At 38.9% G+C, this 120,836-nt stretch overlaps 4 protein-coding genes across 7 annotated transcripts; 2 read left to right on the top strand and 2 right to left on the bottom strand.

The window, feature by feature from the left end:
• Positions 1-5,850: 5,850 nt before the first annotated feature.
• smoc2 (SPARC related modular calcium binding 2) lies at positions 5,851-23,969 on the bottom strand. Of its 3 annotated transcripts, none has more exons than XM_077730338.1 (13): positions 23,431-23,969; positions 17,858-18,020; positions 15,789-15,895; positions 15,583-15,682; positions 15,361-15,402; positions 13,686-13,766; positions 12,922-12,996; positions 11,485-11,671; positions 10,674-10,756; positions 7,507-7,606; positions 7,064-7,311; positions 6,833-6,870; positions 5,851-6,319 (listed from the first exon to the last, which is right to left on the bottom strand). In XM_077730338.1, the coding sequence occupies exons 1-13, from the start codon at positions 23,503-23,505 to the stop codon at positions 6,296-6,298; spliced, it is 1,323 nt and encodes a 440-aa protein (XP_077586464.1). In that variant the 5' UTR covers positions 23,506-23,969; the 3' UTR covers positions 5,851-6,295. The 3 variants fall into 3 exon arrangements, with proteins under 3 accessions (XP_077586464.1, XP_077586465.1, XP_077586466.1); XM_077730339.1 differs by having other exon boundaries at positions 13,686-13,733; XM_077730340.1 differs by lacking the exon at positions 13,686-13,766.
• Positions 23,970-24,701: 732 nt separating this feature from the next.
• eif3s6ip (eukaryotic translation initiation factor 3, subunit 6 interacting protein) lies at positions 24,702-28,148 on the top strand. The gene is made up of 15 exons (XM_077730341.1): positions 24,702-24,867; positions 25,137-25,173; positions 25,274-25,484; positions 25,555-25,634; positions 25,735-25,796; positions 25,895-25,964; positions 26,043-26,116; positions 26,222-26,393; positions 26,462-26,616; positions 26,691-26,861; positions 27,023-27,156; positions 27,251-27,424; positions 27,514-27,703; positions 27,786-27,866; positions 27,947-28,148. The coding sequence occupies exons 1-15, from the start codon at positions 24,844-24,846 to the stop codon at positions 28,028-28,030; spliced, it is 1,719 nt and encodes a 572-aa protein (XP_077586467.1). The 5' UTR covers positions 24,702-24,843; the 3' UTR covers positions 28,031-28,148.
• A 70-nt stretch (positions 28,149-28,218) lies between these two features.
• On the bottom strand, positions 28,219-116,542 carry cdh23 (cadherin-related 23). Of its 2 annotated transcripts, XM_077729655.1 has the most exons (68): positions 116,198-116,542; positions 115,346-115,427; positions 113,767-113,841; positions 103,086-103,228; positions 102,913-102,960; positions 102,603-102,695; positions 91,624-91,818; positions 91,409-91,537; positions 87,701-87,779; positions 77,041-77,153; positions 74,899-75,087; positions 72,599-72,748; positions 72,131-72,289; positions 66,367-66,431; positions 65,747-65,984; positions 64,685-64,790; positions 64,343-64,470; positions 62,963-63,035; positions 62,014-62,130; positions 61,812-61,924; positions 61,363-61,470; positions 59,520-59,709; positions 59,163-59,308; positions 58,172-58,391; positions 57,740-57,892; positions 57,485-57,598; positions 56,854-57,002; positions 53,897-53,957; positions 53,439-53,587; positions 52,927-53,062; positions 51,909-52,297; positions 51,730-51,831; positions 51,016-51,165; positions 50,799-50,927; positions 50,566-50,694; positions 50,263-50,490; positions 40,575-40,796; positions 40,372-40,491; positions 40,016-40,196; positions 39,794-39,927; positions 39,315-39,524; positions 39,044-39,151; positions 38,822-38,924; positions 38,336-38,461; positions 38,062-38,265; positions 37,522-37,980; positions 37,318-37,434; positions 37,001-37,225; positions 36,747-36,916; positions 36,512-36,649; positions 36,320-36,439; positions 36,015-36,192; positions 35,678-35,889; positions 34,935-35,129; positions 34,381-34,494; positions 34,152-34,281; positions 33,798-34,061; positions 33,546-33,707; positions 33,022-33,278; positions 32,833-32,930; positions 32,504-32,624; positions 31,955-32,034; positions 31,817-31,857; positions 31,677-31,737; positions 31,423-31,552; positions 31,146-31,265; positions 30,818-30,928; positions 28,219-29,779 (listed from the first exon to the last, which is right to left on the bottom strand). In XM_077729655.1, exons 1-68 carry the CDS (start codon positions 116,243-116,245, stop codon positions 29,441-29,443), a joined length of 10,146 nt encoding a protein of 3,381 aa, XP_077585781.1. In that variant the 5' UTR covers positions 116,246-116,542; the 3' UTR covers positions 28,219-29,440. The 2 variants fall into 2 exon arrangements, with proteins under 2 accessions (XP_077585781.1, XP_077585780.1); XM_077729654.1 differs by lacking the exons at positions 30,818-30,928; positions 40,372-40,491; positions 40,575-40,796; ... (34 more) ...; positions 115,346-115,427; positions 116,198-116,542 and having other exon boundaries at positions 40,016-40,160.
• On the top strand, positions 41,286-49,644 carry vsir (V-set immunoregulatory receptor). The gene is made up of 7 exons (XM_077729656.1): positions 41,286-41,486; positions 45,973-46,383; positions 46,475-46,525; positions 46,774-46,884; positions 47,151-47,178; positions 47,380-47,555; positions 48,712-49,644. Exons 1-7 carry the CDS (start codon positions 41,423-41,425, stop codon positions 48,747-48,749), a joined length of 879 nt encoding a protein of 292 aa, XP_077585782.1. The 5' UTR covers positions 41,286-41,422; the 3' UTR covers positions 48,750-49,644.
• Positions 116,543-120,836: the final 4,294 nt, after the last annotated feature.

The following is a 120,836-nucleotide window of genomic DNA, read 5'->3' as shown; positions in this document are numbered from 1 at the left end:
ACTGGTATAACACACACAAACTTACCATCATAGAACAAATTGAGAATACTTTTTGCTCTGATTTCATTTTAGGTATGTATTCTGACACTTGGAATAAAAATTGATGTAGTAATGACGACCCAAAAAAAAAGAGAAAATAGAACATTCTGCAAGAATGTGAAGTTATACTCACACAGTTTATGTGCTGACTAGTCGTCTGTCTGTGAAGTCTTTAGTCAACAGACGGCCCAAGGTCACACTTAAATCCGAAGGGCGATCTAATGGGAAAGCAAACAGTGTTTATGATGCTCCAATTACAAGTACAAGTAAAGTACTACATATTTGTGTACTGTATCTAGAATCAAGAATATAGCATATGCATTTTAGAAATCACATTTTTAAAATAACCACAATATGAACTTAATGTCTCAACATGGCTATTATTCTTGATTATCAAAGCAATCTGGAGTGATAGAAGAAGTATGCTTTTGTCTAATCAATGCTAGAAAACTAGGGAATAGGTCAAAAATTCCCCCGAGGTTGTCAGGATCATTCACAAATCGGAATGAATGAAGTATTATATGTGGTCAACAGAGCTAAACTAATTTGTATAACTGAAAAAAAGTCATTACGTGCTTCACTGATCAGAAAAACATGCCTACCAATATCAATGATATTCACTGAATAGAATGCTAATAATCGTTTTTTTTTTTTTTAAATCAGCGAAGGCACCACAGCGTCAAGCTGTGGTCTGCCATATTTCCTCTGGGACTGAGGTTATCGCACAGTGGGGCTTTCTCTGCGGCACACGGCTCGCTTCAGCCCATGTTGATTTATTCAATTTTGTGGGATGTCAGGGCCCAACCGCAACTTATCCCCCAGAGAGGAAATTTATGGGGATTCACACAGTGGCTTCAACTATGAGAGGACCCCAGTCAGCCATCACGCTTCAGGCTTGAATTTAAAAAATTCTTCATTTGGTTCTTAAGGAAGATAAAACATTTACCATAAAAGTAGCTTATACATCAAGTATGTTAAGATTGATACGTTTCTGAAACTATTGTTCATCCTTCAAACTTGAACTGAATCTAATTTTGAATAAAAAATGTAACAAACTTTTTGTAGTGTTTTGGTACTTTTTTTTTCATCATGGAGCTCCAGGTGGCTAAAGGAGGCCGGTCAGAGTCCTGCGGGGCAGACGCTTGTAAGGTATGCATGTTGGATGCTTAAGGCTGTCTGTGCTGAAGCCTGTTCATCAGCAGGGGCGAAAACTGCACACCTGTGGCCCCTTCTGCTTAGTTCTGTTTGCTTTGACACCTCAAATGCTGTCTCCTCCAACAACAGATCTTTCAACCGCACCATCAACGTCCTCGCCCAAGCAACGCCACCTGTTAAACTAACTTCCCCCTTTGTATCTTTAAAACTAAAGTCCCAAAACCTTTCTGTCATTAGTTTTTATTTTTCCTGGACCGATTTGTGAACGAAAACTTAAGAAATCTCTTGTTTAAGAGAGGGTTGGATTATTTTTTTTAAATTCAAAACCTCATGACTCAGTTGTATCCATTCTTTTATAACAGCTAATCTCAAATGTGTAAACAGTGGTAACATCACTTGTGATATGTTTTGTTCTTTTCTTTCTTCAAGGGGGCTGACTGAGGTTTTGGTTTAATTCATAACAGAACGACTCAGTTCTATCAATTCTTTTCAAAGAGATAATCTCAAACAGACGAACCGGAAAGGTCGTAATGACATTTGGGATGTATTTTCCTTTTTAGAGTTTTTTCTACACCACCATTACATAAATCTTTCCCTTCTCCTTATTTTGTCACAAGATGAGCTGTGGAAGTACTATGAATGGACAATGATTACTGATTTATAGTATTTTATTCTATTTTTTATACTTATGCAATATTAAACATTGTATTTACAATAAACAGGCTTTACGATTTGTACAAAATCATTACAAGTATTCTACTAGCTGGTGAGTGTGTGAACAATAGATTGTTGACACTGCCTTCTGTTTCTGTTTAGTGAAACGATCGTCCCGCATACCAATCAGTCGATCACTCGTCTTGTGGCACAACAGCTCGTTAGGGCTTAACTATCATCTTCCTATGACAAAGGCCTGACATCTCTACCCCCAAAGATCGCGTCATTCAACGGGAAGAATGGCCCAACTTGGCTGTTTTGCCACAGGACGAGTCAACGACTGATTGGTATGCCGGATAGTTAGTTTCACTAACCACGCATAAAAACTAAAGCTAAAACATTATCAGAACCGTCCAATAACTTCATTTATGAGAACCCTGAGCCAAGTTGTTCACATTGTGTTTGCTATAGTATTCAGTTCTAAAGAAATATTCGGAAAATCATCCTTATATGTACGTTATAAGGCCCATCCACGAGTCTGTGATGTTTCTCCAGAGCATCCACCTGGATTCCACAGTGACCCTGGCATGTGACCTTTAACCTCTCAGAGAGTGACTGAGCAGTGTGTTGTCCGCTGGTGTTAACCCGATGTTTAGATAGACTGCCTGCTTCTCAAAACAGGGAAAACATGACAGGGCAGGTCACCAAAGGAAGATGAAAACAAAGAGTCAGATTTCACAGAGCCTCTATCAATCAAACATCTTACAATCACACTCACACGACCCACAGGAATCCCAACGGCTTCAAAGACACACATGGGAGGGATTTTGCAAACTTCATAGAATGGAATTGTTGTAGATCAGCGTCAATGTTTGTTGTCTTTTGTTGCTACCTGACACAACTTGAGGACCTAATCAAGACTTTGGGATATTTACTATTACGGAAGTAATATGTCCTGCTTTCTTGCAATATCATACCGCAAGCATGGGCAAGTTTTAGGGAATTCCCAGACATAAATCATGGCCAATTGATTTTGCTGAGTGAAAAATTGCCTGTCTGTACAGAGAGCAAGACTAGATTAACACACATAGAAGACAATGCTAAAATGCATCTGAAGACAAGGTGTATCTTGCATGGTTCTTTTTTTCTCTTAATCATCTGCTACCTAGATACCACCAGGCCTAACCTCAGCCGTGCACCTGTCTGCAGTGGGCAGCTGTGGGTGGGCGGGTCTTGGCTTCTATCGAAACATTCCGGAGAAGAAGTCACCCCGTTAATCCTTTGAGTTTAGACCCGACATTCATCCCCCCTTCCTCTTGTACCCGCAATGTACCTCCTTACCTTCCTCTTTCTCGTCATTGCACCTTCTTCATATCTTTTTTTTTTCAGTACCGGACAGGCTTAACTGGGATATTCCTACATGTCAAAGCTGGACACTGGCAGAATAAGATTAAAGGACGAGAACCTCCCACGTGCAAATTTATCCTCTAACGGGCAGGCCATGAGCTTTTAATCTGCCCAAAAATTCAACAATAAAAGCAAATGACGCCTCTCTTTGAAAATGAAAAATACATATACATGTAAAATACATATAAATCCAAAGAAAGTGAACTACGGCTATTCTTGGTATGTCTACAGCCTTAGTTCATCCCAAAGGGGTTTGATTGTGGTGGAAGCCGTTTTGTGCTCCGAGATACAATAAGTGGAGCAGTCAAGAATTTGGGGCGCCTTTAAACTCAAAACAAGCCAAAAATATTATTTTCTAAGGCGCCTGTCGGTCATGCAATCGACATCACTTCGCTCCCCTTTATGGCACCCTGGGTTACAGTCACGATGAATTCGAAAGAGGGTTCCTCTAACTGTCGAAGCAATGTTTAAATAGAAAAAGAAAAATATCATTAGCAGCAGTGGTCTAGTTAAACATAGTTTAAGAGATCCAGTATCATTTTCTTTTATTATCCTATTGAATTAAGCCAATAGAGAATAGGGACTGCTCCCTACTGGCTTAATTCTAGCCAGATATGTAATCCTGAAACTCTTGATGTTCTAGAGAAAACGTTAAAAAAATGCATACAGTCTAATGCTAAAATAAGATTGAAATGTTCGTTCCTAATCAAAGATATATTCGTCAACTAAAATTTCGACATCCTATCCCAATGATGACTAATCATTTACGAGAACTTTCACCCAAAATGAGAATAAACTTTGTGACATGGAACAATTCAAGTGGTTGATGTATTTATATACACAATCTTACAACTTTTTAAACAAGTAACGATAATTTAAAAACAAAAAAGTTGCAGTTATTGTTGGTTTGACTCTCAATCCAACACTTTGAGCGACTGTTTTTCACATAAAGGTAATTTAAAGTGGGTGTTGTTAACCCATTGAGATATTCAACTTAATATGAAAAAGACAATATCATTAAAAACTACATTATTAAGAACATTTACCAGTATGTACCTTGTAACAGATAGCGGGCCACTTGAGCCAAAGCAGGTAGGCAGGTTGAAGAGTACTGAGTCCCAGGCTATGCTGGCACTGTTTACCCACAGACCAGAGCCCCTCTGAGGACCTAAAGGACACAGTGAACAGTCAAGGTAGGGGCCATTAAAGCCCCAATGGTGTTTGACAGTAATTTCTTCATGAGCCCACTGCTCTCGGGGCAGGCCAGCGTAGAAATCGGGTGCTTGCTCTTGTCCATTAATGCGCACAAACTGTGCCCACAAATCCCACTCAATAGTATCTCTGTGCTCGAGGGGTTTGTTTGCGCTTGTTTGACGGAATGAGGTGAGAAAAAAAAGGGGGCCGAAGAGCCGGTAAGGGGAGACCTTGCCAATTGTGCGAGCCAAAAAAGTATGGAGAGTTTTCTTCAGTTTCACCATCGGTTTAGGCAAGAGTCCAAACCACCATGGGAACACGTAACCATATCTTGACACTCCGCCAACTCGTAAAAGGTGTTTATGTGGATCTCAACCCAAACGGAGAAGGAGTCACAGATGACAAGACTGGGGCTTTGTGAGCAAAGTTGACGTCTAAAACTCAAGTCGACAGGTGGTTTGAAGAAAAACTGCTGACAGCTAATTATGTATAAACAATCAGATGTTGCACCCTCCATTAGCAGATTACAAGGCTGTTTGGAGAAGGCAAATATTGTTCTGGGCGTTGAGAAAAATGAGAAACTCAATTGGGAATGAAGTAGTTGAAAGGTTACCAAGCTGTCAAAAAAAAATGTCGAAGCATTAAAGCATTCTAAAGTGTTATGATCTTTGATTTTTAGCTTGAAAGATCTCGAGAAACAGACCGACTTTAACCTCACCTTTGGAATGGATTATAACACAGAAAGGCGACTAATTTGTTAATCCTAAATTAGATGCTAAAACTGAATTAACAGGTCAAGTTGAGGCCATTCCCCTGGCCTATAGAAGACTTTCTGTGTGAAAAGCCACAGTTTAGCACTTAGTCGTCCCACATAATCAGCCTGAAACAATGTAGCACAGTGTAATATGTCATGACTGCTCTGAGCTGACTGTTATTCTTTAAGAAAGAGTCCATTCAACCTTGTGCATGTCAGTAACTCTTATGCAAATACACATATTCATAAACGAACACTGGGTCAGGCATCGTATTTTAAAAAGGCCACTTACTGCCCTGTTGGGATTAATCCATCCATCTATCTTCAATTTATATTGGAAGCCTGCGATGAGCGCAGAAGTAACGACCGTCCATTTTTTTTTTTAGCAATTCCAAAACTTCGCCTCAGGGGGATTTGGCAAGCTGTCTCCAAAGTAGGATGATACACGACCTTTGCTATGTATGACTAACACTTGGCTTCTTAGGACTATGCCAACAAGGTGTTTTATTAACAGAACGCACTGCAAAAAAATGTTACCTGCGTAAATAATGTAAAAGAAAAAAGTCTAATTGGATTAGATTGACCCCCATAAAAATATAACCCTGTGCAATTAGCAGTCGGCCAGACACGTACAAAAACAAAATAAATATAAAACAGCTCTTTATTCATAATAAACAAGAATACATGGGGATCTGGAGCATGTTTCACATGGTTAGTGTTTGAAACAAGCTGCCGTTAATGACACGGGAAAAGATACTACATTCCAATGAATGGTTGGAATCGGTGAAACCAACCAACACATCAGTCATCGACACGAAAGAAAATATCAAAATAGAAAGCGGGCACATTACCGAACATCCAAAACAACTGAAACACTCAAAGTACACATACATTGTATGTGTTAATAATTTTTGCATTAAGAGCTAACTACAACATTCACAGATTCAGCAGTCTGTTTAAATACTACCTTATTTCTACAAAAAGTGAATTTACATTTTACTTAAAGTACAAAGTGCAAATACTATGGTTTCCGTTGTTGCCGATTGATCATGGCGGAATCTCCATATGGAAGAGGGATTCTCGATTGCTGTTTTAGCCTTGTTTCTTTGAGGGGTGCTGCAGATAGAAAATAAAACTCTATTAGTCTATATTATTGTCTATAATGTCTTTTTCTGTGTCTGTATTCTCACCCTCTTGCTACTGTGACAATGAAATTTCCCAAATACGGGATGAAAAAAGTTATCTAATCCGATCTAACCTAGTCAAGGTTGTGTTTCTGTTTATTATTAAACTTGATGGATATGTTTGCAATACGGAATGGAAGAGGTGATTAACTGAACAATTAGGCTAAAGGTCACAGAGGTCAGAAATATGTTCTCCGGATAACTCGAGAACCACAAATAAGATGATTATTAACAAAATTGCTGGGTATATTTCTTGCAATATGAAACGGAAGAGGTGATTAATTTAGCAAAGAGGTCAAAGATCGCTGAGGTCAGTAATTGTTTGCGCTTCAGATAACCCAAGAACAAATAAAAGGATTATCTTTATTATATTTCTACAATTCATTGTGAGTTGGAAAAAGCATTATTTTATAATGAGCATTTTAATATTTGGCAGTTGACTTACAAGTCTAGTGGGAGATAATCCTTCTCCTGTTTTGGCCCCTGCAAGACAAAGAGTGGCATAAACTTTAAATACCATTGCAAGGAGGAAATAGTGAGGCCAAATCCTCCTCAAATCCTTCCGTCTACAAAAAGTGCAAACTGACCCTTCTCCAACCTCCAATCTACTTAGTTACTGTTGCTAGGCCTCTCAGGCTTATCATGCCGATTTACACAATGGTACTTCTGAGCTCACCTTCCTCCTTGGTCACCCCCAAGCAGCCCATCAGCTCCTGCAGGGACAAGGCTTTGTCGTTGCTGATGTCACAATACTCCACAAATTTCTTGACGCACTTCTTGGGTTTGGATTTCTTGCGCAGGAAACGTTTGAATGGTTTGATCTCCTTCTTTCCAATGTCACCGCTGGAGTTTTTATCCAACTGAGCAAAATACCAGTGGACCACCCTCTCCTCCAGAGTGTGGTTGGGGTCAGGCTCTACCACCCTAGAAGATAGGGTCATTAGATCCCGGCTCAGCTATTCAATGTCATTTTGCGCCTTTAAAGACATTTGAAAAAAAATGTTTTTAGCAAATTTATGGGAAATGGTGAAGCTCATGGCTCAATACTTTGGTATGTGTTTGATAACTGGAGTTTTTGTTGATGAAATTATTTAATAGTGAGAAAAAAAACCCTCATACTTTCCGGCAGATGCTGGATCTGTGACAGCGTGAACCATGTCTGTCGATAAAGCATCCAGAACACTGGTCAGGAACTCTGTCTTCTTTGTACCAGGACAACCTGAAACCCAAAAGGTAAAATGAGCATGAGTATGCAATCTTGAAAATTACATAGTTAGCACAGACTAAAACGAGTGGATGTCAATAAACACAAAACAACATCCAAATATGGAATACTGTTGTCATCAGTGGCCCAATAAATGACTTGGGAGCTATGTCACACTAAAGAAACCATGTGTTTTGAGAATGGAAGACAGCAAATAGGAAAAATAAATCCCAACACTTCCCAACTCCTTCTCATAAAGTGTCTGCCCTTCCCTCATCTGGAGGAGGAAAAGGATACCTGCCAATCACCAATGAGGCCCCTGAGCAATTTTGACAGGTCCACACACACACGCATTGTACATATATATGTGTTCTCCCTAGTAGACCCACCAGTCTTGAATCAGACAAGCTCTGATGCATAGACAAATGACAGGATTATGCAAGAATTAAGTCAGACATTGGTCAATAAACGTAATGCTGCTAAATGGGAGCAATTAAAAACAAGCCTGGGGTGGAATGACCCAAATGATAGTAATTGTCTGTTTGGCCATATAGTTTTAAGAGTGAGGCAAATAGGTTATTGTGGAAGAGCTGAAGGCTATAGAAGTCTGAAAATTCTTGGCTTTTTCTCTCGTCGTTCTCACACTCAGACTCCTTTCTGCTTTCTTCCTGGTAGTTTTTTTCCCCCCTTTTTCCTTTTACGGCTCAAGCCTGCGGGGCCAGATTCTCCCGCGTTTCAGATAATAGCATGCTTTGGCCCTTCTCTAACAGGTGGCGACTCAACAGTATGCCTCTGCTCCACCTCCTGCAAATATTGGATCTTTAGTCCAAGGTTGAACAATATGCATGTCCGATTGCGCTTTTCCTTACACATTGAGTAGATTAGTTGTATTCAAGTTTTAGTAGAAATAATGGCACGTTGCAACAGGCGCTCTTCTGGACAAATTGTCCAGACACTCTAACAATCGGACCCCCAACGTGAGTTTTAGGTTATCATTGGTGTTGCAATATTACAACTTTTCGCCTCCCGATACCAATTACAGTGGTATCTCGAGATGCAAGCGTAATTCTTTCCAGGAATGAGCTTGTATGTCGATTTTCTCGTAACTAGTACGTTTCCCATAAAAATGAACTCTTAACAACCCTTTGAAAAAAACACCAAAAAACGGACTTTGGATTCGAAATAATGTTTTATTTGTTCTAATTTGTTCAAAATATATTTGTAGTATTGGAAGATTCTGAAACTTTACCAATGCCATGTTTTTTTATATACATTTTTTTCCTTTAAAACTAAATGTAAATACTATTGTGGGTTTGCCCGGCATTGCTAAACTCATTGGCTCCCATTGACGGTGCTACAAGTAAAAAAATAATGTTAATATAATCGGTTTGCGTCTTGTAAGAACACCCGTACTTTGTATTACTGCTAAAATGAAGTGCAGATCATCTGAGGTTCTACCTCTATTGGCAGCAGATGTTTGCCTTAGCATTACCTAAGCAGCTGTCTTTCAAAATAGAGGCTGGTTTTGTTTTCAGGATTCTACCTTGAATGCCCATGTTTGACAGTTCATGTCAAGAAGGCATCACATATTGAGATTATTTCCCACGTCTGTTCCAATGCCTCCATTTGTCAAGCTGCTGCGTGCTGAAAAACCTTGGCCAATAAGTGCATGTATGTACACGTGCATTGCTTTCAATAAGAAGCAATGTTATTTTATGGAACCACATGGGGCGCAGCCCTGTCAGCACGCAAGTCAGCAACTCCCACTGCTTTCCCCAAACGTATTCCATGATCCTAATGTCGAGCATAAGAAAGTCAAATATACACTACTTTCCACTCTGACTGCTTTTTCGCATCTCGCCCTATAAACCTCTCAACACCAATGCTTCAACAGCAAGTGGACGAAAAGGGATGTGAAAGTAAATATTTGTAATTATACTTGATTTATACACATTTACAGTCTATGATGTAATTGCTCATAAAGAAAATAAGATGTAGTGGTTTTTTTTCTAAATTTTTATACTGCCCAGGTGTATTTCAAATTGGGAATTTGATGCAGGTTCAGTGTATAAATAACATTCGTCGCTCACGGGCATGAGGGCAAACATCAACAAAGATGAGTAATATCTGCTGACATATGCAGTGTTTATCTGTGACAGCCCGTAACACTTGTTGGCAAAATAGGTCGAGTTTGAGCCGAGCCAGAGTTCCTCCGCTGCTAAAATGCAGCACCTGTGACCAGTGCGCCCAAGTCTGGTCTAGAGTACGGCTGCATAAACATTGCGGACGAAAGAACAGTGCAAGCTCTGTGCATTCGTTTCTGGATTATTAACATGTTTACCATGCACACAAAACTGAGCCACTACACTGCCAAGTGCCTCAAACTATGATTTGGTTTATGCACCTGAAAGCTATAATTTCTATATTATTCTTTCAGATTTTTTTAGGTGTCTGTGTGTGTAAAAGAAGATACAATGAAATACATCCATATGCATTTGAATGATGAGAAGGAGGTGATAATGTTTGTATACACAACAATCAGAGAGAAACAACATCATTGAAGCAGATTACGGTCATTATTTTAAAGACTGTCCCATTTGAATCACAATTGGCATTTGCTTTGGGCCGGACCTTGTTAATGTCTTTTAGAGAACTTCATGTGAACTTTCCAATTAAAAGTCAGCCTGACAACGTTCTTTCCCACCTTTAATTGTGTTATCTACGCTGTTTATCATTGCCTGTCTCTTGCATCCCATGATCCATTACCTCTTGCTCTCTCCCCTGCTGCTTCTCCTCAATCTCCTATCTGGCCTCATCCCGCTATCCTCCATCTCCACATGCCAGTGGAGATGAATCCCCGCCGACCCGTCTCTGCCTCCTGGCTAACTGACCGTGGAGGGGCAGTATCTGGCAATTGTCAAGTCTTTATCAAGGGCTTCCTCAACCAACACTGCTAATGATATCAGCAAACACACGCTTCCATTGTTATCACAACCTTGGATGGGTGGCAGCAGCTGGAGGCCAATGCCTGAACTAATTCCCCATGCGCTTTGAGAAAAGCAAACAAAAAACAAAAACTTACCTTGCAAATGCCTGCTTCGGTAATGATCCTTTGCTTTGGTTGGGTGTGCTCTTGCGCTGACATCACACTTTGGCTGTTCATACCTTGGGCACAAGAACAGCTTTTTTTTGGTATATCAGGACACTTATTTAGTGAAATTTATCATAGAAACATTTGTTATCATTTGAGACGGTAATATGTTTGTGTGGCCCAATGGATGAGTGGTTAGCGCTGCTGTGGGGTCGAGGGTTCCATCCCAGGTCGGTCCAGGGGAGGCTGGGTGAACGCTCAAAATTGCCCCTTGGTATGAGTATGAGTGTGAATGGTTGCCCGTCTCCTTGTGCTCTGTGATTGGCTGGGTACCGATTCAAAGTGCCCGTAGTTGGCTGGGATAGGTGAACGTGACAAGGAGAAATTTAACGGCAGACAGGGAGCGTGGGACACAAGGAAGCCTTCACAGATTTTACTCTGCGAGTGGGCCAAAAACTGGCCTGGGACAAGTCAAGAGAAGTGTCACAATCCACACTTGTGCGTTTGCTAATGCACTCTCTGGCACTTTGCCTGGATTTGTGTTGATCTGATAACAAGGCATGTGCGCTAGTAACCATGTACATCAGTGGGTGCACCAGGTCAGCCCGAATGACCCCTGCTTCCTCGTCAGCAGAGATATTAAATCCATCAAGCGCAAAGTTCTCAGCTTTTTGGATTCATGTATGCATTGGTGACTCACCTATGTAAATTCATTATTATTCTACAAAACTATGTGGCGGCGATATAAGAGTAATTGGCAAAATTTACCAAATTTGCCACTGTTTTTTGTCATTTGTATTACCTGGTGGAAGTCCCAGGAATGGGCCGCCCAGTGTCTACCAGGACACACCAGCAATAGCCCGTAGATGGGTGGCACTGCACTGACTTGTACAGTCCACCTTGGCCGCAATCTGGAACAAATACGGCATCATTTTTATGCTGCCTCGCCTCCTCTTGTGCAGACTGTTGTTCTTGGTCACATGATGAGGCTGCAAGAGGAAGATCACAGAAGCATTACAGTCACAAAAAAACATATCCGTATAATTGCAGGTTCAATTGGAAGCAAAGTGGGTTTTATAGCATGAATTTACTGTAGCCTCAAGTCTGACCACATCTGCTTGACACCATTTTAAACATAATATAACACAATAAAACTAAGCTTGGAGCTCTCACAGTCCAAATTGAAGCATTGGAAGAAAAAGCAGTGGCAGGCCACCATTACTAACCCCTCTCCCAAGTGGCACTGTTTACAGAAATTAATGGACTAATAGCATATGAGCATAGCACCTTTTGTCACAAGTCATGTAAATATTTAAAAACTCAGTAATCCTCTATGACAGAAAGAGAAACAGACAAGACAAAATTCTAAAGAATTGCATCCACATATATACTGTAATGTACACTAGCCTGGATAAATATGTTCACAATCACTTGAGAAATGAAGTTCTTCCCTGCATTTTATTCTTTCCTTAAGACAAATTTGATCACCAAAAATGGACTTTGTGTCCCAAAAGTCCCAACGCGATCTAATCTTCAGTTTTGCAGATCCTCACGAGACATTTTTAACTCAACAACAGAAGCTATCGTATCTTTATCCTTCAATGATTGCAAACAATTGCTGTATTCTAGCTTTGTTTTCTTCCAAATAAAATCTTTTCACACAGAAAAGAGAATGAAATCCCTTCTGCCCATCTTAACAGACTCTTCTTGCTCCACGACCTCCATATGTGCTCGCTTTTGTCAAGCTTTTTCCTGCTTTCAATCCCCCAAAGAGAGCATGTTAATCAAAACCATCATTCCAACATTTCTCATGCTTTTTCCCCTCCAATTGGTTTTAAATTATTCTAATGGGATTCATACCCAAATGCAGTCATGCACACATTATTTTAAAAACACAATTCCCCAAAGACCAAGCTGTAACTGATCTGAGTGTTAAGATCAACGAACAGCAAGGAGCAAGCCAAAAGAATAGGACATCCTGTGTTTGTGCCATGTGCTGGTAATTAAGGAAAGTCTGTAAAAAAAACAAAAAACAAAAAAGAATCAAAGCGAACCAGATCCCCAAAGCATCATGAACACTCCCAACACCAAAATGTCCTGGTTTCAGCTCCCCCTGACTCTGATCAGTCCTCAAGAGTAGCCACAAACCATGATTACTCTCTAAAAATTTGCAGGAAAACACAAAGCTCGCTTTCAGTTGACGTCTGCAAACACCCAATTATCTCTAAGTTAAACTCACATGGTGATTTGGTTCTATTGTTCTGCCGGCTGCGGACCTGCTCCGTCCACAGCGTGGGGTACTGGGAAATGATGTCTGAAAGAAATCACCACAACAGCTTTATACAAATCAATTGGAAAATACAGTTATATATCATCTGAGCCAATTGTAATGCATCCAAAACTCACAGACTGTAAAAATGACCTGAAGGTTGTCAGATCTCAAATTGCAAAAAGTAAACGACATCTGACATATATGGCTGGAAAATAACTAAAAGTCTGAGGTAGGTAAACCAGGCACTGTGGCTGTGAGTGTCATTAAGCCTTTACATTTATAGAAAATGATACTTTAGCCAGTCAATAAGAACTCAAAATAAGTCTGACTGCAGAGATTAAAATGTCACCAAGTAGTCCCTCTGTGACTAATGTTTTTTTTTTAAGTCATGCCCACATCCTGAAATAAAAAAGAATCCCCGTTTAAATAATTTTCACTGTATTTTATTAGCATATGCTATATCAACATTAGTTTATATGTGGGCAATAAAAAAAAAGTTCATTTTTGGAGCATATTTGGCTCAACTTTTGCCACCAATGGGATTAATAGTATTTGTTTGAAAGACCTGTAAACTTTGAATTAGTCTAAAAGATAACAACATTAGTTTATACTTTTGCCACCAATGTGAGCCACTGAATTAATAATATTTGTTTGAAAGACTTGTCAACTTTGTATTAGCTAAAAAAAGAAAAATCAACCAACTATCCATCCATGTGTTGATAAATAATCACCTTCTTCATCTGCAGCCGGTTGGTGATCCACCACTAAACCAGTCTCATCTGCATTCAGAATGGAGAATATTTGCAAAGAGACTACAATTACAAAAGTAAACCAGATAAATATGATACATGACTTTTATGAGATTTGCACATTGCCCGGTTAAGAAGGACAGAAGTAAAAGTAGAGGCTGAGGAAGAAAAGAAGATAGTGGTCATATATGCTGGACTCCAGATGCCGGATCATTGATCTAAGGGACAGAATTGATTTCATGAGCAAACTATTCCGTTGTTCTTCCTGGGCTTTTTATTCTAAGCAGTGGACGGAAGGCAAATGTTAAAGAATGCGGTGGTGGCCAAGTCATAAAGCAAACAATGAACTTCGTGAGAAGCCAACTCGTTGTTTGTTTGGCGTGGACGAGGACGGGGACGAAAAGTTTGGACTTGCCGAGGGTGAAGTCTAGGCCGTAGGTGTGGTTAACCTCACTCATTCTCCGTAAGTAAAGACGTTAGTTTGTGAGTCGGGACCATCCAATTGGACGGCTCCACAAACAAAGGATTAAGAGTCAACCTATTTCTTTAAACAAAGTCTTCCTCATTTGCAGTCAATGGGATTTTCTTCTCATCTTCCTCACCGGTGGAAACATTTGCAAAGTTCCGAGCTTGAGTTACGCATTACCGTAAAGGATTGAAATGCCATCTGAAAAAGTGTATTTAGGATTGGGATTTATGAGCAAGCAGTAATGAGGCATCTTTACTTTGCGGTCCTTTACATGACTGCAACACCTCTTTTTGCATCTGCCAGGAAACCCCTGAGCAATTTGTGGTTGTACGGCATTAGATTTACTGCTGTTTGCCAGTCATGAAATGCATGTGTTTCCAGCATGTGAATAAATTTGTCAAGTTGAGCGGCAGAGAAGGGTTTATGGTAAAGTATTTTGTTTTTTAATGACATTTCGATGCCCCGATGATAAAGTACTTCAGCAGTCATCTTGGAATGCGTTAATGTTGATGGCTTTCTGCAGGATATTGCTGCAATGACTGCATTTTTTTCCTTCAGTGTAGACACATTGTAAATATACAGTTGATTTTGCTCTCTTAATGTTAGTATTTTTATTTGACGTGCAAGTGAATGTAATAAATGGAGCACGCCCAGATTGACATGATACCTAAAAAGAAGAACGAGAATGATATACATGGTTATATGCACAATAAAAACATAATTCAGTTGTAAACCCTCAAATTAGGCTTTTTCCAAATTATTCACTGCATCGGTTAAGCAGATGAACTCATAAAAAGTTAAGAGCAAGAGATTTTGGATTGGAACAGGAAGGGAAACTTGCGGTGGCTGGAAGATGATACATGTTGAAAGTTAAATTAGGGTGAAGAATAACGTGTTAACGTTTCTTTGTTTTTGGAAAATGCAACCGGGCACAGTTTGAAATCATTAATCAAAGCTGTTGAGATGAGTCGGTAAAAAAGAGCATGTTTGAGCAGAGGGATCGTTTAAAAATCATCATCAAAATGAGGTGAAAATTGCTCTACTCAAGTGTCTCAATCAGTAACAGATTTGATTTAGAATATAAACAGGATATGAATGGGGGAATTTGAAAAGACAGATTTTGTATCACTTTCAGAAGAAAAAAAGATTCTGGCAAAGACTTGATAATGTTTAATATTGAATTCTCACCTTTTCCCGGCTCTCTTGTGGTAGCCCGTTCTTGTTTTGATCCTATAAAAGCAAAACCCTGAATTGAACAAACTACTTCAAAATATTCCTCACACAATGACAGTCAAGGATCAGAAATTGCTTGTGCATGGAGTAACATTTTCCCCAAAAAAGACAAGTAGAAAAATGACATTAGAATATGTATTAAATAAATGGTAAAAATAACAAAAAGGTTGTTCCTACCTTGGCATCGAGGCTTTTTATTGGCCACGGCTGAGCCACTGATTGGCCTTCCATTTGGGGTGACGCACCAACAGTAGCCAGTGTAACTGTGACATTGTACCTGTTCAAAATTCAAAACAAAAAGAGTATCATTATATACAAAAAAATCAATAAAGACGTTGAAATGTGAATCCCTCACTCCCCCCACTTAACATGTACTCAATTACCTCACTGTATGTGCCATCAGGGTTGCATACCGGCACAAAAACCTGAGGGAAAAGCTTCTTGGCTTGTTGTTCCGTGTACTTCTTCTCTGCTACGCATCTGGACGTATCTGTTGGAAAACCACATTCCATCACAATCACGACTAATTGCAGGCAGCCAAGATCGACCTACAGTCTTATTACTTCTAATTGTAACGAACTGGACGGCTGGCGACGTCGTTGGCGGCCAACGGGTTCAATCTGAATTCCTATTGGCCAACGGAGGGCATCTGTTTAAACTCTCAGTGATGCTTTAATGCTAACTTGGTGTGACACGCAATGCCCGTCGGTCGCAGCCATCAAAACAATGACTCATGCAAAAAAAATTGATTCGTTTGGTCACACGGCAGCAAGTCGTTGGCGCGGTTCAACGCGGATCAAAGAAACGGTCGGACAAAGTCGAGCGTTCTGGTCGATTTCGTGTCACTGCCACTTGGGAATTGAGGGGCAAGGTGATGGAGGGAAAATAGGGAATTAAGGAGCTTTACTACTGTTCTATCTTCTGGAAAATCCCAAAAGTATCTTTCTTCTCCAAAGGGGGCTTTGACCCAAAAGAGCTGAATGGAAAAAATGACAGGAGACTTGATTCATTCCGGCTCAGTTATAGAAAACAAATGTAATTCCGTCTCGCCATCTTTGTGCTTTTAAGTCAGAAAGTGAAAGGAGACAGAAGGCTCACCTTCTGTCTCCTTTCACTTTTTAATATGAATGCAGCTCCCTGCTCCTTGCTCCTTTCACCCCTGTCATCCCAAAAGCAGACGGGGGTCTCAACTCTTGCACACCCAGAGTTTTTGACACATACAATACGACTTTCATGGACTTTTGCTTCTTTCAGCTTCCTGGCTGGAATCCTCTCCATCCAGATGTCTGTTTAGAAGGTGTTCCCATGGAAACCCAGCATGGGCATTCAATTATGCAAAAGGTTTCTCTATCAAATGAGACATTGATTTACATTGACAAATACTTTGTGTCGTCTTAAATGGTGACGTGTCAGAAAATTGTGGGATAGTATTGAGATGGCAAATTTAGAGAGCTATCAGCACTTGGCAATAATGACTGTCTGTAACTGTGACTGTTGTTGGGAACATTTTCATGCATTTTTGTTTGTTTGTTTTGCTTTTCATGTCATCAGAGTACTATTAGAGTTGCATCAGAGTACTATTAGAGTTGCATATTCTTAATTCTTAACTCTAACTGAATAAATCAATTTAAAAAAACATCTTATTTTGTCTATATGGAGTTCCATAGTTGCATTAGGTAAAGTTAGACATTAAATCAAGGCTAAATATTTTATGAAAACGTGAGGACATTCATTTGATCTAACTTTTCATTAAATCTTTCTATAAAGCAGACTAATTTTGGCTCATTTTTCAAAGTATACTCTTTTTGTTCCTTGTGTTTTGTTATTTTATTTGTTCTCACGTAATGTACACTCAGAAACTCAGGTGGTCCCTTTTATCATTTGTCTGCTGGTTATTTCTGATGTGAAGGATAAAATGTAACAATTGTAGCAAGTAGTAATTGTAAGTTTACCTTCCAGATTTAACTTTTGAACTGTTCAAATAGTATTTCATCTTAACGTCCACTCCATTAACTTGGAGGTCTATCACCGTCAGAGGCTGCTCACGTGTTAAAAATGTGCTCGACGGCACTGAGTTCACGATTCAAATAAGAATGCACTTCTCCTAAAACACTCACGAACTGCCCATGGTGATTTAAGACCGACTAACAGTCAAACACAAGCCCTTATTGATGAACTGAGTGCATCCAGCGAAGTTAAAACAAACAGAGAAGGAATCGGGTGAACAACTCTGCACTCCATCTACGTCTCTCCAATGCCAACGTGAGACTCCGAAAGCCGTCCGCCATCGCCAAGCCTCCCACGCACTCTCCCCACGTCAAGCCCACTTGTCCTCCCAGCACTCAAAGAATCAATTATGCTGAAATGAATTTAACCCAGAAATTTTCCCCGGCGACCCCCTGCGTGCATTTGAGAGCATCAGGCGGCGATGAAGCGTGACTCATGACCCGACCTTTGCATGGCCCTCGGATGACCTCCAGCAGGGGGTCGCGGCACTTGGCTCGAAGGAACTCGCAGCGAGATGTGAACGTCCTGCCGTCTGAGGCACACAAGGGTTTGCGAGGAGCTCTGCTACATTCCATGTTGCACTCTTTATCCTGATCCACTCGTAGGAACTGTCATGAAAAGAAGATAAAAAGGGAATTAGGAATGGCAGGGATGCACTTAGTCAGATTTCAATCCTTAACTCGGGAAGTTTAAGATCTATTTTTGTTTTTAAAGCAACGGAGTGATGATAGAAGAATTGAAAAAGGGACGTATACCTGGTATAAATGGTTTTAAAAGGTATTGCATGTCCCTTTAAATGTGCGGGCTTTTAAAAAAGTCTAAAATGGGATTCGTCATCAATGTGTTATGTTTGAGAAAGCAGGTAAAAAAAGATCTATCAGGCAGAGGAGTTCGTTGACGGTGTACATTGCGTTTTTTTTTTCATTTCTATTTTTGCGTCTTGACCTCAAATGTTGTAATAAGAAAGTCGAACAATTATAGAGATTGAAGATAAATCCTTTAGCTTTGCTTTGGTTCACAAGATCTATTTAATTGATGACAATTAAGAGTAGGTAAGCAAGATTTTTATGTCGGATTCTCACCCAAGATTGATAATTTGAAGCACATATCCAACATTTTGAATAAAATCCAGCTTGAATTAGTACTTTTGGTACTTTAAATAATACATTTGGTGGTCCAACATGAACATTTATACAGAATACAACATTAATCACTCAATTTAAGGGCACTTTTTAACATTTTTCCAGACACACAACAAAACGTTACAAAAAAGTCCTCTCAGGGTATGTTCGCTCTTGATGGAAATGCAATTTTTGTCAAAGTCTGCACCTGGAGTCGCTACTCAGGCATGAAAAGAGGAACATGACAACAGCGACTACGACCTGAACGCATCGGATCACCTGTGTCAATGCCACCATTGTATCAACCAGCGTGGTTTGAAACCCCTTTGGCCAAGCCACACAATAGGGGAGCGGTGGTGAAGGGGGTGTCAACCAACTGTGACTGCTACAAGGACTAAAAAGACATGGGATGATTGAGTGGCTCCATCAAATAGATGGCAGGGATCTTTGTGTTAATACAGTGTGAGGATTTGCCTTTCAAAAAGCATGATTCACCTTCTGTAAAAAAAACTATAATGCAAGAAACAACATGCAGATGCAAGTTTCAATCATATTTGGTATCTTTTTAAACACCTGCCCTTCATAAACATGCTTTTCTGAGAGAACATTTGCACAAAAGGAGAAATTCACAGAACGTACAAAGGGAGGTTATTGGAAGAAGAACCTTTCTTCAATTTGTTGTTTTCAACAAGCTATGCACATAAGAATAGCAATAAAAGAAACTTGTTGCTTCTGACGCCTTACAAATCAAGTGAAGGATGATGGCGTTTGGTGGCAACTTCCAGTGTTCAGACGAGCAAGGCTGGAGGGCTACGCTGCACCTGGAAAGGGGGTAGGCGAGGGGGCTCAATGTCGCCTTGGGCTGGAGGTGTGCGCGTGGGGGTTGAGCCCATCCTGTCAACCTGGCCCATAAATCCTCCCGGAGTTAAGAAGCCCGTGGAAACACACCGGAAGAGGAGTTGTTATTGATGTGATTGAATTCATATGCTTAAAGCCAATCATTTTTTATGAATATGCCCATTTCCCCCCTTTTTTCCACAAAGCTGCAAGAGATCAAGAGGTGGAGACAAAATGAAGACTAATGATGCCACAAAATCATCAATCAACCATTGACAACCACCATTTCTTTCTTGTTGGTGACAAAGATGCAATAGATAAATAAGGGACGGATAGGAACAAAATGCAACCATCTAAAACCTTTGCTGGACTATAAGTCACGTTTTTTTTCATAATTTGGCTGGGACTGCAACTTATATATGTATTTTATAATTTTTACTGTTATGTTGTGTTTTTGGGACTATAGTTATCCACAAAACAATTATTATATTTTAAACTTGCAGGTTCAGTGATGATCATTCAAGTCAAAACGTAACGCCATGAATGGTAACCAATGAGTGTAATATTTCCAAGTGTTGGTGGGCATTACGGCCCCTTCTTGGGAAACCAGAAGTATCTCATGTTGTCCGCGACAAAAATGAAAGTCTCGGCTTAAAAGGCAAGCAAATTGCGAGTGAGAATAGCAACATTGTTCTCCGTCTTTTAACGGCATTCCATTTTTAATATGCCAGAGTTATGCAACAAGGTTATTATAGTTCTCTTTCAACTGTTACTGGTATCTTTTTACTTTTTTTTGAACAGGTGCTCCAATACGGAACCAGTCCAATTTTTTTCCCTCAATCCACAACTGTCAAACTAATGGCCAGATGATCCACAAAAGAACATCATTTGCATTGATATTAAAAATGAAATTGACATAAAAATAATTGCTAATCATTCAAACTGAATACTCACAAAAATGAACTAAAATAAAACATTTACTGTTTTTTTCCCGTGTTGTTCGTATTAAAAGATGCCAAAAAAATACATTAATAATTAATTCAAGAATATTTTACATTTCCACCCATTTAAAATAAAAGTAGATGATAAGATATGCTGTAAACAAACGAATACAATAAAACAAGGATGAATTTCCTACAAACTGACAACATAGATTTGAATTTCTGCAATTTCCAAATGGTTCACAGACTATCGAAATACGAAAAATGATTCGAGCCAGCCCTAATTTCAAGACCATGGCGTCCAATCCTTTTTGACTGCGAGGAGGGGCGATCCCTCCAATTAAAAATGGACTGCACAACAAACACCATCAAGGTCAGCCAATGTGTTAAACATTCATATGGGTCGACTGACATAGTGTGACCAAAAAGCTTCACTGACAATTATTATCCACATTCATCTTTTTACATCCTTTCAAACAGATAAAAAAACAGTTTCCCCGCACAATACAATGTTTTTCCAACCAAGCTACGATGGTGGGCTCCAAACCTTTCCAAGCCTTTCCAAGCCACCCCATTGCCCGTACAAGACGACTATTGTCATTATCTCTCTGTGCCAGCCAACAGCCCGACAACCCAAACAGATTCATTCATCAAAGCCGCATCCTCTTGGAGGTCCCCCGAGCGGCACGCAGCCTAGCGCCAAGTGTCTGCGAGTTTATGATAAAGCTCCAAGAAAACAGCAATGAGAAGCAAGCCAGCCATGAAATCAACCACCCACAATCATCAATACTCTTTCAAATAGACTGATAAATATTCTTCAGAGCTCCTCTAAAAGTGGCCCCATTTTTTTGCATTTGGTTGGCGATGATGGATGAGGGAGGCAGAGCCTACGCTATGTCCTTTACTTATTCCATCACCTTATGCAAAAACCCTAAAGAGTGAAAGATGACTTTGAAGTGAAGCACCCCAAATTTACTACAAAGTAAGAAATAAATAGCTGATTAATAACTCTAATTAATTCAGTATTAAAATTGTTACTACTTTATTCGTCCACTGATCAGAAAGGAAAGGAATTTTACAAATTAGCCAGTAGAGGGTGCCAGGCTGTCGTAGTTCATTTTGAACTTGCCATTATAAAACACATACGTAAAGAGTAATATGAAGGAAATGGGGGAACTATAATTTAAAACAAAATCTCGAGGATTCCGCGCCCCAAAGAAATCTACCAGACTGATAAAATACCTTATAATAAAAAAATTATCAATACCATTAACGATAGAATGCAATCTGCAACTAATCAGTCGATTTCTACATTAATTAACGCTGCACTTTCTCTTTCTTACTTTAAAATACACTTTTATGATCTGTCCAACCAGTTACATTTGCTTGGAAAATACCACAACATGTCAGGAAACCAAGAATCAAGAAAGGGCAAGACAGGTGGAGTGTATAAAAATCCAATCCAATTATCTCCCTGGAACTCTACAGCATTGTGGCCCTGAATGGCGTACGGAGGAGGCGAGCTTCCAGCAGTGAGCACATTGTAGGCTCATAAGGGCCTTTTAGGCTCAGGGGCCCCTACTTCCAATGCCCCGAGAGGCCCCTCACACCATAGCCTCTCAGGGTCAATGGGGGCCCCAGCTGAGTGCGGAGGGGAAACGTCTTGAGCGCCCTTGGCGGGAGTTTCCTGAGTGGTCGGTCGGATGCTACGGGATCATTAGTTTCAAGCGTAGTGGAAGGGGAAGAAAGTGACAGCCTTAAACCCGGCTACTAACTCAATCAAAGGAAAGTGCATTTAATTGCGGTGAAAGATGCTCAAAAGAAAGAGTAATGATGAGGAAAAGCCTCTGTAAAAAAAAAATCTCTTGGGAAAAGGCCCACCATTGAATGAAATCATGGGGGCCAATGGAGCCCATAAGTGTGAGAACAATTCAAGTTTTTGAAAAGAGCGTGTTAATGTGAGTAAATCTCTTCACACACTATGCCTTGGCCAACAACATGGTTCTCATGGAAATTCAAGTCAAATGTCGCATAGGTTTACCCTCTTGTTTGACCTCAAATATGCATTTTCAGGAAAGCCACCCGCCTCTCACGTGTCATTCAAACAATACACTGCGGAAAATAAATCGAGTTTGCCATGTGCTATTTTCATAAAAAGCCAGCAAAGAACCGCAGTGGAGAAGTTTGGCATAGACTTGTTGTGGAATGAGTTTAACTCACTTAACAGAGCGAGAAAATCTCAATGTAAAGGAAATGGATAGAATTAAGAAGAGCATCTGCTCATGCAACAATTCCTCCCACATTCCACAACTCCAGCGTGTCATCGGGAGAGAGGATCTCCGACCCTACGCCCGCAGGTTAACAACTCATGGTCATTTGTGTCCAACTGGATATTAAGGCATTTTGGGCAGGAACATAAATAATGGTACCTGGGGAGGAAGCTGTCACATCAACCTGTAAATCAGGAAGGACTCTGACAGAGCACATTCCACTCTGCTCCTGTACATGCACTTGATAATGACCATGATTTTTTTGTTAATGTAATTATAACTTTTCCCAATCTGCAATGGAGTTTTAGGGGGGAAAATGACCTTGGGCACAGTTGGCACGTTGCTACTATTAAGCAATGCAACATTTTTCTCAAATGAGATTAATGTTACCAAAACATTGCCAAAAAAAGGAAAAAAGTACTAAATCCAATGTTATCAGAACGAAAGAATTTACCAGGATGGGATGGATGCTTTCAAAATGGTTGGTTTGAGCATAGAAATGTCTTTTTTTGTATTATATCATAATATTTGATAGTTTTGAAGGTCTGGAAAAGCAGTCTTTTCAGAAAAGGGGACAAAGAGAAACGCCATTTATGTGGTGGTAGACAGATACATTTGCAACAGGCAAATCACAAGGCAGCCTATTATAAATCACTGAAACACTAAATACAGAAACCCCAAACTTTCCAATCGTAAAACACATTGGTTCAAGGGAACAATGCATTTTTAACACAAAACAGACAAAGGGTGATGAATGGTTTCTGAGGGAAAAAAGGGTCACTCCTTCCCTTTGGGCACCAATTAGGCAATTAAACGCACATTTCAAGCGGGCATTTCACTTCTTCTTACCGTGAGAGCGGAGAACTTTTGAGCGTGTCCTGCGCTCAGAAGACACAGGAAGGCCAGCAGAGGACAGACGCGCATCCTGACGCAATATGGCAGGCAATGGCAACGCCGTCCAAATGACGCACAGCCCCGACGCACACCTGTCTGGGCAAAGCAATCGAAGGTTTTCGAAAATCCCCTCAACAGACAAAACTCTCCCAAAAAAGAGGTTTGCAAAAAAACTTGAATTCTAAAAAAAATCTGGAGTTCTCGTCCAAAAAACAAGAGAAATCCGGCTCTGCTGTACTTGACCCAAAGCGGCTCTGATTTGTTGAAGTCAGTGTGATGAAGTTTTGTGTTTCGGAGGCTTTTTGCTCCCTCAGCGTGTCTTCTACTTCTCCTTTCTCTCTAATCCGACTTTTCCTCCACACCCCCTTCTTCAACGTTTTGCAGACAGACGCAGCACCTCCACTTGAGAAGGTGGGAGTGTTGGGGTGGGGGGTAGATCAAGTTTATTGGAGCAAAAAAAAAAGCGTCAGATAATCTTGTCCTTCTCGAGTTTCCTGTATAGTTTCAAAAGAGAAACAAAAAGAAAAATGTATGAGGTAAAAAAAAAAGTATCAGGAGTGTTGTTTACAGTAGTTATAGGTCAGCAATTGATACCTCCGCCCACCTTGTTCACTTTTTATGATTCATTTTTGAAATCAAGAAATAATATTATACTTATTATCATCGGCAGGCATTTGGATGCCCTTAGGCAAAGCCCTCACACGCAATGTTGCAGATTGTAAACTGAAAATGCTGCTAAAAGATCGCATCGTTACTGTTGCGCCACCACGTGAATAACATGTACAATTACAAGCTTTGCACCATAAGCATTGAGCAACAAGGCCAAGTGACAATTTTTATCAAATAAACCTCTATTTTTTTATTAATCATACATATTGTACTTTAAAGTATGTATGCTTATGAATATATACATTTATACATTAATTCAATGTTAACACACATTTAATTGACCAAATCACAATGAATATAAACAGAAATACACCGGTCTTGTTCCCATAAACCCTGATTGCATTGTTTTTTTCTTTATTTATTTGTACAGAAAGAAATGCCTATCTTGCTTTTTAATTACCCACTGGGGATAAATGATGTTTTACTGACTTGTGTAAAGAAACATAAAAAATAAGTACATCTGTTGGGATTAAAGCCATTTGAATGAATAAACAAGATTGCAAATACACGGCAAAAATCGATGAATTTGACGCACTTACCAAGTCTCGCGATACTACCAAATGACGTTGTTTTTTCCTCTCCCCTTCCTGCCTTCCCACAACCAGTGGCTGCGTGGTTTAGCAGGGTTAGCTAACTGATTATATTGTCAAAAATCACCCTCCTTTGAAGAAAACATACCATCGGGAAACTATTGCAATCATGTCGTACCACGACGATGAGGATGTGAGTAAAATCTATGTTCTCAGAATATTTGATCTTCGTAAAATGAACAATATAACAGCTAGACTGTATAGCCGGCTAACTTAGCTGTAGCTCTGGTACATAGAATCTGTATTGCTCAAAATAACACCAGTTGTTTGGTTGATTTGTCTATTCCTGCTTTTATTCAGCGTGTTTAATCCCCACTTCTTTCCCCTAAATGTGTCGCTTAATTTAAAACTAAAAATAGGCTCGATGACATATATTCATGTTTCTTCATTTTATATTTACAGTATGAAGGCTACTCAAACGAGTATGACCAACACACAGGTTTGTGCATTCATTTACTTGACATAAAGATGACTTATGTGTAGGTTACTGTAGTCCAAGAGCTAAAACCATTCATGATAAATGCTTCTTTCTTTTGCAGGTGACCCAAAAGCAGACATGGATTTCGAGAGGCCGTATGAAACTCAGACCTACCACGTCATCCCAGAGGTCATCAAGAATTTCCTGCAATACTTCCATAAAACCGTCTCAGACTTGATCGACCAAAAAGTCTACGAGCTGCAATCCAACCGCGTGTCCAGCGAGAGTATTGAACAAAAGATCTACGAGATCCAAGATGTCTACGAAAACAGGTAACGAACAGCGATCATCCGAATGTCTTCTCTTGTTTACTCTTGCTGAGGTTTTGGTCTTGCCTTCAAGTTGGAACAAGCTGACTGACCGATTCTTCAAGACGTCTCCTTGGCCTGAGGCGGAATCCATTTCTTCACTTGTTGGCAACGGTAAGACTTTTTTTTCCAGCAAAATCCCATTGGATATACTCCAAGCTTCAAGTTATATTCGCTCTGATGTTAACCTCCGATCACATTTTGCTTCCTAAAGATGGCGTCTTCCTTATTCTTTACAAGGAACTTTACTACAGACACATCTACGCAAAAGTCAGCGTAAGTCACCACCTTTTTCTACCGAAATATATCACCTACTAGCACGGGAAAGCTTTCAGAGTCATTGTTTGTAATTGCACCCCTTTTCCACTCTTTAGGGGGGACCCACTTTAAAACAGAGATTTGAGTCCTACTACAATTACTGCAACCTCTTCAACTACATTCTGAGTACGTTTCAAGATTTTTTTGTTTGCGGAGGGTTCTTATTCGAATTATTTGTTGTGGTTTTGTTTTTGTTCCAAACAGATGCTAATGGCCCCGCCCCCTTGGAGCTTCCAAACCAATGGCTGTGGGATATCATTGATGAATTTATCTACCAGGTATGTTCTGCTTTTTTAATAGCGCAATTCCCATAAACAGTGTCTAGTTCTGTTTTTGTTGCAGAACAAATGGAAAATAGGAATTCCTTTTATTTACCTTTTCAGTTCCAGTCATTCAGTCAGTACCGCTGCAAGACAGATAAAATGCCAAAGAATGAGATAGAGTTCCTGCGTGGCAACCCAAAGATCTGGAATGTCCACAGTGTTCTGAATGTGCTCCATTCCCTTGTGGATAAAAGTAACATCAACCGTCAGCTTGAAGTCTACACCAGCGGAGGTAAATCACATTCATGTTAAAATACACATTACTAATACACAAACTAAAAATGATTTGCCTTATTGCAGGTGACCCAGAGAGTGTGGCGGGCGAATATGGACGCTACTCGCTCTACAAGATGTTGGGTTACTTCAGCTTAGTTGGGCTCTTGAGGCTGCATTCTCTTCTTGGAGATTACTACCAGGCCATCAAAGTATTAGAGAATATCGAGCTCAACAAGAAGGTAATGCTTACCAAGTCATATGAAGCTGTTTTCTCTCCTGTTTTGGGGTCTCAGACTCTTCTTTTCCCCTCCAGAGCATGTACTCACGCGTGCCCGAGTGTCAGATCACCACCTATTACTACGTGGGCTTTGCTTATCTGATGATGAGGCGTTACCAGGATGCCATTCGAGTGTTCGCCAACATCCTGCTCTATATTCAAAGGACGAGAAACATGTTCCAGAGGTCAACATATAAATATGAGATGGTGAGTTGCAAGTTAAATTGACTTACTAGGCCATGGTTAAACAACAATCATCAAAAAGGCCAACAAAAAAAGGTGGCATCATGCTGTTATTTTAAGTCCACGTTTCCATGACCATTTTCTGTGGGAAAAATGCAAAAGATAACTCTGGTTTGCGCTCCCAGATCAACAAACAGAATGAGCAGATGCACGGTCTGCTGGCCATCGCGCTTACCATGTACCCGATGCGCATCGACGAGAGCATCCACACCCAGCTGAGGGACAAGTACGGAGACAAGATGCTACGCATGCAGAAAGGGTGAGTAGAGATGCTCACAGGCTTATCGTCTTAAGGACGATATCTGCCCGTCGGAGCAAATACGATTGGTAAATGCTCCATTTTTCCGCCTCAGAGACGACCAAGTCTTCGAGGAGTTGTTTACCTTCGCCCGACCCAAGTTCTTGTCTCCAGTGGTGCCCAACTATGACAATATCAGCCCTGAATACTACAAGGAGCCCTTCAAGCAGCAGCTCAAGGTCTTTGCAGAGGAAGTGGAGCAGCAGGCTCAGCTCTCCACCATCCGCAGGTGTCGTAACGGACTTTTTTTGAGCACTTTTGAGTGTTGTTGCTTACCGGTGCGGGAAGTAACCCCACTGATGTGGCGTGTCAATCCAGTTTCTTGAAGTTGTACACCAGGATGCCAGTAGCCAAGCTAGCAGGGTTCTTGGACATGGCCGAGGAAGACTTTAGGATTCAGCTCCTCGTGTTCAAACATAAGATGAAGAACTTGGTGTGGACCAGCGGCATCTCGGCTCTGGATGGAGAGTTTCAGTCGGCTTCTGAGGTGGACTTTTACATTGACAAGGTAATGGCTTATCAAGATGATCATCTGTTTGAGAGAATTAAAAATGCATTTGTAATAAACTTGCACTTGCCTTTTTTTTAAGGACATGATCCACATAGCAGACACCAAAGTGGCACGCCGATATGGAGACTTTTTCATCCGCCAGATTCACAAGTTCGAAGAGGTGAGTGGAGATCTTTCCTAATTGTGGCTCGTTTCCTGACTGTTTTCGGACTATAATTCACTCCCGTCTCGTCTCCACAGTTGAATCGGACACTAAAAAAGGCTCCGGGAAGCAGCAGCAGCAGCAGCAGCACAACAACGTCTGGAAGCGCCACGAGCCGATAAATCTGAAACTGAAGAGTCATCAACATTGACTTGTTTTCTGTCAAATTTCTTAAGATCTACTATTGGTGACTTTTCTAGATATTGACACAATAAAATCAATACATTGGTGGTCTTACTAGCTCACTTGTGTTTATTGCATATAACAACTAGATGGCAGTGTCTTCAAGGCTGCCTGCAATTACCCCATTTTTCACAATACTAATATTTTAGCACCGATACATAGAACAATAGCCCTTGTTGATAAAGTTAAACATTTTTTTCATCTTTCATTCCTAATAAGAAGTGACAAATTGTTGCATATTTCTTTTATTGTCACAGATCTCAGGGCTGGTGACAGTAACGACAAATAAATAAAAGCATACATAAAAAAATGTACAAATAAAAATAAGTTTGAAAACACACCACTCATGAGAAACAGCGTCATAGAAAGAAACAAAAAAATACCATTGCACAATTAACACTTACGCCCACAGACATCCAAATAAATGACCTACCTTTCGAGATAAGCAGGCATTTGTTTAAAAATATCAATACTTATTTGGAAATAAAAAAATAAAAGTAAACATGGCTCCTTTTGAGCATGAATCTTTAACTCCCCTCATGTGGCAGTGTAAAGTCTTATTGGGCAACTTGCCATCTTCATATCAAGAAAATACAACAGGTAATACATTTTTTTTGTTAAAGTTTGTGAACTGGAATTTATCAGTTTTAGCTTCAAAATTAACCATCTTGAATAATCCTTAGTTGTTGTTTTTTTTAATCCATCCAATGTAAAACGTGGAAAGGTGGACCTGCTTGGCATGGTATTTTGTGATCCAACACATTTTTCAAGCTTCAAGAAGTATTTTGAGGCATCCTGGTCACACTGCATCGTTACGTTCACATTTTTTACTAAAAGATTTGTATAATCCACCTTTACTCCACAGACACTGGTTTTACGCTTGCAGATGAAAATCAAAACTATGAAAAGGAGTTGGAATATTCTCCCATTGAAGGCCATTCGCTGGTCTGAATGTGTAGGGCTGTGTGTGTGTGTGTTAGTGTGCGTTTGTGTGAGCAGATGCGGTGAGGATGTAGCACCCTCTGCATCAAAAGTCTCTCCAAAAGAAATCTGGTCCTTTTTGTTCTTTGGGTGGAACTTGATGACATTGAAATGTTTAGTTCAAGCTGTCCTCTGCTGATCATTTCCCCTTCTGATTTTGAAAAGAGGGGTGGGGCTTTGTTTTAAAGCAGGTTTACCATCAGTAAACCAATCCTGTTAGAGTGTTTTAGTCCACATAGCACACTCACAAACTGCTTCTCGGACCATCCCAGTACATTCCAAACGAGGTCAGCCTGGTGGTGTGGAGACACAAGCGCACACACACACTTGAGTCATGATTGCCTTTAGACCAGCGAGGCCTCGGCTAGTCATAACTCGGTGATTTCCAAAGGGCTTTCCGTTAACTCGCCATCCTTGTGACGGTGCATCGGCGTCGACTTGGCCGACTCGGTTCGGGCGTTGCGTTCGGAGTAGAGCCCTCCGTCGGCGTTAAGAGCCTCCAGGGAGCGAGCCAGAGCCCGCTGGTCGTCCTCTGGCAGGCTGTTGAGGTCAGAGGCCAGCAGGGTACCCGTGCTACCGTGAACCACATGCACACCCTCTGGTCCCTTCAGTTCCATGGGAAGCTTGTGTTTTAAGCGCAGGGTGCCGCGACCTCCGCCCACGCTCACGCGCTCGTCGTCGTCGTCATCCAAATCACTTTGGATGAGCTAAATGGTGGAAAGAGAAGGGAAAGGGGAATATTAAATGAGGCTACTAAATACAAACAAATCCATATGGGCTGAAGAGAAGATGAAGAGTGGAAAAATATGCAAGAGAAACATTTCTTGTCAAAATTGACAAGAAAGGAGAAGCAGATTGAGAACAGAATGTTGCAGAGGTATCAAAACAATCACTCAGATTACATATGTTCTGCATGAGGAATGGAAAGACATAGTTACTGACACTATGATGTGTTTTTCCTTGTCATGCTAAGACTGTCACGGCTGTAAAAAAAACCCCAGAACATTTGAAGACAAGATAATGCATAATATGGTTAATGCTATGGCTAAGACTGTCTCGGCTGTAAAAAAACCCCCAGAACATTTGAAGACAAGATAATGCATAATATGGTTAATGCTATGACTTCAATATAGTAAAAAGTGGAGGACTAAGAAAGCATAGTTGGACCTAAGCAGCCAAACTCAAAGCGTCGCCATATTTGTTAAAGTAGGCATGGACTTTGCCCTTATCCCCATAAATCTTGCATTATTTTCTACTGAACTTGAAAATTAAAGTTAAATAGGCTAATCTGTTACCAAAATATTACATTTTTTTATCCTGGTGATCTTTGACCTCATGATCCTAAATGTAATCACTTCTCCCGTTTCCTATTACAAACATATACGTTGAATATAACCCCTTTATGCATTATTGAGTATTCTTGAGCTCAAACATGAAGCCAAACATACAAAGAGACGACTACTTTTACATCTACTCTGTCTATTGATCAACTTACCTGTTGAAATGTAAATTACTGCTGTGGTGGATTTCCCTTGTAAGCACTACACACATTTAAACTATGACCATATCAACAAAGTCATGTCAGGTCTACATGCCCAGTGTAGATAGAAGTAGCCAAGTCAAGCAAAGTTGTAGACAAAAAAAAGGCAGATTAGAGGGAAAGTCAAAAGAGGGAGCGTTTTTTTTGTTTTTGTTTTTTTTTGTGTGTGCTGCAGAGGCAGCACACCACAGCCAACCAAGCCCACCTCAGTGACTGACGAGTTTTCTGCCTGGTTGGCAGAGTCATTGACGAGTCTGGCTGCAAATAGTTTTTTCAGTCTCAGGTAGTCGTCCAGGACCACTTTAAGCAGGGAACCCTGATGGGATTGTAGTTAGGATCAAACTCTTAAAGAACACGCATTGTCAGAGATGTTGAAGATGACTAATCCAGACCAGGATCGATTAGTTGCTGTGCCTTTTTGTGCTTAAGATTCGATCTTATTTCCGAGGATTTAGGTGCTTTTAATTTCTTTCCTCGAGTACCAACCAGACAAGAGATTTGAGATCGAGTGGATACCACATGTCATGTCTCACCTTAATAGGGCCTTCCCTCATGATCTGGCCCAGTTTAGCAATATTGTCATACTCCTGAATCGCCGCTCTCAAATAACGATCATCATCTGGCTTGGCCTGAGGCTCCCGACCAAATGTTCCCTGTGAAAAAAAAACCATTACCTTTGTGATAAAATAATAGAGTCTCAGTGTCACTAAAAATGATTGACATTCAATCACAGTGCTATGAATTGAACCAAGTCCATCACTAGTTGGACGTCAAATGAAATACGTTATGATCATAACATGAAGTACTAACATGAGTACGCGCTGGGCTATTCCACAGGTCTGAGATTTCACTTAGGTTTTCCGGCAGGTCGTCTTCGTGGTCTGCTTGGGCCGCCAATTCCAGGTTATGACAGAATGGATCAAGCCATACTGGATTAGCACTGCAGAGACCAAAAAATATAGAAATACTTGGTTTGTGACCTTACTTCTAAACGTCCTTGTAATGGCTGTTTGGATACACACATTTGGTATAGCTTTTAAAAAAACATTGTGTTCTAAACTCACCCCTCAAAGGAGTACTTGTTGGTGTTGGGCATGTCCAGTATATCCATTAAACCCTGATTCCCTGCATGGTGGAGGGGGAAGGACTCTTCAAAATGTGCGGCTTAATAACAAGGTGGCTTTATGCAGTTAAAGAGACAAACCTGTTGATCCTGCAACGATGGCTTTGAGCTTCCTCTGATGCCTGCAAAGTTTAGAAAATCATCACTAGTCTGACATTCGATAGGGTCATGGTTTTAAGACAGACTTTCTATATATGAGTGGCAGGCTAAAACACTTACACTCTGCGATAATGCCAGTTCATTGACACAAACAATATTCCTGCCAGGCACAGCAGCACTGCCAGAATAATGATGACCAGCTGTGATAGACAGACAAAAATCGATATTTAAATAGTCATTTAAAGCACAAAGTAAGATTTTATTTTAACATGCAACTCACTCATGCCAAAGACAGTGCGAGACGTCAATGGCACTAAAAGATGGCCATTTGCAGCCACTTGTGTATATGTTTAAAAACAATTATAAAAGTTATAAATTGTTCCTCGAGGTTGACCCATTACTCATTCCTGTTTTTAATCAATTTGATTCATTTAGTTTTTATCAACCGTGTATTAATTTGTTAAATGTATTTATCAATACCATATTCAATTTTGATTAATAATAAAAATGCAAATAAATATAATTGCTACTACAATTTTTTATTTTTTAATATTTCAACTATCAATTGCTCCAAAACTGGGTCAATCTTAAATTGCATCACTTTTTGAATAGCTGTCCACTGTCTTTGAAATAGTTAAAACCGCACATAAACACAGCAAAAGCGGTGACCTGCAGCGTAGTGATGTCATCGGGCAACTTGTCACCGGCGGCAGGCTGAACATCCACCACGTTGTATTTCCTAAACAAATTTCTCAGCTGTTCCTTGTTTTCATCGATGAGCTGGATAACTCTGCAGTTGAGAAGGCAAAATAAGTCATGCTGGTCACTAGCAGCAGAAAAAAATAGAGTAGACTATTTTAAAGGAATTGAATGGTGTAGAATAATGCATGAGAGATAAAAAAATGCTTTTGTGTTAGGATTAGTTCACTTGAGATGCATCAAAAGCTTTGATTTTCAAAGAAAAAAATGCAATAAGGAGTTTGGAATTCTTAAGCCACCTTTCAACATCTTGGATGGTGTTGCTTTGATTGTTGACGACGTGGATCAACATGTCTGTCTGGGCATAATTGACCCTACCCTTCTTGTCCACATGAAACTAGGCCAAAACAAATAGAAATATAAAATCTTTCCATCCAAATGCATACTCGTTGATGCTATAATTGTTTAAAATATAAACAAGAGCTCACCTGGATGTCATCCAGGTTGACAATAGCTCCAGTGATGTTGGAAAGCAAGTTAATGAACTCATCTTGATTTTCCCGGACCAAATCGGGGATCTCATTGAAGACGATCTTGACCCTCTGGTCGTCCCGCAGGATATAAATATTGACATTTGTGGTGGTGCTGTGTCCTGCCAAGTCACATGCCAAAATCTCCAACTGAAAATATCCGGGGTTGTACGCCGTGAACAGGTCATAGGTGCGAATAATTCCATCTGTCAAACCTGTATATATAAAAGCATCAAGTACTCAGTTACACACTCAATTATTATTATTTCTTTTACAGTGGTATGAAAATCTGGTGGCCATCTTAGATAGGGCAACCAGTAGTTGGAAACCAGATCTCCATAAATATGCCATGTTATTTCTTAGTACTCTTGAGTACCCATGAGTCAATTTTGGTGCCCTATCAGTACTGATACTAGTATTGGTACATCGCTACTTCTATTGAGTGCATTTGTGTGCCTTAGTTAATTAAGCAAGCGACTCACCAATAATAAAAATGCTCCCAACATCCTCACTTCCGTTGCTTTGAGACGGGAAGTAACGAATGGTAACAATGTGATACTGCACCAGGCTGTTGTTACCAATGTCATTATCTATTGCCACTACTTTAATGAGTTCAGAACCCACTTTAGCATTAGCAGCCACTCCTGCAAGAAATAAAGAACCAAATCATGTTTTTGCACCTCCACAAAATACATACCAGTTACACACAAGGAATATATATCTAAAAAAAATACCTGCAGTGTACTCTGCTTTGGAAAATCTTGGCTTCTGGTCATTGATGTCTTCCAGTTCAATGCGAACCTCCAGGAGACTGGGGTCTCTAGCGGGGTCCAGGGCTTTTGCTCGGGAAGCCCTTTGACCCCTGGAAGGACTCCAGCTCTTGTTACTAGAAGCTTTGATGATGATGGAATAGTTTGGATTCTCCTCACGATCCAGTTCCCTGTACAACTTTAGCTCTCCGTCTAGACCCAAGCCAAAGTTTCCATCACTGTTTCCCCCTTTAGAGATATGGAAAGATGTGCAGTGTAATTTGTGAGTCATTAAGAAACAAATCAAAAAGAGAGAGAAAGAGCGGAGGGAAGGATTACCTGCTATAAAGTAGTAAACAATGGCATTGGAGCCTTCATCGGCGTCCACGGCTCTGGTCACGTTCCCCACAACAGTACCGGGAGGAGAGTGTTCTGGCACTGACAGTTTTTGGTAAGGCAAGCTACCACGCTGAGGTGCACAACACCAAAAGAATGTTCAAAAGTTTATAGAAATCTACATGGAGATGATGGCCATTGCTTATAAGAAAAGGTATATTTTCATACTCACTGGTGGTTTGAGGAAAACTGGTTCATTGTCATCAATATCTAATAGCGCCACCTGCAGAGGTTGTGTGGTTTCATAAGGCACTGGCTGACCCATGTCACGGGCCACAATGATAAGCTGTAAAGAAGCATATGTAAGTGTTATTCTTAAGATGGAAGACATTTTACGTCCAAATTTAAGATTATAAATACATACAAGGAGAAAAAATTACATATTTTTAAAATACTAAAAGTCCAAAATGTCTTATACATTTGTCCCACCTCCAATGACCGCATTAAATCCAAAATAAAATGGTTTAAATGAAATAACTCTTATATTTGTTTTAATAAACAGAATATTTCAAATATCTTGTGTCCCCAAAATACACACAACTCTGTATACTACCATTAACTTTTTATCATGTTAGAACAAGCTAAGGAAGAAATAAAGTTAATTCATCCTCTCCGTCAACAGTAACAACTGTGACCAAGTATGCCAAGTCAAATAGTGGAACGACCCACATATACACATTTAAGTACAAGTGCTCTATTTTTGTCTAAAACCTGATGTTTACTCACACTGTGGAGGGACTGTTTCTCTCTGTCAAGTTTGACTGTAGTTGTAATGACTCCAGAAGTGGCGTCGATATGGAAGTTTTCCCAGTCTCTATTTCCTGCTCCTGTCTGCAAGAAGCCATAACGCACTTCTCCATTCACGCCCTCATCGGCATCGGTAGCGTACACTTCATACACTGGAAGGCCTGGAGGTTGCTCCTAAATAAATACAAATAAAAACAAAATAACACGCATTCAAAAACATCCCAGAAGAATAAACATTAGTGTTTCAGTGATTATATTGTAATGTAGTAACTTCCAAGTTAATACTACAAGGTATTCTCTGTGTAAGTATGATTAAACAACTACACATTTACATCCACAAAATATATTTGGAGCATTTGTAATAATATGCATTAATATTGAATACTCATGGAGATGTTATTGTTAATTTGTGCAAGCAAAATCATGTCTGTGATTTCCTGCAATTTTAAAATGATTATTAGTCACATGATTCATTGTGGAAGAAGATGTTATCTATTATGCATAAGCAATGTATTCAGAAGTCTTAAAGATGTTTGAGGGTCCTCCTTATGTACGCACATTTGAATTCTCCTCACAGCAATAAAGAAAATGAAGTACTAAATCTATGTATTTGTTGTGATAAGACTTACATTGTGAAAATACCCCATGTATTAAAGTATATCAAGAAATATTCTCCAACAAAGGAGAATTACAATGTCATGCACAGTTTAGCATAGTGTTACCTCTGAGATATGGATGATGGTTCCATTGGCCGGTCTAACAAATATAGGCCGGTTATCATTGACATCTATGACCGTGATGACAAGGTCCGCCGTAGCCCACAGGGGGGGACGCCCCTGGTCTGTGGCCACCACAGTGAGGTTGAAGCGTTCAGATGATTGAAGCAGACGACGAGAACGCACAAGTCCAGTGTTTGGATCTAGGGAGAAGGCATCTGAAAGGAGAAAGCCACACCGAGAATGACTTTCTTGAAATTTAATTTAAATGTTTTTCCATACTATTGACACCCCAAAATATTGGCACTTTCAGATCCTAGCAAGGGATTGTGGTTATTCTCACCCGCATGGGACCCCAGCAGGCTGTAGAGTACCGCACCATTTTCACCTTCATCCAGATCCGAAGCTTTCACAGTTATCACAGATGTTCCGCTGGGCTCATTTTCAAACACGCTCGTGGTGAAAACTCGCTCCGAGAAACGTGGCCGATAATCGTTGACATCGAGAATTGTCACAAGGACCTAAAGATCAACAATGAGACGATCAATATATGTCTTCCTAGAGAGAAATGGGCTTACAAACATCATATAAACTTATTCCTCAATGCATTTAGTTTGATTTTTCCACTGTTTGCGGTGCAATATTTACCTGGACAGAGTTCTCCCGCCTGTTGTTTGAACTGCCACCAGGGTTATCCCGGGCAACGGCAGTTAGGGTGTAGTGGTCTTTTGTCTCTCTATCCAAGGGAGAAAGGATGTATATCTCCCCCTGAAGCATAAGCGGAAGACTGACTGTGAAACAATGCATTTATAAATTTTGTACTTTTTCAAGAGAACTTACAGTAGTCTGTCGGATGCCAAATTTGCCTTCCCCGTCTACTAAGCTGTACTCAACAACAGCAAAGAGACCAGAATCGGCATCTGTTGCCCTAACTCGAACAATGACAGTGCCAAGGTCCACGTTTTCAAAAACGGGCTCCTACAGAAAAAGGAATATACTAATAATCATCCAAATTAAATACATTGTCATGCAACTTTCATTTTTATTCATCAGTGAAGAGATTAGTCTTCAGTACTTGATATGATGGTTGCTGGAAGACTGGGTTGTTGTCATTGACATCCACAATGCGGAGGTAAACGGGCAACTCCGCAATCCGAGGAGGACTTCCATGGTCCCTTGCCCGAATAGTGAAATTAAGCCATTGCACTTGTTCAAAATCCACTGTTTGGTTGGCTACAATTTTTCCTAAGTATGCGAGAAATTGGCAGTTACTGTCGATTTGGGCCGGTACCTGCTATTAAGCCCCTTCGGGTGTGGTGGTTGGAATACCAGTGGATGGATCCTCCAGTCTGACGTAGCCTCCCCGTGGTAAATGGAGCAGTTGATAGATCACCTGGCCATTGGGGCCTTTATCCGGGTCCACAGCTGACACGGAGAGCAGTGTTGTGCCCGGCTGGGCTCCTTCCAATATCTTCTCTGTGAAATTGGTTACTCCGAATGGACGGAAACGAGGAGCGTTGTCATTCACATCCAAAACGTTGATGGTAAGTCTTGCTAAGGGGATGTAAATGAAAAAATGTCATTATTTTAAGGCAATTCTAATGGGCTACTTACTATTTTTGGGAATAAATAGAAGCTGGCCTCACCATTTGGGACACTGCCAGACTTATCAATAACTTCACTGGCATTATCATGGACAGACACGATGATCTCAAAAGTAGCTACCTGTTCTCGGTTGAGCGGGTTGCGAACAAACACCGCACCTAAAATTGAAGCAAAAGTGATTAATTTGTTACAAAAATTGCCTTCATTATTACGTAACAGCAAAATCAACCACAATGATTCCTAACCAGTGTGTAAATCGATCCCAAAGGACTCCTGCAGCCCATCCACAGGGTTGTTCCCATCATCCTTTGCTTCCACGGAGATAATATAATACTCCAGTCTGGGATGGAGGTCAGGATCCTCAGCCGTCAACGTGGCAATCACCACCCCGGGCGGCGTGGACTCGTTGACATTGATCATGGTTAGAGGCTCTATAAAACGCGGTCTCGAGTCATTGACGTCATCCAGGATGACCGTTAGAGTGGCCGTGCCGGACAGGGGTGGCGTGCCACGATCGGTAGCCATGACAACCAAGCGGTAGGACCCACGCTCTTCCCTGTCCAGGGTGGTGTTGCCAACTAAAACGGCACCGGAGAGAGCGTCCACCACGAAGCGGTCCTGAGCACCGCTTACCAATCTGTACATGAGCCAGCCGTTTGAGCCAGAGTCGGCATCAATGGCGGACAGCTGCGTTACCACCACACCTAGACAAGACACACAAAGCCAAAACTTCAAATAATTCCCTCCATTTCCAGTTATTGCCACGGTATCCAGAATCTACGCACCAGTGGGGCTATTCTCAGGGAGTCGTACACTGAAACTGGCAGGGTTAAAAACAGGAGGGTTGTCATTCTGATCCAGGATTGTCACAGTGAGCGGAACACTGCCGTTTAATCCTCCAACGTCCTCCGCAACCAGGACCAACTCGATTCGAGGCTCCTGAAATGCCTCGCGGTCCAACTTGGCACCTGGTAGCACACTGATAACTCCTACGAGAAGAAAGGAAAACAGACATTTTCTAACAGTCTTTGCTACTCTGTTCCCCCATATTGTACTTACCCGTTTTAGCATCCACTGTGAAAAGGTCCACCCTCGCTCCCAGCAGGCGATACCTCACGACTGCATTGGCCCCAATATCTTTATCCACAGCCAGAATGGGTCCGTTCAACACCGTTACATTACTGCCTAAGGGGTGGACAGAAGGCAAAATGTTAACACTATCCAAGGAGTTATCGATATCAAATTTTCTATTTCACAAAATGCTAAAACAGAGATTCTGTGACCTGGCCAGCCAGTGAATGAGGTTACCTTTTGAATACTACATGGCTATCCTTTAAAATTCAATATTAAATGAGGTAAAGTGGATTATTTATCAGTCAAAAATAGTCGTGTAGTTCTTTAAGTGAAAGAAAAGTTCAGTTTCTCTTTCACAACCTTACACCTTGGACTAAAATATAGCATGAACACAGGAAATGGTGCAGACATGTTAACACTTTTTTTTCGTTCTTTAGCCAAAAGCTCACATAGACGGTAAAACACACCTACCTGCCACAGAGTTTTCTGTAATTTCAGCCCTGTAACTGTTTCTGGTAAATTCAGGTCTGTTGTCATTCTCATCCAATATTGTGATCACCAAGAAGTCTGAATCCTGTGTAAGAGAAGAAAAACGAGTGAAGAAATTGAGGGATATTACAAAAAAAATCAGGGAAGCGAATGATTATCTTTCACAGCTCTGAGACCAAATTACACTATTATGAAATGGATTACCCTGCGAGCAATGCGGGGGTTCTCTGGGTTGTCTTTGACAGTGATGGTGAGTCTGTATTCAGCCACTCGCTCTCTGTCAAGCGGTCTATTCACCTGCACCACACCTGACTAGGAGATACATATAAAAGAATCACTGCCATTAAGCAATTACATTTTTAAAATCTAAAATCACTGTATTTTTTCCAAGTAAAAAATTCACTTGGGGAAATGTGAAATATCTTTTTTATTTTTTTGGAAAATTCAAAAAATGTCTGCATCTTGCTTCACCCACTGTATCATTGATGTAGAAGGCTCCATAAAGATTGCCAGCAGTGATGTTATAGGACAGTAACGCATTGCGCCCGCTATCCGCATCTCTAGCTCTGACTCGTGCCACGGATGTATGTATAGAGGCGCCTTCGCCCACACTGGCATTATGAGGCAGGTTTAGGAGGACGGGGTCGTTGTCGTTGATGTCTCGAACATGCACACCTACGACAACCTGTGGAAAAACAACATAACCCATTAATACAAGAAGTACAGTGGAAACTAGTGATGTCCAGATCAAATACTCAATATCGTAGTATTTGTGGAGTATCGGAAAATATTGGATTTGGTCACCAGCTTAGATTTTTGACATTCTTAACATATAAACGAATTTAAGTTAACATATTTTTTGGTGAAGAAAAAGAATCTGTTCTATTGAGGCAAAAGACACATTGCAATGGGAAATTGGGAACGTGTCAGAATGCATGCGTCGTGTGAACCCACCGAGCTGTTGCGCGACGGCGTACCGAGGTCTCGAGCTGTGACGGTAATGTTGTAAAAAGCAGTTGTCTCCCTATCCAATTCCACATCTTTCCTCACTCGAAGTTCCCCTTCCACGGGAGAAACCATGAACTCGTCTTAGAACACAAGACAGATGGTTGCTCAGTAATCTTGCTAAATAATTGATAACATAGCAGTTCATAAAGAGAGCATATCAACACTAACTTTGATGATCTCCACCAGTGATGCTGTATTCCACTTTTCCATTCAGCCCTGAATCGTCATCAGTCGCTCGGAGTGTCCAGACCCTAGGACCGGGCTGACCCTCGGTCACCTCAAAGGGCCCTTCATAGGCTCTGGGGAAAGTGGGTGTCACGTCATTAATGTCTAGGACGTTTACCAGGACCTACGGTAGAAAAGGAACATTTCAAATCATCAAATTGTGGTGGTTGTGTGCAACCCATAAAGCATCATGATATATTTTTAAGGCAATATTACTTTAAACAGACATCTTGCAAAGAAGTTTTAAAGACTTTAAATTCTATTTGCGTTTAAAAAGAGATGAAAATGTCAAAAATTACCGTTGTACTCGACGTCAAACGATGAGCGGGATTCGGACTCTGATCTGTTGCCGTGACCACTAGTGCATAATGTCCATTGCTGATCTCAAAGTCAAGCTCCTTCACAGCTGTGATCCTGCCCTGAAAACACAGAGTGGGTACATGGGTAAACATTTTATTCCCACAAAATGACAATCTCAGGAATTATCAATGTTTGCGCTCACCGTTTTGCTATTTATGTGAAAAGTCTGTGCGAGGTTTCCATGAATAATGGCGTATCGCAATGTGCCATTCAGATCCTCATCTGGGTCAATGGCCGTAACCGTAGCGATGGTGGCGCCCACCGTGTCAGGCCCCTCGCTCAACACGGTGACATATTCCTCCTCTGGAAATTCAGGAGCGTTATCATTTTCATCCACAATGTGAACATTAATGGTGGTGGACGTCTGCAGGAGAAAAAAACATCACTATTACAAAAGCATTTGTTAACCAAATGAGTCATTATTAACATTTATTGTATTTTTAATATAATGTTTACAAGAAAATGTTACTATAGAATATATTAATGACATTAAAATGAATACAAAGTGAAATGCACGCTAGTATCTATCTGGGATATGCTTGAGCACCCCTGCGAACTTTGTGATAAGAGAAGTGGAAAATGGATGAGTGAATATAATAATTCAAAAATATTCTTCCTATAGAATACATATCACGGAAGTGCCCTGTAAAGGGGAAAAAGTCACAAAATGTGCATGGGAAGCTTCATTCTCAACAATAATTATCTTAAGCCATGATCCAATGACGGTTTACATCAATTCATATTTTTTATAATGAAATCGTATCCAACTCGAGTGGAGTGGGCGTGGCTGGCGCACTTAGTAACTAAACGTCATGCGACTTGAAATCGTCGCTTGCCCTCAAATTTTCAAACTCAGAAGCGGACACGCAAGTAAACGACACGGGTCAATTCTCCGATGCAAATAAGGGTGAAACTCAAGTTCTACTCCAGCGGAATCTACAACAACATAGTTTGAAAACGCCATCTTTGTGCCACATAGTCCTGACAAGCATGGAATCCGGATTACTTGGTCGTAAAGCAAAGTTGTTTTGGCTTGTTCTGTTTACAAGTGGAGGTGAGTTGATCAATTGAGACTAAGCGGGCGTGTGGCAGCTTGTTGACACTTTTGCCCCTTGTTTTTTATCCTAAAGATGCTGCAACTTTGCTTTGTAGATGATTTTGCGCTCATATGCGTCAAATAATACTGTTTTATCATCTAATCACTTTCTTTCATGCTCAGTTTTATAAAATATATTGGTGAGAGCTTATCTATTCTAATCATTTAACTTTCTATTGAAAAAATAATCAAAATAAGCAAATCTATAAAAAAACAGTAAAGAAAGGTAAAATACAACATGCAAGCTCAACATCTTAAATTGAATAGACTACAAAAGTAGTTCTAACAACATTATTATAGTAACAAAACTGTGAACAAATCGTCTTTTACAGTTTACAACAAGGAATATCTTTATCCCATACCACCCCCTAAAATGAATGTACTAAATATTGTTCTCCATGACATCTTAGTGATCATTATAACTTTTTATACCTGTATAATAAAATGTCTTTGTCAAGGACTTTGTCATGCAAGTTTAGGCAGCTGACAGTGTTTTAGTGAGAGGGGCCAGCTGTTGCCTTGAGGCGTAGGGTGCTGACACCTCACGGCCACTTTACGCCTGGAGCATTACCCTCTGGTTTATTCCAATGTGAGGATTAAATATGACAATATGGTCATTTAGAAGGCATCCTGTGGAAACTGATGAGGCTAATTTAAAAAAAAAAAAAAGTCCCCCAGGGTGCCCAGCTCCTTCTCTACACAGCCTTGTTGTGTCTTATTTGTCATGCCGTTTCCTTTCCTCTGAGCCCAAACAGCTGCTTATGCCACTGTCACTAATGGCCTTCTCCTCCACCATCCATGGCCTGAGACAAACAATCCATGATTTCAAGAAGAGATAAACATTTTCGCTTCCCAAGCAACTCAGTGACGCTCGAAAAAAAAGACAAATGTGTAGCCCACATGCAACCTTGTCTACTCCCCCCTCCCTCCCGTTAACAACATGTAACGCATTGATTGTCTGTGCAAAATAAGTCAATATTTGGGGACAGTGATTGAAAATGCTTTCCTGGGTCAGTCCCATCAACAGGATGTGGCCTGAGGGAGCTTTTCTCTATAAGGCAGGATGTGAGTATAGTGAGAAGACGCCCTGTGTTGTACTATTCGGGTATCATATTTGTTAAAAGGACTGCAAGTGGATACTATACATCCAGAAAGCCATCGCTCAGCTAGAAAGTCTCTCAATGCTTATTTGACTTAGTTTGAAAGAACAATATTGACCGTCAATGATAAAACCTTGACTCGCAGTAACAATAACAACAATCCAGATACCATATGGAAGAACCAAAACTTTTAGTCAAAGACAATTGGCTGACACATTACCTGGATTTTCTATATTGTGAGGCATGAAAAAGAATTAGCTTTGTTTTTGTTTCTCCCAGAGGTTTCAACTGAAATGATTGGTGTGTGCTAAAGGGATATTCTGGCAGTCTCCTGCTGGTTTCATTAACCCTTAATAGTCTCTAATTCATTTGCATTTGTAGGAGGTGTGAAAAGGAGTTGACACTTGAGTAAATATAGTGAATTCTCAGGGAAATGTTACTCGATGTACCAGGTGGTCATTTGGGTTGCAGCAGAACCTTTTTGGTAGGATCTAAAATTTGCTCACCAGTAACTTTGGAGTAATCTGGCCTAAACAGTCTGACAGATGCAAAAAGTAGGCTGTTTCAGAGCCCTAATGGACCATCGCAATCCAAAATTTAACATTACAACAAAGCCCAAACCCAAATACCGGGTGGATGCGAAACTATTTAAAAGAAATACCTAACTGACCTGTAACCCCAGTTTGATTGATACTTGGGGAAACACCCCCCACCACACCTACAGCTTGACATTAGATACTGCCTGTTGTGCTAAAATTCAAATCAGATGATTCTAAAATGTTGCTAGTTTGAGTCATCACAATTTCCCCCCTGTTGTCCAGATGTACATTTAGGAGAATACTTCAACAGTTGACAAAAGAAAGCATGGAAGAGTTGCCAAAACATAGCTAAAAAGCTCAAGTCAGGGTGGGATTGAAACAAGAGTGGACAAGAGCTTCCCCTCCTATTGTCCCTGCACAGTGGCAGGAACAGCCACGGGGCCAAGATTCACTTTAATCAACCCTCCATGGACTTCCTATGGCCTTTGGCGTACAATGGCTGGTGCAGAGTTCACCTCAGTGCCACACAGTTCCATTTAAATATGCATACTACATGCCATCTTATCAATACCCTGATATCATATCTAGCAGAGTTCCAATTTTTTTAGGTTTTCCTTCCACTCCATGGTTGCAACAAGTTGTGCCCAAAGATGACAGCAGATGGTAAACACCTGCAGTCGACTTCCCTGGAGTGGAGTGTAAGTTTGCAGGCAACCTGTTTGACATGCTCAGAGAAGAAAACCAGCAGCTATATTTCCGTGTGATTTGCTGTAGTTGTCAGTAGCAAGAAGCCAGCCAGGCGGGAGGAAGGAGCAGAAGAAGAGTGTCTTGTTTGTCTGGCATGACATTTTCAGGAAGGATGTCCACTCCTCAAATCGTGACACACCCACATCTAAAATCTCCATAGAATCAGTGCAATAATGCACAAGCTAATAATGCATATATATACTCCCTTTCTCTTCTTGTCCTCATGCCTTTTTTCCCAGAGGATCAGAATTGGATATAAACAAGTTTAGATTGCTAAATGGTGTTCATTTATTTGTAAGTACTAACTACCCTGTTGGCTAACATTGTCAATACAATGTGATAGCTTAATGCCAGCCTTGACATTTTCTATGACTGTCAATAGAATACATAAACAGTAGATTTTTGCAAAATGTTCAGCAACAGCTAACACATTCAGAAAATCATAACCAAAACAGCTCAATTCATCATATTGAATGTCCATTTTCTTATGTTAGTTTATGTAAAACTGAATATTTATCATTTGTTTGCAACCCTATTTTGTGCTGTGAAAAAGATTTTGGCAAAAACAGGAGTTGAAACTTTTGTCCTTCACTTTGTTCCCTACATTGCTTTGCAAATTCTTATAAAAATACTAAGATAGATAAATGTAATACATTTTCCAAGGCATCAGATTAAGACTAATTCTGCATTTCCTCCAAATCATGTAACTCAGACTTGTGCAAAAATACTATGTTATTGTCTCATCACTCCTTCACAAAATGACAAAAAATACTGTACTTAAGAAAATACTTTTACATCTGGATAGAATCCCATTTCTCAAAAAAATTCAAGTCGTCATGGGAATGGAATGAAGTGAGCCATACCTAAAATAAGAATGGCACAGTTCTAAAATAGCAGATCTAATAATATTATTCTAAGGAGTTGCAATTTAATCACCCAGTTAATAATCTGTGTATGCTGCTGTGCTAAAGTGACGAACAGGATGTGGTAAGAACTGTGGCAAGTCACGCTTCGAAAAGAAATGTGTTTTTGGTTTCTAAAATGTACACGAATTGCAGCACAACAATCCCTGTCTACTGTTTCACGAGAATGGGCCGGTCACCACTCTGCCGTGGTCAGTGGTGTTTGTAGGGGGAGACCACAATTCAATCCCGCCCAAGCAAAAATAGCCGTGTTTAGAAAATGAAAATACGCATAAACCACACACATTGCAATGTTTTAAAAAAAAAACTGCACAGATGAAGTGGAGTTAAACTATTTACTCTCTCTATAACCACATATGACACACTCACATTCCACACTCTACACAACTGGCAGTAAAGAAATGCCTACTTCGGGTAATAAAACTCTGATTTTGTCTCGTCAACACCGCCGACTGTGAGCACTACCAGATGTAAACACAAGTTTTGTTAGAGTTTCACAGGCCACAAAGCAAAGAGCAACTCATTCTTGAGCATTCCCTTAATACCAGAGTGGGCTTTACAAGTCACGCTTTGGGTGTGAGGACCAACTAAATGATTGCAGTCAGCGTCTGCTTGAGGTTATACGCTTAACCACTGACTGCGTACAGATGACTGATCGTTTTATTCTTAACCCCAATATATTGTTTCCAATCCGTAGTTCTAGTGTGGCATCAATACCATTTTTTTTAAATGTCAGACAGGGCTCAAACGCAAATATTGTATCAAAAAGAGGAAACATTGAGCACAGATCAACAACTCACAAAAACCAGGAAGTTTGTAATGTGCTGAAATAGGGCATGGGATGTTGTTGTACTTTGTAAGAACTTTAAATCCCAAAAGGCTTGCTAGTTGGTATTGTTTGTGTTTGCATGATATGCATGCTTGTTTTGACAGGTGTTATTAAAGCTTCTGTTCTTTCTTTAATGCACAGTATTTGCTGTATTTTATATGATGTGTAAAGTGTTTTAATTCCCACAGGATATAAACTTGTCTATTTCTATATTTCCTTACTTGATTCTAACAGGAATTTAATTGTATCTTGGAATTCAACAACAGTTCCTCATGAATTTAATGTATTACATGTTTTTCTTTCCAGCTACTGGTATGACGTCCAGTTCTGTCTCTTCACTGACTATTTCTGCCCCTCACTTAATCTGGAGCTGTCCAGAAGGAGCAACTTTCAAACCAATCTGCGCTGAGACAGGAGCTCCATCAGCCTCCTCTGACATCTTAAAACACGCCTGGCTTTTCACACCGCACAGCGACAAACACTGCATGGCGGTGGGCCCGCGTCACATGACGTACGGTCACCCACATGGAAACCACAGCTTGCCACCAGGAGTCAAATTTGGATATTCACACAACAACTTCTGGATGGTTCTGCAAAATGTGACAATCGCGGACCAGGGACGCTACTGCTGCATTGTCCGAGATTTGCACCTGGACCATAAACAAGCAAACCTTGTGCAAAGTTCCCACAGTCATGTTATACTCCATATTACACCACGTAAGTATAATATAGTAGCATAAGCTCACTTGTTTTAGATCAACCGAGTTTGCAATTGATCTAATTTGCAAATCCCATTTTTCCTGTACAGGAAGAGATTGGTCTCAAGAATGTTCATTCATCGATCCTTCACTTCCTGGAGGTTTGTCATCCTACTTCAACCCTCTTATAAATGAGTCTGTTTACCCAGTAGGAGATATTATTTATAATTCTAACTGGAAAATAACAACCAAGTGGCTGCTACCAAAATCTTCCAGTAGACCAACATATTCCAGTAGAATAATCTTCGTAGATTGATTTCCTGACCAACATCTCAATCCCTGTTGTATGCCATATTGCGGGATAACCGTTTCCATGATACCAGTCCCATTGTTTCTGCTCTATTTTCAGGTGCTGTGCCAGTGGCTTTGGCCATAGCAGCCTGCATCCTGGCTCTACTTTCGCTGCCCATCATTTTGCTACTCGTCTACAGACAGAGGCAGGGCAACCATTCGAACAGACGTACGTATTTTCCACATGTCACACCAACAAAACCTTACACTTGGTCTAACTCCATCCCAAACAATACAAAGTGAAGCACAAACAATTCCACATTAAACGCCAATTGCTCTCAATATTTTCCTCTCGTGCTTTGTCTGAAAACATATTTCCCGTCTGCAACTCACATCAAGTGATCCCAGAGGAAAACTTCTTCACACACGATATGTGCCGTTCTTCTTTGTTTCACTTTATTCACAATAACCTGCTTCCTATTTCCTCTTTCCCAGGTGCTCAAGAGCTAGTGAGGATGGACAGGTATGTTTTCCCACAGTCTGCTAAGCAGCTGCTCTTCCGGGACGTGTTTTATTAAACATCTGGTCTTTTAAAGATGTTACACATTTAGTCAATCTGTAGTGCTTGCCTAGGCATTAGATTGAACCAGCATAGAGACACGAAGAATACAATAAAATAGGGGAAATGTCCCATATTTTCATACTACATTTTCTGTCTCTTCAGTGAAGCTCAGGGCCACGAGAACCCAGTGTTTCTTAAAGACTCCCCACGAGTGAAGACCCGTACCGTTGCTCAAATTATGACAAGGCAGTCCTCGGGGACAGGCCAGCATCTGTTGTCTGAACCAGGGACCCCCATGACTCCTTCTGCACAGGGGGATGTTTTCTTTCCGATAGAAGGTAAGCCAATCCTTATTTTTTAGACTTGTGACTGTGATTTCATTCCGGCCTAATATAAGAGGCCAACGCTCAGGCTTGGGGTCAAAAGAAATGACAATCTGATGTCAATTCTGGGAGCTGGATGGCTTAAGGTTCAAGAAATTAATGGGACTGCTTGTGTTATAAACTTGAGAACTTTGCTATGAAATCAAAAGCCTAGTGAAAGGGTTCTATTTCTCGTCAACCATAATTACTGAGAAGTTAAAGGAATGACTTGGAATTCATGTTTCAAAATGATAATGACAACAGCCTCTGATGCAATTGAAGAGTAACCATTGTCTGGAAATGTTGAAATGTCTCATATTTGCTGGAAGTGTCGGTGGATGCTTGTGCAAAATTGCGTGTTCACACTCAAATGAGACGGGCTTGCAACTTCCCTATTAAACAGCTGGGATCTCCATTTAAAAAAAACAACCTTATTAATGCATTGTTAAGTACTATCTTTCCTGGCATCAATGCTATGAGTTTACAAAATACAAATACAGTCAAGCTACTATCTGAAAAAGAGAAAATACAACCCAGAGCACTAGCAATTGGATTTTTCCAACAATTGCTCATATCCCTCACTTGTTGAAATTTGCGATTTATACAACATAAACCAATCTGACATCACTATTTTCGTTGCATACATATAGCCAAACTTCAGCTTTCTTCTTCGTCTTTTTGACTTACTGACCTTAAGATGAGAGGAACTTTCTGCAAATCGGGTTCCTCTTATTGTCAATATGGTGCAATTCAGATTTTTAAAAAAAAAGTGTTTTTCAGTTGCTTAAATGCTTTGCTAGATAAACATTTTTGACAGAATTATAGCAGTGGGTGGATAGAAGAAACCTAAATAGTAACATTTTCTTCCACTAATATATTTTATTCTCTGAGCATAGTAAGTATTAATTATGGTTTTATTAAAATTTCAGGTTATAAAACCTTTAAAACTAGATTTTGCGACATTTAAATGTCCTTTTGCTAACAATCAAAGTCATGACAGTAAGAAATATTTTTTCCCAATTTCCATTGATTGTTTGCAATCCCCAAGTATTTGTAATATGGAGTTTTAATCGAGAATTACTTGCTATCATGCCTTTTCTCTAACCAAACTTTTTCCTCCCGTCTATTCCAGATACAATCCCCGAGTCTCCAGACACCCTTCTATTTTAAAGAGGGCCGAGACTCCCTCCTTGCGCTAACTGCTGACCTGGAAAGAGCTTTGCAAACTTTTTCTCCTCCTCTGTGCCTGCAGAGCAACGTTCCCTCTCAGTCTGTCTCACAATTACCTCTACCGGGAATGTCGTCTGCGCACTGTTTGGTCTGCTGGAGGTAACGGAGCGAGTATGTTTAGAAATCAAACACGCTTTTCTGCACCTGCAAAAACTGGAGTCTAGAAGCAAGCTGTGATTGGGAACTCTAGTGTTGTGGCAGGGATGAAGGTACACCCCCATCTAAACACTGACTATGGGTGTGGGTGGGGTCCACTATTTGATACAGTGGAGTATTTGAGAGTGGGTTCGAGTTAGAGTTACAGTCAGGAAGTAATCAAAATATATTTACTCACTTGTGAGGGTTTGATTTGTGTCACTCGAAGTAGTCAAAAATTTGCAGTGACCTTGGATAAGATCATAAGTGCTAGGATTTGTTGTTTTGATGCTTTTTTTGTTATCTTTAAAGAATCATTGTCATGTATATTTTGCTGATTATCCCAGAATCTTTACAAGAATAATATAAGGCATTTAATCACTTTCAGGTGGTGGATTTTTCTGTTTTTTTTTATGTTGGAATTGAGTTCCATGGGGAAAAATGTGGTTTAATTGTAGTAGATATATGAAAGTGAAGGGAAAATGTAGCCATTGTGTGAAAGAGTTGTTGTTGTTGTGTGGCAGGATTTCAATGTATCATTTGCTTCAGGTTATTAGAAGAGAATATTATGTATATATGCTTTATTTTATTAAATATTCACATAGCCAAATATTTTATGCAACATTACGTTTGTGTGAGTTGAAAACCCAATGCTCTGCATATTGACCTCAATAATAAAAGATGGAGATTTTCCACTTTAGCTTTCTGGTTCCTTTTAACAATTTTTGTTGCATCAGGAAAATACTTGCTGATATTACGCAGACTGTTTACTTTTGTTAAAGTGATGCATTTAAAACATGGCAACATGGTCAGACATCACATGACATATATTGAAAGCTCAATGTTTAAAAAAAAAAAAGAAAATGTTTGAGCTGGAGAAGCAACATTTTCTTCCTCTTTTTTTGCAACTTGGTCTTGTGGCTTTCTTTGTAAAGCTGTTTCCTGTGTTGTCGGCAACTTCTCATTTTATTTTTCTGTGAAAAGTACTAAGTATATAATGAATACTATTCATAGCATTAGTCAATATAGAGAATTATAATTTTAGGGCCTAAATGAATCAAAGTATCCCTTTTCATGAATTTGCTGTCAATTTAAATTAAAATTGATCTGATTTGCTTTCCTCAATCTTATCTTACTTGCCCCAAGTGATCAAATTAGAACATAAAGTGAATGAACAAATGTTGGAGTGAGAAAAAATTGTTTCATATTATGATTCCTGAATTAAACTTTGAAAGAAATTATTGGAAATAATGTGGTATTATGTTTGTTGCCTGTAGTCAAATACTATAGTGTCACTGCATGTGTTGTTTATCCTTACTGAGAGAGGAGGTGTGCCATCATCTTCAACAGTCACAATAAGTCTGTAGTCCTGCTGCCGCTCTCGATCGGGAGGGGCGGGCCTTGTCACCATCTCCCCCGTCATGCGGTCCATACGAAAGGTCAAGTCTTGGTTTCCAGCAGTGATGTAATAAAACAACATGGCGTTAGGACCCGTGTCCCAATCGGTAGCCATCACTCGCAGGACGGATGTGCCTCCACCAACGTTCTACATGTGAAAGCATTGAAATAATCAATTGAAATAAACGGAATAAATCCATGTTTTAGGGTGTTTGAATCATACCTCGCTTATGCTGACGTTGTAGCCCCGTGGACTCTCAACAATAGGTGCATTGTCATTGACGTCTAGGATATTTATAGTGAGGGAGTGGTCTGTATGTCGGGCAGGTGAGCCGTTGTCAAAGGCACGCACCTGGAACAGCAAACAGTGCATATTCATGTGATTTGGAACAAAAAAAATAAAAAAAAATATCTGCATAAAATGCTAATATAAACCATGGCTTATTCTTGTCTGACCTTGAGCAAATAGCGATCCACAGACTCTCGGTCCAGTGCAGCATTGACATAGACCTCCCCATAGGTGTGGTTCACTGTCTTGATCTTAAACACATCTTCCATATTGCCTGCGACTAAAGTAAAGTTGACCTATGACGACATAAGGAGTAATAAAGAAGTAGAAGCAGACGAGAGACAGACGATGGAAAAGGTCGAATGCTTTCTCTCGTTTTTTTACCAGTCCGTTCAGTCCTGCATCTCGATCTCTTCCCAGAACGACAGCCACTTTCTTTCCCATGAGGGCGTTTTCTAAAATATCCACCGAAGTATCAGATGTGATGTCAAACTCTGGACTGTTGTCATTTTCATCAAGTATGGTGATTGACACCTTTCAAGGGACACAATTATATAGATGACTAAATCTTAAGATTTCAAGGGACACCCGCTGCTGACCACATGATCTTACCTTCTGTTTTTCCCAATAGGAAATGCAAATACAGAAAAATATATCAGTAAGTTCACCACAGCAGATTAATACAAAAACCACTTTAGAGACATTAAAACATGACAATTAGTGATTAATAAGCCTTAACCTCTAAAGACCAAGATTCTTGCAAGGCATCCATTTTTTATTTTATTTTTTTCATTTAGGCTAATTGGGACCTGATGAGTGTAAAAAAACAAAGAATAATCATTTTGTAAAATCTAAAAATATATCTATAAAAAAGCTAAAATAAGCATTGTTTTAGATCAATAAAAAACAGAATATTCAAAGATTTTAATCCAGTTCTTTCAATCGATTCATAAAAAAAACCCCTAAATATTATATCTAAAATGGTCCGGCCCACGTGAAATCAAGTTGACAATAAAGTGGCCCGCTAACCAACCCGAGTCTGACACCTTTGTGACCTATGAGGTTCAGGCAGATGAATTCATAAGCGACAATCCATACCACAGTTGAATCTTTTTTGGGTCCTCCATCATCCGCTACAACAGTCAGGGTATACGTGTCCCCCTTCTCTCTGTCGAGCAAACCGGTAACTGTGATCCTTCCCTGAAACATCATAATATACCTCAGCTTTCATCCAAACTCCAAGTGAAAACAAGCAGTAACATCATTATTAGTCTCACCGTGATGCTGTCTATCTTAAAAAGAGCCAGAGCTGCAGGTGATGTGTCTGGATCAAATCTATAAGTCAGCTGGTTTAAGTTGTCAGCAGACTGGGCCTGCACCTGAACAACTTCAGTCCCTGTGGCAATGTTCTCACGAAGAGACGCCTCGTAACCGGCTGAGAAGAATGCAACCGCTTCATCCAGTTCATTGAGTAGCGTGACATAAACGGTGCAGAAGCCTTGGTGGAAAGGTGGGGCCTGGTCAGTCGCTGAGATGTTCATTAGATAAGTGGTCTTTGTCTCATAGTCCAGGTAATCCACCGTGGTGACCAGGCCTGTGCTGACGTCTACTTCAAATTTGTGATTTGAGCCGGAAACTAGGGCATATGCTACTGCACCACCATCGCCTGTACAGAAAGTAAGAATAGTTCAGATGGACCGGTCAGAGAATATGCATATAGTACTCTGAACTAGGCTTGGACATCTCTACATTGTGGCGTCAAATTGAATTGCGAGAGAATCTCACATTCCAATGCCATAAACATAGTTCATTATTTGATACGTTCACATAGTGACTTTTTAGCATTAGTTTTGAATTGATCAATTGTTTTGGCTTTTGATAAAATAATTTGACAGTTGTTTGCTTGGAATCTGCTGATGGCACATTTAAAAAATGTATATATTTCATTTCTTTTGGTAAAACTAAATTATTGCATGACTGGAATGTTCCTTCATTTGTTGCCACCATGCTGCTTCAATTGGATTGGATATGTACTAGTGATAAACAAATGTAGATGTTTTTTCTTTTAGATTTTAGAGGTTTGCTGTAACACATGGCAAATGAGGAAGTGAACAGAGGAAGCATTGAAAGATAGTGCCAAATACCAAATGTGTATAATATTGACACTCTAAATAAGAAACCAATACAACCACGTAGAAAAAGATATGACAGGTCTATGAAAACAACATGTGGAGAAAAAAAATCTACCAAATAAATAAAGTTACAGTTCCACAACTCACTTCCTGTTAAATTTACCTGTGTCAGGGTCTGTGGCACGGACCACAATCACTGATGTGCCAACACCAGCAGTCTCCCTCAGGCCAAGGCGGTTGTACTGTTGCTGAGTAAACACTGGCACCTCATCGTTTGTATCGTCCACGTATACTATCACCTGTATCAGTTTTAAATCATAGTTGGAATGAACTATATTGTCCATACCTGAGCTAAAACTTTCAAGAACATTTCAGTACAGCATTGGCATTTTGCTGAAATTTTGATTGAAGTAATTCCTACAATTGTTCACAGAGGAGGGTTAGGGACTGGAAAAAAAGGTAGCCAAGATTCTGATTTGAAGAATTACGACGTTAGGTCAGAATTCTGACTTGGGCCAGAGCACGTTTCTTACTTCATTCTTGAAGTTTGAAGAATAAAGACGTACATTTGAGAATAAAGTTAAATTTTTTCCACCTTTTCTTTTCCCTTGGCCAAATACTCTTCTGTAAATGTCATGAAGTTATGTGAAAAGCACATCATCTTCATCTACTCACCCGTACAGAACTCCTCATGCTGCCCTCATCACTGTTGTAAGCTTCCACTTCTAATACATGTGAACTGCTCGTCTCCCTGTCCAAAGCCCGAAGGCCTCTGGTTAGTAGACCCATTTGTTTGTCAATGCTGAACAGATTTTGACTGTTACCTGTAATAAAAAAACACACACAGGCACACGTGGATTTGTGCACAAAGATTTGATATTGTCCCGGACTCCACCCCTCCATCCACAAGAAACTGGGTGAGTGGCTTTCATCTGTTTGAAATGCAAATGTCATGCAAATTTGAAAGCTGTGAAGATGGATGTTTACTCCTTTTTTTAGATAGTTACTGAAAATATACCCTAAATATCCATTTGTGCCGTTGATCGCAGAATTTGAAATAAAACGAGATGTTACATGTCTACTCATGACACACAAGCAGACATGTGAAGTTGTCTACACAGTAACATTCTTACCAGTAATAATCCTATAGAGGACAAGGCCATTCTCCCCCTGGTCTGCATCAGTAGCTTGTACCTAAACAAGCACACAAAAAGACTATGTCATTAAAAGTGTCCATCCCAGAATCAGAATGGTGCTGCATATTTCTTTTCTTTGCACCGAGCTCATCTCATTTTTCATAGACTGCGGTTCATTGTTTTCCTTTACCTTGCTCCTCAGAAACCTTTACCAAACTATTGGTATCTGTCTTTTGTGTGGAACCACTAGCAGCCAGCCAGCATCTCGTTGCCACAACAACAACATAACAACCCCACAGAGTTCGGCATCGAAATGTTTTTTTTCTCTCGCATTGAGTGTCGGCGGCAGGCATCCAGAAGCAGCGAGAAGCCGAGCGCAGACAGCACGGCTCCTTTGGAGCATACGCTGATAAAAAGTGGAGCACGCTTGAATGGACCATGTCATGAGACTGACTTGTGAATCTGGAAATCTTGTTGGCACAGGATGAGGCCGACTTCATCGCTCACTTGTGCTTCACTGTGGATGTGGCAAAACCCACAGCGGTGTTCACAAAGTGCATATTAAATTGCATTACGACACAGTCAAGCACATTTGCTCAGGTATGCATGTATGCTTATGCACCCCCCACCCACCCACCCACCCACCCACACACACACACACACACACACACACACACACACACACACACACCACTACTACTACTACTACTACTACTACTCTCTCTCCCTGTGTGTCCTTCTTTCCTCCCTCGCTAGAAGGTTGAAGAGGGGCCCAACTTCACTCTCATTAGCTTTATAAAGCAGTGTGCAGAAGAAGAGGAGAAAAAGGAGGAGAGGGGAGGGGTGGCAGGCAGAAAAAAAGAATCTGGGGGGTCAGCTTGGTGAGTGATGAATAGGGTATTACACAGTGGACTGCACCACTTAGGCCTTTAAAGGGGGTGCCTAAACTAGGAAAAGTAAATTGAAGAGCCAGATGTTAGTGGGGTAAAGACATGATGTCGGTGAGTAGAGAGTAGTTGAGCACTATGTTTTAAGATAGTTGAGATGGAGGCAAGGGAGTCTCTTAATAGGGCAAGTAGCAAAAGCGAGATGTTTATACATTGATGCCGTTACCCACGTTTCACCCTAACCCCTCACCACTGCCCTCCTCCTCCTCCTCCCGAGAATTTCCCTTCTTGTGTCTGGGAAAGGAACACTTTTACGGGGGAAAACAAGTGTGGAGCCAAGGAACAGGTCTGACCTTAGTTACAGGAACTGGTGCTGTTCTATACAGAAACGTTGGGCTGTGAGTATGTGTTTTTAAAAGTTCTTTTTGTCCTGAAATATGTGAATGTTTAAAGTTGTTTTTTTCTCTCCCATGGATGTATAGGAATGTTTATTTCTGGGCAAATCATGTAGATTGATAGTTTAGTAGTTTGACAGATTGCTGGTTGGCTGAATTTGTCAACAGATGGTTAGAAAAAGAAGACTCTCCGATTGGCCGCTTGCATCGGATAAAAAACTTAAAGACGCCAGCGACTTTGTACGGTTTGGCGTAGCCATTAAAGGAAAGCATGCGTTTAAGTCACTGACTAATGAAGTGACTCTTGAACAAGCCTTTTGCTCCACTGACCTGTCTCCCAACTATCCTGGCATTTAGTCTTGAAAATAATTTCACATCCCAGTGTGTTTCTGTTAAACTGATAAGCTCCCATTTGTCCCCGCTGCATTAAGGATGATGACATTTACAAATGTTAGTATGGTGAAGATGAGGGCGCAGAGAAGAAAGAGGGATAATTGGAGACCTGGGTCGAAGAGGTGGATGCCTTGCATTTTGCAAGGGCCTTTTTAATAAACCAATTTGTTTTGCACGAAAGAAATCTTGTCAAGCGCTGACTATTTTTCTAACCTTGCTTTAAAAGCCACATAATTGCTCCAAGTGCCAAATACTCACCAAATATGCACATTTATATGCACTTTGATGAATTATTTTTGCATGTGTGCGCTAATGTAGAAAAGATTGATTGTTTAATTACAATTAAAACCTACCCTGAAATAATTTTTTAAAACTATTTCAACCAGCTCAACGGCAACATGAACACAACTAATCTGGCAACCAACTTGACTTTCCCGTCCACGACAGAAGATACGATGCTCAATGTATCAACCACGGCCGTCACCCCCACTGCTCCCCCTTATTCCTTAGACATCCATGACCCAGAATTCACCATTATGATAGTACTGGGATTATCATTGCTACTGGCCGGTTTGGCGATCTTCTTGGCATTTTGTCGGCGCAGTGAGCAAGACGGGGGTTGCGAGGCCAGCTGTGGCTCTGGAGAAACTCTGAAACCTGGAAGAAGCCAATCGAGTGAGCCGCAGCTCAAAGTGTGGAAGAGGCTGGGCTCTTATCGGCGCTCGTACAATCTGTCCTTTAGAAGACCCCCTCATCGGAGGCCACACGAGCAGAGGAACACACGTGCTTCCAATTCTACGGACGCTAGGACTCTGCAGCCGGGGGTCCGCACAGAGCCCCATCTTACGACCCCTTGCTTGTATGACTATGTCACTGAGATTTAAATAGACAAAAAATCCTGGACTGACAGCTTAACTGAAATTGTATGACATGAGAAAACTATCTGGGTTTTGGATTCCAAATGTGTTAAAAGTTGATCATTTGAAGGAGGTGCTGGTAGTTTTTTTTTATTAGGAGACAACAATATCTGTTAATTCACTACTATGTGAGCATTTCATGTATTTTTTACAGTTTAGTTAACAATAGTAATCTGATTTGCTCAATTTGACAGTTAATTGTCAGTAAAGAGTAAAATACTGCAGATTATTTTTGATCAATGAGGGTGGTTACTTTCCTCAGCTACTTTAAATGGGATATTTTTTTTGTGTTAGAGATTGTTTCATCAAACAATAAATGTGATTTTTTCTTAAGTGTGACTATGGATGTTGTAATGTTTCACCTGGAGGATACTGGCTCCCTTGGGGACCGTCTCCAGTATGCTGGTCTCGTAGCTATTTTGGAGGAAGATGGGTCTGTTGTCATTAACGTCCTGAACCTCAACAAACACAGTTGCTGTGCCTGTCCTCCTGCTGCCTGCTGGACCATTGTCTTTGAATACAGACAGAACCAGTTGAGAAAAAGTCAGCGTTTGGTAGAAATATACACATAACACAGCATTTTCTATCAACAGTTTCAAGTGAAAATTCCAATGAGGTTATGCCTGAGTACAATGTCTAAAAAAGACTGATTGATATCACTTTTTAAAATGCTTCTCTGTGAAACAAGCATGCCCAATGCGTTAACAATCTTTCATAAAGATATGATATATATCAAAACAACACTGTTTTCTGTTAAGTGGTAGATTTTTCTTGAGGCATAAGGGCTTTTTTTGTTTGTTTTTTTCACATGATGCATTTCAACGTAAGCATTTACCAAACAGGAAACCCTCAGTTCTCTTGTCGAAAAAGACGGTTGAGTAAACACTTGAGATGACTGTTGAAGTTCTTCTATTTTTTAAAACCGTCATACAAAAAAGAGGCGCTATAAAGAAAACAAACAAAAAAAGAATAAGATAATATGGGTTGCTGTACCTATGGCTTCTATGACCATTGTGTATGCTGCCTGAGTTTCTCTGTCCAGGCCAACGACGGTCCGAACAATGCCGTCTCTGAAGCCAACGCTGAATTTACCATCCTGATTCCCACCTTCAAACATAAATGCACATCTTAGCAAAACACACACGGGGAGGACAGCTACAATATGTACATAATAGCTCACGTGACTGTGAAAATTGTCAGCAAATTGATGCAAATAACCTAAAATCTTCCTCCACTGTGAGCTCTAACCTGTGATGAAATAACTGAGTTCAGCATTGAGGCCAGCATCATCGTCTGAGCAGATGAGGCGGGCTACGACGTGGTCTCGGGGGACGCTCTCCTTTAAGGACACGTTGTATACACGGGGGTCGAAGGTGGGCGTCTCGTCATTTACATCCAGAACTGTTTCACAAAGACACATTATTTAGCACACAGAGATATCATACGAAGACAAATGTTGAAGAAAAAGTGTTTGTATTTATCATAAAATGTCATATTTCAGGGCCTAGTGGCGTCTCTCTCTCTCGGTGAATTCATAATAAATGAAATTTCAAGAGCCAAACCCTTTCCGACAGTGAAAATGTATTCATTAAATGCTTCGATAGTTTCATTTGTATGATATCAGGAGTGTGAAGGGAAATGAAGTGAAATTCTTATTGCAAGATACATTTCGACACTCACCAGTGACGGTGAGCGTTGAAGTTGATGTGCGAGGAAACTTTCCTGCATCGTAAGCTATAATCCTCAAATGGTATTGTCCAATCTGTTCTCGATCCAGCGTTGCAGATGACAACAGAATGCCAGTTGAAGTGTTCAGGTAAAAGTCCAAACGAGGCATACCCATTTGTAATGCCATTGTAATTAAACCATTCTTATCCTGATCTGGGTCCTCCACTTGGACCTAAAGGAAGAAAGGGAAGATAAATTTTGGTGACAATAAAAGGACGAAAATGGAATCTATTATTATACTTTTCTTTTTTTTTAGCTATTTCTTCTTTTGCTGAAGTTTTCCAATTAAACACTGTTTAGAGAACAAAGTTGGATCATAGTGTGATCCAGACTTAATCATCATATTTGCAGTCATCATTTACATTTCTATCAGAAGCAACTCTATGAAGAGCTTCATCAAAAATTACACCACTAACACAGTCATGTATTATCTTAATATTTCTCTTACATCAGCCAAAACTCTGTATTTGAACTGTGTTGACGTTCACCACCACAACGTAGAACCACAACCGCAAGTGTGTAAAATGCTAAATCAACAATATTTGTTTCGAGTATATTATACAAGAAGTAACACTACTCTGTTCTGCTGATGATTAAAAACACTGACAGACATATGTTCTTTTAATATAATGCACTTCAAAACATGGTGTAACAATTTTGGGGAAACAAAATGTCTCAGGTTTGACATTTTTTTGAGTGTAGAATCCAAAAACTGGTTTCTAACATGATTTTTTTTTTTTTTTTTTACAATGACTCAAACAATATTGTAGGTGGGTGTGCTATTTTTTATGTATTTTTATTTTTCTATGTATTTCCAAAAATCTGATGTACTCCAGATCATACACATTTGCATTATACTGCATAGTATAGAACACTGATCGAAGATAATTAAGTTCTAACTGAAAACCCAATAAAAGAAATAACATTCATCCCTAAATGGTACCTTAAACACCGACGAACCAATTGGAAGTCCCTCAGGTACTTCAGCCATAAATGGGAGGTTGACAAAAGCTGGATCATTGTCATTGAGATCCAACAGGTTGACAAACACTGTTGCGCTTGCTGATGCACGCAGGGGAGGTCGACCACCTACAGAGGACGCCAGAGAAACATAAACGCATTGGCTTGTCAAGGAAATTTATCATGCACAATAAAACGTTTCACACTCAGCATAAAACTTAAGGACTGGGGCTTGAAAATAGACACTAATCACCCAGAACTGAGCCCTCGTCTGGGGGTGCCGTAAAGTCACCGATGCTTGCTTTACATGGACGTCAAGACACGAGTAACGAGTACTCACGGTCAACGGCAGAGATGACAATGGTCCTCATGAGCATGGTGACCCTCGGGTCTGAGCTTTCACGGTCTAGCGTGACCCCGCTAGTACGGATTTTCCCAGTGTTGCCGTTTATGGTGTAGAAAGGGTTTTCGGTGCTGATGCTGTAGACCACTGTCCCATTCTGTCCATTGTCGGGGTCCAATGCCAACACCTGGAAGGGAGAGTGACATCGATATTCTATTTTTAATAGGCTTTGACTTCACTTATTGCCCAGATTTAATTGACAGTTTTAATAAAAGTGTGCTTAACAAGTAAAACTGACAGTTGACCGTAGGATTGAAATGATAAAATGCATCAAGTGCAGCCCCCCCACACCTCACCTTTGGAGTCACCCACCAGCGCATACTGACTGGCGAGTGCTCCCTAGCAGCAATTGGTAATAAGAAAAATGGAGATGTCTCTTTAGGAGATGAATGCATTTAGCGCCGGCTTAAGCATTCGCTGGGTTTTAAAGAGCTGATCAATTATTTAATGCGCTGACTAAAAATGCCAGAAAATGCTTAATTGGTCATTAGAGGAACAAAGGTTTTTCAGGTATTTAATTATTAAGGCCACGTAGTAAGCAGGCAAAGTCGAGAGGCCTATTGATAAGAAACTGAAAACAAAAAGGTGAGGAAGTCAAAATTAGTTAAAATACTCATTAATTGATGGTTACACTTTGGAAGAGATTGAGCTGAAAATTGAATAATATTTACTGGCATTATGTTAAGAGGTGAAATTATTGACTTATTATTTATATGTTCTTAGGATTTAAAGTGGCTCATTGGGTGTGGAGAGGATTTGGGCAATTTCTAGGAGTGCTTTTTCCAACTCATTAAAAAAGGGTAATATTTGCTCAAAATAAATAAAACATTTAATCATAGATAATGGTCCTTTTTTCTAGAATAGGGTTGTAAAATGTTCATTTGGGTAGTATAATTAATTTGTTTTGGGGGCCCCAGAAGACATTTAGCAATTTTACATGTATACAAAACAACTTTCACTTCATTATTGGTTTGATTGAATTAATCTTTTTGTATGCATTAATAGAAAAGGGTTTTAATTTTCATATAATCTACTGTGTGGTGCCTCTATCAGAATAAAATCACATTTCCATGAACAAAATAACTCAAAAGAGCAAAGTTAGATGAGCAATTTTTTTTGGGAATGATTTAAAAAAACAAAAAAAGTTTTATCTTAACATATATGCCTTCAAACCCAGAACTGTGAAGCCAACGCACTATCCACTGAACCACCGGGCCCCGTAAAAATGATAATAGGATTTTTTATTTTTATTTTTTTCATTTCAAGGCCATATCACAAAGCCTAAGGCCAAAGATAACCAAAGTCGGAAAGCAAACCTTTTTAAAAAGTCAATATTTGCATTGTTCTTTCCTATTCCTCCATTGGTCTCTTTTTAAGATGGGCTCTCATTCTCCTGCCTCGCAGCTGAATAATTTGCAAAGTGTATGACTGCAGGCTACATTTTAATTAGCAATCGGACTCCCTTAATTACACTCAGCGACGACTCTTTAATTAATGAATGATCAGGGCTTAATTTCCAACAGCACGGAGCCAAAGACACCAGCAGGACAATGAGAGAGTTTAGGGGCAATATTCACACGTTTACTTTGCGATGACCTACAGCACGAGGGCAATTTGTCCATGTACGCTCGCGGAGCTCAAACTAGCTCGCCAGTACGTGTAATATAGTTTTCCTTGTATTGTTTGATTGAATGTTGTTTGATCCAAGTTATAAACCAAATACCAAGAACTGAACTTGCATTCTGTACTAGTGTGGTCAAAATGGGCGTGGCACACTCACCGTGACAACGTCTGTGTTGCTTGGGCTCATCTCCACCACGTTGGCATGGTATGGTTCATCTTGCCATTGGGGCGGATTGTCATTAATGTCCAATATGGTAATATTCACCTATATCAAAGTGGGGAAATTGAAAAAGTAGGTTGGTGCAGTCAATGAAATGCATCTAATTTAAGTCACCGTGGTGCAATTTATTGACATTTTAATTAGAAGAAACGTCTTATAATTATAAGATAAGCATATGTTGACATTTTGCAGGAGCAGTCACCATAGTAAAAATGGAGGGGAAAATAAATGCTGCAAAGTACAGTAGAGTTCAGAGACGTCCTTAGTATTAAAAAAAATAAAACGGTTCTAAAAAGCCAAATATCAGTGTCTGTAATTGATAAAAAAATGTGGATGAAGCAGGGTCTTGAGTAAAATATCGTGATCTTGTGTTTGTGTGCAATTACCGTGGCAATGCCAGTCTTCTGTTGCGGGCCCACTCCTCCATCGACAGCTCTGACAATGAGGATGTATTCCAACTTCAGCTCTCGGTCCAGCAAGGCTGTAGTGGTGATTTCTCCTTTTGTAAATTTAACAAGTGTTAACATTGACTTTGGAGATAATAAATGATTCTGTTTGTTTACAATATACACCCAAATGCAAACATACCCGAGCGAGAGTTCAGACGAAACTGTGAGGAACCTTCCAGAGAGTAGATGAGCGAGTCCTGACCAAACTCCCGAGAGGCGTCCAAATCGGTGGCTTTGACGACCAGTACTGTAGCCCCTGCGAAGACAAGGTGGGAATACAATTTTACAGAAAATGTGGTACTTTGTTGACCAATTTTTTAAAAACTAAAACCTTGTTCTCCCGCTGGCCAACAGACACCATGCCAACTGGTGTAACCACCAATAGTAAAAGTCTCTGAATAATGATGTGAAATATTGAATGGATACTAGAGAGAAGGCTTCCTCCACAACTCCATTGTTTTAGAACCATTGAACTCTTGGATTGGTAATCCATCATTTTGTTTGGCACGTGTGATAACTGGCACAGGCCTGATCAATAAACACAATGAGGTCCGGCCATTGAACACTGCCTTGCAACAAGAACCAATGGGCGCTTTGGCCATAGTTCTCAATCTAAACATTGGCTGAGGATAGTCAGCAATACGGTTCCTCAAATAATCTTGGAGACAAAAAAAGTGTCCAGAGACGAAGCAGGATCTCAAGATAAAAAAAAAGAAAGAAAGAGAGCAACAGAGCAAGAGAAAGAGGGCAGGCAAATATCTCATTTCCCTCTAGCAAGTGGAAGCTAATCTAATGTCTGGGATAAAAGACTTCTCTGACTGCATGCATGAAAATGAATATAGCAGCCAGTGATTTAGCTTTGAATAGTCAATAGCCAGCATTTGGACTATTTGAACGCATACAATCTAAACAAATGATACGGTATGGGCTTGAAGACAATTGAAAGAAAGAAAAAAGACGAAAAGCAAAACCTAGATGGAGGCAACAATATGAGTTATTTATGTATGGTTTGGTAAATTGTATAGACCACTAAATACATTGGAGGCACTTAACAAGGAAGTTATTGGTAAAAAGTTTGGTTCACTCACCGGCGTTTATGTTTTCTGGAATCTTGACAATGTAAGATGGCTTGCTAAACTTTGGGGGGTTGTCGTTTTCATCCTGGAAGCGATATAAACATAAACAGCTGCTCAGTGAAGGGAACAATCATAATACTCTCTCTACATGTTGGAAAACAAGATGTCAACATTGGAAATTTAAGACCTTGTTATCTTTCCCTTGGGGGCAAAATATTACCATTTCCAGATTTCAAAATATTTGTGATGCACAAAAAAGTGCACTTTCACTTAGAAGATAGATCATTTTGTACATCCTCCATGCGTAATCTACAAGGCTATTAATATGTACACTAAATTATTATGAAATTATACAAAGACAATGGAAATCCTAATAATAGTCCAGTAAGAAAAACTCACAAAATCTGAAAATAAACGTGAGAATTATGAATCTCTGTAGTTATTTTGGATGAGCACCATCCTTTAAATTTACTTGTGCTTTTCCATATCTACAAGCCTCCCACTCATGGTATTTCACTCTTTTTTTGTCACCACTACATTTCTTATGGTTATCACTAATGAGGCTTTCCACTTTGTGAGAGGCAAATACTTCAGAAACTGTGAAAATGACGGGTTTTTTTAACAGTCTCCATGTTACGTTACTTTGTGTGTGTGATGCTGTCATCAAGTGATTAAACACTGAAATGAGTCACAACACTGGAAAAGACGGAGGATGGAAAGAGTAATTGAGTAACTCATTGGGGGAATGAAGAATTATGATCATGCTTCCCTGTCACTTTTCATATCGCAGTAAAAAAACAACTGCAATTTTCCCATCACAAAATATACATACCAACAGGCCATTACTATAGACCTCCACCTCCATAGATTGTCTTCATATAAAACATTGACACAATTATACTGTGAAAAAAGAACAGTTGGCCTTTCCAAGGATTATTTTATTATTTTAGACTCTGGAAGTTTTTGAAACTTTTTATTTTATTTTTTACTTTCCCCTCTGACCTCGTTATGACTTTTGTTTCTTATATTGAGTATGTAGGTTTATTCATATGCTCTTTTTAGTTTCCACATTTCCCCCTTGACCATCTAAAGGCCAAAAAGGTTCATGTCTCTGTTGTAATGTGCATGTGCAAATGTGATGGTAGACCCAGGACACCCTCAGGACTCCTAAGAACACTCTTACCACTGTTTCATATAAAAATAAAATACATTTATAAAAAGACTATCCACAGTTTCAAAATGTCCAGCGTTAACCACTATTTTGATCAAATTAAACAACACACAGACCCAATATGACCCTAAACAGCTTCAGTGTATATTCAGGAATGACAATTTGACTATTTATTTATTTCTCTTTGTTGAATATTAGTATTTCTGTGATTGTATACTCACAATAACCTCCACTGTGACAATGACAGTATTGTTAAGCGCCGGGTTTCCTCCATCTCTGGCCATCACTTTCAGATGAATCCTTCCATTTGGGACCTTTTCGTAGTCCAGAGGCTTGGTTACACTAATCACTGATGATAGGAGCATGCAACAGAAAGTAAAGATCTCTTCATCGATGAAAATGTTCAAGATGTTTTAGAATAACAACATAATTGGGATCTCTTTAGCAACATTAGATGCAAATTCACATATTTTTATATCAATGGACTTAGGCATAGTCATTGCCTTCAAGTCAGCCGACCCAAACTTTTTAAACTTGACCTTCATTGACAAAGACAAGCCCACCTGCATAGCCTTCCACCATGATGATACTGAAGTAATCAGGGAAAGCGGATGCTGAAATGATGGTATATGTGATGAAGTTGTTGGGAGGAGAATCCTCATCTGCTGCCTGCGGGTAACAGAAATTGCGGAAGAAAATCTATAGTTTCCAGTGGAAAAAAAGTATTTCAAAAATAAAAACAGTGCCAACATGTTTTGTCAACATTTAAGCTGATTCCGGCTAGTAGTAGCCAGGGTATTAGAACGCCAACTCAGCTTAAGAGCGGCCAAATGAAAGGTTTCCAAGCCTGATACACAACAACGACAGTGATAATACTCCCTCATTAATTTGGTTTTGGCTGAATTTAAAAATGATTCATCCAGACTTTTTTTTTTTTTTTTTAAATATACTGGACCTTGCTAATGTCCCTTTGATTTAAAGCCATTCAAACAAGGATGACTACAGGCGACAAAACCCAAACAACAACAAAATCTATTGCCTATCGTAACATATCTACTTCAGTAAACTACCGGTAGTCTGCCTAACAATCCATGTAAGTGAAACAGTGAGGAAGCCAAGGTCTTATTCAGGTCAAATTGCTGACTCTGGTTTGGCTACATGTGGTTTCCCCCGTTTCCTTCCGGGCTTCTTATTAATAACCGAAGCATTTGAGGTTCTCTGGGACTAATCAAATAGAGTGAGGCAGCCGTTGAACCAAGTAATCGTCTGATGTCCTGCTGTGTAAAACACAAGCCGCCGCTGTGAACTGTGGAATGGAAAGCCAACGTTGGACCCACCACTACGGGCCATGTAATAGGCTTTTTCTTAAGGGCACAATCAAAGGAAGTGCTGAGCCATTAGTTACCATTGTGCCTGTGCACCTCCGGCTTTTGTGTGGCATTGATGAACAGCCAACACACCAGGTCAGTCAGTCTGTTCTTATTGGATAGAATGTGCACAAATACACATCTGTAGTGTTATGTAATCCAAGGAGCATCTATGTATTCAATTTAATTTAACCTACTGATCTTTAATTCCAAATCTCCATCCTTCATATTAGTTTTTCTTTTTAATCAACCACTCACCCGGACTCTGGCAACAGGCTGGACAGCCTGCTCGTTCTCTCTTAAAGAGCCTACGTACACCTCCTTTTGGAAGAGTGGTGGGTTGTCGTTTACGTCTAGCACGTTGACACGGATTCTCCCGGTGGTCTCCTCTCCTCCTCCATCCCTCGCCAGAATAGTCAGTGTAAATCGACGCATCAGTTCATAATCCAAACTGGCTCGCAGAATGACCCAGCCTGTTTCAGCATCTAAGGAAAATCTGCAAGACAGCACAATTTTTTGTTTTGCTATAAGATTGCAGTTTTTACTATGATTTGAAAGAGAGGGAATTAAATGGTTTGTTCAGACTCTGATGGTTGCACCAGTGAAGTGTGGAGTATATTAATGAGTGAAGGAACATAAACTGATTGCTGAGATTACTTTGGGAATGTTACCAAGTATGCCCAGAGCTAAATCAGAAGCTCCAAATTTTCAAATTGTCTGTATTTTCATTTGTGGAATAAACATTTTAGGTGATAAGAAATATTCTCCCAACCTCCCCTCATTTAGATACCCAATGTTTTTTTTTTTTTTTTTGCCATAGCAGGGTTAAAGCTAAAATCTTATGATACTGTGTAATGTATTTTTTAGATGAATCTTACTGGTCTGGCTCATCACTGAAGAAGTACCGCACAATGCCAAATGTGCCAAGGTCTCCATCTGTAGCCTGCGTGATAAAAATAAAGAAGCAAAATTCAAGAATTATGATTGTCAAATGTAATTCATTTTTAGGAAGAAATTAATAGATGATTGAAGAGATGATAGAACATTTGGTAGACATGTTTTTGCCCTAATAGTAAACCTATTTGTGTGTCATATGAATACAATGAGTAAATGTGTAATAGTTTCAAAAATCCTGCAGACTCTGTGATGATCCTTGTTATGCTAAGATAAAAAAATAAAAAAAAAGCCTGAGACAATATACCAAAATCATTTTCCGTTGAGGATGTAGTTTCAAGTCTCCAACTCTCATTGTTTCTTCCCAAGTCACCACACTAACTGAAGCGTATAATTTCACACAGCTTCCTCCACATCATTCCGGATGGTAAATCAATGTTTCTTTATTAACGTCCAAATCCCTTTGTTGTCGAATGCACTGAAGCACATGCTCCTAACTTGCAAGGAGGGACACCAAATACATAAGAAGTCTTTTAAACTCCAGTCAGGTACTTTTATTAACCTCTGAGCCTTCATCTGCCATTTCTTGCAGAGCTCATCCTTCCACATAACTCAACTCACCCTCTTCCTCTCTATTTGGGAGATACTACTCACCTTTCCTTCTACCACTCCTTTATTTCCCCCCATTCTTTCTGTCTTTACCCCCCACCCCCCTCTCACCGCATAAATGCCCACCCCTGCCCCCTTCTCATATTCTACCCATGCACTCCCTCTACCTATCTGCTATGCACACTGTTTCCCCTTGATGCTTCAGTCTCTCCTTTGCTCACTCTCTCTCAGGTGAGTGACAGGCCCATAAGTGCTGCAATGATAGCAGTGGGGGTGTTAGCGTGACAGCTATCGAGGATGCGACAGAAGCTCCTCTGGGGAGCTATAGTGCCCCTCTTGCTTCAGCGACAGAAAAGGAGAGAGCGAGCAAAGGGTTCGAGGTTAAGAAGTAAAGGCGATAGCCATCTTTTCTGCCCCCCCCCCCCCCCCCCGCCCCCCATCCGTCATTAACGTCCAATCTCTGAACAACCATCAACAGTGTGGACAAGTCACTTTGCCAACTGCAAGCCAAAGACTTTCAACTTAGGATGCATAAGAGAGTACTTTTGGGGGCGGTAAAGATCATTTTGTGCAGGATCTTAACGTATGCATTATTCATGAGTTGAGTGCTTTGATAAATGATTCCAAAAAATAAGTGGTAAATTAACACCAATGGTTTATAATAATAATTTTAGCTGCATTGTGAAAAGATGCTCTTAGTTATATTGATTAATTGAGCTTTCTATTCAAAACTTAAAAAGGCCAGTGACATTGGTTGAATTGGAATTTAAAATTAGACCAATCTTTTTATTGTAATGAATAGATGTTTTTTTTTTACATTTATGACTAAATTAAAACCTGACGAATGAACAGTGAATACCCTTTAGCTTTATGTCTGTTCATATACCGTAGACTATACATATTAGTTTTTTAAAAACAAAATACTCCCCATTTATCATTCAGTTAAGTTATTCATTTTAGCAAAATGCAAAGGTTTTGGTGATTTGACAAGTGCTCTATGAATGTAAAACGGCTCAAATCTCCACTGCGCTAAAGCATTACAGTCAGCATTCTTTTCAAAAAAGTTGTTGAGGAGTTAATGCACAAAAAGTCAGTGAGCTGCTGATTGCCAATATAAACTCTAAAAACCCCCACAGGGCCTGAGGCACTAACTACAAAAGAGAAATTAGTTTTCAGTTGACCAGCTTGGTTAAATGATGTGTTTCTTTCCATCAGAGAGTGGAGGCCAGCAGGCAAACACACTTATAGTATGTGTGGATCTCTCTTGATACACAAGTGCACGTGTGAGCTCACACACATTAAGTGTACATATAGTACATATACATATATAACACACATCTTTTTGTAGTTTTAAAAGCACCAAAAAAACACTAACAAGACCATAAAACAACGGACGATGCGCCCTAAACTATACACCATCAATAAACCACTAAATAAGGTGATCTGTGGATTAAAAAAAACATTTTTTCATGATGTTGTCTTCAAATTAACATTGTTATAGGTGACAAACTAAATTCTATATTTTGATTGACGCTGTCCCACATGGATTATTGTCTGCAATGTGTAAATTACATTACACCTCGCAGTACTGTATCGTTTCTATGCTTGTAATTACAGTGGCAATTGGAAATTGTCCATTTTTAGGTTTAGGTGGCTATAATTATTCTAAGCACATATAAAGTGGGAACAAAATAGTCTTTAAATCAAAAGTAAAGAAAGGGAGTAAAAAAAAAACCAAAAAAAGGTGGGGGACTGTTTTGGACGCACAAACTGGAGATCCAGCTTGAGCTGCCAGTGAAAAGGCTTAAAGCAGCTGGCAGCTTGCTGTTGCTGAAAGGCCTTCATCCTCCCCCTCTCTTTCTGCGTCTGTCCTCAATGATGAAGGAATGAGATTAGAGAGTTGTGACTACACTGAAGACGCACACGGAATAAAAAGGACAAAGTGGTAGCTGCAGGATCGCTGAATGATGAGGGAGCACAACTGACGTCAAGAGATGACACCGGCACAATAGACATGTTTAACATACAGCCATAACTGGGACAGGGGTGTTCTTTGAAAGGTAACATGTCATGTGATTAAACAGCACGTCATTCAATTTATTTCAGCGGTATTGCCTGTGTGTGTATGGGGGAGCCCTTGTCACAACTTGTTATAGATACTTTTTTTCTTTTAACCCTGGAAAGTGATCTTTACACAGATTTTTTCCAATTTATTTAAATATAAGCTTCAATCCCAGAATAAATTGTATTAATTTTCATGTAGCATATCAGGACCGAGGTCGACCAAACAACCAAGAGACTGACCAATCAATTGACCAATTTTCTGACCCACCAGCCCAGTTGAATGACAAACCAACCAACCAACTGACCAATCAATTGACCAACCTTCTGACCCACCAGCCCACTAGAATGACAAACCAACCGACCGACTGCCCAACCAAGCGACCAATCAAAAAACTATTATGTCAAACCAAATAAGGGACCAATCTTACCCCCGAAATGACTAAAAGCCAACAACCATAAAGCAGTCCCCTAGTTAGAAAACCCCATGAAGATTAAAGAAGCCATTCGAATTGCAAAATTATTATTTCCCAACATTAAAGCTCCTAATGGCTAAAGTCCCAAGAGTAAAAATAAAAAAAAGAAACAAAGAGATGAAGTGAGAGAGGAATGTACACAGACCAAAGAGTAAATCACAATAAATATTTATACAGATAAGTAACACTGCAAAGCATAAATATTAAACAGTTGTGTTTGTATGTGTGTACTTACTTGTGTGTGTTTGGCATAAGTGTCCATAGGGATGCAAGAGTGGGCACTACAAAATACATCAGCTACCTCTGTACATTGGCTCTGATCAGATGAGCAATGAATATTAACCTAAACCAAGCCTTTCAGCAACATTATCAGATTGCTTATTGGGCACTTTTGAGAAGAGCTGGCAACAACATGCACAATTCCAATTAGCATAGGTATAAAGCATTGTATAAACATTAGCCAAGCCAGACAGTTCAGACTATACTCTTTTCGAACATCTCTTTCTAGAGCATTGGGGCAATTCTCAGCTACAGAAATGCACATATCTCCAGACAATAATTCAACACATTCATTCTCATGTCAAACACACACATGAAATAACATATAACATATTGTATGGCTGTCTTAACCACCAAAAATGCATATAATTTACTGAGTATACCCAAGATAAATTCTCAAAATCAACAACTCTTCAATTTTTAACCAACTTACGCCATTTTATACTAAATGACTACAATTATAGACTAATTCAGACCCGTGAATATTGTTAAATAAAGGCACTTAACACTATAATTTATTGATCTTTGATTTTTAGTATGTTTAGAAATAGAAGTAAATCTAAATATCCCTGGTAAAATATCAAAAGAAAATGAAAAAATATAAAACCTTGCAAAACAAAGTTGTTTCAAGTCATTACACCTTGCCTTTTTAAGTGAGAGGCCATTCCGTTCGGCAGCAAGTCATTGTATAGATATTATATGTCTGGACATGCAGCACATTAAAATGAGAGTCATCATTGTTGTTTTGTAATAAAAATCCTTTGGCACCCTTTTCTTGCACCTCACAGCCATCTGACGACTTTGCGTCTCTCAACACATTTAGATAAAATAAGCCGTGGAGGACAATGAATGAGACACTACACAGTTATATGGTGTATAGTGACAATACACCAGGGATGTCCAAAATGAGGCCTCATAGCCATTTGCTGTACATTTTTCTTAGACCCACTGAATATTCCAATGGTAGTTATCATATTGTTTCATTCTTTCTGTATATATTTGCATCTACAAAATACTACATTTCTCAAGTTTTCTCTTGCCAGTTATAGCTCAAACCCTTAAATGGAAACTTCTGTCAGTTTTACCTACCAATCATCACAAAGACATGAGAGAGTGACAGTCACTTGTTAAATAAGACGGCGGCATGAATATAAACTGCCCGGCACATTCATTGCATCACAACAGTTGTAACTCACTGTCTAAATTACTAATGAACTAAATTATGACAGAGACTCACTGGTAAACAAATCTGTGCAAACACATTACTGGACAAACACACACCCTCTATAATAGATTGTAATCATGTGGGCTAACTAATAGAGCAAAGCCTACAATGACACTCTCATTTTAGCCATGTGTTGACTTTGAGGGAGTTGAAGGAGATCGCTTACTGCATTATTGTGTGTGTGTGTGTGTGTGAGAGAGAGAGAGTTTATTTCCATTTCCATCTCTTAGTGAAGAGTTTGCCATGAGTGGGCAACATCTGTTTATTGTGTAGATTGTGTCTTCCGTGTCATGAATGTGTATTTGGGTGGGTCAGAAAATAAACATCCTCATCTGGTGGTGAATATGCCTCCATCTAAATGCCTATGCAGACTTCACTGTGAGACCGCGTCTTTTTCACTTTAAACTCTGCTCATTCTATAAACAGTAGCCTAGATTCTCAGGTAGGCCACACAAGGCCAATGCCAGTTAGACTTATCGGGTATTGCGTTGCCCTGCAATCTCCATTTCATGAGCACAAGTCTATAAACACTATTGATTTTCACACAGTGAGTTTTGCACTTGAATCAAATGAAATGTAGGTGTGGCTTGTTGTGGTGACTGGCAATGAATAATAATACAGTCTGCTGTTGTTTTTTTTCCCCCTCCCAATTCTACTTTCATGATATAAATCCCCTTTTCGGAGTGGATTTTGAATTCATATCACTGATTATAATATTCTGAAAAAATATTATGTGATATACTTTTTTTTCTTTTAAACACTGATGCCTCGATAGCTAGGGAATGGAGCTCACTAATACTGATTCCCCGATAAAGATGTGGTTTATATCACATAGTACATTTGGGATATGTGATAAGCCATACAAATCATGGTAGTTAAAAACATGGCTTCCTGTGGTTTAGCCATGCTGAGGAAAGAATATGAATTTAGTCTCGTAGATAGGCTCCTATGAATCTAAAAGAAAACTGATAAAGGAAGTGGTGACTTGTACGAATGACAACAGATGGATACAAAGGTTTACTACCTAGTTGGTATGTGATCTTCATTTAAGATTTGGCATTCGTTATTGACCAAGATGTGTGCTCTGTTAAGACTCACCAGGATTCGAAGGAGTGACGTTCCAGTAGGTGTATTTTCAGGGAGGCTGATATTGTAGAGAGATTTGCTGAAGATGGGTCTGTTATCGTTCTCATTGATAAGGTCAATAAAAATACGGGCGAATCCCACATGATCGGACATGGATTCATTGGCGTAGAGCTGGAAAGAGAGTCAAACTAATTATTAACTATTCACAGGACACACATTATACATAAATACTATAAAATTAAAACAAATAAATCATCTTTGGGGTGTCAAAATAGGCATGATGTCATATCAAATTCACGACCAAAATTTCAATTAAAAATACCAATTTTTCAAGTACCAAAATCATTACTTGCCTTATATAGAATCTGAATGTTGAAATTTAGTTTGAATACCAAACATAGATTTTTTTTTCCCAGGAAAGTATCTAGTTACCATCATCACACTGATCTTGAATAAAAGGTGAAATGTCTTTAAACTTACAGAAAAAGTGTATCTGCGGATGCGCTCGTAGTCTAGAGGCATCGCAACCCTCATTCTGATGTCGGCACGCCCTTGTACAGACGTAGGCGAGATGGTAAAGTATTCTGAATTGTTCCCTGTCAGGAACACTTGGAACATACTGTTCACCCCCTGCCACAGGAAGTACAAGAGAGAAAAATGGATGGAAGTGTAAAAGGAGGACAGAAATTGACAATCAGTTAACAAAGGCAATAAAATCATATCTTATTATTATTATAATTATAGTAAATGGTAAAAAAAAACTTCTGAAAACAATGTTTAGTTTACAAGAGTTGTTAAAAAATGAAGTTATTATTATCTTTCAACCAGTTGCATTTTATTTGTTGCTTTTTGCTTGTTCGTCAAGTTTTCAAGGATATTTAATTTGGAGAATTTCCATCGATAATTTTCACTTATTTCTTTCTACATTTGGACACAAATCAAAGTATAGGATTGTGTTTGTTTTAGTACATTTTAGAACAGTTTAAAAGTAGAAAGAGATGCTGTGATGGCTGATGACAACCGTGACTATCAACCTAAATACAGAAACGCACATTGGGGATTTAGTTATGGCTCACAAAATGCTTCTGACTCTTTAGTAAAAAAAACAACTATTGAGGTGGCTCAAGTGTGGGCACTGCACAACTAGTATTCACTGCTGTGGAAATATTTCCTTTTTTGAGCAGTCCTAAAATTCCAAATAACCTCTAAAAAAGAGCAGCTAATGCCTTAGTCTGTCTTTGAAACATTGATAATCCCTCAAGTAGAAAAGCATGAATATACATCAAGTGTTCGGGTCAAAATGTCTGCATGAGATGTCAGTATATGCCTTCAGCCAAGAAAGTATCCTCTGTCGTCTTAAAAAAAGCTGCTGGGCAGCCGGTTGCATCACCTTCATGGCAGACAGAGTAAGATTGTTGCTCTGGTCACTTGATATTTTGCTGGCAGCTCAAATAACCCCCTTGTTTTTGTTTTTATCCGTGTGATAACCATTGTGGTTGATGGCTCCTATTTAAAAGACCATCCAATATGCAGGGATGTCACCTCAAACTGCCCATAAAAATAATTGCTCGTCCATTTACTTCAGCCTTTAGAAGCCCCTGATAAAAGTACCCTGTCAGTAGTGACATCCACAAAGTTTGTTGACAGGTTCCAGCAAAATAAAAATAAATAAATAAAAAAGTTTTACAGACGCCAGCCGAGCAGAAGAACGGAGGGATGGAACTAACGACCACAAAAAGCAAGAGAGAGGGGGGGTAACTACTACTTGTGTCATACATAGTCTTAAAAAAAAAAAAAAAACATCTGTGTATAATTCCCTTGACTACAGGAATTGAAAGATTCCAACGCAGGTGTAGCAGAGTGTGAATGAGTTTTCCCATCATTTACGGACATGTGCGCTTTAGCACATCCAGACAGCAAATCAAAACAAAAAGAAATTACCTGAAAAACATGCTCTTGCGTCAGAAACTAATGCATCAAAGGCATGGATGTCTGAGCTTTTCATTCTTCCGTATTGATCGGGTCTGGATGGTTTTGTTGAAATATTAACAAATTGTTGCCATATTGGACTATATGTTCATTGTTCTTCCCTATAGTATGTACACAAACATGATTGACCTGAAAATTCATTCATTCATGGCTTTCATTACTATTATTGAATATACAGTCTTGAGAGAAAATAAAAGATATATTTTTAAAATTACATGTAGCGGGATCACCTGTTACGACACAACCGAGTGTGGGTCGGTCTTGGCGGCCCAAAAAATATTCCGGTGCAACACTCGTGTTTACAAGTCGACGTTTTTTGAAACTTTTTCTGACCTAATTTCACGGCCTTTGTTCTCTTTGCCATCTTTCCCCCCGCAATCCCCGTTGACTTGTAGCTATCTGACAAATTCCACCCTGCCTGCTTCTGTGCCTATATCAATCAGAGTTGACTAGCTTTCTGCTTATCTGTACCCTGGCTGATTGATTTTACTCGTTAGGCATAATTTGATGCCCTGTCCCATCTATTCCAGAGCAAATTAAATTGTGTCCAAGTCCAATGTGCGGGTTTCAGGTTCGTGCGCAGCCTTTGAGAAAGCGAGAGACGGAGTGAAGGAAAGCTTAAGGGGAACTGAGCGTGCATGTGTTGTGATTGACTGATTAGAAGATAAAGCTAACAGTAAAGTGGCAGGGACACTAAATGTGCTGTTTAAGAATGTCTGAGTGATTGCTATTGGAGGGCACCAGAATCAAGTCAACATTGTGGTGGGCTGCAGTGATAATAATCAACCCACCTCATCCTTGTCTTCGGCTTGGATGAAGAGGGGCAGAGCAAAGCCCACCTGGGCGAGCTCAGTGATGCGGACACGGTACTCTGAACTGTTGAACTTTGGGGCATTGTCATTCTTGTCAATAAGCAGGATGGTGAAGGTGGTCCTAACCGTGGCGTCTGATGGACTGCGATCTTCCTTCAGCTCGGTGGCCTTTAGGTGGCCACCAATGAAGAAGCCATTGTGAAGAGAGCCATAACGAAAGGAATACAAAAAGACAATACGTCACAGTAAATGTAATTTCTAATGGAAGCTGTCAGCACACAATCGAGACAGACATTTACAGCTTTTCATTTATCGAATGATAAAAAAAAATATATATATAAACTCAGGAGCCTCAGAGGGCTCAAAGTGAGGCCAAAGGACGACCCCCACATGGAGACTAGTACACTCCCAGACACAATGAGATTTAAGAGAAAATAGTCCAATTGAGAAGACCTAATTACACAATCTCTCTCTCTGGCTGTCGGAGTATTGGAGCTTTTACAATGAAAAAGAGAGGGGGGATGTGGGGTATTGGGGTGGAGAAAGATAGAAATGGATTTGGACTTTCTATGGTTTGATTGATAGAGGTGAGCTACACGCGCTAGAGCATACCACTAGTGCCCAGATAATAAAGATTGTGTACTCATAATCATTTCAATGTATCTTTGCCTTCATAATCTTAGCATTATCTAGCCTGAAGTGAAAAATTAGTTGTATTACCCTGCCTTCTAAAAAATCAATAGCAGCATAAGCATAGTTTTGAGGGATTCTATATCTTATAAATACTTTTTTGGGTGAAAGGTTTTTAGTATTTTCACTTTTTCAGATTTTTTGCTGCTATATAATTGTGGATTTCTATTTTTTACTTTAAAAAGATAAACTGCAAATTGTATACATTTGCAATTATCACCTTTCGAATTAAATCAGAAAAAGTGTAGGAGAACTTTACATTAAATGAAAAAATATATATATGTATAAATATGCAAATCAGTGTCTTTAGGGGAGAATATATATATATATATATATATATATATATATATATATATATATATATATATATATATATATATATATATATATATATATATATATATATATATATATATATATATATATATATATATATATATATATATATATATATATATATATATATATATATATATATATATATATATATATATATATATATATATACATATATATTTAAACCCTATCGTTTTGAAGCTCAAGTACAAAGGCGTTGACTTAACATAACATTGAACTTTACACTTTAACATTGCAGTCACATGATGTGTAAAGCACTGATTGTATATCTCTGGTTTTCGACATCCATTTCACCCCCCTCTGGACGCTGAAAACGACTCTGCGCAAAATAGCGGCTGAAAAGAAATTATGGAAAATAGAAAAGAAAACAAGAGGTTGGAAGTTGAGGAGATAGTGGGTGTGCTAAGGCAAGTGTGATACACTTAAGGCTCAGGGCGGGGACAGATGAATTGAGATACAGCATCTACTTCAAAAAAGGAGGACAAAGAAGAGAGGGAGGGAGCAACATAAGAGCCCTTCACATCGGCGAGGGCATTAAATCCTATCCCTTTATCTTGTGCTACTTCTGCAAACCCTCCCTGGACAGACTGCAGGCTGTTTACCGTTCGCAAACCTGCAAAAGGGACATTATCAAAAGGATCAAATCACAAATGCCTGTGCACATTATGGGGTTGACAATTGTGCTGGAGCACATTATCCATCACTCTACATGTGGGAGATGAACTTTTGACCTTGCGATTGAATATTTAGACTTCCAGAATTCTAACAAAGTCACTGGAAAGTACCAAGTCGGAGATCTGTTGATCCCTAAAATGACAATAAATCATGTATTGTCATCATTTCTTCCATCTTCACTATCGTCAATTTTAGTAAAATTCTAATTTTACTTCATTCAGGATGAATCACCTGATTCCGATTGTGTGGAATCTATGTGATCGGATTTTTGTAATAGGTTCGGGGACATCCTTAAATGTGGCTGCTATTTAAATACTCAGAAGTTTTCCAAACAAACTGAATTTTGCTACATTATTCCCATACTACATGGACTCCATGACTCCTCATTTATCAACTCACCTTGACAGTCAGAGTGAAGCCTGCTGAGTAGAGTGGGTTTTCTCTGTCCAGCTGACCATTCACTGTCAGGGCCCCGCTGATGTAGTCCAGGGAAAAAACACTGTTGGTGTTCCCTGTTTGGAGGAATGTAGGGTTGGAGATTGAGAGAGAAAAAGAAAGTCAGAGAGGCAAACGGGACTGGCGTGGTCCTTAATTCAACAGAACCCTTGGGATTCTGCACGGAGTCTCTGGAAGGGAAAGGTGGTGGATTTCTCTTTCATGCAATATGGATGTAGTTTCTACTGCTCTGCCTTTCTTCGCTTCACCTTAGGCTGACCCAGCACTTCTAACCTGTTCACACTGCATCCCCTTGTTTCGACACTCACTCTCCAAGCACCTTTCCCTACTGCACTTTCTCTGCCAGATTTATTTTATACCAGGGAAATGCACCTGATTTATAGCTAGTGTAGGTTCACCAAAATCCTTGATGTTGAACCATCATTCTAACTTTATTCCAAATTATCCAAGTTTTTGAATGTTGCGAAAACACGTGAAAATAAACTACCAACAAACTTTCTCTTCCATCTTGTTTAAACGGATTATTTTCCTTGCCAGATCGAGTAAATGTCCCAATTGCAATCGCAGACACAATACAGTACACCGTAGTACTATTCACTACCCACTTTTATTGTAATCCATTTTGAGAGCCCTACTATGTATTTGTTGGAGAGTCAGAGAAGCCCCTATGCAATCTGCAGGTAGGCATAGCTATACCTGTGAATGCTATCTGGAACATCTACTCAATAAGAATGCAAACAATAGAGCAGAGTGAGCTGAATGAAATAACCCTGGAAGTCAAGTCCAACTGCAGCTAATTCACTTATGTCTTATATCAATACATTCTCGGTTGACCAGCGGACAGCACACAAACTCCTTCCTAACACATTGTGTATGCTAAAATAGATACTGTGCAAACATACTCAGCAAAAACCATTCACTCCATATACAAAAAAAGTAGCACATATAGCGATAAAAATACAGCATGTCAGTATTTACAGCGTGGAGAACTTCAGCGCTGCCATAAATTTCGATACCAAGAAAAGGATACAATTAAATTAATCGTTTTGTACATTGTGCTCAACGCTGTGCTTTGCAGAATTTTTAGTTAAAAGTACACGCCAGTGTGAGATGGGTGTCTTAACTGTTAAAAAATAAGTGTATTTACCATGGTCCACTACAATTATCTTTACTAAATTTCCATAGAAAATAGCAGTGACTCATGAAATTGAGCCATATGGTTTCCTTACGCTGTCTAAACTGTTCAAGGAATGATAAAAATCATTTAGGTGCAAACATGTTTTAATAGTAGTTTGTCCTAATGTGTCAGCTCTGTGATTGACAGGTGATAAATCCAAGGTCTTTTCACCTTGAGTCATCTAGGATACACTTCAGGGGATACAGATTGCTAAACAGCTTCAGATAGACTCACTGTTTGGTAAAATCATGATCAACAACCCTCACATGCCTTTAATTTGGTTCGATCTTAAACAAAGCGTGATGAAATTGTTCTTTTTTCTTAGCGTAGCCTTTCCAAAGGCGTGTTTTCTAAAATACCTTCATTGTAATAGAAAGTGTACTACTGTACAATGTTTTACAGACATACACACACAAAACTCTAATTTTGGACTCATATTGTCGAAAGATTATTGTTAAAGGACTAACAAGCAGAGCTTTCCTATTGAAATAAAAGAATTCCTGAAATAATTCTTATCAGTCATTGTATCTAAACTTAAAAAAAGACTACCCATTTGCTTGGTTTGTCAATATTGCGTTGCCTTCAGGGGATGTGCTCCAACTATAGAAAGATTTCTGTACTTTGCTATTCTTTTCACGTGCAGGCTTATAATGAACCTTGAGCTGTTCTTTGAAGGATTAGGAATCATTCGCCTCAGATCGTTTTGTAGCATAGCAGAGCAGAAATACAGTACGCCCAGATGCTACGTCCAGAGTGCACAATAGCGAGGGTCAACAGATTAACCCTTGTCTGTGTTCCCAACTCCCCATTCACTGCTCTAATATTGCCCTGTAATTCTGAAAAGAGAGCAGGGAAGCTTCAAAAGAAAGAGCACAGGGCAAGTGTGGAGACAGAAGAAGACAGCTCCATTTGAGTCCCGAGGTAATTAACCTGGATTGGGGCCAAAAGGTATGCTGAGGGAGGAGCAAAAGCATAAATGTGACAGAGAATTATTTCAAGCTTATTGGCTATTCAAAGTTGGGTAGAGAAATGGGGCTACAATCTCTTTACAAATTCTATTGCAATAATCTGAGCTCAGTCAGTCTGGAATATAGTGGACTTTTTACCAGTTAAGTTAAAAGAATAATGAAATATCATACATGTGATATGTTTCTACTACACTATATTGTTATAAGTAGATAACATTGATTTAATGCCCCATGTTGTACAGTATATACATTGACTCCTATATTGTAGTCTACTTTTTAAAATAACATGCTGCTCGTATACTTATCATTTCTGCAAGAAATGTACATGGAGTCTATTCTCGTTTTTTTTATAATTGCAACAGCGGCTGCAATAATATAATTAAGAAGATAAAGCTTGGGTTGACGAACAAGACTGAAAGAGTCTCCATGTTTTAGCCAGATACCATTTCAGCTGGGGTGTTCAGTATACATGAGGTATTATTAAAGGAAAGACAGATTAGCTCACACATAAACCTGAATTGGCATAGTTCAGATCACTTGTCACAAAACTGTACTTTTCCAAACTCTGTGGAAGAGTTAACAAGGTGAAATGATCAAGGCTGACTGAGGGCTGATCTCGTAATAAAGGACGCAAGCCTGTCAGAGTGCTCTGACCAGTAGACAAATTGCACAGGGCACTATGGCCATATTCTCCCGTTTTTACCAGCAGCTATCCGAAAGGGTTCATTTCCACTTATGTAAAGAAAGCAGCTACCCTACACTCATCTCTTATCGTAATTTTCACATAATCAGTATTTACCTTGCCGTCAGCAAGGATGGGTCAGCTGCTTTGCACAATCTTTCCCAATGTAGATACATGACATGTATATGGCAATATTGTGGAAACATTTGGACCACAATACAAGAATATTGTACCCTCTCAGAGAGGGTAGAAAATATATTCATGCCAGTGAAAGTGCCTGGGGCATCAGGCAGGTGAAGAGGACAGGCTGCAATCACAAGGTCTATATGCCATTTAATGTCCAGGCTCCTCAGCCCACTTCACTGACATCTGTTTTAAATAACTTTGCTTGTCAAGCTTGTTCCCATGGTAACGTGTGCAGTTACAAAATTTATGTGAATTTGAGTTTGGATGGATAGTAAGAGAAATACTCTTATAATTAGGTGCGTATAATAAACAAATCTGTGTGTGGCAGCCCAACTGAAAGAATCTTGTTTAATAAATTGACATGCACTTTAAAATGCATTTGTGGGAGTATTTATCAGTGTGTATTTGCGTGTGTATGGCTGATGTCATAAAATGGATGTGCTCATAAGTGGTAAACATTATTTTCCTTATGATAGGTCTAGGGAATCCATGGGTTGCATAATTAAATACTTTAAAGAATGATCTATCAAGCGAATGTCATTTAAATTATGTTTAAGTGTGTGATATTGCTATTTATTAACTTGTCCTTTGACCCAACATGAAAAAATGATGCTAAGCATTCAGCTATAACTTTGACTGCTTTGAACCTGTTCCTAGAAAATATGGTTGTTAAGCAAAAGTCAACTTTTCATATGTATGAAGCAGTCCACCAAAACAATGCAAAGAAGCAAGCATGAGCAAATTGGGAATCGAAGTAACATCATTTCCAGGAAGTAAACAGTGAATCTTTCTGAGTATTATTCATGTTGATGTGATGTATTTTTCAGTCATTGCAGCAGTGTGGATTTCATTTTGCCAGTAGAGCAGAAGGGTTCAGGAGAGCACATGGGAATTCACATAAATACAGTATGATCTCACAGAAAGGCTGACACTGTTGTGATTAAGTTCATCTTACCCAGTGCATTAAATGATTCTATACTTCTTATTTTTATCAGACCACCTGAGACAATAGGGTGGCATTTGCATTTCTATTTTAGACCTGTGTTGATAATCATTGGTGTGTTGGTCAGGGGATAATATAGAATGGAAGGCTCTCAATGTGGGCATAGTGCCGCTAAATTGGTTTGTCAGCTTCACTGACCTGACTGGAATAACAATCTACAACCGCCATTCCTTCTGCGAGAGACTGGTCATTAGTATATAAAAATCATATGTAGACATGGCCTCGACAACTGTACCCTAATTCCACTTAGTATAATTCAATGCATTCTGTATTCATATGCAGTATGTATAAACTGGAGTTTTCTTTTTAGATTTTAAGACGAGCTCTGCTCGATCGAACTTGTCAAAGGCAGGCTAAAATCGAATGCAGTGACTCCCAGGGACTACCGAGAAAGAAAATATAATCATATTCTAATTGCTGATAGAGAATGTTCTCCAGTGATCTGGCAGAACACCACGATTAGACTCCCAGGGGGTGAAAACTGCAGCACACAGACAAACATTGCATAATTCAGAAGAAATTCCTTTATGCGTTTAGTATTCATACTTTGAGGGTGTATTTATGTATTTCTTGTATGTATCTAATAGTGTTTCCAATCTGATAGACCTCGGGATCTTAAGGTTATGGTTTACTTTTGTTAAAAACTGTTAGGAGAAATATTCTGACTATTGGAAATCTGAGATCTGTTGGTATTGAATTAAACGTTTTTAAAAAAAAAATCGCTATTAATGATAATGCATTAGAAACATAACTTAAACTGAAACTACAAAAATAAATTTTACCCATGGCAATTTTTAGTTGAACACAGTACTGGATGGTTTAGAGTTCATAAAAGTTTAGTGGCACATGCCTCATAATTTATGAATAAGGATGTTTAATTTCGTATATCATTAAAAAATGAGGTTTTAAACCAATATACCACTGTTAATGATTTTTTGCCATAATTTCAAACTAAAAATGGCACAAAAAAGGACATGGAAGGGGAATAGAAAATATACTTTGTTGAAAAACAGGAATATTGTATTTTAAATAAAAATAATTTAAAAATAGATCAATATTTTACTTGCCCAACTAGTGCACATCCATTACTTTCTCGGTACAAATCTCCAAGTGTAATCACCAAATGTAATCCAGTGACAACTGTTTTCTGTAGTTTATGACTACACCACAGGGGAGCCAGAACATTTTAGTAATGCGATATGGCATGCAGCCAAAGCTTTTGTGTCTTGAGGCATAGATTGGGTGTGCTTTGCGAAATGTACACAAATTAGTGTCACTTTTAAGGATTACACCTGCAGGCAAATCCAGTCCCTGATAGGGTTCTGGCTATTGTTTCTCAGACTGCACTATTATTTAATTCCTGATCCACAGTACAAATGTGTTCATCTGCATGGTAGCATTTATTGCACTGCATAAATCCCATAAATCAATAATTTCTGTATGAAAAGGGTGTGTTTTATAGACTGATTTTCATTTAGTGAGTGACATTTTGACTGGAAGTTCATCTTTATTTTAGATAAATCAATTTAAAAGGTGTCATAAATCTAGATTTATTTGTAAGTAACACTCTTATTTAAAAATTATTATCCAGAACAATGTCTTGTTGTTCTTTTTGGCTGGTCCTATGAACAGAACATACTACAAATAATGCCAATTTGCAATATAACAGACCGCAAAAGACCATGTGGCACTTGGTCAACAAGGATTTTTGTGTGAAAAGAGCCTACATTTTCACTTTTTGACAAATTAGTTTTTTCCCAAGAGTAATGATGGACTTTGTGTTCCAGGGTGTGTATCCAATCAGAAATGACAATAAAAATAGTAGTTTTATCATACAACCAAGTAAGGTTGGCCCACCAGTGCTGAAGAAACTCAACTCAACTAGATTTAGGGGTTTATGGCGGTCAGTGTCCCGTAGACTATCTACCTGGTCGGAGAGATTAGAGAGCAACAAGCTGTGGAGAGCCTCGGAGCGTCTAATTGAAAACCAGAGAAATCCCAGCATTACAACAGTACAATAAGAGCTCCCTCGAGAATAACAGGTATTAGCCTCGTCCATATTACAACTTGTCTGCTGATATAAGCTTGGTCATAGCAGAATGGAGTCATGCATTGGGGTGTAGCAGAGCAGACAGATAGACATATCTGTGAAGAAGAAGGCTGGGGGGAAATAATCGTGTTTACTAGAGTTTATCGCCACCGGGGAACCATTTTGCTGGAGGTATCCCGCCAAAAGGAATGGCTTCCTATGTTGAAACAACCTGTCTTTGTGATCAATCTACAGTAGTTGCTAAGGTGGACCTCCAGTACTCTTATGTTGTAAAGATTTTGGTTTGAAACTAGGGGAAGTTTGTAAAATGTGTACTGAAAGGGGAGTAATCAACTAGACAAAATAGTCAACTATTGCCACACAATCATACCTATACGTAAATACAAACATGCATTTATTCCTTTTCAATTCTGCTTATCCTCACAAGGGTTAGAGGGTGCTGGAGATGATCTCAGCCAATGATGGAGTCCCCAGAGATAACCGACAGAGTCATGAGAAGAACATACAAACTCTACAGAGGAAGGAACCCACCTGGGATTTAGCCCTCAAGCTCAGAACTGCGAGTAAGACATACTAACCACTCATTGACAGCAAACCACCCACTCCACTCCACCTCTGACTTTTGATGTAGTGACATAAAAAATATGAAAGCTATCATCTATTTTAACAATTACTCTGCCTGCAGGATTCCAAATCAAAACCCATTCAGATCAGAATTTTCCAGCGTTTCCCCAAACGGAACATATCCCATCCAAAAGAAAGAATTGTCTAAATGTAAAGAAACAGATGGAAAAGGGCTTAAAATGGGATTATAGTTGTGCTTGCATGTGACAAAAGAGATGGAAGCACACAAAGATGAACATGGAGCTGATATAAAAGGCTTCAGGGATGTCCTTTCATTCACGGGGGCGGTCGGCTGATTTTTATTCTGCTTGTTCTACTATCATTACAGAGCAGTGGTGAGGCTACACAAACTTTACACAATAGATCAACTCTTATCCTGGCAGATAGCAAAGTCACATGGTGTAACTTGTTGTAATGTAAGTGACAGAATTTGTGTTTTACTGAGAATTCCTCCAAAAATATGTTCCCACCAATGTTGTTTCACTGTTTCACATTTAAAGATGTATATCAACAATGATTGTGCATAATTTCCAGATATAAAATAATTTAAAAAAAATCATGTAAATGCTATCTTGGACTGAAATGTGATGAGTTTGATCCTTTTTTAAGTCCTCTTTCTGCGTAAATGTGTTCAGTTTTTGTCCTTTTCCTTTACAACTATTACATGAAGAATTCTATGGACAATATGTCTGTATTCAAATAAAAAAAGTTGCCGTCATCTCAGGATAAGGCCACCGGCGCTTTGGTGCATCATTCTTTTGGGCCATTGATGTGAATGAGATGAGGTCGGACTGTTGACACAATTTGTTTGTACTGCAGACAAAGAAGGCTTTGATATTATCGCTAGGAAGAAATAAAAGGAGCTATTAAAATGCCTGCTTTAGGGTCATTACCTTATGTGGGTTGTGGATTTAAATGATCCCCACTGCCTATTGTTACAAATGGTCCTAGTGTATTGTCTATCCCATGCCGAGAATAAGAAACTGATAGTCATTATTTATGTGATATCAATAAAATAACTCAATGGCAGATAATGGAGTTATGCTCTATATGTAACAGACTGGTCTAAAAATGACATGGCTGACTAGATAAACTAAAATATACTCCAAAACATAACATAGGTGAAGCAATTACAGGCTAGACATACGTTAAGGGATTTTATTCATTAATATTTTATGTGTGTAACGATGTTTAAATTACTTAATTACCTGATGTTTATCTACTGTCAAAATAGCATGTACATAACTTTTAAGTTTGCCTGCTAGACCTGAATTATGTCTTTAAATTATGGTAATCGGATAATCGGTGATGAATGAAAGTTAATTTTCCATTGTTAAATAATGGAAGCCTGGAAATGTATTATGTTATTCAGCTGGTGAATTATGTGCACACAAAAATTGCTATTCATTAATTAATGCATATTTTGATTTGTAATTTATTAGAAATGTGCATGGAGCAGGGTTAGTCTACTGAAATTTTTGCCATTTTTCTCAAATGTGTCCTATTTTTTGGGACCACTTGAGACTAGAGATTTTAATTACTAATGCAAGTTGTGTGTCAGCGGTCCAATAAGAATTCTCAGTTTGCATGCGCATCAACCATCTTGGCATGAACCATTCCTTCTCGTATCTTCCCACCATCATAACAAACAACTGCGTCACATAAAAAAAAAACACATTCTCTAGTGCTAGCAAAATCCCAGATACGACTTCTGATTGGATGGAGCAAAGAAAACCCACGTTAAGCCCCACAATAATCCACATAACTCACAGCCGCAATTAAGAACCTGTTTATCTTAATTACTGAACTAATGGGACGAGTCCTGCGGGAACAAGCAAATCTCTTTGAGGACATAGAGAGAGGAATGACACAAGGGACTTTGTTCCGTTAACCTTAAGTCAGAGATGATGCATGGACTCAAACAGAACATTCTTGTAGAGTGACAAATAAGACATTACCGCATTTTAAACAAGAGCACCAGCACTTGTGAGCCCTCTACTTAGAGGAGACACTCATGCACCTCATCCGTCCTCTACCAACTCTTGCCCTTCCACCTTTATGTGCTGCCACTGCATCACCCTTCCACTTTCATTATCTTTCAAACTTATAATGATTTGATCAAGGCCCATAGGGGCTTAGTGCAGTGCAATAACTTATTTTTTAAATGACTGGGAATACGTTGCACCAAGTAATTAATGTCTTTTTAATGTTCTTCTCCTCTGGAGCTTGACAAGTCCTATCAACTTTATAACAAATACACACCAACACAACAACAAGGCATGTTGCTGTCTACGCAAAATGAGATTCAGTTGGTATATGCTGGATAGTCGCATGATTATAGAACGGACTACGTTGCTTCTTGTACGCGTCCAATCATGAACACAATAATAAATGATTAATAATATTAGTCTTACGAGAGAGAGAAGCAGAAATATACGTAGGGTATAGTTGGAGAAGTACATAGTTTATATCCTCAGAAGAGTCATAGGGGGGTGCTAGAGCCTATCCCAACTAACGATGGGCATTAGGTGAGGGACATCCTGAATTGGTGGCCAGCCAGTAGCAGGACACAAGGAGACAAGTAGTGGTGTTGAGAATAAATTAAAAGTAGTGGTGTTGAGAATAAATTAAAAAATATGGTATATTCATTCCTTAATTCAACAGTCAGGTCAAAAAGTGACTAAACAGATGGCTCAACATTTAATGTCTCTATCGCCCAAAATTTACCTGGTTTGCTAGGCTAATGAAGCCATGCCAGTCCCTTTCTAGCCAGTTGGCCAAATTGGGACCACTGATGTCCTTGCATCTTGGCGATGCTGAGGGTTTTACAGGCATGCTGCGTTTATACTTGACTCATGTTTGTTGTACTCTCATCTGGTGTTGGTTTTCATCAGGCAGACTAAAGGGACGGTGTTCATTTTTTACAGGCTTGAATGGGAAAAAAATGATATTAGGGTATGTTTGATTGAAAAAAGTTGGGATTTGATATTTAATATTTGGCAAATTCTTTGGATGTTACAAAGAATGTAGGTGTAGCTATACTTTAACCTAATTATGTGATTGAGATTGATTTCAGCAAATGTTTGATTTTTCTTCTGTTCCCAAAAGTCATTACCATTTCTTGTTATTTACTTTGGCTTGAGTTACCAAAGGGATTTGGAGTCATTTTTGTATTTTCACGTCACTTCATATAAGGGCAAAACAAGAAAACATTAGGCCAACGCAATAGTGATAATAACCACTCTGGATCGGTACCAATCTAATACAGGCTTGCCTGTCCCAAGGTTGATCTGTCCATCAATTTTTATGGAAATCCGTTTACTGGTTCATGAGATATTCTCCTGGCAGATAGACCAAGTAACTGGCAGGCAAAAAAAACATCACATCCTTGGCAGAGAAAAATTCAGTTCAGGAATATGTAAGCAGGATCGCTGCTATAGCCTTATCAGCTCTATGCAAACTGCTGCTTTGACATGTCTTCTCTGCAATTTCTGTCACTTTGTACAACCTACAGATTTCACACTGATGGAATTTAGAACTGACATTTGGGATCTTACCCAGACTTTTTATGCCACATGTCAAATACAATAATTGAAACAGCTTAAGAGAACAACAACAAACCAGCATAATCGCCGTGACTGCTACCAAGTAAAATATGTCCTTCTAGAGACAGAGTAACACTTGTTTGGAAAGTCTATGCCGTCTTCAAAAATAAATATATAAGCAAAAGACACCCAATGAAAGCTGACTTTCCGTACTATTTTGATTAAGAAACATTTAAAGGCAAGCTCCCCCACTGGTATTGATTGTTGTGTTTGATGAGACTTGTCTATTTTTTCTTTGGGATTATGATAAGCAGAGATCGATTCAAGGCTCTGTGCTTTGGATGTCAAATTGATTGTGTGACTCAGACCTGAGATGATGGTGTAGCCGATCCCCCTTGGTCGCCCCAAATCCTGATCGATGGCAGTTATTTTGCGCACTTCATAACCCTGGAAAGACACACAGACACATCATATCAAAATGTACGTTTGCATTGAAGACATCTTTCATTAATATTTTTTTCCCCATGCAAAAACATATTTTTAAAAAAACAGATTTCCAAGTCATGAATTTTGAAATTTAAATTTAAATTTTCATATATTTCTTAGTTCATCTGGTAAGGCACATTTTCCATGGCAGTATCTTCATCCCCATGTAATAACTCCAAAACTACTGTTTTAATGAAAAAAAACAATTAGAACATTGTATACGTTGTCCTATGTATATGAAATTCTTTATTCAATAAAGTAAAAATGTATTTTAACCTGCATTAACGATTGCCTTTTTCGTTCCAAATAAGAACACAATATATCACCGATCAAGAATTTATGTAAAATTTTGGGTCCAATACGGAAATATAAAGTGAATGATGAAAATGTTCATTGAGAGGCAGAAACACAATGTAAAGAATATACATAAAAAAACTGATTCAAGTTTAACAAGGCTATTAATATGCACATGAATGATTGTTTATCTCGTTGCGCCCTGCAAATGTTTAGTGACCTATAGTTGGCTGGAATAGGCTCCATCACTCCCGCGACCCTTATGAGGACAAGCGGAATGAAAAATGAATGAATGAATTTTGGGATTTATCTGTCCATTACTCCTCATATCATTGATAGAAACGTAACATGACAGTTGTGAGGGGGGAATAGACGAAAGTGGAAGAAAGAGGTAACAGCTTTTCGAAAGTCTTTGATCTGTTGAGCTTTCTCAGCCTCCGTGCTTCAATCAGACATGGTGGCGATACTTAAATATCCCCGTGCTGCAGTGTGAGATGGAGAAGCCCTCCTCGCTCCACAATTGCAGTCCCCGTCCCATCCTCTCATTCTCCACAGATGAACTCGCTCCCTCCCATTGATCCCACAAATTGCGTCTGAGGTGTGTTTATGCTTCATTTCTGCCAAAGCTGCTCCTGTCATTGAACAATTACTTTAGAATCAATTACATGCCTTTTATAAACGTTGATTCAAAAGTGATTACAGACAGAGGAAATCAACAAACACTGTACTATATAGTATACTCACATCCACAAAGACAGATATAATAATTACTATATGAGAGAACAAGTATACAATTGAATGTATTGATAGTAAAATATCCTAAGAACAACAGAGAGAATATAGAAGATATTAATTTCATAGATGACACAAAGTTGAGTTCTTAGTTTGTTAGTAAGGGTTAACACACTCAAAACCAAAGACAGATTGATATCAGCTTGAAATGTCTAAAAGTACTGGTGTTAGATGGGATCAAATTACCTTGACCCAGCTTTAATCATTACTGCACACACTCAAAATTAAGCCACCTGTACTAAATGTCAGCTCACCATATCTGAGAGAGCTCCTTTTTTTAAAGTGGGTAGTGAAGTTAGCATCGTTTGTACTCATTTTTTTGTCAATTAAAGGAAAGTAAATTGAATATTATACGACACTAGGCTTTACTTTATTGATAAATTGATCATTCAACTTGTTTCATAAGATACTATATATAAAATACTGATTTGTTAAGCGTAGGAGCAGTTAAAGGAAAAGACAACACAAATATATAGTTTATCCACCCCTGATCTAGACAGACGTGCCTGTAGTAATCAATATTTTATATTGGTATTTTGAAACTGTCTCGGCATCTTTTGTAATTAACATGTCATCAGCAAATTGTGTGAAAACAAATATTTTTTCCCCAAATTGGTTGTTGTATGTTATCAGGCTTATTGCAATCACGTTCCCACAAAGGAGCTGACACAGATATTACATGGTGAAGTGATGGTAAAATCATACGGGCCAAATTACCAAGCTGTCCACTTAAGTGGACTATGTTGCCTCATGTGACAAAGATACAATTTGCACTCTTGCAAACACACAAAGCCCATGCATTCCCAAGACTGTCCCCTCTGCATACCTTCATGCTTTCATTGCACCTATCAACTGCTTTGCTTTTTCTCCACATTGATTTGACAGCCAAATTGTGTTTGTCCTAAAAGGGGCTTAAACGTCACTCCATGCAGCACGCATTCACGGCTAACAGATAATAACCTTGCCGTGTGATATTCTCCTTTTTTCCCCAACTGCCCTGTTTCAAAAGTATTTCAAAAGATGACAGGTTGAAAGTATAGCCAAAAGAACACAGGCCCACAATAAGAGACAAAGTGTAATCCATAGGGGGTAAGCACCCACACCTATGAGAAATGGCCATCGACCAGAATCCCAAGCGTATACATCTGTCTGTACTCTGGGCCTTGAAAAGAGTTGACACTTGTTCTGTCACTACACGCCCTCGGCATTGCACTGGGGAACATTGGCTGAAATGACACATGCCTGATAGAATACCTCATGAGGGTATTAAAACGTTTATTTGTCATAGTAGTGACCTGGTGTTCTGTGCTTTACTGGTATTATACTTTACTGCATGGAATTATTGTGTTGTAGGGTCAAAAAGGTTTTCCCTACTACGGTGTTACTGTAATAGGATTACAAAGTGCCCTCTATTGTTAGAGATAATGACCTCCATGCTGTCTTTTTTTTCCACGCAGATCCATTCAATAATAAAACATTTTTTTGTAACTAGACTTTACACTAATCTATTATGCTTATTCTGGAATCAAATATAGAAAGAAATTGCAACCTCTGAGTTCTTCTTCATTGCATTTTAAACTTAGAGTTACATCTTAAATTTAAAAATAGAATTATATTTTTGTCAGACTACACTCCCACTAGATGACAATTTTGTTGTCATTTCAGCAGTTAAAAAATACCAATTTCACCAATTAGCTTCATCTTTCAATCTCCCTGATATTCTCATCCCCTCATTCGCCCCGCTCTTCTTGTGACCTTCGTGGTGACAGTTGATGAATCAGGGCGGTGGGGAGACACCGGGCGTCGACTCCGTCACGCCCCGTTAATATGCATGCAAATGTAGCACTTGACATTTCTACTACAGTGCATGAAGGCAGGGGACGAGGGACACGTGAATGGGGATGTAGGGTTGGGTGAGGTAGGGGAGAAACACAAGAGAATTGGCGTGAATATTGCTAAAAACAGGAGGGAGAGAGCAAGAGGACAGAGATTAGGAAGTGTAGTATTATGCCCAAGTGTGTGATTCAATCTCTACCAGTGCAAACATCAATACTTGGACCATTAGCCACCTGGGAACCCAGTGTAGATGCCTGAGCCAGAGGAGAAAACACGCATAGCATGCAGTGAAACAGACAGCCACAATATTAAATGCCCATTAAAAACGTGTGCCAAAAATCAAAAGGTAAGGTCAGGGTGACAAACTAAAAACTTCACACTACCCTTTGAGTTCCTCGAACTCCTAGAAAATTTAACTGTACACAGAAGGGGTGAGATAAAATAGCCCCCCGCGACCTTTGTTTAAAGGCCTCACATCCCCAAAGCACACTGTAAATCTCCCTTGGTAATTAGAGTGTATGGCATTCCCATTGTTGTGTGGTAGGACCTGAGTATGGGATGGATGCGGCACCCTCGGCTCGGGGAACGACATCAAGTTGACTTTTTAAGACGCATTTCATACACATCAAATGCAAACACGTTAAAAAGTATAGTTTGTTTTTACTCACCAGTGGAACATCTTCCTCTATGTTGGTACTGTAGGGAAGATTGGTGAAAATAGGGTCCATGTCCTGTACATCTGTAATGGTGATAGCCAGGTTGGCGAGCCGAGATAGAGGTCTTGTTTTATCTTGATCCTAGTCATAGAAATAAAGACATTAAAGAAAAAAAAAAGTTTGATTATGGTGATGACCATTTCACACAAAGTTTTATGCAAGCTCACCGTAGCATTGACAGTAAGCTGGTAGGCAGAGGTTGCCTCAAAATCCAGAGGTTTGACGACAGTAACGGTGCCTCTGGCTCCATCGATACTGAAAAATTGAGAAGGAGGCTGGAAGGAGAAGAGCACACTGCCCCCGGTGCCCTGGTCTGGGTCTGTAGCGTTGACCATGAAAACAAGTTTCCCCACTTGTGTATTCTGGAAAAAAAGTAGAGAGCCATACAATGACTTCAAAAGTTCTGTAATGTCATTTAATTTGGTATATTTGCATTGTTTTGAAAAAAAACATTGCAGAAATTTCATAGTGAATCAACAACGTGGGTATGATTAAATTTCAATCTGCAAAGCTGCCATTGAAACAATGATCTGCTACATGTCAAATCTAGAATAATAACACACAGGCCAGCACATAAGCATCTGGATTGGGACAAAGCGGTAGTGGTCGATAGGAAAAGAAATCACAATTTTTTTGCATATCACAATAAACCTTCCTTAGAATGCATTGTCACAACTCTCTATAAATGCTAGACTCCTTTACTGTGTGTATACATATAAATACAGACTCCGCCACACACAGTTCACAAGACCATGATTTTTTTTCTTCTAGGCATGAGGCGGCTCTAATTGCCATCAGACATTGTCTTTCCACCTTATGCCAGGGCTCAGTGACTTCACCTCACCAAGCATTGATTGGAATTTTCTGACGGAGAGACCAGTTCAATAAGAGTGACGACGCAGAAAATGCTTTACAATATACACCTTTGTTTGAATAAGCCCGGGAGACTGTTCCATCAACCTTCACAATTAAGCAAAGCAAAGCCACGTAGAGCAAAAAAAACTACTAATGCAGTCCCTGAACTTGGGAATCTGCAAGCATATTTGATTGTCTTCCTCTATCAAATCACAAGTACTCAATGAGTGAGCCTTGGCGCATTCCTGTATATAAACCTGCATAGAGGTGTGTTGCTTCTGAACTGGTTTGGATTCCCTTGGGGAGTTGGTGCCTACAAGAGACACTTGTGTGATGAGAGGACATCCCTTCTGCGACTATAAACAGCACATCCCTTACTTTGCCACTGAGAGTTGACATGTCACCCTGATCTACACACCAATGCCCTTGAAACATCAAATTGATGTTTTGATTCATAGAAAAGTCAACCCTCCACTAAGGCCAATTTTGTCCACCAAGTAAATACAGTAGGTTCATCTCCTTGGTTAAACATGCTTTTATTTTTAACAGGGTATTTTACTCCAGTCCTCACATTATATCAATCACATATAATCCTCTTTGCCTCATCTTCTTTGTTGACATGACTAATTTTGAGATTTCGATTGCCACCAGGGGTTCCACCGCTGTCATGATTTGTACAATCAGTGACTTTCTTAACATATTTATTCCTCCCAGCGGTCACTTTCACTCCTATTATCTCCACCCTTGTGATAGAAAATTCAGCTCGATGATCGCTTAAAATCCCTCAAAAGCAACCTAATGTAAAATTGTTTTTTGGGAGTCTTGAAAGTCCTAATTTTGAGGTCCTTTTCAAAATTGATGAGAAGTTAAAGATATGGTGATTAATAAGAATCTAGGCCTTAGACCCCTGCTGTTAACAGAGTCAGCGCTCTAACTGTTCGCCACAATAGAGTTATGATTACGCCTCCACTGCTTTACAAGGTTCTCTGTAGCTCCTTAACTGTCTGCTCTGCTTCCAACCAAGCAGGCATCTGGTGATTTTACCAGTCCTACTCTACCCACTTTCATTTCATGCCTTTCACATCAGCCCCTCCATGACTGCCTCCCACCTGTGGTGCCTTGTCACACTTCCACTCACATTTTTCTCATGCATTTGAAGTTATGCATCACAAGAGAGTAGAATGTAAAGCAAGATGATAGTCGAACAAGATGTTACTTACAAAAAAGTTGGGCAAAAATACCAGTTTTGGCTGTGTTCTTGATATTTTAGTATATTGGCTGCCTTTACCTGGCACTAGTTCTCCAACATATTTTGACTGGGAGGATCATTCAAAATGAATTGGACCTCTACATCAGTGGTGGGCATTGTGTTATTTTTGGGGCACTGTCTTTGTAATTTTAGGATACTTGAAGGTTAGTTCCTGTGCATTTTGGGGCATTACTGTGCCACTTTCTGTTCATTAGCAAGTATTCAATGCCTTCATTTCCTGGTTTGGGTCAAAAACACAGATTGCATTGTTTCAAAATTGAATGAATGAGAATCGGTTAAAGTATGTAATAGTTGACAGGGAAAAAAATACAAAAATATCATATGGGCTAAGCTTTGCTTTTCATAGCTTCCCCCACAACAACAAGAAGAAACTTTAAAACACAAGTCAACTGGGTTGAACCATGCCGACAGAGAGGACACCTCAGCTAATAAAAGATGTGCTCTGTTGTGACAGGGCTTCTTTTAAAGATTGTGTTTTCCCTGTGGTTAAGCTGGATGGAGCTCTGCCATTGAGATGGAATGCGCCTGAGCACCTACTGTATCTCACAAAGCTCTTCAACATTAAATATGCCCACAGGTAAAGCTTGGGTAACTGACTGAATGCAAAACATCCTGAGCATTAGTACGGTAGACATTTTATTGAGTCCAATATGATTTATTTGATTTATCTTAAACACTAAATATCTTTTTGCTTTCGTGTTGAATAATATTGATTTTCAACATTTCCAGCAACAAGAAAATGACAATTCTCTCAAATTTTGTTTATACACTGGGAGATTAATAAAATAATAGAGTGTGGAATACATTAAAATGCAGTCCAAAGGGGTCACGGGCAAAGGCAATTCTTTGGATTGAATGCCGACCCATCGGTCAATGGAAAATGTATACATATTGATTTACTGATTTTACACTAGTTAAATCCGCCGTGATTACATAAATAAAGGTTTCATTCTATTGCAATTGCAGATTTTGACAATAATACAGTGTGCCACAATTCTTCAGTCTCAATAGGTTTTTTTTCTCCCCACAAAGAAAAGGTTTCTGCTATCAACCACTTAAATTGTCGTTCAGCGACTCAAATCAGGGCTTTTTAAAAGCCTGTAAATGGAACATTTGTCGCTCTCACATCAACTCAATAGGCCCAGCTTTCACATGTGGAGAAAGAGAAAGTGAAGGCAAAAAGAACAAAAATTCTAAATTAAGACATGTTTGAAGGACCTTACATTCCACACAGTCATTTCCTACCGAAAACATTCTAAAGTTTAAATTGTATTTAAAATGATATTCGACATTGTCACAATAGTATTGATTCCCCTTAAAATGAAAGTACTACTAAAATGTATTTTGTCACTTTCGTATAGTTTAAAAAAACATTGCTGCTGATGATACGAGCAATTTAATGAGTGATTTAAGGGGTCATCAGAGTTCAGATAAACGGACAGCTTTTTCTGTTTAACATCTCACAATAATTCTTATTTGTTGGCATTTTTTCTCAGACAGTCTGAGCCATTATTGCTTTTCTGTCTCTCAGTTCAGAGCTGCTGTAGTATTTTCATTCTCAACAAGCCACCTATTTTCTCCAAACTCCAATTTTGCTTGTCTTTGTTCTCTCTCAACTTAAGTAGAAAAAAAGCCGAAATTTAAAAAACAGGTGCAAACAAAATAAAAAATCATTCCCACTCTTTGAAATGCTGCAGAAAAAAACAAAAAAAAAAAGAAAGTTAAAAGAACAACAACTAGGGAACCCACAAATACATAACATTCCACATCCATCCATTTTTTCCACAAAATATCATTAAAAGTAACATAGACAACATAAAACTTGATCACTAAAGAATCAAAGGAGCAAATGGGAGTTCAATTATGGGCCCTCACATTAGGTTGGCTGTACACGTTTGTGTGCTTGGCCTGTTTTTTTTATTTTTTATTATCAGTTCAGTTTATCCGACAAATAACATCCTTATCTTCTGATGAGACTTCTCTCCCAACTGTCTGACCTCAACCTTCCTGTCACAGCTCATGGCTCACTGGCTCCAAATAGCTAAGGGTGTTTGTTTAAATATAAAGGTAATCAAGTCTAGCATGCTACAAAGATCCACAGAGCCTAGAAAAGATAGATAGATGGCTCCATCCTTTGGGATGACTATAAGCATTGGCCAAATCAAGTCTTGCACCCCCTGCCTGATTCTTATGGAATGTGATCCATCTTGACTTGGGAAAAATAAAAGTGGAGGTTAAGCATTTTATATCCATGCATACGTCCATTAAAAAGTGACACTTGGAGCTCTTGGGCAATAAAATCTTGTTTAGTTCATAGTGTAGGAAAAAGAATAAGAACCTAGGAGAGTTTTTATTCTTGTGTTGTTGATTATGCTCATTTAGTTTTTAATAGGAGTCAAAAAAGTCAAAATGTGTTTTTATAAAGAAATGTTCAATATTGAACACAGTATAATTAGATTTAGTTATTCATTTATTAATATGTTTAGAAAGATTGGTGTGGATGTTGTTTTTCTATGCTTGTAGAATGAATGGCAATGTGGGGAAGATTTTTAGTCTGATAAAATTTGTATTCAGTACTTGTAATAGATCTCAGTTGAAGTGTCCAGTGAGTGTACATTATCATATAGAACATCACTGCTGCAGGCCTACAGTCAAAGGCTCCCTTTCAAACCAATAAACTAGACATTGAATTGTCACCAATTGGTTACGATGCTACAGTAAAGACATTAAATGACCCAATTGAAGAAAATTTGATTTGTCATATTGTTATCAAATGTATGGATTTTTGACAAAGATTTTCACCTTTGATAGAAAAATCTTACCTTCAAGTTTTATCATATCTATTTTATTCCAAAAGATAACAAAAGAGAATAAAATGCAAATGAGAGTTGAGCTGATTATCATATAAACGCACATATCCTGCAGGCTAGACATTCTGGTTTTATGCACTTATTTATTTTGCGACAGTTTTTCAAATTTCTCCAAGAATGCCATCACCATTATTTTGAAACTTTCTTCACAGTTCTTGTATATATTGATATTTACAGAATCCTAGAAGCTTGTCATAAAGCCCCGTCCAAAAATATGTTTTAATGCGTATTAATAACGTCATTGATAATAATAGACATCCTTTACATTGCACATCTGGGAGGAATGGTCGCAATTGCTTATCTTTCGGTGCCAAATATTCTTTAAAATCACCTAAAATAAAAGTTAAAAACAACAACAACAGGATTTAACTTCAATTAACTGGTATAAAACGATGACCACATCATAACTCCCTCAAGTCAACTATTCCAAAATCACATCTTTTTACAGTTACACCATCGGGGATTCAATACACAATAGACTTTTTCCAAATGGAGGCCCTGTTTCTCCTTGGCTCACAGTTCTTGTCAAATCTTTTAAGTGTGTGTGTGTGTGTGTGTGTTACCCTCGAATATGACCTCTGGTCCCCTGAATTTCCCTGTTCTATTGCCCGCTGCTACAGGCACAGCACAGTCTACAGTATATCCATGTCTCTATCAGTCGTGTGGGCAATGCAGTATTATTCCCATGCAGCTCAATGCCTGAGGTGTTCTTCAGCAGAAGACACACATGCTATGTAGAGAAAGGCATGATTTTTCTCTTAAACATCTAATTAAAATAAAGCAATAACAACTGTAATTGTAATGATTTTGCTTTAACTGCCCAAATAAAGTAAATATTCTATATTTCTGAATTTTAAAAACACATTCACTGTCAATTTCTCGGAAAACTATATTCAACACTGTGTTGCATTTCTTGATTGTTTTCAATGGAAAAAACGCACCGGTCGTGTAATATTAAGTGTCTCATTTTGACATGGCGCACATTATTCAAATAACTGGCCGTGTAGAACCAAATTCAGCCCATGAGGAAAGATCAAAACTTGAAAGCAAGACTCAAGCTGACAAAAGTAAATGAACAAAGAAACAGCGTGTGTAGATAAACTGTAACACTACCATTTGCAACCACTTCATGTAGCTCTGCAGCAGAAAAGTGAGAGGAGGAAACAAGACATGTAAAATATATGCAAGAAAAGTTCTGCACGTCCAACAACAAATACCACCAATACACATCATTTTTCCATTCTAAAAACTTGTATTATCTTACCAAAAGGGCTGCGAGCAAAGCATATTTTGTAATAAAAAACTACCGAGAGAATAGCACTAAAAGAGAATAGTACTTCCAAAGTCATTTAATCTCTTACTGATCTCAATTAGTGTGGAACATTTCCATGTCACTTAAAAAAACATTTTAACACATTGTAATTCCAGATAAGATAACCCATCATTGGAAAACATTGCTGTATTATGAAACTAGATGAATATGAATGCTTTTGGATGCTTTTGCTGAGGAGTACAGTTTTTCTAGAGAATATGATGAGAACCCACTGTTGCTCTATGCACTGATTCTATGGCTTATGCCTTTGTTCTTTTTTTGCAATGTTCTTGTTATGAGCCAAGTCCTGCAAGGGCCAATGGTGGGAAGAAAGAATGGAGACGAGCGAGCAATGGCCGAGCACATACCAGTAAATCAATTATACATCATGGCGCTTATGTTGGGGACGCCACAAGCGGAGGAGTGACAGGGTTTCACTGGAATAAGTGGGGAATCTCGCTGAGGCTGTCGTCATTTTTGGACAATAAGTCGCTACTCTTCCCCTTTATTTAAACCCTCGGTTTCTAGTTCAGTGCGGTGAATTTATGGATTTTTTACAAGCTAACGAGCTGCAAGCATCTTATACTCAGATGTATAATTTGTCTATTATGGTTTATTTGCTTCATTTTTACTAGTTAGTTGTAAATTAGGAGTCGTATTCAGTTTTTTTTAAACTGCTTAAAAGATTTGTTCACAAAAGATCTATAAATGTGAGGAAATTAAGTTTTTAAAGAAATTATATACTTTAGTCATGTTGTTGAATTGAATTTTGGCAGTGAAAAAAAACAACAACAATTGAAATATTTGATTAAATATTTGAACCCAAACCAGTCAAAATAATAAAATGAACGTCTGCTTTCGAAGCAAATGTTCATCAATACTGCTTTCCATTCTTGAATTTAAAGGAGCATGTCTTTCAGGTTAAAAAAATCACTAATTGCAATTCCAGTTTGGACAATATGCACTCATTTAGCCGTATAAATATGCTTCTCCTTTCCCCATCTACCCCCTCCATCTCACCATTAAACCCACATTTATTACAGTATATAAATAAGCCATGCATCTACAAAACAGCACAAAATAAAAAGATGAGCAACTATCATCTTGTTAGTAAAACCTTGTCAGAATTCTCAGTTCTGCCAAGTGAGTTTCTTTGCAAAAGGAGAGAGCCCAAGGCATTGTGGGAGCTGGGATGGAGGGGAGGGTCCCCACACACTTGAAAGAAAAGGCAGAGAGGGACTGACAGGTTGATTTATTCAAAGAGTAAGGAGTGGGTGAATCAAACTTTAATGGCTTTTGGGAGTGCAAGCCGTTCTCTCCCTCCCTTCAATCTTGCCCCACTCATGCCGTCTTTTCTTGTCTGCACCCACTTTTCTTTCTTCTGCCTCCCTCACTTTCCCCCTCTCTCTTTTTCTCTCCACCTCATGATGGTCAATGTGTAACAAAGGCCTCTCTTTTTTTGACAGATAAATATGCACTCATCACAACGTGCCTTGTAAATCAAGGTGCTCTTCATGCTCACTGAGCTAAATGACAGAAAAATAAATAGAGAAAGGAGAAGGTGATTTAACATCACAAATGGCATTGTCCGTGCAATGCCTATGTAGCGTTTTTTTTTTAACGTTCACTCCTGACGTGGAAAATATTCAAGGAAAAGATATTATTAAGGTTAAACGACATGAAGCTGTTGCCCTGGTGGTGACCCATTACGGGATTCCAATCCCTCCACAGTTTTGTGAAGAAGAGGGATCAGAATGTGGGGGTGGAGCTTGCCACTTATGCTGATTGTGAATTGATCACCATGCGTTTTGTAAGTCAAACAAGCCGATGTTTTACATACTAATAAGTACAAGTACCTGCCTACTTCCTTTTTTCTTCACAACCATTCATCTGCTGAAGAAGCAACATGTCTTATCACTCAATTAATTTTAATTTGAAATTCTAAACTCAGAAAAATTGTAAATAAATGATTGTCTAACTGAACTTATAAAAATGGACATAAAACTACTATATATTTTTTCTAAAATGGGTGAATTATCCTTAAGGAACAAGAACAATTGCCTTTATCCTATCCAGATAATATGCCCTTTTGACTTTTTAAAACGGATTGCTTCTAAACATTTTCATGTAGTTGCTTGCACAAGAATCGATAGAAAAAAATTGTGAGCACTTTTCATGACAAAATTCTTTCATTTAAAAAACATTCTTTGACAGCATGCCACGAGTCATTTTCGAGTTTGAAAATCTTTTGTGTGAGACCTGGATCACATCTAGCATACTGATGAGACTCTAAAATTGGCTGACTCTTATTTGCCATGAGATCTTAAAGAGTTCACGTTATGGGTTGACTTACATGTGAATATATAATTGGTTGTGTGGTTTTACTATTGACCAATGGGCCACACTCTTCTAGCAACTACACATGAACTTTTATACAGGTTGAAAAAAGATGGGAGGGGAAGAGATTTATGCCCATTGTTTAAAAAAAGGCTAGGCAGAATAATGTAGTTTACACTACATAAAGTATAGACCTCAAGAGTTCAAGTAGAAGTAAATTGTCACCCATTTCGATGCAAAAATCAAGCAGGAATATTTTTTCAGGAAAATATAGTAGGAAAGTGAGTATGATAAGGATTGCAGGCAAAGAAAAGGAGTAACTTAAGTACCGACACAAGAGTCTGTCGTTTCCAAGTACAGACGGAAGTAGTCTGGAGACATCTGGAGGTAAGCGAAAAGAGGTTACACATAATAGAATAGAGAAAAAAAAGGAAGAACATTATAAAGAGTAGCCAGCAATGAAAGAAAATATTGAGTTTCTCATTTAATCTTTTTTACTTCATATTCAACACCCACACCCCCACCATTTCTTCTTAAATCCCACCATAGCATCCTTCCCTATAGAGCTCAGGGTTTTAGTGTTGGACAGAATTCCTTTTCAGAATCATCAGCCACTCAACTCCACTGTCACAACAATCCATTACAATACAAGGGAGACGGTAAGAACAGATACTAAATACCACCCGTTGTTTATAACAACTACAGTTGTTTCGCTGATTTCTGTATTCATCACACAAACATGACTTCACGTCTCAAATACTATAAAAGGCAAATGCTGATTAATGCTTTTTGAAGATCTATTTCAAGAACTGGAGTGCCCTGGGCTTTATCAGACAATTTCCGATTAATAGTTCAGATACATTATTGTGTTTGTTGTCATTTGTAAGCAGTAATAGCACACCATGTTGTAAGAACTCATCTGCTGCTCAATCTAAATATTTACCCTTCTTGTATCTAGACTATATGGTGTGTTTCAATCTTGCAGTTCATTAGCACATGCAGAGGAAAAGCAAGAAGCACACCTGCATTCCTTCATCCCATTTATGGCGCTACAAATTAAAAGTGACACTACATTGCTTAACACATTTTCCATTACTCTGACTTTTTTTAAATACATATTTATGCAAGATTGTCTGATGGTATTTATGGGTATGTGTAAATTCATTAAAATATAATACCAATACCCATATGTTATTTTGATGTAAGCAATGAAGCATTTTTTAGTATTTTATACTTTTATTATTTCGTAACCCTTAGGGAACGCTCCATAACGTACTTGATAACTAAAATAGCGACTCCTCTGTTTTTGCCAAACAGCTCTTTTATACTATTTTTAAAATCTGCACATTTATCATTTTCCTAATGAAATTTCAATTGATTCATAGCATTGGGTTTACAAAAGTTAAAAGACACACTGGAATTATACATAAAATGGCATCAACACTTCCAAGAAATTTTTTTCAAAAAGCCCCCCAAAAAATACAACCTATCCAATGGAGAAAACAACTAACACCCAAGGAGCCATGTACACTCTAGCATTATCAGGTACATATTGCCAATCCAGTAGGTCACACTGAAGATACTTTCTACTTGTTCCGGTAACATTGTGCATAATTACGTGGCTGTATATTGCTGAGAGTGCTCTTTCGTGAGCTACGGTAAGTTACGCGGTGATGGAGCGATGTCACGGCACGTTGGCTTCACATGAGTCTCATTGTGTCATGGGGGTAATAAAGCAGTCACAAAATTGCCATAGAAAGTAGTACAAGAAAGGTGACATGGTAAAATCACTTCCTAAAGCCGACAACTCAATTTGAACTGGCCCTTATTCTTAATGCAGCCTGCAAAATTCAACTATCTGTGCTATTAGACAAGACACACTGACAAATACATCAAGGTAAGTAATAAGATTCTAACTCAGAAGTAGAAAGAAAACATTACCAGTTAGTGCCCAGTCTAAAAGTTGCTCTTTAGTTGCTTGGCTTTAAAGATTGGGGAGATTTGGAGGAAACTCTGAATGCAGTGGACACCATATCTACACAACATGATGAGAATGTGTGTTTGTATGAGTGGATTTAGCTGCCTATTTGAAGTGCAGGCCTTCAACTCTGGCAATTACTTCATATCATGGATTAGATGGAGAGGGCCAATAGGAAAAGGTTGGCAAGACATCAGGTACCATATGCAGTGAGAGGGCAGTGAGAGAAGCATAGAAAGAGAGCTCTTAACGGAAAACCACTTTAGATCTCGCATCAGGGAATATTTTCCTTTCTAGCAGGTAGGTTGTAAATTCCCTCAAAACAATAGCAAATTACAGTCATTTGAGATCTGAAACAGTGTCTATCATAGTTGTATATCCTTAAAAAAGAGGTGCTCTTGTAGTTCATTCTTTGCAATTCTGATTCTCATTAAATTGGTAAATGCAACAGCAACTATTGATTCTTTTTTTTTTTTTAAAACATATTCATGCAAGAGAATGTACTCATTTTCTTTCCGTCTTACCTCTGGGATATTGACAGTGTAGGGCTGGCCATGAAAGATTGGCGCGTTATCATTCACATCTCCAATTTGGATGTTGACAGTGTCTTTGACCACCTGAGGAAGATATTCAAGTACAAAATATGTTCTCTACTTGCAACATAACCTTAACATCAGACAACCTGACAAAAAGTGTAAGAATAACTAGAACCCAAACATTAATTTTAGCATATGGAACAAACATTTAAATATACTCTAACAGTATTTTTCAGTAACAAAGTTTTAATGTACTTTGAGAAATAATTTTCATTAAAAGAGAAAATCCACCCCTCACCTCTTGAATGTCACTCACGTAGAATTCAACTTGCATTTCTGACTTGGTCTGAAAAATACAAATTTACTGATTTGACACCAACAACAGAAAGACAAAACAAAACATACAATTCTTCTTATTCAAGATGGTGGACTGTCAGCTGCAAGAATTCTAGTAAGCTTGCACCATCTTACCTCTCGGTCAAGCTGTTGTCGTAGCCATACGACGCCAGTGTCTTTGTTTACCGAAAAGTACCGCATTGCTTCCTCTCCTGAAACGCCGTACATGAGTGGCTCCCCTTCAGGGTCGCTTGCCTTCAGTTGAGCCACAGAAGAACCTGCCAGAAAGAAACAGTGAACACTAAAGATATATAACACTTATTTTAATAACAACTGGTCTTAAGTAGACTCTATAATCATTGTTTTCATAATCTCACCTTCCTCAAAAATGAACAAGAACCATCAATCCCGTCATTTGTGCCCCAAACTGCTCATAAAACAACAAATTAGGCGTCGCGGTTGCCTTTGCCTCTATTAAATTAATATACAATATTTCCTATAAAAATGTAGCTAAAATGACTAATTAATGTAAGGATTTATGCACCCTTCTCATTGCGTCTAATGAGATTTATGCAAATGCGTCTACTTTGAAAATAATTTATAATTTGCTAGAGACGGTGCAAATGAAGCTTTCTACCTCATAGTCATCAATAACTTTCCCCCCATTCCGTCTGCTCTTATACGTGTAGGCATACTTTCAAGTGACTAAAAACTAATGGTCACTCAGGTCTAATGGTATGAATGAAAGCCATTTATGGAACGTTAACTTCAACTTGGGGGAAAACAGCATTGGACTTATGGTCCATCAATTGATTCCATACATCTAATAATATGATCACACTACTGATTTACTGTTTCAACTTGTTATGGTGACAGCAACAAGTTAAATATGGTCTGGAATAGAATATTAAAAAGGTAAATATGATGATAATTGTAAAGAAACAGTTGAAATGATGAACATGCATCATTGCATACAGTAGGTATCCTTCAATTTGTATCTATAACACTGTGGCACTTAGCCCTTTCAAATGATAAATAAGCCAATTTAGCATGTGATGACAACGTTACGGTTACAAATGAAGAGTTCACTTCCACATTGTAAATATGTAATAACTCAAGCATTGAGTAGGTGAAAAATTATCTTGCATTTATGAAAAAAAGAGGGTACCTGGTACCAAATCTGCTGATAGAAGCTATAATTCGACATTAAATCAATAGGATTCATGTGTGTTTGACATCAACTTGTCCTGGGACCTCGGGATTAAGAAAGAAGAGGGTCTAGAGGACTTTGTTCATGATGTCAGCGATATCTCTAGACCTTTCGTCCATCCGACTACTTGATTCAGTGGGACAAGCACTGTCAAAACTCCAATTTCAGGCCTGTCGTGAATTATAGTTGCACATTTTATGTGCACGTGGTCCAAGACATGTGAACACCATCCCAGCAGGTACAAACAAAAAGCAAGCCACCTCCAAACAAGTGAGAGGAGGAATTGAGATATTTACCTGATAAATACTTGATGAAAATTTGCACGGCACTGCTACTGAGCCTGAGGGATCGAGTCATACTATCAGCAGTCTGATGAGTCAGTGGCCTGCCACTCATGTTACCACGGTGTCCATTCACGGACAAAAAGAGCCTTCAAACACATCAGGCATGCCAAACTGAAGCGTTGCTAAAGTCACGCTTCTCGAATCAATCACCCCCGTCATTAATTCAAACTGGCAAATACTGACTTCAGCTCCTCGGCAGTGGGAGTCCATTCAGTGCAGCACTTTTGCATACCCGTCTTAAAGACAGTATATAAATTTGCCACATTTAAATAATCTTATGGGCTGCCAGTGAGGACGATAAACTGCCACCTTTTCAGTCCAGGGACAGTGGGCACTACTATGAAAATCTATTCAAAAGTTAGCAACAGATTAATTCACTGTTAACTCCGTTTTGAAATCACTTAGTATTGGATTGGGCACCAATTACTCTCAAATAATAATAATAATAATTAAGGTAAATAGCTAAGTAATATAAAGTGTGAGACTTCTTTCCTCTATGAATATAATTAAAAAAAACCTTTTAAAAAGTGGAAAAATACAATTGGTACATAAAAGGGTAAAAGTCGCCAAAAAAAGAAAATTATGTTTGGATGTCAATACACTAAAAGTCTTAATGGATGAGAACTATAAGTAGTTTTGAACCTATTAGATCTGTATTTAAAAATATATATCACATAAGTACAACTGTTCCCGATATACTTTAAAATAATGATTCCTACTTTTTAACAGAGTCCATAAAACCTTACTCGATAGTACTACATAACACTTTCAAGGCAATTTGCCAGTCAAATTCCATAACATGATTCAAGTGACAAACCTGGCTCATCTTTTTAAAAGATCTCTGGAGAGTACCTACACTTACTAGGAACCCTTTCCTTTCCTCCAGACTAAAACCAAATGTATATTCTGCTTTTGTCACGTTCATTGAAAACAATGCAAATGAATTAAAATGACGTTTTTCCCCATCTTCTCTGAAGTGTTCTATGTTAATGTCAGGAGGAGTTTGTGTTCCTTCGGGGAGGCAATCTCGATAAGGACATAAACTTAGCAAGCTCTAACTCAAATTATTACAGTGGGGTGGGCAGAAATGTGCTTGGACCTCAATTTCCATACAGAAAGGTGTGTGTGTTCAGGGGCCATGTTTAATAGAAGTGGGAAAGTTGAATGCAGGTAGTTCATTTCTCTGCTTGATAAGGACATCTATGGCGAGTACTTTCCCCAGGGAGGTCAATTAGACGACGGGGCAATAAAAAAGAGAGGAAGGAAAAAGCCAACCGAGCGTGTTTGCACGCCTTTATGTCGATAAAATAAACTGGCAACAAAACAACTGCTGAGGTTCAAAACAAGTCAGTCATTAGAAATGAACAGAATTATCACTGACAGTGGCCTTTTTGACATTTTTCTTTGATTTGACGTCTCTCCCTGCCACAGACGATTGACAGACATCCAAGTCAAATGAATTTATCATTAGTGATGGATTGGAGAGTAGACAATCCCCCATTCAAAATGATTGGACTTTCATTGCCGTCAATGGCAAGTTTGAGTTCCCCTCAAGACTAATATTGACCATGCTTGCCAGTGGTGTCTTGTCTTCTTTGTTGCCTGTGTGTTTTTGTGTGTGGCATCAATAACAGCAGAGGCAATGAGCTTTGAAGACAAATAGTGTCAGGAGTCCAGCTTGAAGTGACTCCTGTGTTTCACAACGCAAACCACCAGAGTCCTTGGGTGCCTGTATATTAATCCAACAGATTTATGACTAAATCTGTCACGGATGGGATGAGAATACCTTCAACCTTTCCAAACAGCATCCCTTAGAGAAATGCAGTCTCCTGGACTGAAATGTTCACGAGGCCAGGCAAACAGTGGTCATCCAAAAGAAAAAGTAAGTTGTATTGTTATTACAAACAGCATAGACTATTTTTTTCTTTTTAGTGTAAATCTCACTTGCAGTTTATTTTAATATATACGAGAATGTGACATTTCATCGACTTAAATACATGCATTGTATACTTGAAAGGAATTTCTTTCCATTAATTACATTTTAGTTCTTCACTGCCCTCCTATTATTAGAATATTCACTGAGTATTAGTGTGTGTTTTGGTAGTTAGAAAAAGAGGGATGACAAATTTAGGATCTAAATTATTTGCTAATGTCCAAATGGAGAAGACATCTATTGTTGTCAGTGACAACCAACAATTTAAGCATGTTGCATTATTAATCGCGAAATGTATTTTAGCTGATGATAAAATCAAATATGCTTTGAAATAGTGCACTTAATTGCAGTGCAATAAAACAGCAGGACAAAAAAATCATTCTCTGCTAAACCCTAAAAGATCTGAAGTCAAATTGACAATTTTGGACATTTTTAGGCACCAGACCAATTTTGAGAGGCCCAAAAAAATATTTCCACATTTCAGTAGCAGTCGGTGAAGTTATTGTGCACATCAATTTAATTAGTGTACCATTTTAAAGTGTGGGTTTTTTTCCTCTGTTTTTTTTGGTTGGGCACCCTGGTGTTGAGTAGTTACTACATATGTAGTGAAATTTATTCTAATACAACTCAGTTTCTCCAGCCTTATCCAATGGGACTGATTGATGTCAGTGGTCAACACAGAACGAAATTTCTGCTCTCAGTTGGCTTTCTAATCCAGTCAAATTGCGAAATGATGAAAACAGTGAGTGACAAGGCAGTGACTAACCATTGGAATTCCGATTGAATTTGCACAGTGAGAGACATTAGTGGACAGTCATCTCACGCCTTGCCGAAGAAAGACGGACCTGCCACAGCAAATTCACATGCAGTGCTGGTCACTCTCAAATCGCAAAAGAAAGATTGCCCTCGTTTCTATATTAGTATTCTCTTTCGTTCGCTCTCTGTCGCTCTCTTGTTTTCTCATTCGCTCATCAGCCTTTGTTCTGCTTCTTGAGGCCACATAGACGGACAGAGCAGGCGGCTCTGATTGGACTGGACAGGTGGGTATGGGGTTCTTAGGATTCAAGAGTGACAGCCAAACCAGTCTGGTCAGTCATTGTCAGCCGACATGCCGCCAAAAAGCACAGCACTCCAACCGATGTCCATCAACGGTGACACTTTGTGACGCCTGCCCGCTCCTATAAGTCTCGTTCTGTGCTCTCAACGTTTAACTCTGCCGCTCAGTTTAAAATAATAGTTGTTGTTTTTCTGCCTTATTTTTCACATTCGGACTGTCGTATACTGGCCCACGGATGACCTCACTTGAGCCGTTACTTTGGAATGAGCTAAATCATGGTCAGGTAATGGAACATGTCACCTTGACTGGGAGGCCACGAACAAACAATTCCAATGAAACAAAAAGGTTCTGGAGGTATCTTCCCTTCAGTTTACATATCTACCATTTAGTGCTAAGGATATTGAAGTATCTTGTTAAAGGTTCTTTCAAGATTTTCTGCAGAATTTCATTATTTGCTGGCTGCAGATTGATGTTCCATTCTTCAATTTTTTAACTTTTCCACTGTGTACTCCAATTGAAGCAAAACAGACTTACAAAAAGGATCCTACAAATGCTTTTGTCAGTTTGGGGTATCATTTGAATTAAAGAATTCCTATAAGTCTTTTTTTTATGTGCCAATAAAAACATATTCATGAAATACCTCATAATTGATACAGGATTTCCTCATGGGTGCTTAAAAAGGTCGAGCCAATCACTAATGTGAATGATAGTACTATGTACCTATTCTCAAAGTGTGGTATTGAAGTATTACCATAATACCAAGCCGTATCTTTTCGTGGCAAACATTGAAAAATTACACTTACAAATTTACTGTCCCTTAAACAACAGTGCCATTAATCTTTAAACCACTGGGGAATATGTAAATAAAATCCAGAGTGGAATTGTTCAAATTCGGTTTAATTAGCCATTTCATTCCCCGGTGTTGTGTGATAGTGTTTCAAGGTCGTCATTTGTGAATGGGGAGGAGGTTTTAGAGACGTATATTTTACCCACTTCATGTTCTTTCAAAAAGGTATATATATATATAATATAAAATAATTAATGTGCAATATAAATATGCCACAGGCTTTTTGAGTGACTGCAAAAGTTATGGTAATAAAATTAAAGTTAGTACTACAGTACTATGACTAAATAAATGCAAAAATGTTATGGTTTTCATTTATTTTATAACTTGCAATAGCAAAGAAAAGTCAACTTTACCTTTGCAGAATGAATATTAAATAAAACCTGTTGAACAAACACACCACACTCGAGTCATGAGAGTTATGACACCAATGATAAATCAACTCTGGGACACAAAAGATGAACTAATGAGAGCATATCAGACACACCAACATGTTGCAAGTAACAAACATACACGCATTTCCCAAACTCACACCCATAACTATTCTGCACTGGAGCAAAAAGGGGTGGTTGCTGATGTGAAACATCAATTTCCAGGTTAGCTGCTTAGTGTGGCTCAGGCTGGTATCAGCTGTGACCCAGCTGGGCCAGATAAGCAGCTGCCAAAAGCTGATCTGCCATCCAGCAATGCACCTCTTTGTAATGGAGAATGTGCTAATACCTGCACTCACAAACAACTGTGCGTGCACATACACAAACAAACAGAAAACTTATGAGAAATAATTTAAAGAAATGCTGCCAGGTTTGAATAGCAGCCAAAGAGATCATACAGCAAGCACATGACTGCAGTAAGAAGAGTGGAATCGGAACTTGATCTGATACACACTTGAGTATGGTAGAGTGTTTCCAAACTTTTTTTTGTCCTTGAGGGCCACTTACAGGAAAAAAATAAAAACTAAATCAATTTTGCTACTGCATAGCTTTGCAAAACATAGGCTCCAGCACCCCCTGCACCCCTAGTGACAAAAAAGCAGTAATTGACATGAGACTCAATCAAACTATTTGCTACTAGGTATTCATTTCGTGACTTAAAAAAAAAACAATGGTTTTAAACACAAATTTGATGAAATTATAAAATGACCAGTCTAAAATTGAATATGTCTCAATGCCAGATTCATCTTCAGATCATTTAACCAGTTCCACATTGATACAATGATTTGCTCATTGGCAGTGCTGCTTCCCCCCTGTTATTGCACACATGATTTCAATTAACTCTTAACATCAACAAAACTATTACGTGCACAGCCGGCGGCTTTTCAACATGCTTCTGCAGTCCAAATAAAAAACGGTGTGGTCATTACACAGGAAAATGGGAAGCCACAAAACAACCAATATATGTTTCCATTGAAGAGAAATCACTCCACTATACAAGCCAATTGCACCAATTACATTAAATATTTTACTCCAACGCTAAAATACCCCCTTTGAGACTGTAATTTATATGATGACCTGCTGTACTTTTTAACTAGAAAATATATGTGGTAAATAATAAACTGACTAGGACTGCCAGTTTAAAATCTAGGTGAAAAGTCATTGCATGGCTTTTTTAAAAATGGGCAATGCAAATAGTTGTTTACAGCTAAGCTAAATCCCTCTGTCCTAACTTTCTCCACTTGAAAATCGTCTTGAGATAATTTGTATTGTCAACATAACGGTTATGGAGAACTCTGAGGCTTGGAATGCTTCATTATGACACTAAAGAGTCACGTCGCAAGAAAATCGTGCACACCCGTGTGATGGATGATGTGTTTGCAGACACTGTTGAGCTATACAGCCATTATTTCCTGGGAAAGGAATGGATGTGCAAGGTACGAGGTGGCGATAAGAGATGATTGACTAAACCAAAACAGAGGTCCCTCATCAGTGGCAGTCAGCTGACATTATAGTGCAGTCATTGTGGGACAGCCAAACGACAGTAGAGTGCAGTAACAGGAAGTACGAAGATGTGAATTCTTTCAAGTGAGGTACAGGCCGGAAAAAGTAGAAGTCATTAAGAATATCTCCTGGATATGTAGAGACTCATCTTTGGCAGAGATCAGCTAGTTCAGTCCTCTGCAGGGAAGGATACTTGCCTTTGCCGCAGATAGATATGATTTGTAAAAGGTATGAAACATGCAGACAGACACTGTGATTCTCATAGCGCATCCACCAACTCACTCTCACAAACAGTGACAGGTAGAGCGAAACTGGCAGAGATAAAAAGGACAGACATATCTCATGCCAATTTGACTGAAATGGGAGATGATTGGGGGAGCTTGAACAGACTTCTGCACTGGTCTGCTCAGTCAGAAATGAATACTATAAAGGGCGTTCTTTCCACAAGAATGGATGGTGTTGGATTTTTGGCCAGGATCCCAGAAAAGTTATTAAAAAAAACCTCAAGGAATTTCTTTTGCACTTCTTCTAAATCCTCCTCTTTACCTTGATTACCCTTTTATTTGATCACAGCTATTTCATCTGTGGTTTTATATTCATCCCGGCTTTAGATTAGCTGATCTGTGGAAGCAGACAGGCGGAAAAGTCTTGAGTAAACTCTGTTTTCTACAAAACATGCCGGCCGAGTCAGTTCACATTCACACTGATATTGATAAGACAACACTCAATATCTGGAACAACAAAGAACGCACGTACCTTGGAAAAGTATTGCTGTGGCCTTTAAAAGACCTCACCACTTGATTGTTTGATTTTCATCCGTTGGAAAACATTTTTTTACCGACATAGTTACAACCAATCATGAAAATTACTACGATAAAAAATCAATTCTTTTGTCACATACGATAAATGACCAGTGAAATTAAGGTACATTAAAAGCATATATAAAAAAAGTGCTAGGGGTACAAATAAGCATCACCAAAATGAACTGTTCTATAATTTAAGTCACTAAAACAAGCCATACCAGAAAATGTCTTCCCCCTTAAAGTGAAATGAATCAGGTCAAATGTTCAAATGAATATTTGAGACTTTTAATACGTGCTATTCTTTACGATGTTTCTCTAGGTTAGTAGGAATAATCAATTTTGTGATGTTATCCAGCTACATATCGTACTTCTGGAATTCAAATATTAAATGCAGTGTCAATCTTTCTGGTAAAACATCCAAAGAAATGTTAGTCTTTTTACTGGTATCATTCATCTTGAAACAAATGAAGCAAAAGAGTAATTCTGTGGTCTCTGTGATCTTATTAATTAACCTTGGCTCTCCTTTAACTTTCCTTTTGGGCTTCATTCTTTAATGAATGACTTCTACATTCTGAATACATTTTCATTCCTAAATTAAAAATTGAATCACGAGAAGTTAATATTTGCTAGGAATTAATTACTGTATTTAGAAAAAAACAGCTTAATCTGAAGAATGATAAGATTATATTATATTTCATATGCCAAATTATGGAATTCAAATCATGACACATGTATCAGCTCTATAGCTGCCACTATAAAATAATAGTTGAGCATTCTGCCAACACTTGATCCCAATATTTGCTGGGTCTTTTTATTATTGCCATTTAACTCCCATTTTAAAATTGACGGTAAAACACATTAAAACGTCAAAACTGCCTTGAAATCATCAAAGTATAATTACTGATTGTACACATCAGCAAACCAGTACAACTCTTCTGTGTAAAGCATTCAATAAGTAGCGCAGGTATGTAATTAAAAAAGGAAAAGGAAAAAAAAACCTGAAGACTTTGGAAGGATAATTTAGGCTGAAACAGTTACATCACCATTGAGAACACATTAAGAGTGCACAGTAACTAGAGTGCCAATGGAAACCTGACCATTGTTCTCCTGTCACACAATTTCTGCTCTAACCATTCCAACATTTACACATTCAAAACAAATTGATCTTATGTAAAATAATAGCCAGTTATATCAATTGTGCCACTGTAATGTCAAGTTGATATTTGCACTGAACCTTGAGATGAACAAATCTTTTTAAAGTGTCATCCCAACTAATTAAAAGTGGGAATAATATCATTGCAACGGGTGTAAGGCTCCAGTTCTAGTTGCATGACAATGACTTTTTTAGGGTTTTGACTGTTAGGAAGAGTACAGGCTTGACATATTACACCCATTGCTCACATAACACACTAGCAATTGCGGGTGGGATTGTGCATGTCCTTTTGTGTTTATGTACGGCAGAGCCTCCTGGACGAGGACATCTGCTGAGCTAATAAACAATAATCTTGACAAACACTCACTGTCCGGTCTCTCGGCCCACCCTCATCATCACACTGCTGTAGAATCCATCATAGGCCGGGCCAGGGACATGACTGACAGAGCTTTGGACCACTGGAATGTACTGTGCTGGAGCCCAGCCCAGCTGATAGAGGACACGATGATTCATGGTCAGAGGGCAACTAGGACAGAACAGTTGAGGAAATAAGCACTAACCAACAAACACCGCCCAACCTTTTACGGATACACAAGCTGGGGGGGGGGGGGGGGGGGGGGGAATGATGGACCCCTGCCAAAACCTGACATTACTTTAGGGTTATGATGATGAAGATATACTGCTGACTTTGACAGTAACTATGCCCTTGCCTAGCTACAACACACATTTAAGCAAGATGATGATAAACATAAGTGTATAGGTCTTCCAAGTGACTCCTATATATCTATATCTACATATATGTACACATATATACACATTTATTACTTGACTGCTTTAAATCTGAGAAATGGGTAAACCAACTGTTTGAAGAGATATAGAAAGGTCATGTCACTAAATAAACAACAACAATAAGGACAACAACCCCTGAGATCAATCTAATAAAAAAAGAATTCTGCCTTTTGACATGGCAACCAGTTATGAGAAACCTGACATCCCTAAATTGTCTCTGTCAATCACAACATCGAATAGGAATGGCGTCAAATACTCAAAATGTAGAGCGGAAAAGAAGAAAAGAAAGAAGAATCTCAAATGAGGCCAACGGATTACCCAAATATGTTAATAAAGATTAATATACTCTAGTTTAAGAATGTATTATATTAAGCACAGCACTAATATCCACACAATTTTCATCATTTCTTCTTCCATACCACTTCCTCGAAAGGGTTGCAGGGGTTGCTGGAGCCTAACCCAGCTGTCTACAGGCGAAAGGCAGACTACACCCTAGATTGGTCGCCAGTCAGCCGTAGGGAACACATGAACATTTTTCAATACCCCAGAATTATAGTGCCGGCAGTAGAAATTGAAATATATTTCTGTTCGCAGTATACATAAGAATCTTCACTGAAAAGCATTGAGATAGAACAACTATTGCGATCACTGTCAGTTCTTTTTTTGACATCCTTTTACTTATGTTCAGTTACTGTACTTTTTTTTTCTTTCAATCTACAGTTATTCAGTGACAGCCCGCACAGACTTACCAACAGGCATATCTTCATAGATGAGAAGGTACGTTGAGAAAAAGTAGTTCAGGAAACGTGGCGGCTGGTTAGATCCTGTGAAGCGGAGGAAAGCAAAGAATAGTAATTCCTATTATAGACTCCAACCTTTGATGGAATCACAGTCTTTTTTTCAACATTTTACCGCAGTTATTTATCAGTCATTGACTCTTTCAGTAAAATTGACAATGCTAAAAAACCAGTCATATGGCATTTTGTCTTTAAAAATCCTTCTGCTGTGAAATATAGTTTGTCCCTAGTAGACAACCAATACATTTGAAGTGGGACAGTGGCAGAACATTTTCATTGATTAATGTTTATCCTTCTAATTCAACTTCAAAAAAATTGGACGTCTATCACTGTCAATGGCAGCTGATGATTTAATACTTAAATTCATTTTAGCTGCAAAATCTAATGGTAAATGCAATGTTTGGCAATCATTATTAACTTGCCCAGCAGCTCAATGTGACGCATAAGGATGTCAACATGATGTCAACCAGTTCTCCACCACTGACTTTACCCTCCATGATGTATTAAACTTTACTAATTGGTGAAAAATGTCTTTAGTCAATCACACATGTCCAAATGTCATACTTGCATCATGAAATGCAGATTAATTGTCATTTGCAAGTAATTACTGCAATGATCATCCATCTAATTTAGCAACCTCGAAAGGGCTACAGGTTCAACTTGTTAATGGATTTGGAGAGTTAAGAAAAAGGTGAAGGAGACATCAAAGCAAAGAAAAGACAAATACACAGTATACGTAAATATAAACGATAAAGTCCGAGGGTGCCTAATCAGTTACAAATTTTAAAGAGCATAAGAAAATTATCGGTCCTGATGAGGTACAAGTTTAATCATCATATTCATGCCCATAGCAGTCCATCCCATAACAAAACAATCTGAAAAGCCCATTTGCTTGGCACAGCCTCACTTTGATCGAGATTTGCACCTCACACTTAAATAAGGCTGTAGGTGTTAGATGAAATGAGCAGCCAAAGGGTCGTGCACTGCAGTTATTACAAAAAAGATATACTCATTGTACTTGATGGAAACATGTTGTGGCATTCACTTAATAACGTTCTTTGCTTCTTCACTGCCGCGTGTGATTGGATGTGTCTCCTGCCTGTCACTGTGAGACGTAAAACCGTGACTTTCCACTAAAGCGCCTTCACTGTTTGACTCAGACATTCGTATGGAACACTCAGCAAGAACACAAAAACATTTTCAAGAAGTTTGTAAGACAGTTGTAGATAGAAAAGATAAAGAACAAGGAGAACAGAAGGTTCAAGAAGGTGTTGCAGCAATGATAGAATGGGGAAGTGCACAGGCTGAAAGTAAAGTGTGTTAGGGGGGAGGAAAGGGGCACAAAAAAGTGATATAAAATCTTAATTATTTAGGTCATGTTACAGATAAAACCTTATGAATCTCATAAACTACCTTGTGCAATACTTTTAAAAAAGATCTAATTGGGCATGGACTAATTCAGTGATGAAATCCAAAAAATATTATGCATGCTTTAAAAGTAATCTTTGTTAAAATTAAGGACATAGCTCACCTTCACAGGACTGTAAAATAAGGAAGGGGAGGAGAATCTTGGCAAATGTCATCCTGCTTCCAAAGAATGACATCACCTGCACCTAAAAAACAAACACAAATGAGTCACAAAAAATATTTAACATATTTCTACATAAAAGTGTAGGATCTTGTCGTATAGACACACATTAAACTTCACACTTGGAAAGAAGTCTGCCTATTTTGTATGAAGACTTGCATTTAAAAATAGAAAAACATTAGCATCACAATCTGGCCTAACCTACTTCCCCATATTTGAATCCACCTGGTTTTCATGCCTCCACTCTAATACACAGAACCCATATTTTCATAGAATGGCTTATAAGAGAAAGCATCAGCCTGCTTGCAATTGCAGGACTCACCATCACCCTTCAGACAAAAACCCTCTCAGCAAGTTAGGTTTCTTGCTCTTATGTGTCCCTCTGACTGCTGTCCCATGTTTCTCGCGTTCCTTTGATCGTTTTCCTGTCCCTACATCCGTTTCTGCACATTCTGCAAGACTCATATTTTGCCAATTTGAAAGGCTATAACCCAAGCTGCAAGATGTCATCTCCCACCAAATTTTGATAGGCACACTATTACATTCCATCTCTCTGTATATTTGTCTAGTGTAGTCACTATTTCCCCATCTGTGCATGTCTTAACATCATTTTAATTCTCTACTTATGTGCATGCATGACCATATTTAGAGGTTCTCAATGGAAGTGCCTAAAAAAAGGGGGATTTTAATGTGTTCACTTTTTTCACCACTTTCTGCACATGTTTTGTTATGATCTTGTTCCACACATTTTCTCCTTCATCACACCTCCAACTTTAAAGATTTAAGTCTCTTTACCCGCTCTGGTAGTTGCAGACTGTGTCTCCCTTGTTTGGCAGCATGCATGCATTTTTGATTCAGCAGTCACCATGTTTAAGTTACAGCTTGGTGGTAGCACTTGCTAAAACTAGCACCCAACCCTGCTCTGAGATTTGCAGGATCCACAACTCTCATCCAACTACACACAGTATCCAATGTTTGATATTCCAGGAAGCTTGAGAGTGGCCCATAACTTTTTTGCAGTCTTCCTAATCTCCACTTAAATAACATTGACCAACACTGCTTTGTGGCCAGCAGGAATATCAACTGCTTACTATCTTTTTTTTTGGTACTGGAGTTTCCTGTTTGTTTGCATGTCATGTGACGTGATTGCCTCCACCTGGTCTCATCCATGTTGCTGCATTTGTGTGAACCAATCCCACTTTCTCAAGTCTCTGCATTGACTTCACCAGGTGCCTCTCATTTACCCATATTACTGTTTGTTTCCATCAACTTTGGTTACTGTGAAATCTCTCTCATCTTCTAAAATGTGTAATTTATTTTTTTAATTCAGCAGTACTTCACCCTTTTTGGCCTTCTTTATGTAATTCAATAATTTATATCAAACTCACTCTGGCCTGGCCACCTTCCCTGTACTTGAATCCAACTGCCTTTTTGCCTGCATGCCAATTTTACTGCTCTGACTCTCAGATTTGCCTAATCGTTTCAGTCTCCATGAGGAACAGCATGAAGGGACGCACATTTTTTCTAAATGATGAAATTATGTGTGGGTATTTCCCATTAGGATGGAGACTTTTCCTCACATTTGTTAATAGTTCAATTACAGTGCAAGTCTATATAATATTTATGCATATATACACTTATATATACACACATATATACACACATATATACACATATATACACACATATATACACATATATATACACACATAGATATATATCTATGTATACATATATATATAGACCATATAGCATCCCCCCCACCCAATCATATTGTTCCTCTTATTCCCATTTTTCCCTCTAAAATAGACCAGTGTCCTTGTGCGGCCTTGCAATAGAGACCAATCCTAAATGGTAGCAATTTAATTTTGAAGGGTTATCTTTCTAAATTCCTCTACTCCCTCGAGTGCTCACTTTAGATGTCGGTCCCTCTTAAAAGCTTAACATTGTTCCTCCTTCCACTTATCTGATTCCCAAATAACAGAATACATATAAATATAAGTACAAAATGCATGATAAACAATCAAATAAAAGCCACATGCTCCTTTATGTTGTTGCTTGCTGTAAATTTGTCGATGTGCTTTTCGAAATACTGCTTGAGATAACATTCAGACAAAGCAGAAACCATTTACCTGAAAATGTGATGGAGGTGAAATGCATAAAACAAAAGTATTTTGAGTTTGATTTGTATTGGACTACTGTTTCACTTTTCCCACATTTTCCAAATAACTATAAAAAATTGCTAGTTATATGGTCAAACTTGAATGAAAAACCTTTTATATTCTTAAATAAAATATTTCTTTCTCCAATTCTCCTTTAATTTCTTTAGATAATTATAATAATTACAAAAAGCATCTAGTTTACATAACAGTTAATGTTGGTATGGAAGTTGATCTGAGCGCATATGGACAAGACCTTTTAACTTTGATATTTATACACTTATAGAAAATTAAGGCCCTTATTTTACTGCTATATAACTGTTTTTGAAATGTGTGAGGATGCTAAGGAACCCCCACAAAGCCAACAGATATAGAAGAACATACTAGGCACTGCCACTGCTGTCTTAAATCTATTTTATATTCTGTTAATCAATGGCCCATTATAATAGAATAGTCCATCCAATTACTTTTAGAATCATGTCCTGTATCTTGAGACAGAATTTGAGTTTTAGTATTCATGCCTTGTTATTGATGGTTAATGAAAAAAGAAGGTTGGTGCTGCACTGAGTGAACATTTTTGTCCAAAGTTAAGCATTATAGTTATACTCGTATGTGCAGATATAATTTCAACTGGATGCCATTTAGCTAAGCAGAGGTGAATCTAATTAAACCAGAAATGAACACAGGTTAATGGTTGGCATGAAAACACAATCAGGACATGCTGGGATGTTCCTCTTACTCACTTATGTCTGTAACAATTAAAGCGAGTAGGACCCAACTAAACGGCAGGGTGATTGCTGATTCAAGCTGCTCTCCTCTGTGGCGCTGTAAAACTCAGCTGACTATACTGTCACAATTTATTAAGTCTTGAATTTCCTCCTTCTATGTTAGGCTCTTGCGCATCTTCTGCTCACTTCATAAAACCATGACAGATCCTTATCTTAATCTCATACGTTTTAGTGTCATTTGTTATCATTGAAATAGAGCTTAAAGTTGCTGATAACTTAATTTTTATGAAATAAAAAAGGGTTCCACAAATTTCAAATGTGTGTCTTTAATGAAAGAAATCCATGAATGTTACACATTGATTTTGAATTTTTAGATCAACAGAATTAGTTTTATAAACTCTCCACCTAAGCTGAAAATCTAATGTGAATAAAGCCCTACTGAGGACAAACTGTAAAAAAAGATGCATGACGAAATAAAAACTTCACTTGCAGACTTGTCCTGGATTTTGCAATAAATCCACATTAAATGCAGTCTTTACACAACACATGGCTCCCACTGGGCTTAATATTATAGTTTTCACCTAGTTTCACATCTATCTAATGAGCGAGTTTTACAATATGTAAGAGTAAAGTGTGACTCAGGCGATTAAGGACCCTATAAATAGATGGGCAATCCATGAATCTCCAAGCTATTGATCAATCACATTGGCAGTGTTTCTGATTGACGTTAACGTCTTGAAAAGTGGGCCTGAAGTGTGGATTATCGTCAAAAATCAATGATGGTTTTCAGTCTGCTTTCTTCCCTCATGACAAAATCATCGGTCATTAGCAGAGTGAGCAGACAGATTAACAGACATTTGGCTTTGTCAAGTGGGATGGAGGTGCAGCGCTGCTCTGATGAGCTGTGTAATGACTTCCGTACCACCCTCCTGATCTCTTTATCACCAACATGACATGACTTGGAAAGGCTGACTCGGCAAAGTTCTTTTGAATGACATGACCAGGCAAACACGATGACAATAAGTAAGTCGTTCTTTACTGTTAATAAAAGGATAGGAATCATACTTATCTGCAGTTTATGATGAGGTGTGCATGTGGATTTTTTTTCTTTAATTTTGTGAATTGTGGACAATGGGAATTGTTACAAAATTGATGGCAGTACTATGTAGTACGCTCATTATCATAAAGCACTTTATCAAGTCTTGTGCAACAGTGAATTGACAAAAGGAGGATGACTTAAGAAAAATATACTAAATGATACACAGTGTATACTATGTGACACTGAAAAATGGTGCATTAAAGCAGGTCAAGTAACACAGTGAGTGTACATGTATGCACTAAACCTACTGCTAAGGAGAAACAGAATTATTACATGACAAGTTTTTAGAAAAAAACGGATCGCACTGTCATGTTTCCTGGCATAAGCACGAAGCGATGTTACATATATTTATAACTGGCAGACTATACGCTGTAGAAACTCATTCATCTCCATCTGTGTGGAGTTATACTCGTGTCCCTGCAACGTAGTGGTCTTTGTCTTGTTGTAAAGTCAAAATATACTGTTTAGTAGTTTCTCCTTAGCACAGATGACCTTTGCGTCTCAACAATTCAGCTCTGACCTCATCCAAGCATGTGGCCCTTTTCATTTTAACCTCATTGTTTGTCCCCATGTTCTGTGTCACCACCTACCAGTGCAAGCACATTTTATTTAGGGACGTATCCCATGTACAAATAGCTAAAAATAAACATTTTATCATAAAATAACAGCATTATATTACTACTTGCTCTATTCATAAAGTACATAGTAATTTGGTTCCTCGGCAGCCGGGGATTCATGCACTTACATTATATGCTTGGGGCATAGGTGGGATTTGATATATTTAAACTATGGGCATTTAAATGAATCCTTCGCAACAGCATGTTAGCAAGAGGCAGGATATATAGATATATAAATAAATATATATTCTAAAAATAACAAAAAAGTTATTTAGTGTTCTTTCAAAGGAATAAAAGCAAAAAGAAATCAATAAAAACTGCTTTAACTATGAGTAGAATCATTGAATTGCTGCCTTTTCCTTTATTACAACTGACTGAGCAGGATAATTTTTCTAGTCTCTAATTCCTCACCAATGTGTAATTTTCATTTCTGCTTGGCTACCTTGCTTGATATAATGACAACATCCAGCTGGAATTAGGTAGAAGTGTGTTTTAAAGTGACAGTTATTGCAACTGTGTTGGATTGCACCTTGTGGACACTAACATACCCTATACTGCCATTGCATACATCTATATTTGTATATATTTATATCTATATGGCTAATTAAGTAATAAAGTTACCCTGAAAATGTTCATCAAAAGCAAAGCCAATATGAAAATATTTAAACTCTACCTAAAAATGCATTACAAAATAATATAGGTGAGTTATATCAGAAAAGACTAGTTGCTCTCTGTCATATTTAATCAAATACTTCTATGTAAAAGACAAGTTTATATTTGGAAAACTTCACAAGCTGGCAATCGATGTTGAGCTTTCCCCAAAGGATGGCG

The sequence above is a fragment of the Stigmatopora nigra genome, chromosome 12 (genome assembly GCF_051989575.1).
Source record: "Stigmatopora nigra isolate UIUO_SnigA chromosome 12, RoL_Snig_1.1, whole genome shotgun sequence".
Lineage (NCBI taxonomy): Eukaryota > Metazoa > Chordata > Actinopteri > Syngnathiformes > Syngnathidae > Stigmatopora > Stigmatopora nigra.
The sequence above is the reverse complement of the archived record's forward strand: the minus strand, read 5'-3'. Positions and strand labels throughout refer to the sequence as shown.

Bases quoted from the DNA above. Each gene is read 5' to 3' on its own strand.
- smoc2 (XM_077730338.1), bottom strand. From the start codon at position 23,505: ATGCGCGTCTGTCCTCTGCTGGCCTTCCTGTGTCTTCTGAGCGCAGGA. The intron at 15,683-15,788 runs GTAATTGAGTAC...AATTTTGAACAG, and splicing joins CTGATGGCACATACAGTGAG to GTACAATGTCACAGTTACAC. The intron at 7,607-10,673 runs GTAAGTTTTTGT...TTTGGGTTTCAG, and splicing joins CCGAAGCAGGCATTTGCAAG to GTTGTCCTGGTACAAAGAAG.
- eif3s6ip (XM_077730341.1), top strand. From the start codon at position 24,844: ATGTCGTACCACGACGATGAGGAT. The intron at 27,157-27,250 runs GTGAGTAGAGAT...TTTCCGCCTCAG, and splicing joins ATGCTACGCATGCAGAAAGG to AGACGACCAAGTCTTCGAGG. The intron at 27,704-27,785 runs GTAATGGCTTAT...CTTTTTTTTAAG, and splicing joins TGGACTTTTACATTGACAAG to GACATGATCCACATAGCAGA.
- vsir (XM_077729656.1), top strand. From the start codon at position 41,423: ATGGAATCCGGATTACTTGGTCGTAAAGCAAAGTTGTTTTGGCTTGTT. The intron at 41,487-45,972 runs GTGAGTTGATCA...TTTTCTTTCCAG, and splicing joins TGTTCTGTTTACAAGTGGAG to CTACTGGTATGACGTCCAGT. The intron at 46,885-47,150 runs GTACGTATTTTC...CCTCTTTCCCAG, and splicing joins GGGCAACCATTCGAACAGAC to GTGCTCAAGAGCTAGTGAGG.
- cdh23 (XM_077729655.1), bottom strand. From the start codon at position 116,245: ATGCATGCTGCCAAACAAGGGAGACACAGTCTGCAACTACCAGAGCGG. The intron at 52,298-52,926 runs GTAAATTTAACA...CTTTCTGTACAG, and splicing joins TGCCACAGACCCTGACACAG to GCGATGGTGGTGCAGTAGCA. The intron at 34,062-34,151 runs GTAATCCTTCCC...ATATCTCTAAAG, and splicing joins TGTTTACTACTTTATAGCAG to GGGGAAACAGTGATGGAAAC.